Source organism: Eublepharis macularius, chromosome 8 (genome assembly GCF_028583425.1).
Source record: "Eublepharis macularius isolate TG4126 chromosome 8, MPM_Emac_v1.0, whole genome shotgun sequence".
Classification (NCBI taxonomy): domain Eukaryota; kingdom Metazoa; phylum Chordata; class Lepidosauria; order Squamata; family Eublepharidae; genus Eublepharis; species Eublepharis macularius.
Window position 1 is genome coordinate 77,049,499 of NC_072797.1, and position 117,787 is coordinate 77,167,285.

The 117,787-nt window shown below is 41.2% G+C and overlaps 1 protein-coding gene and 1 long non-coding RNA gene across 3 annotated transcripts; one reads left to right on the top strand and one right to left on the bottom strand.

The window, feature by feature from the left end:
- Positions 1-9,215: 9,215 nt before the first annotated feature.
- Positions 9,216-53,045, bottom strand: CEP120 (centrosomal protein 120). The gene is made up of 20 exons (XM_054987519.1): positions 52,770-53,045; positions 50,038-50,194; positions 49,386-49,500; positions 48,053-48,194; positions 45,293-45,435; positions 44,649-44,846; positions 42,600-42,824; positions 42,234-42,435; positions 40,726-40,903; positions 34,303-34,452; positions 32,934-33,116; positions 30,954-31,050; positions 30,722-30,874; positions 28,996-29,085; positions 28,212-28,304; positions 27,477-27,638; positions 25,984-26,106; positions 23,009-23,107; positions 11,826-11,971; positions 9,216-11,197 (listed from the first exon to the last, which is right to left on the bottom strand). Exons 1-20 carry the CDS (start codon positions 52,816-52,818, stop codon positions 10,942-10,944), a joined length of 2,961 nt encoding a protein of 986 aa, XP_054843494.1. The 5' UTR covers positions 52,819-53,045; the 3' UTR covers positions 9,216-10,941.
- A 135-nt stretch (positions 53,046-53,180) lies between these two features.
- Positions 53,181-115,176, top strand: LOC129335211 (uncharacterized). 2 transcript variants are annotated; one of them, XR_008597574.1, is made up of 5 exons: positions 53,181-53,334; positions 56,605-56,899; positions 80,449-80,565; positions 105,317-105,392; positions 114,893-115,176. It is a non-coding gene; the product is annotated as an uncharacterized LOC129335211 (long non-coding RNA). The 2 variants fall into 2 exon arrangements; XR_008597573.1 differs by lacking the exons at positions 53,181-53,334; positions 56,605-56,899; positions 80,449-80,565 and adding an exon at positions 102,333-102,551.
- Positions 115,177-117,787: the final 2,611 nt, after the last annotated feature.

Below are 117,787 nucleotides of genomic sequence, written 5' to 3' on the forward strand. Positions count from 1 at the left end.
CTCAGCAGCGACACATTTCATGTCCTTCTTGTGCGGGACAGGAACCCAGGATCCTTGGCTTGCCTCTCAGTCAATAGTGCAGCAGTACTTGGCTCACCTATGAGGGTTGGGTTTTGCCCCTAGGTCCATGTGGAGAGATCTCGCTGCCATTTCCTTTTTCAGTAAGGTCCAGGGCTTCCCAGACCTGTGTGCTTGTTTTCCCGCCCGCACTCCTGATTGGTGAAGGCCCATCACTTTGTCCATTCTGCATTGAATCTTGCGGGCAGTCGCCAGGCTTTGCTGGCCCCCTTTGAGGCGCATCTTTTTCGCACAGCATTCACACTTCCGCTTTTGGGGGCCTTCCACATCAGCTAGCTGGTGGCAGGCTCTCTCTGGGACTCCTGTGGGAGGGCCCTGGGTTTCACAGTGATGTGGCCCTGTCCTCACACAGCGTGATTATCACCATATGCCGTTCCAAAATGGAACAGTGGGGGCACAGTGCCTCTTTCCATTTGCGACCCTCCTCTAATTGGGCTGTTTGCCCCGTCTCAGCAGTGCGGGGTTACCTGGCCATTCTCCCTCACCTCCAGGGCCTGTTCCTGGTCCACAGCAATGGATCTCCTGTCACTAGATATCAGTTTGCTGCCCTTTTGCAGGTGTGCCTAGAGGCAGCTGGTCTCCCCCCCTTGGAATATGCCACTCATTCCTTTTGAATTGGGGCAGCCACTGTGGCGTCAGACCTGGGCATGCTTCTCAGGCTATCCAGTGCCTGGGCCGCTGGAGGTCCAGGGTCTTCCGGACCTATATCTGCCCAACCCGTGGGCAGGTATACTAATCTGGTTGTGTCTATCCTTCATTTTCCTCCCGGTCAAAGGAAGACTGTCTGGATTTGTGGCCACAGTATCATACACTGGGCAGGGATGTATGCAGCAATCTCTGGTTGGGGCAGGCACCCGGGATTGGAAGACTGCATCAGGATCCACTGGTTCGCTGTACATGGCATGCTTTGGGACACGCTTGTGCCAATGCTGGTTCACCAGGTCCAGCAACAGGGCCCACCCAACACTGATCATCCAGCTTGGGGCGAATGATCTGGGCAAGTGGGAGTGCCCCGACCTGAAGCGCTCTATGTGCGGTGACTTGGACTATCTCCAAGGGCTATGCCCTGGGACCTTCTTGTGGTCGGACTTGTTGCAAAGACACATCTGGTGCAAGGCCCACTGTCCAGCGAAGATCAATGGTGTCCAGCAAAGGCTGGCTCGCATCATGGTGCAATACATCACTGCTGTGGGAGGAGCACTGATCATGCACCCGGGCATTTCCTTTCGCTTGGAAGCATTGTTTCACCTAGATTGGATTCACTTATCTAGCTGGGGACAGGACATATGGACCTGAGGGACAGCCCTTCAGGACCTTTCAGGACCTGCGGGACAGCCTCTTAGCTTGGTTACAGCTGTAGGAGCATTGGCGGGGAGGCATTGCATGGCTCTTGTGGTGGTTTGTCATTGGATCGGATCTCTTTTGGAGGAAGCCAGGGCCTGCATGCCCAGGCTCCCCTTTAAAGGGATTCCCATAAGGAATCTTGGGAGTGAGTGATAGAAGTGCATGCCCAGCTTGGGGGGCTGCCAGGGCACACTCACTCCCAGGTGGCAGGGGAATCACTCAGGAGTGTACACCAAGGTGATCTCCCTCTTAATCTCACTTCTTGGTGTCCCCCTCAGCTGGGGTCTGAGGGGTCATTGACTGGCAGGCAGGTCAGTTGATGCTTAAGATCTGATCCATATGATGCGCCAATGCTTTCTTCACGCTGTATTTCAATAAAGTTGTGGCCGTATTTTCACTCCAGCTAAATGTGTGGGTCTGGTTTGTTTGCCTTGCTTCTGCCCTCTCCCCTGCACTCAGCATAGGCTGCAAATGTCCTTGACTGTATTAATCTCATACAGTGTAATCTGCCTTGAGTTTCAATGAGAAAGGCGGACTATAAATGACATAAAATAAATAAATAAATAATGAAGGGGGTGTAGTTTTCCTGATATTAATTTCTATCATTAGGCAAAGTTGTTAACTTGTATTAATTACTGGGACTTCTCTTTCCAGGTGGATTATCCATTTTGAGCTCTTTTGGAATCTTCTTCTTTGGGCCCCCTTTTTAAATGGAGTACATTAAGGTCTACTTATGCTAAAATAGATCCTGTTCCTCCTACAATTACTACAGTTAGAGAACTGTGCTGCATAATGTCATAACAATATCAATTTGACCCATATTCTCATAGTAAATTAACATTATGGGCCAATACAGATTTAAAAAGGAAATCCTTTTTATGGAAGACTTGGACAGATAGGATTTTTACTTTGGATGAACTGATAGGCTATGATAAGGAGTTTGTCATTTTCTCAGCAGCACCAAGCGTAGCCAATTTATATATGGCTTACTTGGTGGAACAGTTCATATATGACCCCAAGAAAAACCCTTTCCCTCAGAAAATCTTTAAATATTATTGCTTTAGAGAAGACCTTGTTGTAATTCGGGAAGTTAAAGACTGTGAACATGTTTGGAGAGTGGTTAAACTTTTTGGATTGTAATATTCAATACATGTGGCATGCCTATTCTAACTTTGTCAACTCCTTGGACATCGAAGTATATAGGAATGTTTATAGTAAGATTAGTGTGAGACCCTTTAAGAAAATAATGGATCTGGAATACCTGGAATACACATTTTATCACCCTAAATTTCTAAGGGACAATGTCCCTTACGCCAATTACTCAGATTAAAATGCAATTAATCAGAGAATAGGGATTACATCAGGGAATGAAGGTCCTTATGCAGAGCCTTTCTCAATTGGGGATATCCTTCTAACATCACTAATAGAGCTATAACTAGAGCAGATGCTGTCCCGACAGGATCTCTTTAAAACCAAATATAGGGATCAAGTGAATAGGGTCCATTTGTCTTTGTTTATACCCCTTTAGCAATATAAATTTAAAAAATTGTGGCCAGACATTAGCATTTGATAGCTGATATCCCAGGCTGCAAGGACTTACCAACTGTTGGGTTCAGAACTAGAAGTATTAGGTATCTAGTTGTACATTCAGACCAATGTTCTCCCGCTAACAGTTCTTCCTCTTTGGGCCATTTTAATTGTGGACCTTGTTCTGTTTGTCCCCTAGCACTAGTGTGTAAGGAGTTCAAATTGCAAGAAGACCAGTTCCACATTAGCTGAAGGGCTTTTTCCACTTGCCCATCAGTGGGAGTAGTGTATTTGATCATTTATAATTGTGATAAGCTGTATGTGGGGTACACTATTTGACCACTTTGTGTACAGCTCCTAGAGCACATGTCTAGGATCCATAACTGCATTACGGAAGCTCCTCTAGTAGACAGCTTTTCTGTACACCATCAATGTGAGAACAAATTGAAGTTTACCATCTTGCACGTTGCTAGCAAGGGTTCTCCCCAGCAGGTCACCAGGGAATTGTCACAGAAAGAGGCATTTTGGATTTACTTCCTGGATTGTATGCAACCATCTGGACTCAACAATGAATTCAATTTGTCCTGCTTCCTGTAACATTATAATTGAGAGCTCTGTGCCTTTCTGTCCTTATAGAGCTTTAATTGGGGCGGGTGCCTCTGCGCACAGCTGATCTTCACAGTGTGCTTACTACAGACACACAAGAATAGTTATATGTTTGCATGGGTGAGTTAATGGAGAGCCGTATATATTTGTAGTCAGTAATGTAGTCAGTAATGACAGTTTAATTCAATGTTGTATTGGTGTTTATTGTGGAATAATGTATATTTATAGATGCATGGTGGACTTTATGAACAGCTCCTGAGGAAGTTATTTTATGAAACAAGCTGCAAAGTAGCCAGCCCCTTGTTGGGTTGTCGGGGTCCTTCCCCTAACACTTTGACTCCACCTGTTAAGAGAAAAAAAATGAAAAAGAAAATAATTAAGATCATTTTTTTCCTGCAAATCACGGTGGTTCTCCTCCGTGCACCTGGCAGCAGAAGTAAGGAATACAAGAGAAGAGTACAAATTCCAGCTTGGTGTTTTGGGATACTTTTTATTACCACCAGGACTTTTTGGCTGCATTGTAACTTTTGTATGCTATTTATTCAGGCTTTGTACTGTAAGAGAGGATCTATTTTTGATATGAAATTGTATTATTATTTATTATATATTAGCACTTGCACTTTTTCACTATGAATATTTTTGTATGGACGTGTGTGTACCTTGTTCTTTCCGCTAGCGGATTTCCACTCCTAGATTCAACTTTTACTGACTGGCAACATTTACCACTACAACATTTGTTCATATCCAAAATAGCCCTACACCACTAAGTTTTTAAAGAATCTTCTCCAATTTCAGAAACTCTTATTGAATCTATACAAAAAACAAAACCTACAATATTTATTTATAAATATTTGATGTCAGTTAATACAACATGCAGAGTCTCAGAAATTAATGGAGTAAGAAATTAGATCGCTCAATTTTGCCATACAATGGGTTAAAATTATAAATGATCTATCAATTTCTTCTGTGGACCTTAAACTGTGATTCATTCAGCAAAAAATTGTTTTGAGTATATTGGACACCATAGCACTTTTTAAAGTAAAGGACTAAGTACAGAATTTAATTGCTGGCACTGTAGCTTATAGGACACATCTCTTTAAGCATTTGCTTTGGACATATCCAGTTATACAATATTTTTGTAAGTTATTATCCATTAATCTTGTATTAGAATTGGTGGACCTGGAGGATGCAGTTTTCCCTCTGGTCCATCAACTGGGTCTACATTTAGAAGCTGGCTGGCTTCCCTTCACACTTAGCTCTTAGCTGGCTTCCCACCCATCCCTCTGTTTCTGCACTGTTGGTGGTTGCGGGTTCTGTCTAGTTGTTAATCTGGATGGAGCCATATCCCTTTGCTCCTTGAAAGACTTGGCATCAGAGGGGGATCTTTAAAAAGTCAGAAACTGACCATGAGCAGCTAATGTGCCAAACCTGGAAAATGTTTAAACAGAAATATATCTCATTGACATCCATGGAAATTATTATTATTATTATTATTAAGTACACCAAAGCCATTTTGGTGTAGTGGTTAAGAGCACGGGACTCTAATCTGGAGAGTGGGTTTGATTCCCCACTCCTCCACTTGTAGCCAGCTGGGTGACCTTGGGTCAGTCACAGCTTCCCGGAGCTCTCTCAGCCCTACCCACCTCACAGGTGATTGTTGTGGGCATAATAATAATATACTTTGTAAACTGCTTTGAGTGGATGTTAAGTTATAACATATATATACACACATAAATGGAACATTGTTGTTATTATTATTATTATATGTTCCTACTGGATTGTTTCCATGTCATTTATCATATCATGTCCAATTTATTATGTTTTATTTCAGTATTTGCATTTATACATTATGTATTGTTTACTGAATGCCCCAGTGGTTGATTGTATTAACAGTGTGTAATCTGCTTTCTCAGTGAGAAAGGTAAATAAATGATCATACCACTTACTGAGAACGTTTTTTTGCAAGCTCTTTACAATCAGAAATGTTTAAACTTAACATTGAAACACTGTATGGAAATTTAGCGCAGAAGAAAAGGCTGCAATCAGCACCATCCCGTCCATTTGGTGAGAATTTCACCACTGCCATGCTTCCTGCATGCCCACTGGTACCACGGATATAAAGGCTTTCTTTCCTTACTACAAGGCCAGGCATTACAAACGAACAACTTCTCTGCATGTTTTCAGAGCAAATAGAAAAAGGTAGTCTGTGGCTAGCCAATCTGTTCCACTGCAGTTGCCAAATCTACTCTAAGCAAAGAAGTGTTTTTAACAAATCTTGTGGCCTTTAATCAAATTCCAGCAGTATCATCTGTCTCTTGTTATTTGGCTAAACCTGAAAATACTGCCAGCCAAATTGCATCCCTAAACTTAAGCAGTTAAGAGAGACAGTTTCTTCACTGTGAAAATGAAAGAATTAACATTTTCCCCAAAGAAATGTGGGCTCTTTGCTGTATCAATTAGAAATACTACTCATTCCATTTAAATTAGAACTGAGATATGTTAGTGTCTTACAACACTAAAGAATAAACTAAAATTGGAAAAACAGGTCCAAACTCTTTTATTATCGTGATTTAAGAAGTTACTGTTTTGTGATTTAATACTGGTTTGATACACCTTTAACACAAGTTTGAGACATTTTCTCCATTTGAGAGTGACTTAATACTGCAAATGAACAATGGTGTTCCATATAATGTATCCCAGACAAACATCTGCATCACCACATTGTTGGGACAAGGGTTAAAACACTGCATATTATTAGAAATACAGTCACATTACCCTGGATATTTCAAATGAAAAAAGAAAATATTGATATATAAATTAGCAGGCACTACTTTTGCAAAAGTGTTATTTATAGGTGCTTTTTTAAGTCCTTTATCATGATGAATGGCAGGTCTTTCTGAAAAAAGACTAACAGCAAATATTTCTATATGAGTTGGAATTCAATTACTATGTCTTAAAACCTCTGTAGAGTTACTATACATATATACATCATAAAGACAGTAAATTATTTTTCTATAAATTATTCTTTCAAACCAGATTCCTTTTTCGTTCTGGATACCAAACTCCTGTCTACCTCTTCGCCATGGAGAGTTCCTATATGGAGAGCCAACATCTGTAAAAACATTTCTAATGAAAACACTAATACAGCCCCCTGGAGAAGCAAATGAAATTAGATCTAAGTATATGGCTGCCGCCATTCACCAATACTTTAACAATAGCAGAATTGGGACTTCCTGTTCAGAGACAGGTAATGATCATTCAGGAATAGTAGTAGCAAAAGAAAAGTAAAACAACTACTCATATAAATGGGTCTGCAGTAATACTAACCTCATTTGATCATGGACTTACACCCTTGATCACCGTACAAGAACTGTGTTCTTTGTTAGCACACCAAGATTTATGTCAGAACTAGGACCGCTGGAACACCTGCTGGTTCAGCTCGCATCCTGTTAGCTGGCTGCAAAAAGAAACCCGATTCTTTGATGATCCATTCGACAGTTCATCGATCTCTTTGTGGTTGTTCAGCAAATTGTTTCGCTATATTCTTTACTAACCATGCAGTACAGCACAACCGTCTTTTCTCACATATGCATTCTCACACAATCCAGGAGCGTTCTACTATTTCCCATCATCCTTGCTGTGTAACTGCTCTGCTCAGCAGGCAATTGTTTAAATAGACAATTAGATCACTTACAAATCATATAATTTAGTCATCAATGAATGTGGTGTTTCAATTACATCCTACCATCTGGTGTTCGCCCAAGTCTTTAGTGAATCAGCAGTGTCTTTGGACATGTGCAGTTTTGGGAGAACCTGATGCAAACCAGCAGGTGTTTGTGGCTGCTTAGCACAAACCAAACAGACCAAGTGTTCAGCTCATATCTGAATACCACCTTTGATCATGTTAAATTTGACAGCTCAATGTGTTCATGGCAAAACTGGCAGAATCCCTAATCATAACAATCAAATCAAGTTTTTTACCCAGTGTTTCCTGAGGGAGAATGAGTGAAGAAAGAGCAACAAGAGTTACATACAAACAGAAAATCTCTTCATGCCCCACAATTTAAATTAACAGTGGGAAATAATAAACAAGAAATGTGTAACATTAACATAACTACCAAATTCACTTCCGCTGCCCTGCCTGTTCCCCATGGAATCCCACAAATTCCATACATACCATAGAAATGATCTTTGTGTTTTTTCCTACATCAATGTATGTCCCAATCCTAAAAAACCTAAGGGGTCAGTTTGGGCTTAATCAGTATAAAGTAATTCCTAGGAATACGACCACATTTTAAAAACATATTATGAAAGTAAGAATTAAACCTTAGCCAGAGCAACATTCTAATCCAGTTAAAGCTATACCCAGTATACTACACATATACAGGCAATCTTTGAATACTATCCAACATGTATATAACTCACATTTAAATATTTATTTCCTTTTCCTGGAACTAAGCAGATATTTTCAAACTCTGAAACTTTCTTTGGCTTAAAATATAAATAAAGAACAAAATGATGAGAGCTACAAGTCACTAGTATATTCCTATAATATATCAAAACTATCCACTATATCAGCTTGCCAAAAGTTGCAAATTTTTAGAACATTCATCCTGATCCATTGTGTGATCACGTGCACAGAAGGCTAATACATGGATAACCACCTCTGTATCCACTTGCTTGTATCGGAGATCTTTTCTGGATGAAATCTGTGCACATCACCTAACAGATGGCCAATAGGATCAGCTTTGACAATATTTATGAAGTGTTATGGAAAGAGGGGCAAATTTATATCAATCTATCTCACCTCACCCCTGCAGTGACTGGCATTGTCAAAGCTGATTGTATGGGCCATCTGTTTGGATATGCATGTGTGGAACTGTGCTTAAACCCTCAGTGTTGAATCAGTTTGATAAATACAAAGCAAGAACTAGAATACACATAGAATACTGCTATAGCCATAGTTCAGTCAGTACTATTGTATTATTTGTTAAAGCAACAAATACACCCTAAGAGTAAAATATTCTAAGACTAATCAAAAGTTTTGTATAATCAGTTTTACCTATTAAAAATTTTTGAAGGAAACCATACAAATGTATACTCAAAATGAAGTACATTTGAATTATCATTTACCAAAGGTAAAATAACTATTTTGGATTTTTAAAGGCACCTTTATTTAATGTTAAAGCTCCCTCTAGTGTTTGAAAAACCACTGCAAACTTGTACATGTTCAGATAACTTGACTCCTTAGAATTAAACTGATCATTTCTTAAAGATAGAATGTTCCAGATTTATTAAACATTTTCCTCTGTTTACGTATTAGAAGTACACTAGTTGTGCAATCCTGTGAGATTACTCCATCAAAGCTGAGGGATTTAGGTTAAAGTAACACTGCCTAGGATTGCACAGTAAGTAGCCATAATTGATATTTACAATTATTTCTGTAAAACAATCAGAACAGTCATTATTTTAAAGACTGTTTTATGTTATGTTATGCTATAATATGCCATGCTTTCAGGATATTCGATAATGTTATTGAATAAAAATGTTTCCTACACACACATCCTAAGGCTTGATATTAAAATAATGCTTCGCAATAGAATTAATGCCGCTAATTAACAAATATTATACTTAATGTGTCCACCATCATTTTTGGCCTTTTAAAATGATCAAGATCTGCATTTGGTTATTTATATTGCAGCCCTGCTGAACAAGAAATTGGAACATTAAGCCCAATATTTAGAGGTAATCCACAACTGAAACAAAATCTATGGTCTATAATGTAGAATAAAACAGTGAATAAACATGGAAGATTAATAATAGAGCTAATGGCTGTGTTTTTTATTTCAGTTTTATATCAAAAACCACTGAAACACTGAAGCCTGCTTCTCCCCACTCACTGATAACTAGCTCTTATAAAGATCAACTGTAGAAGAGAAACTGTTTTTGTTGAAAAGAGGCATATTTGAAAGACACTTTCACACAGTAATACTGATGGACCAAATATAGGAATGCATGTCAAGCTTAAAATAGCTGCTTCACATTTTCTGCCTACTGAGCTGGATCACTTTTTGGCACCATTAACATCACAGGATAGCAATCTTGCTAACATAGGCAAAGTTGTAGCCCTAACACAGCACATTCTAATTATAGTAAAACTAAGGAAGATGGATGTTCTGAGACTGAAAGAGTTTTATTCGTCTACAGGTAGAAAGAATACTAGCCCCCATATCCCAACAGAATGTTTCCAGAAGCTCACTGACAATATTATAGACACAATACAAGATCATAGGACCTAATTCACTAGTGGGTCCTTGTATATTTGTGCTACACAATACACTTGTGTAAATACTGCACAGGTAGCACATACAGTGGTGCCTGATAATGGACGAGAATAAGCATTCTCATCCATGCTTTGCAGTGCAAGTTGGATTCATGCATTGTATACAATTATTTGCATGCAAGACTATTGTAACCATATTCAGAACACTGTGCAAATGGTACCCAATGCAATATTTGAAGCAATGCACATATCCTAATTGCCAGATATGCTCAATCTCAGTTAGCAGAGTTCTCTATCACTATACATCCTCCTCTCAACAGAGCACAGGAGTCTACATGTGGAAGTTGTCTTCCATGGGTACCACTCTCATGCTGAATTGGGGTAGGCATGATTATCAGTTGTAAAGAATACTCTTTGTTGTGCTATTTACTGTGCTCTACCATGATTCATTTCAGTATTGCACCTCCCTCCCACTAAAATTACTGAACGGAACAGAGAGCTAATGTCTGGTGCTTGTCACTAACCAGGATTATACTTTCGGTGAGAAGAGATGAACTGCAAAAGAGCGTCAATGTAACAAATATGGTTTATATATCTGTAAATTATGGGCACTTGTTCTAAACGTTCAAAAATATGATAAAAATCTTTTCAAAGATGACAAGGCGCAACATCTTTAGGCTCAATTTCTTTAAAATGTCCCAAGATACTGGAGCCCTTTGTTCCTAGTGCAATTTTATTGAAATGTTTCGATAAATATCTAGACAAACAGATAAATATATAGGTATAAAACAAGTAATCAAACAGAAACATAAAATTGAGTTTAAAACACAAACTATCAAATAAAAAACCTGAAGCAACATGGAGAGGCAGATATACTCAGCTACCTACAAAAATAAATTATATATAAACATTATAAAATGTTTTAAAACATTTTCATTGATGCTCTTCTCTTACAACTCCAAAACAGTAGAATTGTGCTACACATATGCAGAAAGTTTTGCGAGAAGACGTATGTGCAAGTTCTTCAGAATCATGGCCTCAGAAGACATGATGAATGCCTAATTAAAATTTAGATTCTTCCTTATGCAGAAAAAGAAAAAAAATCAGTTCTTTATATTCTGCTCCTTGCTGCTGCTCCTTTTAACAAGCACCTCACTGATTTGGCGATCAAGTTCACTCACGATGTGGTCTTCGTGGTTATACACTCCTGTCCTCAATAACGTATCCCTCTCTTCTATTAAGCGGGCAAGATATTCATCTAGACTCTCATTTACTTGCTGAGTGTGAGCATTTTGCAACTGTGAACCAAACACCTCCTGGGAATCAGGAAAATGCTTTTTGTCTTCTTGCTGTTTTAATCTAAGAAGAAGAAAAATGAACACAGACAGTTGATTAATCCATAGCTAACTTATTTTGAAAGCAAATTCCTACTGAAATTATTTGAATGAAAAAAGTTTAACTGTACTATCGTAGACACAGACACTATCATCCAACATTAAGAGCTTTAGTACTTACTTCATTGCATAACTTTGTTAGTGGAAGTCAAGAATGCCTTTGATCAAATGCCTACATATATGAATGATTTTTAACAAGAATTAAACCGTCTAAAAAAACACATAGACAAGATAAGGTCAAAAGGTACTGAAACTACCAAGCCATTTAAAATATAAATTATTGTGTTCACTAGAGATCTGAGAACAGGTACCATTAATGTGTCTTTTTATGCAGCAAACAGGTTTGCTTAGAACAAGAGGGAGAAAGAAGGCTTGCTACAATATAGCTACAGTCAAGATAAAAAACTGGGTCTGGTGGCCTTTGGCATAGATTTCCTATAATACAAGATTGTTACATTTTATAAATGGGCAAATATTACCTAAGGGACCGAAAGCTGTGTTCTTTTACTGGACTGACAGCCAATTAAGTTTGACTTAGCTGAACCCTCACCTATTCAGCAGTAGAAGTAAAAATCCAAGAAATGGTACAATACCTGTTCAGTTCATTTCTGATATCCTCCAGCTCTTGTCGTTGAACCTTCCCCAGTTCTTTTTCTTCTGCTGCCAGGTACCGAAGCCTCATATGCTCCAGCTCTTGCTGCTGCTTTTTAAGGCGGGCCATAGCATTCTCTTGCTCACGCTAAGGAAAGACCAGTAATTTTCATTTGCTTTACATTTTACTGCATGTAGTTTCTGACTAAATCTTCACCACTATATACGTGATGGACAAATACCATGGCAGGATAAATACCATGGCATTCTCATGAAGGTAATTTACAAGCAACACAAAGAGAGCTCAGACTGAGCACATACATGGCAAGTGAAACCTGAGACATGACCAAAGAATATTTTCAGGTTTGAAATAGCACAGAAATATCTGCACTTGTGCCAGTTAAGGATAAAAATAGACAAGCCAGTAAGTTATTCAGACTGACTGAAGCTCTGAAACCCATTCAAAGAAGTTCAAGTACTAGAAGTCTCTATTATAAAAATAAAAAATTAAAATTAAATAAAGGGATAGTAGCTCAAATGGCTCTTGAAAAGGCTACAAAAACAACTGGGAGACCACCAACAAACCAAACCAAAAACAAAATGAAATTTTTTTAAAAGTGATTTGAAATCATAATATGCTGGAATATATTTATAGTAGGGGTGTGCGCTTCAGGTATCCGATTCGGGTAAAATACCCAAATTGGGCCTGATTCAGAAAGCTTCGGTATTTTCGAATCGAGGCCAGCATGCTTCAGGAAGCTTTGGGGTCCTGGGGGTTAGGTTTAAAGGGCCCTTTCATAAGCAGCAGGGGCCTTTAAAATTACCCATTCCCCACCCTTACCCCCCACCCCCACTTACCTGGCACCATGCTGGAGGAGGTAGCCCTCCTGCCTTCCCGCTGGCCTCCGGCAGCGGCAGCAGCCCTCTCTGCCAGCCAGCTGCTGCGCCGGCCACGGCTGCATGGCGACAGCAACAGGGAAGGCCCTCTCTGCTGGCCAGCTGCACTGGCTGTGGCTGTGAACATTTTCTCCGCTGGCCAGGTGGCCAACGTGGCATTGCCTCCAGTCTTCCTCCTGATCAGGTAAGTGGGGTGGGGTGGGGGTTAAAGGGTGGGAGTTTTAAGGTGGGGGTGGGCCTCCCCCTCCCTCATCACTTCAGTATGCTCTAAATCTTTACGGAGCATACTGAAGCAACTTAGAAACCCGAATCTGAAGCAGCATGCTGCTTCGGATTTCGGGTTTTTCCAAAGCTTTTTCCTGCTTTGGGTAAACCCAAAGCGTGAAACCCAATTCTTTTTTGGGTGTACACCCCTAATTTAAAGGAGTCAGAATATAATGAAAGCTAATTGCATAGTGTGTTTTTAAAAACTATATCCTAGATCTCTGAGAAACCTGACAATCAATCCTTAAAAAATACCAGTACATTAAAATATAGCAATGAAAACCAGACACCTACTGAGACAATTTCTACCACTCTGCAGACTGCATTACATCAACAACTGAACACCCTCTGAAGGAACAGCTTACACTGCATTTGAAAATGTAACAGAGAAGGAACTTTCCAGATTTTGTCTGGAAGCTCCTTCCAGAGGATCACTGCTATAAAAGAAAAATCTACAGTCTGGCTGTGGAAGTTCATACTCTGTGAAGTGAGAGGGCAGTGGGCATAGCAAGAAAAAGCTGTTTTGAGGACCTAAACAGGACATGGGTCTGCACAAGGAAAGAGTCTTTCAAATATGAGGATCATGGACTTCAAAGCAACTTGATTTTGGCCTAGAAACTAAAAGGATGGCAATGAAGTTGTTTCCATATAGACAAAGTGTGTTTTGAGCAGCATGTACCAGTGAACAGACAGGCTGCAGTATTTTGCATTAATTGCAGTTCTGAGTAACTTTCAAAGGCATCCCATCTAAGGATTAAAGAAGACTGGATCTACATGTCTAAGTCTGTTGAGTCTAGAAGGGAGGAAAATTTCCTAATCACAGAAAGGAAAATACTCCTAAGCAACAACACTGACCTGCTTTTCAGATCCAGGAGCACCCCAAAATTTTTCATTTGACCTGTCAAAAATAACTTCATTCTATCCAGTAGAGTAAAATTTATCTCCTTTCACACATAAGCTTTCCTCACAAACATCATATCCATCATGACCATACACAGATGTTACACAGTGTTCCTAAAATCTCTTTCAAACTGAACCTGCTGAATGATTTTCAAGGAATCTTTGGTTCTTCCAACAAGGCAAAAACCTGTTGGCTAACTATAAGATGACAGCATTGCAGTTGTATCTTTCCACTTCTAACTTGGTAGAAAAGCAAGTATTAACTCAATTGACTACCAAGCTGTCCACGTAATGGAATGAGGTCTTTAAAAAATTTACCAAAATGCAAACCATTCTGAATTTCGCTGCCCAGGGATATCTAAAGGCAAGGCTTTTTTTCTGGGAAAAGAGGTGGTGAAACTCAATGGCACAGCGTGGATTGCCAGCACCTGGGGCAACTTCCAGCATAAGATGGCGCCCTCGGCACCACATGTGTGCATGCGAAGCGCATGCATGTTCCCGGGACTGCGCGATGACATCACTTCTGGGAAGTCATGTCATCGTGCTGGGCATGGCTGCCCCTGGGAGCACTACCGCAATTTGGGCCCGCTTGCCTCCCTGCCCCTTACCTGGCAGCCCTCCAGCACAGCTGCCCACACTACTGCCATCAGCTTGGCGCACTCCTTGGCCAGCAGCTGCTGCAGGAGGGCCAGATTGGCACCTAGCAAACCAGCTACTCTGTTGGCGCAGCAGGTGGCCTCCCATGGACACAGTGTAGGCTCTCCTCATAGGGTTGTCAGCCTCCAGGTGGTGGCTGGAGATCCCCTGGAATTACAACTGATCTCCAGGCCATAGAGATCAGTTCCCCTGTAGAAAATGGCTGCTTTGGAGAGTGGACTCCATGGCATTATATTCTGCTGTGGTCCCTCCCTTTCCCAAATCCTGTCCTCTCCATGCTCCACCCCTCAAATCTCCAGCAATTTCCCAACCATGGAGCTGGCAACTTTAACTCTTTGGCATTATACCTTGCTGAAGTCTCTCTCCTCCCCAAACCCCACCCTTTCCAGGCGCACCACCCACATCTCCAGGAATTTCCACCTGGCAACCTTAACTCTATGGCATGATACCTTGCTGGAGTCCCTCCCCTCCCCAAACCCCACCCTTTCCAGGCTTCCCCCCCATATCACCAGGAATTTCCAGATAGCAACATTAACTCTAAAGCTGTTTCCTTTAAAAAAAAAAAAACAATTGCTTTGGAATGGTTTTACTTCCACCCATGCTAGATTATTGGGGCGAGGGGGAGGTGGTGTTTCCTTCCCTTTGGAACCGCCCAAGAGCGGAAAAAGCACAATGCTGTGCAGGGAGACTCCAGCCGAAGCCCCGCAGCAATGCCCTGTTTGACTCCAGGGCAAGACTGCACACAATGGAAAGCTCAGCGCAGCCATGAGGGACCCACAAAGAGTGACGCAGGTGAGCGGGAAGGAAGGGAGGCAAGCTGCGGCTGGAGAAATGCCTCCAGGTGATACCCGTGGGGCGCGCAGGGAACAAGGAAGGGACAGGCGGACTCGCCATCTGGCTGGGCGGGGATGGCATCCACAATGTCAGTTGTGCTCTAGCCTGAGCAAGCCCATGAGCTCGGGTTGCCTGGGCGCAGGGCTGGAGAAGAATAGCACCGGGAAGGGAAAGTGCCAGCGCCTAGTCTCCGCACCCAGGACAGGAAATCTCCTGCACTGACTGGCCATGCCTGCTGCTTCTATCTCTGGCTGGGGGAAAGTGCTTAAGGAAGTGGCAGTAGAGGCAGCCCCTCCCTGGCAAGCTGGGGGGTGGGGCCCGCTCTTGTTTTGCCACCGCTGAGGCTCAGCTTGCTGTGAAAGAGCCAGGCACCTTGGGTTACCCGCAGGGAGGAAATGGATCAGGGGGCTGGGGCACCAGACACGTGATTACTTTTGAGAGGTCCTGGAATGCTGTTCCACCGCGTTCTGGCAGAAAAAAAAGCCCTGTCTAAAGGTAATTAAAAGTTACTTTTTAAAAGCCATTAAATTATTTCTGTCATCAATCAGAGATGGTTCAGAATTCTGATTGGTAATTATGTTCTCATTGAATGAAAATGAGTATTTTATAAAAGGCCATTCTTCATACATATAAAAGATAGCTAATCACTTGGTCATGTTGCATTTCAGGGTAAGGCCAATGTGACCATGGGGGCAGGAGACTCATACTGCCTTCATTGATGTTTCCTGGGAGTAGTTCCTCTTGGGGACAGGCAGCTGGATAAAAGTAATCCCTAAGCTGCAACTTCCTCTTTTTTTCTGTAAGTTACAACTTGCTAGTGCCAATAACATCTGGGAAAAAATCATGAAGATAATTTATTAATAGCTTTAAAAAACCCCTGTATATCTCTCTCCAGACATTAGAGTACTTACCACAAGATCAGTTATAGTAGAGGCTTACGTATATTAAACACCATAAGATCCAAACATTATTTGATGGTTCATCTCATCTGAAAGGCTTGTATGAATAATAATTACAAATAATTAAACCTCTCAATTTACTCTAGTTTTCCTCACCCCCAACTACCAAAATCCAATCTGAATAAAACATCTTTTACTGCTTCCAGGCAAGTTCCCAGTAAAAGTGAACTCCACAGCTTAGGAACTTTGTATGCCCTCATATTCCTAAATCTTTGAGACAGATGAATGTATTCTAGTTTGTTGAATTGTAATTTAAATAAACTACAAAAGGTATGACTTTGTAAAATTCATATATGACCAGACTCTTCGAGTTATGAAATAAGCCTCTTCAGCATCACTCAGCTAACATGCCAATACTGAAGCAACAACACTCCAAAGATAATTCAATTCCATATTGCATTCATCCTTTTAGTATTTATAAACATGGCGTGACTTAGATCCAAAGCACAGCACAGAGGCCTAGCAGATAGTGCTATGACTGATACAGCCCACTGAGAAAAGATGGAACTCCCCATTCTCCCAAAAATAAAGTAGAGAGGACAGCCTGGGAAAGATAATAAAAGCTGGGGTGTATAAGGGTTAACACTTGACACAGCAAATCCAACCTGCGACCTTTCCCCTTCCTAAACCACAACAAAGGTACAGTTTATCTGCTAGTGTCACACTCTGTACCTATTATTTAGGCCCTTCTCAGATTTCTTCAAAATCATGCGAGCTAGAAACTTGCTTGTTTTATCTAAGACTCAAATAGCTACTCAGACAGCATTGCCTGCTATGCTATAGAGCCTTATAAGGCCCAAAATAACTTACATAATCATACCAAAAGGGAATGTAAAACCCATCTAGCGTTACCTAAGGCATTTTAACATTCTTATTAGAACAACAAAATTATACAGCCAAATAACTGACTTTTAATGATAGAAGTTCTTTTCATGTTTGATAGAATTAAAGTATGAGAACTAGACTACGTCTGAAGTACAAGATTTATGATGATTAGATCAGAGGTTTATAAAAGGAATGGGCTGTTTGTAAAAGTCTGATTTCTGGTGGAAAGGATTCTTTATCCATGTTTGGTGCTGACCTAGAGGCTATTTTATCAGAGCTTTTAAAAATATGCCCATTTTATACCATCTTGTCGAAGCCATTGGGAGGGAAGGCAACAAGGTACAGCCTGATCTCCTCCAATCTCGGAAGCAAAGCACATTGGATAATTGGATGGTGGACCACCAAGGAAGACTCTGCAGAGGAAGGCAATGGCAAACCACCTCTGCTTCTCACTTGTCTTGAAAGCCCCTTGCTGGCGTTGCCCCATAAGTTGGTTTTGACTTGGTAGCACATATGTACATGTAGAACCATTGATAATTTTGTTTTGTAAAATTACTGAAACTCATACCATTTGAAGGCAACTCTTGACAACTGTTCCTGTCTGCTTCACATAACCTATTCAAAAATGTCCTGCCCTGGTATCTTGGATCTTCCCAATTGCCCATGATAGTTTTTCACTCAGGGCTGGCCTGACAACTGAAGCAACCCAAGAAGTAGCTTGGCAGCAAAGTTCTGAAAGATACCAGTGATGCAATTAGCAATCCAAGGACAGTGTTTCAGTGTGCACACACACATATGCACAGTGTATTTTTGAGAATCCTGAATTTGAAGCAAACAAATAAACAAGAACGATGTAAACTGGCTGAAATGTAATCCTTCAAAACTCTGTACACCTGAAATCCACATCAGATTCTCTAATCTGGTTAGAAAATCCCAAATTAATCTGGCCATTATTTCCTACAGGGAAAATTATCTGGGAGGGCTGGGGGTGGGGTGGGGGGAGTCATTTTTCAAGCTAAATCCACAGAACTTGCACAGAACCTACTCCTACTCCCAAGTTTCAGGAAAACTGGACCCAGGGTCAAATTCTATGGGACTCTGAACAAGCTGCCCTGAGCCACTCTCCATTGTTTCCTATAGGGAAAACATTTGCAAAGCTTTCCAGGCAAAGGGAAACCTTAAGCAAAGGCAACCCCTGGCTAAAGGCCTGTCCCAGTGCAAGTCCCACTACCATGCAAGCTCAATCAACAAAGCCCAACATCACAAAACTACAGCAAAGGAACCTATGTCAAACCTGCACACATGTGTACTGATGGGCCTTTTCTCCTGTGCTCAAATGCACAACACCAGCAAGAGATCTCTAATGCCAAAACTTTACGTTAAATGTTACACTGGATTTACCATAACCGTGACTGGTCACTACTTCTTCCCCAAGAGCAGAGTGTCACTTGAACAACTTTAAAATTTTCCATTACTTCTCTGTATTTGCCTTCCCTCTATATATCTATTATGTGAAACAAGTGTCTACTATCAATGGGCACTTCAGCAATGTGGCACACTAAGTAGACATCATGACTTTAAGTGTAGGTGACAAAATAGGAGGGCATACACGCCGCCTCCCTCCCCCACACTTTTCAATCCCTCATCGCAAAGTTTACACTCTTTTAGAGATCACCATAGAGGGAGATCTTTTATGCTATCCCAATCAAGAAATAAACATGATACTAACTCTTATTTGGACTCCTGTGTCATCTGACAACAAACAAAAATATAAGCAACTAGTAAATCACTAAGAAAAATTAAATATTTAAGTTCAATGCACAAAAAGATTCTTGCATATGCCAGGTGCTAAAGCTAAGAGGCTCTTCAATCAAGTGAGAACGATCTTTATTTTGTCATAGCAGCTTATAAATCCAGAGGGAAGATGTAAACATACATAGCCTAGACTAAACAATGGCTAAATAGCAGCCACTATTCACTCTCCCACTTGCGCATACCAAGCAAGGCTGTGGGAAAAACTGTACAACTGAAGCTAAGGAACTCAACTCCAGTTTTCTGAAAATAACCTAGAGCTGACAAGTCAGGAGGAGGGTCTGGATGGTTTCAAGACACAGTTTTTAACCAAGATTTGGACTCTTAACTGTTTTTTTAAGCAAAGATTTACATCCTCTCCTTGGCTAAATTACTCATAAATTAATCAAATTAATTACTTTGAGAGGCTAAGCAGAAGGCTGGACAAGATACAGCCCGTGTCAGCTAATAAAGTCTGTGTTTGTTTAAAATGCACTGTCTTTGCTGTGAACAAATCCACAAGGAGTACAAAAATGGTAAGACTTGAACTTTCCAATAACCACTTATCTCAAATGTACATACTTTTGCGTTTCTCCAAAAACATTCAAACTCCAGACAGATCCCTTGGTAATCACCAAAGCTGGATTGCGACATTCTTTTTGTTACAACTGCATCAGAAATATACTACAGTTCTCCAATGTAACAACAACTGCTCACTGTTCAAGTCTTCCCAAGAACTCCAACCAAAATAAAGAGGTATACTGGAATCAATATTCACCTCAGTGTTGACTTCTGTAATTCTCTACCTAAAACTCTGACTTTACATTCCACAGTGGTCAGCTTCACATTTTATGTGCAGAACATAATTCCTATACTACAGTGTAACAATGTTGTTAAGAATAGCTTAAGTGTTGCCAAAAAGCAGACTGACACATTAAAAACACTTAAGCATAATTTCAAATGCATTCAGATAGTTACACATATTTCATTCAGTCTTATTTTAAAAACTGGGAGAATGTGCTTGAGATTGCTGATGAGAGAACTATTGCATTTTTGGATGGCAATAATCAAATATGAAGAATAAGAAACACTTAAATAAAATATAAATATATAATGTAATTTCCAAGCCATTATACAGTTGGAAAATTAGGAGAATGAAAAAATACTGTACTAATGGTTATATAAATAAGCTTTGAAAAGTGCAGTATATAGGCTAAATTTTCCTACAGATGTGGTTGGTTGGCATAGCCTACACCATCTTAGGGCTTCCCTAAGAAGCAGTTCTTCAGCAAAGCCTGGAAAACTGAATTTGCCTAGCTTCACCTTAACCATATTCCATTGACTTGTTTGTCAACCCCTCACCTTTCACAACTCGCCTTTTCTGTTAGACTAATGCAGAATGTAAGGCCTGAGGTAGGGAGGCAATATAAATACGTACATCACTTCTAGGATGAGGGCAGTGCAGGACAACATGCAAAAGTCCCAGAACTTAGACCAGAGGGAAGCGAGTGCTAACATTAAGTTCTCCCCCTGTCCTCTGGCTATCTACACTCTGCCTTGCTCCAATCTACTGCTGTTAAAAAAACTTATCTGATCACATGCCATTAAACTTAGGGAATTAAGTGATCCCATTTCATAAAACATGCCAAGAAACCAAAATGCCTCTGTGACTGCACCCCTTCTATGGGTTTACAGTGGGCCCATCTGTTTGCTCCCTGAGAATTTGGTCAGCTCTCTCTTATCACATATTTGGCATCAAAATTTTTAAAATCAGCAGCAGTGACTTACCTGAAACAATGGTGCTGCTTTATAAACATGTTTCCAATGTTATTTTAAAATTATGTACACTTGTAGCTGCATATTTTTATTTTTATAGTAATTTAATCTTTGAAGTTAAAAAGGCTCTTACCTGCTCTGAACATGGGGAATATGGAGGGTTAATAATTAAACAGGCTAGAATAAAAGGGCATTATGCTAAATACATGGATGCTTGTCATGGTTCTAGAATTCACAGCTTGACTAGACTGTTCACTTTTGATTAATGGAAATCTGTTTAAACACTTCTTTGGCAATGGCCACAAAGTATTTGATCGCCTTTTCCAAAGACTTGCCAGCTGGGTTTTATCATTAACATTTATTAACAATCCATGATATGGCTTTCTGCATCTGATTCTCACAACATAAATGTTTTGTATAGTTCTCCAGAGAGCTCTGATGTGACATGTTTTTGGCACAAATTCCAAGCCCACAGCTATTCACCAGAATCAATGTAAAATTAACGTGGTATTAATCCAACTTAAACAAAAAACAACACAAATCATCAGAACTTAAGCAGACTTAACATTCCTAAAGGCTCCTAAATTCGTAATTTTATATTCAAAACACAATTAAGAACAGTTCTGTAAGTTTAACCATAACATACATGCATTTAAAGTATTTCCAGAAAGCCTCAAGCAAGTTCTGACAATCTTAATTTAAAGGGGAAAACACTGCGAAGCATCACAATTTTTCATGCCAATTAAGTTATTTTGGTTAAGAATACTGATAAAGAGAGCCGTTGATTTGGTTTTTACCCCAAACAGCAAACCAAATAAAACAGTTCTACTATAGATGATCATGGAAGTATATTGGAGCTAGTGACAAAGAGCTGAAACAAAACTAACTTCATTTCATGATCCAAGAACCTACTCCATATGCAATATCAGGGTACATCTTCACAAGCCCATATTGTTTTTAGGGAAATCAGTAATGATCAGGACACGGTCACCAGCAGTCTTTGGAACTGTTGCTTTACTATGCTACAGATCTGGATTCAAATCTTGCATCAACCAGCCACCCTCCCCTCCTTGTCAGCATCTCTCTGTGGGATTACATTTCTGTTGAAAGGATGGATATGACAGTCTATAATACACTTCAGTACATAGTTTTATCTACATAACCCAACTTTGTCAAATAATGTTCCCAATGTATAGTTTTACTAGTGTGTAGAATCACAGAATCCTGTTCAATCTCTGTAATTCGTAAGAGATGCCACTATGAAAGCCTAGTCCTCTCTTTCTTCCCAGTGGAGAGAGCATCTTTATAAAATACCTAGCATGAACATTGCTTCACTAAAATTTCCAGTAACATTACTTTAAAAAGCCAGATTATGGAAAGCTAGCTACATATATAGGATAGCAACTGCTCTCAACATTTCCACATTGTCAAGACTACTTGGGATTCTTTCAAAATTTAAAGTAACATCTGATATCATTCATGGAAGCCATGGCTATATTTGAATAATGAGTACTGTGACAATTTAAAATCCATTAACAAAAACTTACCTCTAAAGTCACTTCTGATACCTTGCCCTACACTGCCCATCTGTACAACCTTAAATTGAAAATCATTAACAGAGCATAACTTACACTGCATTCCTAAAAACCCTCTCATGAGAGTAATCCCCACTGAAAGAACTGAGTAGGCCTGATTACTGTAAGACTCAAACTACACAGTGTAGCAGCTTTGGGTTTGATTCATGGCCGCCAATGTCAATTTACAGACGAATTAGACCATTTAAAAAGATGCTGCAAGGCTCTGACCCTGATCATGCCCATGGTGCAGGGGGACCATGTCACCTTGTTCCCCCTGCATCTTTTAGGTACAAAAACAGCTGGGAGTGAGGGGGGGGGATGTTTCAGCACTCGAAAATGAGCAGGGGAAACAAGATCACCTGCTTCTGTGCCACAGGCCTGATAAGAATTATGTCCTTGTGGAATTTTTTAAATGGCCAAATGCTTCTGGAAAATGGCATTGGCTACAGGTTGATCCTGTGGCTGCCGTAATGTATAGTTAGACACCAAGGGTATATGAACACAGAATAAAACGGCAAAGAGGAGGGCCAGTTGATTCACTGTTCCTAAAACTAAGAGTCAGAAGTAATCAAGGTTGCCACCTTGCATGTAGTATTATTGAAAAGGCCTGTTACAAGAATGCTTGTTGGATTTGAACAGCCCCACACTCCTTACTTCTCTCTAAGAGCTACCACTCTGATAATGTATTTAATCGCAATAAAATACCTGTTTCAGTCTTGCTAGTTCTTTCAAAGCTCGAGCCCATTGTTGCTTGTAGTGCAGTTTTGACTTTGTGGCTGACTCCAATTTCCTTTCAAGATCCCCCTATTAAAGAATCAAATAATCTCAACAAACACTGTGGCAGTGGTTAACAATATTTGCTCAATTATGTATACAGAGATCAGATTAGGAAAATTGTTTAGTATAACACATAACATCTTAAGCTGTTATGCAATTTGATGTAAATATTGTGGCGCACAGATATATCCTTGTTTAAGCAATAGCCCTATTTTTATTGTCTAACAAAGCAAATCTAGATTACTCTGTACTCCAAGACAGTTTGCATAAACAGCTTTTAAACATCTTCAAAAAGAGTAAAAGATAACATTCTATTTTCTGTAATAACTATTTAGCTGTTCATATTCCAATTTAATTGATGATATTAGGTCTTGGCATGTTTTATCCTTGAATTTGTAACTAATGACTCTCTTTTAATTTGAAGAGATTGTATCTTAAGTCTTCAGGTTCAAAGGTCACCGAGTCATCACTTTGTAAAAAAAAAAAAAAAAAAAAAAAGATGCATCCTTAACACCACTGATTGACCCTCTCAGTGGGACTTGAAAATTCCACCATTAGCACAGCTGCTGTATCTGCTATAAAAAATAAATTACACTGCTGTGGATTTCAGAGACCTGTTGGATCTGGCATTGGGACATATGTAAGTCACAACTGAAGTGATTCCTATCCTATTAGTCTGACGCGGAGTTGGGCATTTGAAGGCGGCAATGATCAGGAGAGCAACTCAAGAAGAGGTAGCACCTTCTAGAGAAAGTGAAAGATCCACTGGCCATTGAGATCAACACATCTTCCTGAAGGAACCTGCATTATGAGAGGTTAGACGGGTGGGGATTCATTGGCCTTTTCAACTGCCATCATAGTAGAACTGCTTGCAAGCATTCTGAAGAAGAAGATATTTTCATTCTGGAAGGCCTTTGAAAGACTTAACAGAAGTGACAGCTGTTGTTGTTTCCCTGATGTGATGTGATTTATATAATAGTTTAATGTTTATCATCAGTGTTTTACGGATTTTGTATTGGTAGGGGCCTTGGTACCTTAAATGAGGAAGAAAGTTGGCATATACATTAACTAACCAATGACATGTGTGTTGCTACATCTATCCTGAAGCTGAGGACATAAGATACCCTGCTATTGCTATCATACAACACCACAATGCAATAAAAATGACATAGGTAGCCTCCTCAGAAGGGCATTTATTTATTTATTATTTTATTTTATCGTATTTATATTCCGCCCTCCCCGCAAGCAGGCTCAGGGCGGATAACAGCATTAAAACATTTAAAAGCATTGTACAAAAATATAAAAAAATAGCAGCACTCTTTTTCTTGATGGCGGCAATACTGTTAATTACAAATAGTGTAACAGAGCAGTTGAACATAGCAGCAACTTAAGAACAGTGGTGGGCAGCTCTCATAGGGAGGGGAGTAGATGTTGTATCCTCCAGCCAGCGGAGGCCCAGCCTCAGCCATAAGCCTGGCGGAACAACTCTGTCTTACAGGCCCGGTGGAAAGATAGTAGATCCTGCCGGGCCCTGATCTCGGTAGACAGAGCATTCCACCAGGTAGGAGCCAGGACTGAGAAAGCTCTGGCTCTAGTTGAGGCCAGGCGGGCCTCCTTGGAGCCAGGGACTGATAACAATTTCTTTTCTCCTGATCAGAGGGTCCTCTGGGGAATATACAGGGAGAGACGGTCCCTCAGGGGGTTCAGGGAATATTTTACAATATTTGTCCATCCAAACTGAGTGGCATCCCAACCCTAACAGAGCTAATTTGTAGGAATTGGCTCAAGGGAAAGAAAATGAGATTTCAGCCCACGTGATTGTCTGGGAATTTGATATTCTCTGAACTAAGTATTCTTTTACAACTGATCTTTCATAACTATTCCCAAGCCCACCCAAAAGGAGTAGAATCAATTGCCATGAAACCCCCAAGAGAAATCAAGCTTTTTCACATGGTGGTTACCCATCCACATCTAAATGTGAATTATTTGGAATAATGAAAACAAATAGGTATCTTATGTAATTACCCATTAAAAATAAGCATCCTTTTAAAAACCAACCCCAAGCTACCAACAACAACAAATTCTAAATAAAGACAAAATATGTGGATACAAAAAATACATTTTGAGTCCATGTACACCTAAGAGTGTATTAAGGGACACTTTGCTAACTGTAATCACTGTCCATTACTTATATTCTCTATGCACAAGGCCCATACAGATGCAGCGTTCATGCAAACTGGGGGCCTGGGGTCTCTGCAATGCACCCATTGGATATATTGTGTGAATTTGGGAAACACGTGGATTTTCATATGCATGTACTGTCTCCATACACGAGCCAGAACATGCATGGAAAAATAACACATTTTCCAATTCACACAACACAGAGGGGATTGTATTCTCTTGATATGCATGGTTGAAAGGTTCCTAGTTTGTGTAAAAATAATGCCTACTCAGGCCTATCTTGATAACAACAAGAAGAAAATGGCTAATCATTTATTTATGATCCCAAACTTGTAATGCCAATAAAGGTTGCTGCTGCTGCAGCAAGACACACAAGTCACTGATCCCAAACTGATTTTAAGTGTATCCCACATAAGCAGTCTGTAATAGTTTGGAAAAGTATTGATACAGATGAACTGCAAAAGCACACTGAAACAGATTTTAGAGGGTGTTGCACAGCTGAAACCTCTCACCCCTGGCAACATCTTCAAAGCCACAGTTTCTTCCAAGAATTTTTTTTTGTTTACATTTATGGCAGTATTTTGTGGCTAGGGTTAAGTATGAAGTTTATTTTTGGTCTTTTGAAAATGAGGCTATATATTTTTACGATGTTATAAAGTGTTCTTATATATTCTAAGTCTTAAGAATGGATGTGAAAGATTTGTAGAAGTCCACAAGCATACCTTCTCTAAAGTCAGAATATTTATCTCTGATTGCAACCGGATTTCTGGTTTGCTGCTCTGCTGCTCCTTGTATTGTTGAAACTCTTTTTCCAGACTCTTATACTTGTTTTCTGCTTCATATATCTGTTTTTTTTTTTAAAAAAAAATAGAGCACTTGAATGAGCTGACATTTGGATGACAATATACCAAATGACTGGGGAGGGACATTTTGCAATCCAGTGGAAGACACAGTGAAACCTTTATTACAATTGTTGCAAGAAGATGACAGCTTAAGAAGTTTTGTTCTTTAATATTAAAAAAAATGGAAACATATATAAGAAACTTCCAAATCACTTACTTCACCTGTCCAACAATTCCTTGTGGGCCTCTAGCTTGTGTTCTCCAAAAACACTTTATGCTGAATGCGTATCATGAAGACCCTTTCAGAGTTTCTGCATCCTTGGATGCAGAAACCATATGCATGAAGAATACTGGCTTGTAAATTAAAAGTACTTTTACATTCCCACTACAAATGGTCTGATGAAAAATAAGGATCGTTCTTGCCCACAGAACACAGAGAACATCTGAAGTCAGTTCAAGGGAAAACAAAATCAAGAGAAGGTGGGAAAATTGGCCAACTCAATACTTAAAGAGTTTATAGTGTCCTATAGGCAGCAATTTAGACTGGGAAGTGAAAGTTCCAAATCATCTACATATATACATACGATTCCCCATAGGCCTCAAGCATGTAGCATTCTAAAATCCATCACAGAGATGACAGGATGGGATGGGCTGCAGCTTAAATCAACCAATTCTATGCTGCATATAGACATCCACTGCTCTTATCTTCTTGAAGTTAATACCAAAAACAGAACTAGCTTTAAGTATATGTATTCAATTTGCACATAATTAGGTGATGTTACCATTCTATTATACAGCAGAATTCTTTACAAGAAGATTATGAGGAATACTGTATGAGGGTGCCATAACCCCCAAAGGCAAAGTAAAGTTCCTGTTTAAATTATTTGTATTTATACAATGTACAAGACTTAATGCCTTAATAATATCTGCTTTGAAGAATGAGCCCATATTTCTCACTACAAAGGTTTCCAACTAACCTACAAGCATAAATGTTAATGAACTTGTAAGCAGCATTATGAAAATATATTGTACATTAAGTAAGGTCAACACTAAAAAAAAAAAATAGAAATGTCTTCAGGTTTCTTTCTCAGGCAGCTTTTAGAATGGTTCATTTTAATTTTGTTCCGACAACACATTTGTTTTCGAAGCCATTGACACTCATATACTGACACGAAGAGATCTGTCTTTCGGTGCTACACCTCTGAAGATGCCAGTCACAGCTGCTGGCGAAACGTCAGGAACTACAATGCCAAGACCACGGCCATATAGCCTGGAAAATCTACAACTAACACATTTGTTCTTTAAAAGCTGCATATCCATTAGCAGCATTAAGCCAATCTTTATCCAGCTCAGCAAAAGAACATTTCACTCACTTGTTGCTGCAGGTGGATCCTGTTCTCTTCCAGCTGTTTGATCCTTGACTTCTCCAACTCAACCTGATGAGCACTCTCTTCTTTGACTCGCCGTATGGTATCCTGAAGCTCCTGCAGATTTCGTTCATGCTCTGCTTGGAGTTCTTTCTTTAATCTTTGGAGCTTAAAACATTTTTTAAAACAAACACTTTCAAATCTGCCCAGATTAATATATGCGCTATCCTGTTTAGAATGACCCTCTGATTATTACTCTCAGAGCCACATTTACATGTCAGCATATATCTTCTGGACTATAATGTTTCTTAAGTTAATGGTAGCCACTAGTAAAATATATTCTGCTAACGGAGTGATAAGAAAGAAACTCTAGCTCCTAGCTATGCAGCAGTTATTTGTCTACTAATTTTGGTGCCAGAGACCTGAAATGGCTAGACATTAGCAGCTTTTAGTATGAAGATATTCTGCAGCAAGTACAGTGGTATTCTTACCCTCATCTTTTAACTTCCACACATAAAACAAGGACTTCTCACCCATGCCAATCTGCCAACAGACTTTTTTTTTTAAAAAAAAGGAGTCAGAACTATGCACAAAAAGTCTATACATAAAGGCAAGCAAAACTTATACTCCATATGTTGGATTAAGAGGAACTGACATGGTTTTTCTGGCTTAAAAATGGGTTTTCCTATAGACATTTTAAATAAATATCAATAAAGACAACTCTGTTTGGCACATATTTACCTCAGTTTCAGCACTGATAAGTTGCTTTTCACGCTTCTCTAAATCAGTCAAAGTTTTCTGAAGCTGTTCTTCCAAAACTGTATACTCTGCAACCTAAAATATGAGTTTGATTTATTTTCTTAGACTCTCTTGAAAATAAACTATCAAAATGTTTGCCATTTTAAATTAATTTTCCTTGTAATGGAAGCCAGATTTCAAATGAGACTGAATTTCTGAAAGCAGTAAGAAACTCAAGGAGCCACTGTTACGCATCAACTTTTGCATACAGCAAAATCAAGTACTTGATGTACTTAGTTAGGTCCTGCTCAACAGGTCCAAGTGTAATGGCAGTAGCCTTTCTACAGCAACTGGGAAGAAAAATAACGGGATATATCCAACCATGCAGTTCCAAAGAAAAGCACGTATCTTTGGAAAAGAAGGTGGCAGTTTCCACTGAATCCCCTGCCTCACTACAGACTCCCTTCTCTGCTTCCTGTGCTATTACAGAAGGTCTGCTGATCCTTAGAAACATTTCAAGGGACTCATTGGGCTGCAATGGGAAAGTCCTGCTCTTTGAGGTCTGAGAATGGACTGAAATGGGCCAATATAACTTAATCCACAGACCTAATTTCAGTTTCTCTCTAATGTTAGCTACCTAGACTATTCTCATATAGTGTAGGTTACACGGTATGTCTAGGTCTGCTTCTGGTAAGGTAAATCTAAATGTCTTATCTCACCATTGCCAAAATCCTATGTTAGGTGACTATACCACAACTGTGAAAATGCAAGGGGAAAGAAATCTTACTTTTTTCTTTACCAGCGCTTCTCTTTCTCGATCCCTTTTTCTCCACTCTTCTGCAAGAGCTCGCATGTGAGCCAGCTCTTTCTTCTTCAACTATACAAAAACAAAACAGACTCACAATTAAAAACACTTCCCTTTTGAAAACCAAGAGGAACAGAATGCTGACTGAATCACTATACACCCTGCTGAGAAAGTCTTTCCTCAAGAAACTACCAAATAGCATTTTCATATACACTAAATAGATTCCAGATTAAAACACTGGCCTTTATACCTAAAGAACTCTCATTATGATTACTGAAAAGCACTTCCTGGAACAACTGAAGATTATTTGTCTGTGAATGCTAAAAAGTTAAGAAGCAAATAATTTTACATTAAAAAAAAAAGCTCAAGTCCATTCAAAGCCATCAATTAGCACTAAAATGTAGAACGTCATGCCACAAGAACAAATTTCTTAAAACATTCAGGAAGATACTGCCAGTTTGTGTAACAATGCACAAGCTAGTATTTACTGCTTCCATAGCCTATAACTAACCATACTGTGACAACTTAAGTGTAGTTGTTCTCTTAAGTCGGGTGGAATGAACTTTCACCAACTACAGACCCTGTTTTACTATTTCCAAGGCTTCACTGAACCCTAAGAACAAAATTCCAGGGAGCTCAATGAATTGCAGTGGGATGGAAGAAGTTGGCTGAAATGCCTCCCTCTTTTAAGAAAACTTAAGTGCTCCTAAGTCTTTGGAATTTGTAAGTAAGTTGAAAGTAGAAAACTGTAAAAAGAGGTTGAAAAAACACAGAAGTTTCCACTTGAACTAAATTATGAAAAATAAGAGAAAAAAATTACCAGACAAAAAAAAAGTTCACTGTAACAGGAATCTTCTATTTCCAGGTTATCTTTACATCTTCTGACAGGATACCTCTTGGGTCACATTCAAAGGCTACTCCTATAACTTGATCTGAAAAAACTACTTACAACTTGCATACAAAACATGGATGTTAGGCCTCTTTCCCTGGGATGCCCTGTAAAATCCAAAGTATCATGGTATACAGCTGTACCTCATGACTGGCCTATGTTACAAGGATTAGAGGATGGGCAGCAGACCACAAAAGTACTTATCGCAGTAACTGACTTCTGAACCTAAGAACTTGCAATAGGTAATATCCCTCTTGGATATTTAGAATATTTTCAAAATATTCTTATATATTCCAATAGATCTATTTCATCTGCTGTCAACATACTTCAAAACATATAGTGGTCTATTCCTACAAAGAAGAATGTGGGCATAATGATAAAGTTATGATATAATGATCATCATGAGCAGATCAAGTAATATTGTCATGTAAAGCTGTTGTACAGAATGTAACGTGTCAGAGACTAGCCATGACCAGATAATTTGTTTATGAGATATACCTAAAAGAGATCTTATTTTGACAATCGTGGAATCATTTACAATGGCACAGCCTTGCATGCTTAACATCTGATAGCAACATTTTGAAAGGTAACGTGATAGGATGGGCTTATCAAATATACAAATTTACAGTTAAAGAACTGATACCTTATTTTAAAAAATCTTAACCCTACTCCTTTATTCAGCTAAAAGATAGGGGTGGAAAGGTAACATACAAATGTCTTAAATAAACAAACAGCACAACTGTAAAAAGTGATCATATACCCCTGGGAACATACTGAGTTAGACTGGCAATTTAACACTGACAAAAAGTATACAGTAACCTGGTTCTCAAAAAGATCTTCCTGCATTTCCTTCCACATTTCCAGTTCAAGTGCTGCTTTATATTCTAGAGTTTCCCGTGGTTCTGGCTGGACTTCTGGAGCATTACCTGGCTGAGAAGGAGGTACCAGTGGCGGCTCATCAGCACCTAAACACTGAGGATGAAATAGTTTTAGAGAAGACTTCCTTGAAAGCTGTATTTCTTTGAACCATGAAAGGACATATTTCACTTACCCTGGATGAATCTGACACCAGAACCTCATGCATCTTCACAAGTCCATAGTCTTCTACAGTCACAGTATATGAAAGATCTGCTATTTTATTGCTTGGCCTACAAGAGACACCCAAAACATTTCATTGCCCTTTCCACCCAAAACAGACATCTTTACTTTACAACAAATAAACTGTGACAAAATTTTCTTGTAAAAATGTAGCAAGTATTTAATACTCTGGAGATATGTTTGCTATTTACTGTGAAGCCACATATTCCCAAAATGTCAACATCAAGCAGTACTTTTTTGCTCTCAGGAGTAGTTTCCTCCAGTACAAAATACACATTAGTGGGGAAAATGATTATTGGGTTATAAAATATATTCCTACCTCATATTCTTACGCTCTGAAAGCAGAAAAGCAAAGCTGAATGGTTTGGGTTGTGGTGCTGTTCAGAAAGCAGCAGATCCTATTAAGATTACTAAACCCTGCTCGCCTTTTGATTGCTTTGTATCTCAAAGGTGTCACATTTTTCCAACGAAATTTCTGAGAGCTTGACCACTTTAGCCCACCAAAGATCTCAGAATGCCAAACATGTAATAATAAAATATAAAGAACTTGGCAACAGATAATGGGCACGATTTACTGCCTCTTTTTGAGTTTGGAGTGGGCATTTCTCCTTAGGCTTCTATGCTTCTTTCCCAATACATCTGGTGACAGTCACTGCTATTTGCAGTGACTGTCTGCCAGCTAGGCCTCTGTCCTGCCCAATTTTCATCTCCCTGTTCTTTCCAATAACTTGTGCTATGGACCTGGCCGTTCTGTGCAGAGAACTGTGTGGACAAGTTTTGATTCAGTCCTTATGTTTATGGATATCCGCAGAGCATGCAGGTTTTAACCACTGTATCCTTTAACTGTGTACATCTGCAACTTGGCAAGTGCAGACAGAGGCTGCAGACAGAGAGAGCCATTACTGTTTACAGGATAAATGTTTTAGTGTCTACTGAAGCTATGGTCTGATTTGAATGTAACACAGGACAGAACTTATTTGCATGGCCCATAAGATGTAATAAGTTGAGTATTACCACACCAGAAATCTGCAGCCTGAACAGCTGTTGCACTGCTATTTTAATGTTGTCTGCATAGCCACTTTGCACTAAAAGTGACACAATTTAAACGAGACATTAGGTGTGCATCACAGGATTTTTTTTCTCTTTTAAGTGTCACATTTAAATGACCCAATGCACTGTTAGCATCAGAAAACAACAAGGAATAAAAAGGTTAGAAACATGCTGGAGTACAAGAAGTCTAATTTCTTGAGCTTCCTTTTCTCCCATGTCTAAATTAAATAACTCACGATGCAAACATCAGAAACATCAAATAACAGTTTTTTAGTTATAAGTAGTACAAATATCTGACCTCTGAAACAACCAATTTTAGCACATAGTAAGTACTACAGTCACTTTTCTTTATTAGCAAGTTAGGTTGGACATGAAATGCCAAAGCCAATCAGGTTTGGACCACTGCCATCTAGTGGTTATTAGGTTGTCATACAATCCTCATCCCTGTTTGTTGAACATATCGGAATAATAGATTTGGGGTTAGACATTTTGAAAGCTCAATTATAGCCAAACAACCCTAGAAATCTATACAAAGTTTAACCAAGGTAACTGACAAGATTTGGAAGACTGAGCACGCAAACCATTTTTAAAACTACTGTGTACACACACAAAAATATAAAATTAATGTGAATGAACACCAAATACATATTTTCATCTGAGTGCCTTTTAAATGTCACTCTGCAGTAATGCGAGAGGATATAGGTGTCTTGCACTGCTCTTCCAGTATGTTCTTCCTGCCGAAAGTGAGGCCAGCATTTACATATTCAAGCACTACACTTTCTGGCAGACATGTATTGCTAAAAAACATGCAAAATCCTCCATATGATCTATTAATACACATAGTATTGAAACTGAAAACTCCATTTTTCAAAACAGGCCATACCCTTGTGCTGCAGTAACAGGGATTGTTTCACTGAAGATCTGCCGCCAGCACTGCTCTCCATTAGTACCCAGAAAACGGGTTTTTTCCATCGTCAAAACATTGGAAAGCTGGAGCCTGGCAACTCCCAGAAGCAAGTCTTTGGCCATTTTATCTTTGTGCCATAGCTCGACCAGCAGTGGTAACCTAAACACCATAAAGAAAAAAAATACATGGAAAGCTACACTTAGTTCTTACAGAAAGACATTCTTCCAGCTTTCCTGAACATACATTAAAAACGTGTATGCTATTCTAACATACAAAGAAAACAGGCAAAATGAAGTAAAAAAGAAGTTTATAAGCGCAAAGATAATTTTTTATTTTTAGGGTAAATAAGCCAGTGAGTATTAAAAATGTAATCAGTTTTTTAAAATTATTTATTGAGAAACAAATAGCTATAACTACAGAAGAAGAAATAACAAGTTGAACAATAACATTAACATCATGAAGTAACAACAACAAAGATAAAATACAGTTTGAACAGTTTTAACTATATATGCTAACAGATGGAGTGATTAACTGTCAAGAACTGTCTGATACAATTCATTTGGAGGAGACAAAGCTTTGCTAGCAATAAATTCAAAGGGCCACCATTTTTCAAAGAAAGATGATTTGAAACAGAGATTTTCATTTTTACGTATGACTGATAATTTTTCTAATATGAACTGATCCCAGACTTTAACGTACCATTGATCTATATTTGGGATATTTTTCTGGTTTGACTGTGATGCTATCAGTGTTTAGCCACCACCAGTAAGCTTTTAAGTTTTAAGTTCTAGATTCTGTTCCATAAATTGTTTTAATAATTTTCATAGTAAACTTAGTCCTCATAAAAGATACGTTTGAATTATGTAGTGATCTCAAGGCCTTCCTGTTTCTCTGAATCTCTTCTTGATTCAGAGTTAATGTTAAAATTAAAGAACATTCTCCAGTGTGTTTCCTTTCTCAATATGATACTTCTGAGAACAACGGAAATTTCTGAGAATAGATTACTCCTCCAGAACAATGAGGACCTGACACATGTTGTGATTACCAGAGAGTCTGTATGCAGCTATGCAGAGGGAAGGATAATTCCCAGAAAATGTAATGCACAAAAAAGCCACCTGGATTATTGTAAATGATTTACTGATTAAAGTAAATCTCATTAACAGAATGAAACAAACAAAATAACTGACATGAAATCCACTATCTGAACAACATGGTCTTTCCACAACAGATACTTAGCTTGTAGCTTCAAAACTTTTCAGTACTGGCAATATTGTTTTAGTCATGGGTACATAAAAAAATAAATACATTTCTACTATTGAAACAACAGACTTAGTAAAGATGCTACCTGAAGAAAGTATCCTGAAGCTGATGGGGTAAAGTTGCAAAATCAAATGCACAGTAGGACTGAGGAAGAAAAACTTCCATGTTTTTTCTCACTTCTACTGGAGGGTTTGTCATAATAGGTGCAGCACTGCCAAAAAATGGATATGAGTACCTATTGGAGAGGGAGAAAATCCAAGTTGAATTCTAGTAATTCGTGACTTTAGAATCCTTTAATTAAAAGACTTCCAAGATAACCATATTAATGATATACTGAGGTGCAAAATGTGTGGTGAATTTACTATTCAAGTGCAGATGGGTGCTGGTAGATATGTGGGCAGGATTTACCAACAAGGCAACCAGTATCAAGCAACAAGGCCCACAAAATGAGGGGGGTCCAGTTAAAATGATTCACCCACAAAGGCTCATGGACCCTTCTAGATTCCAAGATGCCTTAGAGGATCTTAGCATTGCAGACACATGCTCCATGGAAGTTGCTGTAGGAACATGGAATGCAAAGCTCCTTGAAGCTATAGACACCATTGCTCCTTGTTGACCCCTCCGGCCCCTGGGATGGAAGCCAGCCCCATGGTTTACCATGGAGCTCGCTGACCTAGAGGGTTGGAAGATGTCTAGAAAGATGCTGGTGAAAAACCCACACGGAAGCAGATACAGCACGCTACAGAGCCCACTGGAGGACCAATGAAGTGAAAATTAAGACGGCCAAGAAATGATATTTCTCGACGGTCATTGCATCGGCTAGTTCACAACCATCTCCAAGGCACATCCTTTGATGCCCACCTTTGTCTATAGATGCCTCAACAGGATGGCATGGTCTACTGTGTCAAAGGCTGCAGATAGATCCAAGAGGAGCAATAAGGAGGCATGGCCTTTGTCTATATTCAGACGGAGATCATCTACTAACGCTACTAGTGCTGTCTCTGTCCTGTGCCTTGGTCTGAATCCAGATTGGAAAGGGTCCAGAGCACTAGAGTTATTCAAGAAAGACTGAAGTTGGTGAGCTACTGCTCTCCCAATCACTTTGCCCAGAAAGAGCAGATTAGAGACTGGGCTGTAATCTGCCACATCATTTTTGTCAAGAGATGGTTTTTTTAATTACTGGACTGATAACTGCCCATTTGAGCAGTCGAGGGAAGGCGCCCTGAGTTAGCGATTGATTTACATTAGACCTCAGTGGTTCACTTATGCTGTCCTTACTTGATTTTAACAGCCAAGATAGGCAAGGGTCAAGGACACAAGTAGTGGCTTTCATAGATGTCAGAATCATGTGAAGATCTGTCATTGTAATTGGTTCAAGGTAGTCCAAATGTAAACCAGATGGTGCATTAAGCATGTCTTCTGTCTCGTCTGCATTGCAGCTAGCATCTAGATCAGAGCATATTTGTGCTGTTTTATCAGAGAAAAACTTAGCAAAGGACTTGCAGCTAATTGACTGTTCCTGGAACTACAAAGGTTCACATTTAAGGATTAGAAAGTGTCTATGGAGGTCCTATGGAGGTCCTAGCAGAGTAGGACCTCTGCTAATTTGGTAGATTTTGCTTTCAAAATGCCTCCCAGCCCCCTGGATAGCCCCCATAGTTTTCCCCATAGAGAATGGAGAATGGGGGCACCTTCTTTGGGGCAGGGCATAAAACGGTCACCCGGGGGGGGGGGTCTAATCTTTATGAAACTTGGGTGAGGTCATTAGAGGACAGTCAAAGCCCTGCAACTTTGGTGAAATTCTGTCAAAAAATGATCCCCCCCACCCCCGGTCCGGCCACCGAAAAATTTCCAAATTGAGTTTTCAATAGGAAACAATGGCTGAATTTTACTGAATTTGTTCTGTATTACTGAACTGGAGAATGAATTTGATATTCCCTGAATTCTGATTTTTTTCCCCAGTTTGGTATTACTGAACAAAATCAACCCATTTTTCCCTGTGCATACCCCTAATGCATATCAACTTATTTTGGCAAAATTTTTGTTTTCAATTATTATTCTTGATAGAGGAATGAATCAAGGCTATGTCTTAGCACCTCTACTTTTTAATTTGTATCTGAATGACCTTGCAACTACTCCCTCTTCAGCAAAATTCTACCTCCTTGTATTTATCCTCAAAGACACTAACTCTACCACTATACGCGGATGACGTGCTCCTTATGTTCCACACTCAGGTTGGACTGAGAAGACACCAAACTCGTTTCTTAAAATACTGTAAACATGAAGAACTTAAAATCACTTATTTAAAATCAACAGTTACGGTTTTCTCTAAAGTGAAGAAAACTACTTCCTCAGTGTGTAGAATTGACGGTGTTCAATTTGAACAAGTCTCCAAATTCCCATACTTGGGCATGGTTTTCAATCCCCATCTTAACTGGCAATCCCATCTTAAATTTGCAATAAATAAAATCAAGCCTTCAGTGTTAACAATTGAACATTTTTTCTTCTCCAAAGGAGGCAAATATAGCCCAGGGGATCTGCACGTATTCAATATGAAAATCATTCCGCAGCTCTTTTATGGAGCTTCAATATCAATTCTTTGAGTAAATGAAAACTTAGATCACTTTCTGAAATGCATTACAGGAACCCCAAAATGTATAAGCTGGGACAGCTCTAAGATTAGAATTGGGCCAGGGCTCTATTGAAGCCAAAGCATGGCTGCATTCATTCAAACATTGGCTAAACGTTTTTTCTCCACAAAGAAGGCCGGTTCGCTTTATGAGCTAAGCCAAGATCAATTCTACTCTCCTTGGATGCAAGAAATAGACAAACGATCTAGCCTTGTCCTAGCAAAGGACAATATATTGAGGCTTGGGAAAAATGAATCTATACTAAACACATAAAAGATCTAGATTACTCCACCTCAGTTATATAAGCTCAGAGAGTATGTTCCACCTAGTTCTTTAGTATCCTTCCACCTCCCAACTATTTCAGCCTATACTAAATATCTAACAGTTCCTCTCTATTATAGAACATTCATGCTTGCACACCTGAATGCTGCCCCCTCAGCAGTCCTATATGGAAGATACTGTAATTTGCCTTATTTGGACAGAATCTGCCAATATGATTTGAAAAAGGTTGACACCCTGTCCCATATGATATTGGAATGTCCTCATAAAATTTATCACAAATTATGGATTGCTCTTATTTTAACTAAATTATCTCCTACTGTATTAAAAGATAGTATCATTCCCTATCTCTGGTGGATAGAGACCCAAGGACTATGCTGGCTGTGTATGTCTCCAATATATTTTTCTTAAAGAAATAAAGACCCCCCCCCCTATCCGCTGCTCAAGATCACTGGATCAGAGTTTGGAAAGAAAAAGAAAAAAATATTACTAGCATTCTTATACTTATAAGAAATACTGAACAGAAAAATCACCCTGGACCTGAGTATGAGAAATCAAACATGTCACACTCCTAAAGAAACACTGTTCTGCAACTTTAAAAAATAGCTTATTTAAATAATAGCAATAAATACTCAAAGCTACCCTACAGATGGTCTATGAGCAAGTAGGAACAACTGTTTTAAGAAATAGCTGAACTATATTTAGAGAAACACAGGGCCTTGAATCCAATCTTTCAATGAATGAAGTGAGTTTGTAAAGAGATCCTTCCACTTCCCACTGTCTCCTGATAAACCACTGAAGGATCCAAGCAGAATCTGTAGCCCCCTGTCTTCACCTCTAGGGACACCCCATTTTTGATCCCCATCTTGTATAGGTATGAACCCAGCAATAAAAGATGGAGTCTGCAATAAAGCCCATATCAAATGGCAGGAAGTCATGCCGGGGTGTAATGGAATGTAGAGCAGCTCATCCATCATACAAAAGCCTACCCCAAGAGAGATTAAACCAGAGGGCCATCTTTTCAAGGAACCTCCTTCTTAAGCAACGGAGCCCTAATGAATGACCCAGAGCCCCAAACAATAAGCAACAGACTGATTCCAGCCAGCTCACTCCTGCCCTTCCCTAATTCTATCACTCACTCACCCGTGATTCTATCTCCCCTAGCCTCTTCAAGGGAACATACTTTTATTTTAAGTCTTTCTTGCTGCTTATCACTCATTTTGTTTAATGCAAACTAGGGAAAACTTTCCCTTTACAACATTAACATAACCTCATCACTCAAACACACCATCTCTGGGAATATTGGATTTTCATCACTCTAACTTGACCATCCCCATGAAACTGAATACCCCTTTCTCATTCAGATGGCAACAATTCTTCCCCTACTCATTTTTGGCAGAAAATATATAAAAAGTTCTCCCTCAGCCCCCAATTTTTGTAGCTGGTTTGGAGTTCAACCCATTCCCCAACTCCATGGTTGGTCTTTTCACTTTCCTGGATCCATTTTGCTATGCTTTCTTCCCTGTCTGGTCAATTTCCAGCTGCTTCACCACAGGACCCCCCCCCCCCCCCGCCACTGAGATCAGGCTTGTATTTCTTTTATTCTTCCCCTTTTGGCCTCCCCTAGTAGACAGCTGTTAGGGAAAGGTTTTTGGTTTGCTGTTTTGAAAGTCTTTTTTCCTCTCATTTTCTGTAACAGTAATTTAATTTGACTGTGTTGATTCAATAAAGACCATTTCATTTTAAGCCTATTCTCCCTTGTTCTTTTGGGTGCTGTGCTGAATCTGAATCTTGGTATATATAGGTTAAAGATGCCCAAATATTGTCTTACCTCATCATACATGTGTTAGTTCTGTGCCAGTGGGAGACACCTTTGCTTATTATGCTTATTATGGGGCCTCCACTCCCCTTACAATTGCCCCCCGCAAGTGGTGGGGGACAATTTCTGTTAATTCTCTTTTTTGCTATATCCCCTGTCACCTCAGGTAACACTATTCCTGGTGGACCCTTGACCTTCCAGAGTGGTTTATCAAGCAGTGGTGCTGCTGGGATGGCACCAGGAAGGAGGCAAATCTCTCACACATTTTTGCTGGCCACCTGAAAAAATGGTTACAGGAGTAAATTCGAGCTTCATACTGAAATGTTGAAAGTTGTCCTGAGAGGGAGAGAGGGAGTATGTGTGTGTCTAGAAATTTTTGGCTATTTATAAACAACTCATTTTTTGAAAATAAATGAGGTGGTCAAGATGATATTTTATTTTAAAAATCTATATGGTATCTTTCTATCCAAAATGTCAATGAGTGAAAGCTAGAATAATATCCAAATTTTATTCCAATATCTCAATGTTCATTTAAATTACTAAGTTATGAGCTGATGGAGTGCCATTCAAGCCAAATGCTGCATTTTGCTCAGCAAAGAAAATGATATATGAAGTTAATCACTTCTCTTCATCCTTCAGTTTTGGCCACTTTTTACTTTCTAACCATCTTGAGAAAAAGATGACAGTACGCAACTCTGATGCTTTCAAACAAGAGTCAAACTGGATGAGATGCTGAAAGATCATGAGCAGATCTTCAGCATACTTTTTATTGCTTGAGTAGCAGCTGTCTATGTGGGACATGGAGGTGAAGGTTTGTGATACAGTGGAAATTAATTCTTCTCTTCCGCAAATTTCCGTGCTGTCATATTGAAGGCAACTTATAGGCAATCTCTATGCTTCGCCCATATCTTATATATGGGTAAATATTAAGGTATTTATTATATCTTAATATGCAATTCACATGAAAACCAGCATTCAATGATGGACTAATTTTAAATCTAGAGAGAAGCAAAAGAGGTGAGATGCTGCTGGAACTGTAGTTGTTTGCCTTGATTGCCAGGCTGGTAAGACAGCATATGAAGGAATAACTAAGACATCCTTTTCTTCCTGTTCACACTACAGCACTGATCTGAATCGAGCACCCACTGCTGCTGCTGTTTAGCATCAAAAATTCATGCTCAAGATCCAATCATAGATTTTTCCAGCACATGACTTAGGTTAACCACAAGCCATGTAGCTAAATGTTAAAGCTGTAGAAGTTTTGATTTATCCAAGATTAAGTTTACATTCCAGCAAGATATGGATACAGTTAACTGTAGTCAGAAAGCAAGTTAAAAAGTTTGTTACTCTGCTTTTTCATGCCACTACTATGTTAGCTTAGATTAAAAGACATGGGAGGGAAAGAATCTCTGCAAGCAACTGCTTTGTGTATAAGTGCCAGACAAATCTCCAGTAGGAAACTGGTAGGAAACTTCCAGTGATCTTAATCCCCAAATATACAGGAATCTACCAAAACAAAAACATCTCAGGGAATATCTGAACTGAAAAGAAAATGTATTTCATTTTACTCTCAACACATCTAGGGTTACCACCAACAAACTATAGGAGTCAGTCCATGGGATACAGAGAGTATCTTTGGTTAAAATCACAGTTTTACTCGTATGAAAAAGATCAACCAACCACAGATTCAGGTGATTTTCTGTATTTTGCCTACTGAAAAATAACAAAACTCACCCACCCTCTTTCAGTCAATAGAACTATCAGCTAAAGCATTTTATACCTTAATATACAATTAACAGGAAAGCCAGCATCCAGATTATGGATTGATCTTAAATCAAGAGAGAAGCAGAAATGATGAGATGCTGCTGGAACTGCAATTTTTTGCCCCGTAGTAGGCTCAGAGGTACTAGATCCAGTGACATGCTGAGGCTGAGATGCAGGTACTTGGGTATTCAAAGCTGCAAGGATAAACAAATAGTAGATTTAGAATAGATTTTTTTAAAAAAGAGTAAACAATAGGTTTATTTTTTTTTAAAAAAGAGCTTTAAGTTCTGTTCTTTCAAAGGAATTTTAGATCTTCATCATCATGTTATGCAGTTTTAACATTGGTGAACAAGCATCTATGCTGTTGATATTATCTGAGATAGTTTGTTTCCCTTTTCTAAAACAAGATTCTAAACAAATTACACTCCACTAAAGGCTGCTACCAAATACTTGTGATACATGACAGAAACTTGACCGACATGAGAAGTGAGCATACACTAAACTGGCCTTTCAAGTACCCACTACACATTGGCTGTATTGTTCAGAGGTCATACACTGATGTCTAACTGGAACTTTCAGAATATTTTAAGTTGCCTTTAATTACTCTACAGGATCAATTATTTATTTTTACAGGATACTATTGTCTATGCAAAGAATAGTTTAATATTGGAAATCCCTGTTGTAAACTGAGTTAGAAAATGGAGAGGGGGGCACATATGGAATCATAGGAAAAGGAGATTTGGAAATCTATCCCCACAAGGAGTATGAACTTCAAAAATTATAGTTTTAATTCTGTACCAGAAAGGGGGCAACAGCATGGTTATCAATTCTCATTAAAAACTGGGAGGAGTGTTATCATGTTTGCAAGTTGGAATATTGGAACAATGTCAAAAACCCCTGAAAATGGTAATCCTGCCCTTTCCAAAATTACTCAATGAAACTAAACACTATCCCCTCCCAGTTAGGGAAGAGGGAGCTGGTCTGTAATACTGCAGCCCCTTTAAACTTTAAAAATTACTGTCTTAGACAAGAACTTAGATGGGAGATCAGGTCTACCAGTGGATTGTATAGTTTAAAGGGCTGCCCCCACTACATGATTCCAATTCTAATATTTAGTGGTAGTGAAATATCAGGCTCGGGAATATCCAGGAGTGCCTTTTGCACATCTGGATATCGCCAATCCAATACCAGAAATATCAGTGATTGTTTAAGGTTGACAATATTCTACTGCACTTTTCATATATCTCCAGTTATCAAAATGACTCCTTGAATAACTCTTGAGTAAGCTCTTAGGTTAATTTATCCCATTCACCTACCCACCTTTTCTCCTCTTTTAACTGACTGGACCATATTCATCCCTCATCCTGAGTCCCCCGCCCCCTCCTCTTGATAAAGTCATATTTGTTTGTATACCTAGGGAAACTCCTGAGTAGATGACCCCTACTTATCTGTAGGTGCTCTGCTTTCTTGATGATAACAAGGGTCAACTACTTTAGTGACAAACATTATTGATGCAATTCTAACCTTTTTTCTGTTGTTCTGGATTCCTGTCATATTGAATACTTTCCACTTCACTTTCTGTTGCATCCTCTTTTATGGCAGGAGAATGACCAGTCTGAGGTAGTGCATTATGAAAACTTTGCTCAAGACTCCTTTCCTGATCACATATTGGAGACAAAGCTTTCTTCATATTTTCAGGTTCAGCCTGGGTAATTACTTGAATAGGCTAAACAAAATAATACAGTGCAGTAATTAAAAGGTAAACTTCATTCCGTGAACAAAGTAAGGTTATCCATAAGATACTAATAAAACTGGAACTTTGCATTTATATTTCCTATTAAATTTCAACATTAAAATGTAAGTAAAGCCATAAGAACAAATGAACTGTACCTGAGAAACATTATCTTTTTGAAGAGATACTGACACCCCAACAGTGGGTGCCATATCCAAAGGCACTGGAGGCAGTTTTTGCCGGGCTCTATTAGGGGGTATAAGAATGAATGCTCCTTCAATAGCTACTGCTTGCTGATGGATGTCTACATTTCCTTTCTTCACCAATCCTGTAAGAAGTATTTCAGTGCTGCCAAGAGATTGGTCCCCACAGCACAGATGGATCTGTTTCTCAAGAAAACACCATGAACAACTGAACTATGAATGAAATTAATTGTGTAGACACTAAATGCTTAAATATTTACACACAAGCAAAGTCATTAAGGAGAAATATTAAGTTCTTTAAGAAAATACGTGCATGGGACCAATCTCAAATGAACAACAGAGCAACAGACACAAATCTTTGCCAAACTGCCTCATTCTCTAAACCTCTGGATTGATTGCATCCAAACTTGGCAACACACTTCAAGTGGTCATGTTACTAAGTGTGGCAAGTCTGGATTCACCATCTGTAAGGGAGACAGAAGAGGCCTAGAAAGTTAATGTGACTCCCCAACAAACTTGGAGTACTATTTCCTCCCCCTCACCCAGAAACCCCTGTATACTCACTTCTCCCTGCTTCTTTCCTTTCCACCCACCCAACCTTTTATCTGCCCATCCATCTTCAGCTATATTATTATTTACTTCATTTATACCCTGCCTTTCTTCACAATGGGGATCCAAAGCATCTTACATCATTTTCTATCATCACAACAATCCTATGAGGTAGATGGGGCTAAGAATGTATGACTGACACAAGATCACCCAGCAAGCTTCCATGTCAAAATGGGGATTTGAACATGAGTCTCCCAGATCCTAGTTGAGCACTCTAACAACTAGATCACATTGACTTTTATGGAGTGGCTGCTGTTTAACATTAGCAAGCAACCAGTCCTGAGACAATTATGCAAGTCACGTGGTATCAAGTTGCCCAATGGTAGCAACCAGGTCTGGCCACTATGAGTTTTCCCCCAAAGGCAAAACAGCCCTGGAAACAGCCCTTCCCCCAACCCCTGCCTTCTACTGACTGAAACCTAGAAACTTCCACAATGGCCACTGTAGAGGGCGTTCACTTCTTAAAGGTAAAGACTCTGCTTTTATTTGCAAATTTGTCTGCAAACCTGGGGCTTTTTTCAGGCTTGTAGAAAAATCTGTCCTGTCCATGGCTCCAATCTCTGGATTTAAGTATCCACAGATCTGGCCATACTGAGAATTAGATGTATTAATAATTAACTTCTGGAATCCACTGCATCAGGATTCAGCAATGGCTACATTTCACTGGCCTTTAAAAGCATACAGCAAATTCATAGAGAGCAGATCTAACAAAGGCTGTCAGCCATTGTAGCTGCATGGTGCCTGCCTTTACAAAGGCAACTTGGATAGGAGATGCTGGAGGCAAAAACCAGGGAATGGTTATCATCTTTATTTCCTGCCTGTGAGTTTTCAAAATATAATAACAACATTCGATTTATATACCGCCCTTCAAGATGACTTAACACCCACTCCGAGCAGTTTACAAAGTATGTTATTAATTATCCCCACAACAAAACACCCTGTGAGGAGGGTGGGGCTGGAAGAGCTAGAAGCTGTGAGTGTCCCAAGGTCACCCAGCTGGCTTCAAGTAGAGGAGTGAGAAATCAAACCTGGTTCTCCAGATTAGAGTCCCGTGCTCTTAACCACTACACCAAACTGGCTCTCACATGAATAGCTGCTGCTAAAATCAGAATGCTGCACTAGATGGATTCCAGGCTGATCCAGAACGATTTTCTTATGTTTCTTATGAGAACCTGTATTTGTAAATAGTGACCAGCAACAATCAGGGTCTTAAAATATGTGTATATTTGTAGCTGGCTGAGTTAATTTAACTGAATTTTGCCACTACTATACTACTAATTCTAATTGCTTCCTCACACTGTTTGCTAAACACAAAAGATACAATTTGCTTTGAAGTCTCCTTTTTTCCATTAAAATACAGAACTTTTCTAGAGCCAGAAAAAAAATATTGCTCACCTGCAACTTTGCGTGAGTCAAAAAATAAGCTCTTAGAACTTCAATGCTACTGCGAATTCTAACAGATGCTCTCTCTGGCTCAAAGTTTGGATTGATCAAGTCACTAAATGGTTCATTGGTCACATCATTGCCCAACAGTGAGTAATAGAAGAAGAACTCTGGCTGCTGTTCTGGAAGTTTCATTGTGGTAGGTATTAGCTATTATAAACAAAAAAGGGGAGGGGGAAATGCTGAAAACACTTCCGGTCTTCAGTTAAGAGTATTCATGAAAAATGCTTCATATTCCAACAAATATTTCCAATTATTCAAGGTCTTAAATATTTCTATGCAGTATTAACAATATAAAGCTACCAATAAAATGTGACTTCCAGATATATGATGCACAAGAATTGTCACTTATGTATCCAATCTGTTTCCATCATGAAAGTAACAGTATTATTTTCAGGCTTGTATAGATTTTAAAAAGGATCCCCTATGAAACAAATATATTTTAAAGAATATATACAACAGAATCAAAAAGCAGGCAGGAGAACAGAATAATTAAGCATAACCATACTTCTCCACACGTCAGTGTCCTGTAACCTACTAGCACTACTAAAACTTAGTCAAACCAAAAAATGGCACTAAAAAGGTGAATTCATTACCTGTTCCAATTGTGTAGCAAATGCAATAGTAACAGACAAAACAAAGTAGTCTCTGCAATATTCTGCTGGTCCAATTTGATGATATCCTTCCTCCTTGTTCAGCACTGCTACAAGATTTTTGGGGTCCAACCCAGATAAAGGTACTGAAAAACACAAATTCTTTTATTACATTGCAGAGAAAACTATTACATAGATATTATTATTTAGAGTCTGCCTTTCTTACTGAGATCCAAGGTGGATTACACAGTGCAAGTAAAAATATAATATAATCAACAACTAGGACATTCACTGAGCAAAGTACAATAATGAACAACAGTTACGACAATCAGTGAAAGATACAATAGAGTACAGTAGCAGCAAATTTGAAAAACAAGCATAAAGCCTAGCACATAATGAAATCTTTCTGAAACAAAGCATAATTCATTTACACAGCATGTTCAACAACATGGAAAACTGCCTAGTAGATGCACATATACATCGGCAGACATACTCAACAGAGTAGCGTAGAGCCTCCCTATCCCTACCAATGCATCTCTCTGAGCTACTTCTTACAACACAGCCCTATGATCTGGGTAGAGAGACTTCTTTAATAATTCAGTTTTGCATAGTTTGTGAAAAGCCAGGAGAGTGGGAGCTTTCAGGCAGGCCATTTCACAAGGTGGAGGCTGCCACAGAGCACATGCGCCCAACTGCAGGACAGTAGCTGCAGAAAGCCCTGTCCAGATGAGTGAAGCTGCCGGGGTGGAACACAGGGGAGAGGCAGTTGCACAGATGAGGGGCCAAGGCCATGAATGGCTTTGTACGTGACAGTCATGACCTTGAATTGAGCCCGGTAACTGATGGGAAGCAAATGGAGTGACTGCAGAATGGGAGTGATATGTATGCTCCATCTAGCTCCTGAAAGTAAACAAGCTGCAGTGTCCTATACCAGCTAGAGTCTTCAAGTCAACTTTGAGAGAAGACTTATGTAAAGTGCACAGCAGTTGTCTAATCTTGATGTTACTGTGCCGTGAATCCAGGGGGCCAGATTGGCCATGTCAAGGTAGGGGGCCATCTTTCAGGCTAGTCTGAGTTGTGAGGAGGCCTTTTTTGCATCTGCATTTACTTGTTTCTCTTGCATCAGTGCTGGATCTAGTATAACTTTTAGGCTCTTAATGAAATCAGCCAGGGTTATCTGAACCCCATTAAAGGTTGGAAGCACAATGTCATTTGAGATCTCTGCTTTTCCAACCAGCATAACTTCTGCCTTGTCTGAGTACAACTGCAATTTGTTTGCTTTTAGCCAATTGACAACAGCTGTCAAGCAGCAACTCAGTACCTCTACTGCATCACCAGGGGATTTGAATAACGAGATATAGAGCTGCGTGTCATGTGCATCTTGATGGCATCCAATTTCATAGTTATGAAAGAGTTCTCCTAAAGGTTTTGCATTGAGGTTGAATAACATGGGAGATAAGGTTGCATTTTGTGGAACCTCACAAGATAATTCCCCCACTGAGGAGAGCTGGTCTCCAATAGCAACCTGTTGAGTTCGTCCCATGAGGAATGATTTAAATCAGTCCAAGGCACATCCCAATACCAACATCTGTTTCCAAATGCCTCAGCAGGATAACATGGTCTACTGTGTTGAAAGCTGCAGATAGATTCAGGAGGAAAAACAATGAAGCATGGCTTTTATCTACATTCAAGCGGAGGTCATCAACTAGAGCCGTCTCTATTGCATAGCGTGGCCTAAAACCAGACTGAAAAGGGTCCAAAGCACCAGAATTGTCCACAAAAGCCTGGAGTTGGTCAGCTATTGCTCTCTCAGCCACTTTGCTCAAAAAGGGTAGCTTAAGTGAGTGAGCAATAACTGGCTAGTTCATTTTTGTCTAAGGATGGCTTTTTGCATTTGAAAGTATTTTGAGGTGAAGTTTACAGAGGATATTATTATTAATAAATGCAATTTGTACTAGACTTTTATACAAGTGAATGAAACTAATTATATGTCAATAGAGTTACAAGTGTACCATAAGAATTTTTTTATAAAGTAACTAGAAAAAGCTCTCATGATGATGTCTAAAATTAAATTGTTCAATCTTGTCCAAGTCTTTCACATCAGAATATTCCATAAGCAAATGCAACAAAATATCAGAATATCTATGTTTGTATTCATAGCCTGTGGGTTGTGTATTTATGTTTTATCATAGTTTATTTTATTACTTATATGACCATAAGACATTAATACAGCTGGCAAAACAATAAAGCTATAAACAAGAGAGATATAAGCAAGAAAACTCACCATTTGCAACACTCCACTTAGGTTGTACATTACTAATCTTGACAAAAGAATTAAAAGAAGCTTTGGGATAGAGAGTCATATACAAAATAAAAAGGGGAAAAGTGAAAACAAGAAAAATAGTTTACAAAATAGGGTAAGTGCATATACGATTTATTTTTCATGGGCTGACTTCTTAAAGCCAGTGTTAACATTTGGAATGGGAGAGAAGAATGTTACATTCTTACGTTGAATACTCTATTAACCCTGACTTTTTAGAATATGACAGGATAAAAATCATATAAAAGAATACTGAGCGGACTATAAACAAAGGGGTGGTATTAATAAAATGGAGGAAAGAAAAAAACAGATGATAAATAATTAGTATGCTGAGTTTGCTATTAACTATCAAGGATATCTTAATGACTTGAAACAACTCACACACTTCCAGCCAGCTCCCAGTATATAATCATGCTTGGTGCATATTTCATTATATTACACACCTGTTATATCTCTTGGAGGTGCTTCCTTTGCTTTAAAACCATCCACTGATGCTTTGGTATCAGTTTCTAATGTTACACTTAGCTGTAATTCAGATTTAAATTTTGAATACTTATTGCTGAGTAACAGATACCATTTTGGTGGCTGCAGATAGGTTTTTTTAAGAAAAGAAAAAATAAATACATAAGAATCAGATATGATGAAGATAAACTGCAAATCCGATTTATAATTAACACACAGTAATCATTTAAAACAATCATGTAATTGCACCACAATATTATATTAATTGTATATGGGCAGATTTTGCATTATTGTATAAGGGCAATTTCCCCCCATTTACCTAAATCAAGATTTCTTTTTTAAAATGAGAAAACGAGAGTAATTCCAAACCCATGGAAAGCATGACTGTACCCAGTTATTTCCATACGAAAAACAGAGTGGAGAAGGGTTCCATGAGCACTGCTACAAGTATACAGCCTACAGTTGCTCTTTTGCAGCTGGGGATTGGGCTATAATTCTACAGTCAGTTGTGTTTCCATCTGTTCATGGAAAACTTTCTGCAAGAAGATAGCTCTCCTGCTGCCACTAGGGGCATCTATCAATACCATATCTGTGGTTTATATCTTCAGAATGGAGGAAGGTACTCATGACAGAGTTTTCTTCCATATACATATGGAAATATATATATATATATATATAAAAAAATTCTCCCAGTTTTATCTTGGCAGAAATTATTACCCCCCCTCCCACTTTATCCTCATAGCAACCATATGAGGTAGGTAGGCTGAGAAAGTATGACAGATCCATGGCCTCCCAGCTCAAGATTTGGGTCCAACAGCATCTTAAAGAGCAACTAGATCTCCAAAGTATGAGCTTTCACGAGTCAAAGCTTTCTTCCCCAGCTCTGACTCTCTAAAGCTCATACCTTGGAAATCTAGTTGCTCTTTAAGATGCTGTTGGACCCATTTCTTGCTCTTCAACTGCAGATGACACAGCTACCCACCAAAAACTATGGTCTCCCTTCAAACTCTATGGCACAGTATGCTCTCCATACTTAACAAATGAAGGCAGGGAGAAGGGTTCTGGTCCATTAGCCTTCTCTCCAATATGGCTAGTTTGCTATGTATGCTAGCATTTTTGTATGTATCAACATTCATTTATTTGACCAGCCCAACATGTAGTGATATGTCCAGTCTGAAATCATACAGTTTAGACAAAGATTTTCCACCTCAGAAGTATAAAACTTTGCCGTTTGGTATGTAATGTAATGTGCAGCAATATTTGATAGGGAACAAAGATTTCTTACAACCCGAATAACCATAGTCTAAATAATACCTGCTTTTTCTCTTGAGCAGCTCTTAAATCTAGTACTATGTAACCTACAGTCTCTTTGGTAGAAGTCAAAGAATCTAAAGCAAAGCATTGTATCTTGATAGGTGTACGTTGTAATCTGAATGAAAATAAAAATTCAATGTAATAAGAATAGAAATTTATAAATACGTATACCAGTTTGTGGTTCTCAAATACTACACAGTGTTTTTGTTGAAAATTTACATGCTTAGCTTAATTTGCTAAATTATACTATCTTAACTGGATCAGGCAAGGCAGTGTTTTAACATTTCAGTAGATGCAAAACAGTAACAATGAATTTTTAAATCAATTTTACAATCTAATTTCATACCTATGAAAGAGATAATGATGAACACAAAGCTTCTAATCTATGTAATGGGCTCCAGATAAATAATGCGTTACTATAGCCAAGGAAGATGGACCCAATCTCTGAAGTGACAAGACACAGCACAACAAAAATTGCAGCGACAGCCCTAATTTACTCCCAGAAACCTATGTAAAATGAAAATTCACCGCTTTGTCTTTTCCAGTACAGCCCATTAGAAACAAAATCCTATATCACTTGAATATACAATGCTGACAGTTGAAGAGATAATTTAAGATATCAACTGATTCAGAAAACTCTTAAGAAAATAACCTGTGTTGGTGAAGTGCTTTCCTGTCAAGTTCCCAAGCCAATTCTGTGGCAAATTCAGGTTGATCAGTATGTTCAACAGGGTCTGTAGCTAGATGTTCTCCATCAAATTTGGCTTCTACCACAAGTTTATGCTTCGGACGTTTGGGAAAATAACGCCCTGGAAAAAGAAAAACCTGTATTTATCTGGAAGTTCTTGCCTAAACCGTTGACAGTGGTTTAACACAGTTCGATCCTAAACATGTTTACTCTGACATAAATCCTGCTGACTTTAATTCATTAGGACATCCATCCAAATAAATGTTTTACGACTGGCCTGCAAAGCTGAAAAAAAAGCATTCGTGAAAGCATCCAAACGTTAGAAGCTAAATAGTAATTGTTCTAATTCCATATATATCACAAGAATAAACATTAGGCTGATCCTGAAATGACATGAAAATCATCAAGACAGCCTTGAATATTGTCAGTCCCAATTCAGATGTTAAAATCAGCACCTTATATTGTGTGCAAAAGGATTGAGAATTTAAAAGCAGAGAATGGGACAGTGACATAATTTATGGACAAAAAAAGAGCCTAAAACGAGTTATTTTATAATCCATTGAATTTTATGTATTTATTCTGCTTTATGTACAGGGCTCAGGGTAGCCTAGTGGATCTCTCTAATCCTTAAAGTAGAAGTACGACTAAAGGTTTCATGTATTTCCCAGAAAGAAACAGAATATCAGGGCATGATGACATTCTTCAGAATGATCCTGGACTCCTAAGCACATTACAGACGCTGACCCCAAATGCTACAAAACTGTTGTGAGGCACGTCTCTCAAAGACTTGTCTCAGGTCTGCCTTAGAAAACACTACTATCATGTGTGTGTGTGTGTGTGTGTGTGTGTGTGTGTGTGTGTGTAACAGATTTTTAAGAAATCCTTATACAAGTTAGTCCATAGCAAAAATGGATTATAGCAAAACTGGCTATAACCTATGAACAACAACAACTGATTCATATTCCGCCTTTCAGGACAACTTAACGTCCACTCAGAGTGGTTTACAAGTATATTATTATTATCCCCACAACAATCACCCTGTGAGGTGGGTGGAGCTGAGAGAGCTCCAAAGAGCTGTGACTGACCCAAGGTCACGCAGATCGCTTCTAGCAGAGGAGTGGGCAATCAAACCCCCAGGTTAGAGCCCTGCCGCTCTTAACTACTATACCAAGCTGAACTCAATGGGGCTTACTCCTAAAGAAATCTACATTGAACTGAGTAATTTATTTTGATGTGTGGAGAGTTGCCAACAATCGGGAGAAAACAACTGAAGGCTCAGTAAACATACAATACCTACTCCCTCCACCCCAGGAAGACCCATATAAATTCTCCTGTTACTGTTTAGGAGGTGGTCTGCTTTTATCTTTTCATCTATTGCAAATTTTTAACTAATTTTAATACAGCACAATCCTGCTGCCTGCAACAAACAAGCAGCATATGGAATACAACGGATATACTGGGTAAGAGTCTACTACAAATAAATGCAATAATTACCTGATCAAAATGTCTAATGTCAGAACATCACAGTGTCTATTCAACTTACTAAGCACCCTTACTGTGCTGTCTTATACAAGAGCTGCTGCTACATACCATCCTTTGGGTGTCCTTACTAACACGTTCCCAAATGACTATAGGGCTGCTAACCATAACTTGAACTGAAATGGTGCAACAACGTTCTCTCCTGCTACATCATACCATGGTAGAAAGAGAAAGACTTATACAGTTTACCATTAAGCTTATTAAACAGAAACATTATTAAGTGGTGATAAGCAGTGTGCTAAATTTCTGAAAGGAAACTGGTCAGAGCTCAAGACTGCAAAGCCATTGCAGCCTCTCACCTAAAAACCCTCCCACATTAATGTAGTACGACCTTGGAGAAGGGGAGGGCTGCCACTAGAAAGGGGAATTCTTTGGACATGCTCAGGGATACTCTCATCATTACTATTACTTAGCACATATTTTAAGGCTGAGATAAACAGGAGGCTCTCCTCAGTATTTAAGCAACAGGAGATTCTCCATGCTGACACAAGGAGTAAGGAACCTTATGCAAAATACGTCACCAGGCAATGGGAGACAGCAGGATTTGAGTCCTGTCGCACCTTAAAGACCAAGTAGATTTTCAGGATGTGAGCTTTTGAGAGTGAGAGCTCCCTTCTTCAGACTAGGGTTGCCAGCTCTAGCTTGGGAAATTCCTGGAGATCTGGGGGGGGGGGGGTGAAACCTGGAGAAAGTGGGGTTTGGGGAGGGAAAGGACCTTAGCATGGCATAATTCCAGAGTCCACCCCCAAAAGTAGCCATTTTCTCCAGGTGAACTGATCTCTGTGGCCTGGAAACCAGTTGTAATTCTTGGAGATCTCCAGCCACTATCTGGAGGCTGGCAACTCTACTGCAGACAGTGGGAGAGAAGCGGAAAGCTTTCCTGTGCTTTCAAGCAGCTCCTTCAGTGAAACATCTCCGCCTATCGATCTGGCACTTTGTACTGCCCAGGACCCACCCAGGAACAGCCACCCCGAGACGAGAGTCACAGCTGGCCCCTTCGAGAGCAAGCAGATTTTCAGAGTATGAGCTCCCTTCTTGAGACTCGAGACAGGTGGCACGGGCGCCAGCCGCCGCCGCCGCCGCCGCCTCCCCTGTCCCTCCTCTCCCACCCAGCCCGTCTTCCGACGTGAGTCGAGGGCAGCGCCCCTGGGCTTTACCTTCCAGGATCGAGACCACAATCAGAAGCTGGTCGCACCTGGAGCCCATTGCCCAGGGGCCTCGGAGGTCTCTGGTCTAGAGGAGCGGCGCGAAGGGCCCTTCCGCCTCGGATCCCAACATCCAACCCGGCAAACGGCTCTCTGGTCCCGCCGGTCTGGTATTCTTTGGCGCCTCAGATTTGCTTTCCGCAAAAGCTCCGCCGCTTAGCAACCGGGAAACGTTACAGAGACAGGATAGGCCAGAGAAAGAGAGGCGCTTTCAGAATACCGAGTTACTTCCGGATCCATTCAAAAAAAAAAATCGACATCTTTCGCACTCTATGGAGACTCAGAAGCCTGAGCGGCAGGAAAACGGCGCCTGGCAGCGCCACCTGTCGCCGTGGCTGCAGATTTCTCACTTGGGAGCGGGGCGCTGGAGGCTGTCCTCGTGGGACTGGGTGATGAAGGTCGCGAGGGCTGTAGAGGAAGGGTTGAATTACAATATGCGCAGCTGTTGATGTTTTCTTTTTCCACGCCAGGTAACGCCATGGCCTTAGCAATCTGAGAACAACTAAGTACATACAAAGTAAGTTAAAATATCGAATGAAAATAAAATGTGTTTAAGCAGAATTAAGTAGCAATTAGTTTTTAAAAGTTATTTTCTGCCCTTTTCTCCATTAAAAGCTTCTTTCTTTCTCAGTTACACGTTACTAGTAATTCCATGTTTCCACAGCGGAAATTCTATCTTTGCTGTCTCTCTGTCTATAACGACGCCACAGGGATGTATGTGTGCTTGGTCTTCTGTTATTTTCTCTCTGCTTACTGCCCCTAAGCAACCTCATCAAATTCCCTGTTTGCTCAAAAGAAAGGCGAGCATGAATGTAAGACCCTTCCCCCCACCCCATTAAATGTTACACCCTAAAGATTTTTATTATTGGGCATAAGTGTAACTTGTATGCAAATTTTAGCCTTTTTTTCATGGCATTTCAGAGGGGAGGAAATCCCTGGTCTTGCATTTAATTAAATACTATACTGTAGCTTTTCAGGCTATACTGATGACCTGTCTTACAATTTATGGACTTTCTTCCTTCATTCAGTTCTGCATCTCTCATTGCTTGTTTAGTATTCCTGCATACCTGTTTCACTGTCATCTCACACTGACTCAGTGGATCTAAGGCAAACCTTCGCATCTTTCCTCTTGTGCTATGTCTTGTGCAATATTTTTCATATGGCATCAACTATGAAACCTTCAAGACAGATGTGGCTTTAGTTTGACTACCCCGTAGCCTATAGGTCTCCTGTCTCCATAATGGTTTTGTGTTTTCACCCTTGCTTATGTGTGAAACTGCTTCCCAGAACACTAAATGGGATGCCATTTCCTCTCTCCTGTAAGTCTCTTTCTATATGCATATGGGTTTTAGTTTGCCTTTTTAACAGATTATTATTAATGTAAAATCATGATACCAAATACATAGACTGAGCCAGTCAGAGGCTTTGATGTCTTTAGACTTCTATGAATGGCTGTAACTTAGGAGTGGCCATAGGCTAACAACAGTCTTGGTTTGGATGAGAGAAAGAAGTCATCAATGCTACCCTGCCCACTGCCACTACTTTAATTACCTTCAGTTCCTCTGTTTCACATACCAAAATGGTTGCCTCCATTATTATGATGGCGCTCATGTGTCTTTAAACTAAGGTTGCCTAGGGGGACCTGGCACTCACCTTTTCTGATGCTTTCATGCGATTTGGGCCCAAATCAGCCCACTGTGAAGTGTGGGAGCTCTTCTGACCCCTGCATGATGACATCACTTCCAGAAGTGATGTTGTCATGCTGCCCCAGGAGCAGGCATGAGAGGCCTATTCCCCTATCTCTCCCCCCTTCTGGTCAGGTGAGTGGTGGGGGGGCAGAGGTGAGAGCAGGTGATCACCCGCCCCCACCAGGGGATCTGGGAGCCCTACTTTAAACCCTGCACGAAAGATAAAAAGTATGGTAGATGAAGCTTATTGCTACACTAAAGAAAAGCTTCACCTGTTGAGTTTTTGTCAGTTTGAAGGTGCACAGAGAAGAGGTTTCTCTACATAACACTGGGTTTCCAGCTCCAAGTTGGGAAATTCCTGGAGATCTAGGGGGTGAAACCTGAAGAAACTTGGAGAAAGTAGGGTTTGAGGAAGGAAAGGAACTTGGCATGGCATAATTCCATAGCATCTACCCCCAAAGTAGCCATTTGCTCCAGGTGAACTGATCTCTGTGGCCTGGAGACCAGCTGTAATTCCGGGAGATCTCCAGCCACTACCTGGAGGCTGGAAAAACCACGGGCGGCCCTGGAACAATTGTTGCAAAGAAACCACACAATGCCAGGACACCACTATAACGAATGTACATATATTCCTGTCCACATGTAAAAGTGCAAAGTGCAAAGTGCGATGTGTTCAAATATATACAATACAGAAATACACAGTATAATCATATACAGCACATATGTTATTCCAACAAGTCTTTACAGTCCGTATAGTTCCTTGCTTTCATTTAAAGTGCAACATGCAAAAAAATTTTTATATGGAAGCCCATGGAGAGAGTCGTGGAAGATGTAATAACATTCCCAGTCCCAAAATTCAAGATTTATCCAACAACGCCGACGGGGATGTGCAGGCAATTGTCATTAACCCGTTTCGTGAGAGAACTCACTTCATCTTGGGCATACAAAAATTCAGACTGGATACAAGAAAATTGCAAGAACCAAACTCATTCTCTGAGGGCTTGAGAAGAAGGTGGTGTTAACGGACTCATGAGTCCGTTAACACCACCACCTTCTCAAGCCCTCAGAGAATGAGTTTGGTTCTTGCAATTTTCTTGTATCCAGTCTGAATTTTTGTATGCCCAAGATGAAGTGAGTTCTCTCACGAAACGGGTTAATGACAATTGCCTGCACATCCCCGTCGGCGTTGTTGGATAAATCTTGAATTTTGGGACTGGGAATGTTATTACATCTTCCACGACTCTCTCCATGGGCTTCCATATAAAAATTTTTTTGCATGTTGCACTTTAAATGAAAGCAAGGAACTATACGGACTGTAAAGACTTGTTGGAATAACATATGTGCTGTATATGATTATACTGTGTATTTCTGTATTGTATATATTTGAACACATCGCACTTTGCACTTTGCACTTTTACATGTGGACAGGACTACCTGGAGGCTGGCATCCCTAACATAACAGCATATAGTTGGTTGTCTCATTACACTAAGGGGAGGAGAGGAAGGCAAGCCTGGATAAGCACTGCTCTAGAAAATTGTTTCCTCCATCTTAACAACCTTATTCTTTTGTTACATCACTGTTGGCAGCACTTGCAGGCAGCTGCTGAACAGAATGAGAAAATAAGTTCTGAAAATGTTCTAACTTGTATATGTGTGACACAGATTGCCTGTCAAAACATTTTTCCCATTCTCCCTCACTGCGTTTTATAGTGCCTCCACTCAGCCATAGGAAGCAGTTTAAAATAGTATCTTGTGTGAACCAGTGTGGTGTAGTGGTTGGACAGGAACTGGGGAGACAAGTTCAAATCTCAACTCTTATTGGGCCAGTCACTATCTCACAGGGCTGTTGTGAGTATAAAATGGAGGAGAAGAGATTAATATATGCTGTCCTGAGCTGCTTGGAGGAAGGATGAGATAAATAAATACATCTGCTTATCAGGGAGGGTAGTCAGTGCCTCATCTATGCATCGTTCCCCTCCCCCTGTTATTTGCTTTCTGGAAGTCACAGTTTGGCCATTCCAGCTGAATGGCTCATTTGCTATTGTGTTGTGGTTCTACTCCTGCACTTCTTATTTCTCCTACATTTTTCCTCATTTCAGCTTCTCCCATAATGATTTGTGCTGAAGCTTCAACAAAAGAGGATGATTTAATTTTCAGTCCATTAAATATCACCCTCTAAAGCTCTGTCTTTCTCATGCAATGCATGACCGCAGTTCTGAAGTCCTCTACCTGTGAAGAGCTCTGCTGAACTCAATAGAATTATTTGTTACTTAGTGAAACCAGGAATCAAATACATCCCCCATAATGTATCATTCTCTGTTTGTCATCCGTGGGAAAAACAGAAGCAGCTCTGAACACTTAAGTGATTTTGGGCCAATTGCCTGCTGATTTAAGGTAATGAATATTTTAAATATATAAATAATGTATAATAATGCTAGTGGTATTTAGCCAAGTGTATTTGTTTGATGCCATATTCTTTCGCACAGTGTAGCAGCTTGATTTTACAGGGAAGTGGCATCACAATATTTTATTTGAATCTGCCTGCTTTAAGGTTTAAATGCTGATAAACAGCCTGTATATTTCCTTTCAGGTCAAGCTTAACTTATGCTTAGTGAAACAAATGCTTCCTTGTAAACAAAGGTTGCAGTCACGCATCATTGGATGTTAAACTATTGCTGTGCTTTAGCAATAATTCGTCTCTTTGATTCTTGCCCAACCTGGAAAATCCTATTGTGAATGCAACAGTAGCACAATATTCAATACTTTGTGGATGCAGCCACATATTGTTGGATGGAGAGGAGCTTTTGTTATCTTTGACGGGCATGTTCTTAATGGCAGCATCTTCTGTTTGGAACAAGTGAGCAGAGTGAGGTAAAAGTCAGGTTGCCCGTTCCTCAGTGTCTGAACTTTGAGGCTCATTGGTGGTGGTGGATAGAGTGCCCTTAAGTCATAGCTGACTAATGGCAACCCCTGGCAGGGATTTAATGGCAAGAGACTAACAGCAGTGGTTTGCCTCATGAGTACATGGGGACTAAATACTAAATACTAAGGCAACAGTGAATATTTGTCACACTGAATTGTACTTCCTTATATGCTATGAACAGTACTATTTGAATGTGTGAGTGATGGACTGCTTGTCTCTTACACACAAATAAAAGAAGAACATGGGAATCAATTGTGTTAAATTTAAAATGAACAACAGTTGGCTGTTAGTGCCAAATCATTGCCACCAGTCTCCTGATTATGAATGTGCCACAGTAATCATGAGCAGGCAAGCATAGATTTCAGCCAGTGAGTGGGCAAGTGGATGACCTTGACACTTCCACTTGCTGACCTGAGGCCCTGAGAACAAGCCCCAAATCCCGAGTCTTACAGCTGAAGCATGAAAAATGTCAACTCTATGTCAAAAGGCTGCCAATGGTGTGTGGTAGATTCGACACAGATGCCTCTGTCTCAATCTCTGGTGTCCTAAAGGCCTGAATTAGAATAAATTGGGCCCCCCAGTACATCAGCATTATGTAGTCAAAATCAGTTGCTTATATTGCCTACTGGGTTAATTTTGACTAGGCTTGCTAACCTCCAGGCAGTAATTCTTGGAGACCTCTTAGAATTACAATGGATCTCCTGGCCACAAAGATTTCCTGGAAAAAAATAGCAGTTTGGGTGGGTGGATTATGTGGCAATATACCCCCTGAGGTCCTTCTCCTCCCATAACCTCTCCCTCTTTAGGAACTACTCCCCATATCTTCAGGAATATCCCACCCTGGAGCTGGCAACCCTAGCTTTGACAAAAAAGGCACACTTCTTATTAAGTTTCTACAGGTTCTTTTCCTATGAAAAATATTAAATGTGCTTTGATAATACCTGTGCATTTAAGCTTTAGGTTTACCAGACATTAACACTGAACTTTAACATTGAGCTGGTGTGTAGCATAGTGGTTAAGTAATTGAGCTACAATGTAGCACTTTGCTTGTTCAGATCTCATGACTACCATGAATTTACCAGGGGCCTTGAGTAAGCCACTCCTGTCAGCCCCAGTTTCCCAGTTGTATTGTAAGGATAACAACACTGACTTTGTTCACTGCTCTGAGTGGGCACTAACCTGTCCAGAAAAGTGATATACAAATGAACTCTTGTTGTTGTTGTTGTTGTTATACACCCAGTGTAGTGTAATGGTTAAGTTGTTGGACTAGGATCCGGGAGAGCCAGGTATGAATTCTACTCTGCTATGGAAGGTTGGGTGACCTTGGGCCAGTCACATACATTCAGCATAATCTACCTCACAGGGTTGTTGTGACTGAAAACAGTGGAGGAGATGAGAATAATATAAGCCACTTTGGGTCCTCATTGGGGAGAATGGTGTGGTATAACTGAAGTAAAAGTAAATGCATAAATCATAAATAGTAACATACTTTAGAGGTACTATTTCTTCATCTCTTCTCTTTTCAGTTCTGCATTTTTCTGTTCAGTGATGGACTCACTTCAGCTCTGCTGGAGTTTGACTATTTCTGTTAAATTTTTGAGTTGCTACTTGCTGTCTTAAGCCCATTCTGTCTACTTCCTGTATTTGTCTCCATTTTTGTCATATTTTCAAGCTTTTCACCTGCTTGTTTTCATGTTTCTTTCAGGTGCACTATTATAAAACCAAAACAGAAACATGTTCCATATCTCTTCAAATCTCTTCCCCCTCATTCTTAAAAATTCATGAGTAACTGTTTCTTCTTTTTATATTAATTTCCTTTTTCTTTTCTAACCCCTTCAGGTTTGGTCTTTGTACTAATTTGATCTCTTTTTGTCTGGCTTCTCTCCTAATTATACAAGTCATAGGTTTTTACCTGAATTGTTCTCATTTATATTTCTAATGATATTATTTTAAATAAAATATGTAGCCATTAGTTTGTATTGCCTAATGAAGAACCATCAAGAAACACCACTTCAGGAAGAAAAATGGATTCTAGGATTCCTACTCATGGATCAACAGGCTGTCACTTTTGGTTTTCTCTGGAAGTGACATCACGTGCGCAACACTGGTGCCCTACATGTCCCCACCTCCGATTTCCTGCAGGTGCCAGCTGTCAGCTGGCAACCATAATATGGGTGTCTCCACCTGCCCTTATGGTTAAACAACAGCTGAAGGCTGTCATTTCATAGGCTTTCTCTTTCTGATTATATCCTCCTCCATTTTTTTGCTTGTTCAATCGCTATTTTATGTTTATTTTAGATTGTGAACTTGCAGGCAGAGTCCATTTAAAATGCTTAAAGTGCTTAATTGTTTTGAAGTGGTATAAATTTAGATGGGCTGCTTAGAGACCATCAAGATTTTCAGTGTGTAAGGTTTCAAGAGTCAGATCTCCCTTCTTGAAACATTACGATTTGAGATCCTTGAGCCTTTATATCCACGGATCTCCATTCTTACTCGTGTCTGAAGAAGGGAGCTCTGACTCTTGAAAGCTTACCTTCTGAAAATCTTGCTGGTCTCTGAGGTGCCACTGGATTCAATCCTGCTGTTCTACTGCAGACCAACACAGCTATCCGCCTAAAAATATAGATGGGCTATGTATCAAAATAAACTTCAGAGACCACATACCTGTAGATTGTACCAAAATAAGGAAGAAAAGTGGTGCTAGTAAAGTGCTAGTTTACGTTTAAGTGCCACCAAAGTTTTGTTTCTCCAATGATATGAAGAAATCGTGTGTATTAGTGGGTATTTTCTGAAATGACAATCTCAGTAAATGAGGTTTAAAAGTAGATAGCAATACAATTGTAATGATTTTATTTTGTTGTTGTTGTGGGAAAGCAGGACACAAATATATTAAATAAACTGGTAATAAATTAATATTACATATATGACCTTCACTGATGGTTGCTGACTCCAAAGATCTGAAAACCAAGAACTTACCTGAGACAAGAAGTAGGTTATAACACACAAGAAACTGATATTAGGCTCAGTCCTTTCCTTGGAGAGCCCATGCTGTGCCATAAAGTGTGGAATATGGTTGCTAATCTCTGGAGGGTATCTCTTCACCCTCCCCTGACTTTATCACCCCAAATCTCCAGGAATTTCAGCCTGGAGCTGGCAACCCTAGTGTGTAAACTTCTCTCATACACTGAGCTTCTAAGCCTTCTGTGGGAGTCCACTGAAATATATGAGTAAACGAGACATCTAAGCACTGAAAAATTTAAAAAGCTTATGAGACCACGATGGGTTAGTCTTTTTAAAAACTACATAAAGAAGAAAACAAATGCCTAAATAGGGTTTTAAGTGGCTTGTTGCCAGATGTTAATTGCCGTAGGTTACAGTCTTGGAACCACTTACTCTAGATTAGTATTGACTTCAGTATTCAGTAGCTCAGGATTGTGGCTTGAGGGAAACACAAAAGTGTTTGAGGCCAAGAAAACAAGGAGTGAAATATGTGATAGTTTAGCTCATCAAGGTCACCCATTAAGCAAGTGTAGGTCGAATAAAGTCTTGTCAAAACATTTACTTTCTTGTATATTTTAAATGAAAGGCAATTCGTCATTTAAAAAATAAATTAACAAGCTGTGACTTGGAGAAAGCCCTTGCATGAACAGAAAGCACTTTTGTAGGTGGTGGATCTCTGGTTTGTGTTGATTCCTGCTCTCCCCCCTTTGCTCCATACCCATCCCTACCCTCACAAGTGGCTTTCAGGGGATGCAAGATGGAAGAAAGAAGCTGGGGGGTGGGGTGGCAGATCTAAAAAGGAAGTGAGAAGCTCATTGCATTAGCAGAACTTTGCTCATGTTGCTCTGAAACAATGTCAGAATGGAATGTGAAAAATTCAGTTACCTTGACCACTATAGAGGTAATCTGAAACCCACCCCATTGCTTGAGCTCAAGGTCAGATACCCGTATTATACAAATATAATTGTAACAAATGTGTGAATCAAAACAAATATTTAGTATGAGACTTCAAATCAATTTTAGAACCACATCCTTTGCTAAATATTGCCAAGTATTTGTGTGTGTGTGTGTGTGTGTGTGTGAGAGAGAGAGAGAGAGAGAGAGAGAACAATGAATCAACTGGCATCCAATTTTAGCTCTCGTTTTCCTTCAAATTACCATTATATCTACAACACAGCACTAGAATCTTTCTACTTAATTGACTTAATTCTTTTTTTAGTGCATACTCTGTACAAATTAATAACACTAAGTTGCCAAGTTAAAAGAATCGCAGTTGCAGCAGTTCTTTTATGCATCTATCATGTAGAAATCAAATTTAAGTGCAGCAAACAATATCACTTATCTGCTGTTTTAAGCCTTGTTTCTTTTAAACTCATCACAGAGCCATAATGCTGGGGGATTTTTTAAAATTATCATATATACTAATTGTCAGTTTTATGATAAAATAGGAGATCTAAGAGTAAATGCTAAATGTGGCAGCAAGCCTTATATCAGTCTCCTCAGAAGTAAGTATCATTTAACTCAGGCTAACTTATGGGAATGTGTTCTCAGGACTGCAGACTGAAAGACTAAAATCCGACCTGCACCTACTATGTATTTCTTTGCAGTAGACATTAAGCCAAAAATATATAAAGAATCACTGATGTTATTAAAGACTTTAATTCCCTGGGTGTATTTTTCTTGTTTTTATCTATTTACTTCATTTCCAATGGGGACCCAAAGCAACTTACATTGTTCTCTTCTCCATGTTAATCCTGTGAGTAGGGTTGCCAGTCCCCCCAGGAAGAGGAAAAGGCGCAGGAATGGGCCTCCCGAGGCATGCTTCCGGCACGGCAATATCACTTCCAGAAGGGATGTAATTGTGCAGGCTGCAGGAGTACTCTTGCGCTTCACACTGAGTCCCCAAAATTGCACAATGACATCGCTCCTAGAAAAGTGAGTGTCAGGTCCCCCCTCCTAGTGGCAGTATAAGGGGACCTGGCAACACTACCTGTGAGGGGGTTTAAGCTGAGAGTGTGTGACTGTCCCAGAGTCATCCAGTGAACTTCTATGGCATAGTGGGGATTCGATCCTGGGACTGACATGCCAGCCACTACAGGCTAATAGTAATAATTAGAAATACATTAGTAATTGTTTGGGTCTATTTCCCACAATATCTTTCACAATAATTGTGTACATATTTTTAATACATCAGCAGTCCTTGAAAATATTATCATCTTGTTCTGCACTCACTCTTTAGAGCAGGGGTGGCTAAACTTGCTTAATGTAAGAATCACATAGAATAAATGTCAGATATTTGAGAGCCGAAAGACATGATGCACTGAAGTAACTTCAGATGAGGAGGTGGGTTTGGGGGAGTGTCCTGAAAGTGATGTCCCAGAAAGGGGTGGGGTTGGGTGCAGTATGCTGGAAGTGGCGTCATTGGAAGGGGTGGAGCTTGGGGAGCGCCATCACCTGACCTTTGATTTGGAAGTGATATCACAAAAGTGACATCACATCCTTGCTAGGCTTCACTCCCAAAGTCCCCAGATATTTTCTGAGTCAGACCTGGGAACCCCAACATTTTAATTGAAAATAAGAAAGACATGGAAAGAAGGAAGGAAGGAAGGAAACAAGGGAAAGGGAGGAAAGGCATGGAAAGAAATAAGGAAAGGGAGGGAAAGACATGGAAAGAAGGGAGGAAAGGGAGGGAGGGAAATAAACTAGACTAAAATTAAAATGTATGGCCATGGTGATACTCAGAGACCTCCGGGAGCCACACTATGTCTAAAAAAGCCACACGTGGTTCCTGAGCCGCAATTTGGCCACCCCTGCTTTAGAGAGATGATTATGGAGCTAGGATCACATGATCTGCTAGCAACTACATGAACAGCTGAAGCCCCCTTATATTGAACCAGACTTCTTTTCCACAACCATTACACAATGTTCATATATGGAACTGTTCTTGAGTAGTCAGAAGCCTATTGGGATCTGGACTGCAGGAGGAGGTGAACTGTGCGGTAGCTCACTGTGACTTTTTTGCTCAACACTTTGCAGATAAAATCTCTTGTATCCATATCAACTTGGATTCTACATTAGCAGTGGCAGGGTCAGATGGTGCCTAGATGTTAATTTGGCCAGCTGTTTGTGATACTTTTCGGTTTATTCAATCTCTGAGCAGGAAGGTTTGAGGTTTGCACCACATGGTGCAAAGCAAACCTTTTGCGATTTGATCTTCACAAGCCTACTCAATGCCAGTTTATGATTCCTTCTACTATATAGAGTGCATTGCAGTAATCCAATCTAGATGTTACTAGGGCATGCACCACAGTGGCCAGATCTTTGCAACCCAAGAAAGACCACAGCTGGCTAACCAATCAAAGGGGGTAAAAAGCACTCCTTGCCACAGATGCCACCTACTTATCCAGCAGTAGGCCTTGGTCCAAGAGCATCCCCCCAATTCAGTCCCCAAACTGCTTCCCAGACTTTTTTGTGTTCTTGGTGAAAGGCTGCATCAGCTGCAGAACCAATTTTCTCTTGAGTTTCCTGCAGTTTTTCTCCCTACATACATATGCCAGTTCATGCAGAACTCATTGCAGTATGGGGCCAGAACTGAGGAAAAAGCCAGTAGAGAAAAGATCTTCAAGTCAGAAGCCTGCATAGCGGTAATGTTTGAGGGAATATTCACTAATCGCACAGTACTGTGACCGTAGTAGTATCTTGTTTTAATACAACTGAAGAGAATTTCCACTATGGTGCATGCCCTGGTAACATCTAGCAGCTCTCCTTTAATAACTGCTTTTCCTTTCCAATTTCCACTCCATGGACCTTTGAGGCAGTCAGAGGCTGAAGAAGACCCCTCCCTTCTCAAACCCATGTGTGCACACCCACGTGGATTGTTGCTAGCCTTTCCTTGCATTATGCATAAAACACACAGAAAGGGATGGTGATGGTACCATGCCGTCTGCTACTCGAGACCCTGGTGCAAAGCAAACTTTTTGCGATTTGATCCTCACAAGCCCATTCAATGCCAATGCTATTGCCCAGGAAGCGCAGAAGGAAAAATGCACTCATGCATGCCACACACATCCCCTTCCCATCAACTGAATTAGTGCTAAGGGCTCGGTCTCTCCCCTTTGGATACAATTGGTTGCATGATGAGTGCAGATAGACTTGTCGTTAAGGAAAACAAGATGCTGCCAGATAGGCCAACGCTATTTGGGTAAGAACCGAAACAAAACACACAACTTTCTGTCCAGGAATAGTGCTTTACTGCCTCACCTTCCAAATGTATTCCACCATTCTGGAAGTCACTGTAACAAACTGAACCAGCAATTTCTGTGTGTTTTTGGCTTGTTTTTCCATTATACACATCTCTATTTAAAACTTGTGATTTCTATGTATATCTTTGGCTTGGAAATTTTGTTATGCACTCCCTTAGACCTTTATTCATATTCTGCCATTCTGCCTTCAGCAGGTTACCACCCTTCTAATCTTGAAAGGTGTGAGAACCTGCAGCTGGACTTCAGAAGATGAACATAGAGGTCAGATTCTTTCTCAAGGAAGTAGATAGTCCTTCAGATATGCTGGTTCCAAGCAAAATAGGGCTTTAAAAGTCAACAGCAGCACCTTGAATTGTGCCTGGATACAGATCAGGAACCAGTGTAGAAGGGCGAGAACTGGAGCCCACTACAGCCCAGTTCTGGATGCCACATTCCATAACACTCATGACTTTATAGGGTTGCCAACCTCCATGTTGGGCTGGGAGGGTCTCCTGGAATTACCACTGATCTCCAGATTGCAGAGATCAATTCTCCTTAGAGTTTCCAGGTTCCCTTACCCTCTTAGCAGGAGAGAGGGACCCAGCATATACCTTCTCAGTGCTCGGGAATTTCCGGGAAGTGAAGTCATCACACGAGGCTGGAGAGCACGAGTGTGTCGCTGCGGGCCTGAATCGGCATCCTACAAAGCGTGGGAGTACTCTCGGCAGCACGGTGACATCAGTGATGTCGTCACGCTGGCCCCAGGAACACTCCTGGGAGGACTGTTCCCTGCCTTCCCCCTCGCCAGCCAGGTAAGCAGTGGCAGTGGGGTGAAAGGTGGGAGCGGAGGATCCCCAGCCCCCGCTGGGAGAATGGGATCCCTAGTTCTCCAGGAGAAAACCGATGCTTTGGAGCGTGACTGTGTGGCACACCAAGGTCTCTCTACTCCCCAACCCCACCCTTTTCAGGTTCCACTCCCAAATCTCCAAGAATTTTCCAACGCTGAGTTGGCAACCCTACTCTTTCATGATTTAATGCATCTTCCCAAACTACAATTAGCTCTATATGTACTTTGTACAGTTAGAAGTTATAGATGTATGTTATTAAGTGTAACAGCTATAAGGATATGATTTTTTTGTTATTAAAAATTTTAATTAAAAGATTAAGATCCCATTAAGGGGAAAAGAAAATTATTAGATTACTTTTAAACAAAGTTTTTAGCTAAAACACTAACAGTGAAATCCTAAGCAGAGTTATTCTAGTCAAAGCCCATCTGCTTAGGATTTCACTGTAAGTGGTTATTGGCTATGAAATACGACGTTTTTACAGTGTACATGGAACCAATGGATAAAACTTATGATCTTCTCTTGAAAGCATTCTGCACTTCAAAAAAGCTGTGGTTTGACTTTGCCAGAAAAAAATAAGATATGATTAAGCAGGAAAGTTCTGTGGCACCTAAAGCGAACAAATAAATTGTGCCACAAGCATTCTTAGAGCAGAACAGAACAGAACAGGTGTATGATAAAGGTTAGGATAGTGAGATTTGAATGAGAACTAGTGGCTCATGCTTTGCAAACTAATGCCATCAATCAGTGGCACATTTTAAACATTTCATGTGCTAAGAGAACCAAGGGAAATATCTGCTCTTTGGCTTCCTTGCTGTGGGACACTTGGCATTGCATATGAACAAGCCCTTGATTTGCTGTGCTCAGAGCATGACTACCATCACCCTCTTGATAAAATAATTACAGCTTTGCTAATGCATGCATGTTTAGTACTGCATCCTTGATCTTTCCCCTGACCAATCTTACACAATTACTATCTAAGGAAATCACCTTTGTAAGATATTTGTGTACAAAATGTCAGAGGATTACATTTCAGCACTTTAGCTAATGGTGTTATCTTCCCATTTAGGATCCGATCCAATTCTGTCTGAAGTCAATAATTTGCTGAAGCAGAATTTTTCAGTCTTTATGAAATTACACACCTCTCTAAGCTTATTAGCAGTTCTACACCCACCCACGGAAAGATGATTGGGTAAAGTTCCATAGATCCTACATCTACTGAACAGTTTCTTGCTCTGCTAGCATGGCTCCCACCCCCAGATATATTACTACCTTTTCCCAGCCGCCTCCCAATACTCTTTCTTTCTAGATCTTGTACAGCTTCTCAACCCTGTCCCAGGGTAATGGAGCTTGCAGTAGTCATGCAAAGAACCTAACAGGGCTGTAGCCTGTGCATTTGTTAGACCTGAGGCTTGAGCTTTTATAGATCTATTACCAACAAACATGCATGATTGTGCCTGCCTGCTAGGTTCACATGCTCCTTCTGCTTTTTGAGAAACAATGCTGAATTCTATGCGATTTTACCTTCATTGGTCTGTGTGGATTCTGGGTGATACCCTTATAAGAATATTGTTCTTCTACATACTTCTTAAGAGGCAAGATTATCTAATCGAAATGACTACTTCTCATTACTGAAATGATAACCCATGAACAATTTAACACTGTTTAATTAGAGAAGGCCTGAAAGTTGCAATACTACAATCTTACTATAAAAATAGTATAATTTTAAGAAATACTACAATTTTAAGAAAATGCTTGTGTATTCAGGCCAGATTTTTCAGTAGGTGAAAACCAGTGTTGTGCCAATGAAGCCAGTGCAGCTAACATGAATACTTACTGAGATTCTTAAGACTTGAACAGATGGTGCTTGTCTCTGAACAGTATTGCTGCATTATGCTCTGTTGGCTCTGCACATGGATAGCAACTGTTCATGTACGACTGTGTTCACACTTCAGCTAAACTTGTGTCTGCACTATTGTTCCTTATCACATTTCATTTAATTTTCTCTTTCTGGTTGATACTAAGCTTCATATATTATATGTATGTGTTCCAATTGCCAGCCCCTCCCCCATCCCTGTTCACTTGGTTGGTGGGGGGAGGGGGAATAAAATGGGAAATGTTGGTCCTTTTCCAGCTTTTTGTGGGCTTTTGCTGCTGATGTCAGCAATGTAATGATTTCCTTCGTGCCTCAAAATGATGTCATCTCCTCAGAGATGAAGCCCTGGTTTGCAAAAACCTTGAAAGTTTTGCCCTCAAGCCGGAGTAGTTCTGGCATGGCACGGATGTGATTACATCAGTTGTGGAAGTGACATCATTTGGCCACTGGCAAGCATGTGTGCTAACGCAGGTGCACTGGTAAATCTCCCCTGCACTGCCTGCTGTCTCCCCCCTCCCCCACTGTTTGCCAGGGTGAGTGTGCAGGTGCATGTGTGGACATATCTCTTGCAATCAGGAGTGTGGGGATGTACTCCCAACACTAAAATTAAGAAGTTTCATCCATATGCACACATCACATATGTGTGTTCTGTGACACCCCTCACCCCGTCCAAAGCAAAGGGAACCTTGAGATGGGGTTTGGAGGCAGTTGCTCAAAAGTTCCTAAGCACTTTACAAAGCAGGTACTCCTTTGCCCTGGGATGAAATTGTAAATCATATAAACACATGAAGCTGCAATTGGTCCATCTAGCCCACTACTGCCTACCCTGATTGCCAGTGGCTATCAGTGGCTGACTAGCTGTCCAAAGTATCCAGTACAGATCTTTCCAATACCAGAGAGTCTGTTCCTGAGACATTAAAGGTTCAGATTTAAGAGTAAGCAGATGTTGAACAATTGGGATAGTCATGAACGAGATGATGCAATCATAGCAGGGAACTAACATTTCTTTGCCGCTGTCACTGATACTTCTTAGATCTTCCAATGGGATCTATAGAATGATCTGTCAGATTCAGTACACATTTTCTGCCAGTGTCTCTCAAGATGTCTCCCAGTTCTCATCAGGTCACCCAGCTCTGTGTTAAACTAGGGGGTTGGATTCTGCTCCAATGGCAGGGGAGGTCAATGAGGGGCAACTCTGTCAATATCTTCAAGAGGACTTAGCCGTGTTAGTCTGTAGTAGCAAAATGGCAAAGAGTCCAGTAGCACCTTTAAGACTAACCAACTTTACTGTAGCATAAGCTTTTGAGAACCACAGTTCTCTTCGTCAGATGCATCTGACAAAGAGAACTGTGGTTCTCAAAAGCTTATGTTACAGTAAAGTTGGTTAGTCTTAAAGGTGCTACTGGTCTCTTTGCCAGTATCTTCAAGGAGCTTGATGTTCCAAGCTCCCACTGCTGCTTGAAAATGTGTTTGGAATTCTAAAAACATGCAGAGCATTCCAAAATCTATTAAGATACATGAGCTTTACCAGGCCCCTTTTCCAGTGGGGTGTCAGGCAACATTCACCCTTGCCTTAAGCAGATAGTGGCCAGTTAAGGTAAGTTCTCTAATGCTGTGAAGCCAAGCCTCCCTTCAAATGCTAAGTCCAAGGTGTGGTCTCTTTTATCTGTTGGGCCCAGAACAATTTGAAAGAGGCAAAAGGCAGTCAAACAAGCTATAAAATCCTGTGCTGGTCGTGGTGAGGTATCCTTGGCATGAATGTCAAAGTCCCTCAGAATGATCCGTCTGGGTGCCTCCATTACCATGCCTGAGAGCACCTCTGCCAACTTGAACAGGGTGCCTACTGGGGAACTAGTGGCCAGTAAACAAGCAGTAGGCCTAATCTAATGTAAGTCCCTAAAGTAAGGAGCATGCAGTCAGTGTGAGTAATACATTGAACTGGAGTCTGCAGAAGTTGAAGGACTCATGAAAGATAATAGTTGCCTCTTCTCCCAAGCCACCTGTTTAGGATTGGTGGAGGACCACATAACCAGATGGAGTTTGTTGAGACAGACATGTCGTGTCATTCTCTTCTAACCATGTCTTTGTTATTCAAGCCAGATCAATTTTCTTTTTCTGTATCTTCCCATAGAGGCATGCAGTTTTGTGCTTCACTGATATGGTATCCTTGCCAAATAATGCCCATCTCACCTCCATACATATCAGCTCCCATCTGCACTGAAATAATCTGTCCATCAAACATCCTAACACCAGTGAAGATTTTCCCCAGCATGACTAATAAACCCCACATGTTCACATTCAACATATTGTTATCTACAAAGAAGCCAAACAGCAACCCATGTCTACAGTATTGATGTGTTGAAGGCAGTGCTGAGCAGCAGGTGTTGTTCAATGTCAATGCTGCTCCTGGTTTTCAGCTACATAACTGGTGCCACTCTCCTTTTCCCACAGAGGTGAACCTTCTTCCAATCATTGTGTGAAATGGCTGGACCTTGACTGTGCACCCAAGGTCAAGAGTCCTTGTGCTCTCACCCTTCGACTTTCACTTGGAGAATCACACCTCTGGTAGAGGCCTCCTTTGAAAAGTGCAGCAACTTCATACGTATTACAAACATGGGGAGACATCCAGTGAGAGGCACAAAGGCTTGGAGAGCTTCATGCTGATAAGCGTCACATGAAATGATAAAAGGCCGTAAAATCAAGCAAGCAAAGCACACAGAAAACGTGCAAACAGATACATTCAGAATTGTACTGGGGGGGGGGGTTACTATCAGCATTTCATAACTAGCTTTGTATTATGCTGGGTTTCTGTGTGTTTTCTTTCATTTCTTTGTAAGCAGTTGGAAGTCCACTTAGCCAGCCTGACTGCTTCATAAATACTAGTGGCATTGTATAGATAAAATGTATGATTATTTTAGATAACAAATACATGGACTTAGCAAACTTAAGCTTTGCTGATTTAACATTGGTGGGGTTTGGAGAAGTTCTACAAGAGCTTTCTATTCACTAATGCCTAGCCTATTTGTGCACTAGATCTTTTGTATAATGCCATTTCCTTTTTAAAAATCTGCTTCCTTTCTTAAGTTTTTCATGACTATACAATTTGAATCACTGGTTTTAAAACTTAATGTAGACTTACAAAACATTGAATTGCATAGTGTGCAGAGAAATGCATAGCAACTCTGTGGCAGTAATACTAATAAATTATAGAATAGCATTGCATTTCAGCCACAGATTTATTTATTTAGATATTTATACCCTGACCTTCTCCCCAAAGGAAACCGAAAGCAGTTTAAACATTGTTCCCCCCCCCTCAATTTTATCTTCACAACAAGAACCCTGTGAGGTAGGTTAGGCAGAGAGAGAGAGAGGTCACCTAGTATGCTTCCATGGCAGAGTAGGGATTTGAACCAGGTTCTGGGCTGACACTGTAGCCACTGCACCACATTGATGCAGTGTACATTAAATACACTTGAGTACATTAAGCCATGAGGGGAGATGCTTATTTTTAATTCCTAAATTCCATCTAATATTTTAATCTGGTTTACTAGGTAATTCTAAACAGGACTACTCAGAGTCCTGCTGAAGTCTTCTCCGTGAAGTGTTCTTAGAATTGCACTATACTTTTTTATTATATTTTCTAAGTTAGATGACCTTGTAGAAATCATCTGTCAGGTGCACTTAAAGTGAAAAGGGGAAAAATTATGATGACTTGGTGCCGATTTTATTGTACCTATATATGCCAAACACATTTGACATGGATATTAGATTTGCAGAGAACAGAGCACTCTTAGCTCCACTGCTGTCAACCCTTATTTATAATAACCAGTCTGTTAGCTTTAAGCTGAATACAGACTCTTCAGAGCTCATTATTCAGTGGACTAGACAGCTTTCAGTTGTAGTAACTGGGCATGTTCTGACTGCTAACTACTGTTGTCCATTGCAAACGTAAAGAGGCTTTCCCCAAAGACTGCAAGCAATTCACATGTGAATTGCTAACTACTGGTCCAGCATTCATAGGCCATTATATTAGTGGATGTTATGTTTTAAGAAATATTGACATTTCCATGCATATGCTTCAAGTAGACTATTAGAATATCCACTTCAGAGCTTACTTGCATGACAAATGATTGTGTGAGAGTTAAGAATAAGAGCCTGCAAATTTAGCTGTTTCCACTGGAAACAATAAGCATTTGCCACAGGGTGGAAAAAAATACTTCCCCTCTCCCCTCTATCAGCTCTTGGAAGATCTGCAGAATCTGTAATTTAAAAAGGCTCTATCCATCTATGGCATGTGTAACTACTGGATGTCTTATGCTGTCTGATTGAATAATCTGCCTTGATTCTCAGTAAGAAAATCAGGCTATAAATGGGAAAACAATGGCATAAGGTGACTTCATAAAATACTTTGTTTTTGTGATTCCTGCCAAATTTTAAAAAAAAATTAAAAAGGAAATTTGCAAATGACTTCAGTGAGCGATTCTATATTCCTCGAGGACCCTGGTTATAAACAATGATCTAGCTCCAGCTATAGTGATTTGAAGGCAAGCATTGGTGCTTGAAAATCCTGCTTTTTCCCCAAAACTCAACATGTACATGTATTCACTTGGAGATCAGAATTGCTGCAGCAAGATGCATTTCTTTTCCTCAGTGTGATTCCAGCAATGATATTGGTATGACTTTATTCTATAGAGCCTTCTACTGCTTACAAAGATTTGAATGTTGCCTTTTGTTAACTCCAAGCACGATGTTTGAGAATTGAATTCTACAAAAATTAAGCTGCAATACACTTTTGACGCAACACTCTCTGACTACCGATTCATATATCCATAGCATCTAGAAGTCATGGCTTCTTATGCCAGCTATTATACGGGGGTGGGGGTTGATGGAAATTCTGAACATTTTTCTTCATTAACAAAAAGAAGTCAAAGATACTATGCAAAAACATGACTAAGCAGAAACAACAATTGTTAACGGAAACAACGGATTGTGAAGTAACAAGTAAGGTGAAATATTTGGGAATTGAACTGACTGCAAAGAATATAGATTTGTTCAAGAATAATTATGAAAAATTGTGGATTCAGATTGAGAGAGACTTGATTAAATGGAATAGGCTCAACCTGTCATGGTTGGGTAGGATTGCAGCGGTTAAGATGAATGTGTTACCAAGAGTGATGTTTTTGCTACAGACAATACCAATCATCAGAGACTCTAAACAATTTGAAAAATGGCAGAGGAAAATATCAGATTTTGTATGGGCAGGCAAGAAGCCTCGAGTGAAAATGAAAGTTTTACAAGATGCAAAAGAAAGAGGCGGAATGCAACTGCCCAATCTGAGACTTTATCACGATGCAATCTGCCTAGTTTGGCTGAAAGAGTGGATGACATTAAAGAACAAGAAACTATTAGCCCTAGAGGGATATAAAAAAATATTTGGATGGCATGCATACCTATGGCATGACAAAGTAAAGGTCAACTCTATGTTCCTGCACCATTTTGTACGGAGAAGTCTATATACAACCTGGAAGAAGTACAGAATTTATCTACAAGAAGGAACTCCTTGGTGGGTGGTTCCATATGAGGTGATAGACCCGAGAGCTGTTGACAACGAACGACAATGTTTGACATACAAAGAAATAACTAAAATAGAAGCATCTAAACTTAGAATAAAGACGCAAGAGGAACTATCACCGAACTACGATTGGTTCCAGTATAGACAGATCAGAGATTTGTATAACTCGGACTTTGTAAAGGGAGGTATACGAATAGAGAATTCGGAACTAGAGCAGACCCTTTTTAAAGAGGACAAGAAAAGAATATCCAAGGTATACCAAGTACTGTTGAAATGGTATACTGAGGATGAGACAGTTAAAACACAAATGGTGAAATGGGCTATAAATTTTAATAAAGAGATAACAATGGAGGCATGGGAATACTTGTGGAAGACTACAATGAAGACAACGACATGTACAAATATTAAAGAGAATATTTACAAAATGATCTATCGTTGGTACATGACACCAAAGAAGATTGCGCTAGGGAACTTGAACACTTCTAATAAATGCTGGAAATGTAGGAAGCATGAGGGCTCCCTCTATCACATGTGGTGGTCGTGTGATGTAGCCAGGGAGTACTGGGGGGAAATAATAAGAGAAATGAGTGAAATTTTACAATTTCAAATAAATAAGAACCCAGAACTCCTGCTACTAAACTTGGGAATGGAGGGAATTCCAGCCCATCATAGGACGTTGATATTTTATATGACAGCAGCAGCTAGACTTTTGTATGCGCAAAAATGGAAAGTACAAGAAGTGCCAACTATTGAAGATTGGATTTACAAATTGCTGTACATGGCAGAAATGGACAAGATGACAAGAAAACTGAGAAATCTGGACTCAGGGCAGTTTAACACAGATTGGGAGAAGCTGAAACAATATCTGGAGAAGAAATGGGAGGTGGGAGGAAAACTGTGGCAGTTTGAGAACTACTGAAGTATAATAAAATGTAGAGGGGGGTGACTTTACCGGGGGGGGGGGGGAAGAGATAAATGTGAATTTATAAGCAGTTAGATTAACAGATTGATATATATATAGATATATATAGGTTAATAGATAGAATATTGATAGAAAATAATTAACGATAAGGTTTAAATATAAGTATTGAGTAACTAACAATATTTTCTTTCTTTGATAAGATTTGTATAATGCACCAAACTGAATGTACAGAAGAGTCAAATTGATTGACTATGTGATGAGTTATATAGAATTACCATAAAAAGATACAATGAGTAATATATAGAGAATAAGTCAAATTGTTTGATTTAAATGTAAGATTTTTATGGTTTATGATATATAGGTTTATGATATATAGAAATATTTAAAACTGGAAATGGGATAAATTGTTTATCCAAGATGGAAACAAAGACTTACAGTTTGGGTATATAACAAGAAAAGTAGTTAAGGATGTACTGCTTAGTATAATGGAGAATGTATATTTGTTTTAGATAGAGGAATTTAATAGAAGTAAGGGAAAAGGGACAAAGGGTGGGAAAGCTGTTGGAAGTCAACAAAAGGGGGGGAAAGGGAGGGGGTTAGAAGTGAAAAATTTGGGGAAAATTGAATGTAATGTTAAAAATAACGGATTCTAATCCAATAAAATTTTTTCAAAAAAAAAAAGGAAATTCTGAACATTCAGTATCTCTGAAATAAATGCGGCAGTCAACTGGTACAAATGTATTTGAAATGGAAAGTTAAAATTGGAAAGGAAAATAATAAAATGTGTTTATTTAATACTTTATTTATATTACACTATCACTATACCTGCCCTTTACAGAGTAACTTACTAAAAGTAAAAAGCACTGAACTGAGGAGCTTATAGTTTAAATTAACAAGATACATCAAATTCCCCAGTCAAATGACTATAAAAAGCAGGTTAAAAGAGTCACATCCCTCTCCAATTTTACAGGGATACCTTATGTCCTCTTTCAAACTACAGAGAATCAAAGTTTCTGATGGCCCAGATTCTGTTCTGGTACCATTCTTTCTTTTTTTTAAATTAGAACATTTACAGCACAATCCGGGGCGGGGGGGGGGGGGGTGTTACTGAAAGTGACCTGCCACTACACCAGTGTATCTCTGAGATACACTGGCATATCCCCAGGATACACTGCCATAGCACTTTGCTGCCCCTGTGTTGCAGGCAGCTAGCATCATGGCTACATTATTGACCCCTGCTGGAGCCCTACTGTTGCAGCCCACAGCTCTGATGGATGAAGAGATCGGCTTAGGGTCATGGTAGGAACCACCCCAGCCTGGGAATGTCCCTTTGAAATTGCCCATGCAACAGAACAGGCAAAATGCCCCCGCCCTAATAAGAGCAGACCTGCTCACAAGCCCCAGCATAGTTCAGGATGGTGACCAACCACAGCCAATCACACACCTCCCCAGTGGTAGCCTGTGACAAAAATCCCTAAACTTTAATATAGCTCAAGATTTTCGCCTAGAGTGTCTGGAATCTTGGACCTCTGAGGTTTACATTAGAATAACCCATTCATTCCAATTCCACGTTAGACCACCATGGGACCGTGTTTGGCATGGTAATTCAGAGAAATTAACAACTACTCAGTGGGAGGGACTATCCTTTTGGTAATTTTCTGATTGGTAACATTAGCCTCTGACATCAGAGATGAGGATTTACTCTAAATTGGAAAAATCATTCTCTCTTAGAAAAAAGGCTGGTTTAGGTCAGATTCCATTGTCTATAAATATCTGAGGCTTGGGGTTTTTATTTCATTCCCACTGGAACTGTGTGAATCTGGTAACCTCAGGATGGTGGGTGGAGATGAACAACATCCTTTGACATCTTGTCACTGCAAGGAACTCTGCATGCACTTTGGGGGATCTGCTACAGTCTAGGCAAAGTGTAACTAGTTAAGTTAGATTGAGTTTATTGCACCTTACCCAATCCTCCTCTCACATGGTCATACCCCCTACCCAACATCCAACCAGTACCCAACCACAGCTCCCCCCTCCCCACTATATGAACTTGCAGCAGGATGCCCTATAGCTCAAATGACAGGTGACCAGAGTAGGACTCTGTCTCTGACTTGCATACTTAAGACTGAACAGCCACTTAGCGATTGGACCCAAGGGTGGGGGGAGCAAATCTTCTTGGCTTGTGTGACTAACGTCTAATTTCAGAATTGCTACAGGTATCCCATCTCTGGAGACACACCTCCATGACCCAACCACACACTGAAATGTCAGCAGGCATGGGGATCCACCAGGTTCAGCCCAGAAGTCTGCACCCACTTTCCCCTCTCATGTAGCCTGGGTACTGCCTTCAGAATGCAAGCATAGCAGTTTGGGTCTATGGGGGCAATCCAAGCCAGCACCCAGCAGTATGCCCCATGTCATGTGATGGAGCATATTCCCAGAAAGTGTAGATTCCTGATACTGGGCTGTGCTTTGGTCAGGATCCTGCAAAGAGGTACTGCTCTCAAGGCCCTGTTCTGGATCCAGACTGAGACTGCATGCTGCCAGTCTGGCTCTTCATCTACTTTGCGCTGCCTTGGCTTGAGCCTTCCGCCGATGCCATTCTTGTGGTGTGGAAGGGGTCCTGAGGGATTATGGGCCCGGGTTTGTGTCCTGCCCAATGGAAGCCTAGTGACTATCTCAGGGGCCGGTGGCAAGGTCTCTCTCAGGCTCTGGCGGGCTGGCCTCTGGCACAGCTGGAGCATGGTCAGCAGGCGCCTCTGCACAGTTAGGTCCTTCTTGGTCCTCTGGCTTTGGCTGCTCAGGCTCTTCCTTTTGAGTATAAGTCACTGGGCCTGTCAGGGGAGGTCATGACAGAATGTGTGTGATGTAGCAGGGAAGTCCATTTGATTGGCAGATGCCTAATTGTGCCCTGTAGAGCTGCTGGCCAAGCAACCATGTCACCTCTTGTGGTGTGGATGCATGGAGACTCAGGATGGATGGTGCGCAAGTGTGTGGCATGATGGGATCATGCAGGAGTGTCTTAGCCAAAATGATGGATGTTTGGGTAGGCCATCAGCTGAGCCATCCTATTCCCCCTTTTGCAGTTTGTGGGGGCAAATCGTCAGCTGCAAAACTGTTGCCTGCCTGTAGCCCCTCCCCATATTGGAATTGAACCAATTCTGGCCATCCTACCCGAAAATCCTTCCACTGAGCCATGTCTCTGTTTCCATTGTTGTCTGCCTGGTTCTATATGGCTGGCAGTGACATCAGGGCTGCTGTAGAGTCCCTAATGCCTGATGGCACGCCTCAATTGTGTCTGCATTCTTTGCCTAGTGGTTAGGTTGTTAGTCATGAGGGTGGTGGGGCTGAGGGCTTGATACTGGCTTCTATCTCCCCCTCCCCTTTTCTTTTTTTTGGGGGGGAGGGTACCTGCTTGAAGCATGTATGATTTATGTAGACAGCACTTTTGCTGCTGATCAGAGTTTTGCCAGGGAGAGATGTGGGCGTCTTGTCTGTTGCGTTGGTGCCCTTCCCTTGTGACCTATGGTGGGACACTGAGTTGTGGGTTGTCCTGTCACTGGGTCTTTCCTCCCTGTCCTCTGGTGCACCATAGTGGGGGGAGTAGTGTTGAAAGGCAGTGGCTGGATTGGCAGACAATCATAGGCTGTGCCTGTGTGTGCCACTCACAGAATGTCTTTGGGTATTGCTGCCTGAGTGGTGAGTGTTGCCAGGGTGGTGAGTGAGTGAGTGTTGCCAGGGATGCTATGAATTCTGGTGTGCTCACTATGTGGTCTGTGCCTTGTGAAGGGGCTATTTTCTCCTTGTGGAATGACCATTGGAGTCCAACCAACACCACCACTATTATGTCGGTGGCTGGCTGCCAAAGTAAATCTCAAGATTAAAAAAAAATACTGTCATGGATATGGCTGGAACTATAGGGAAACAATTGATGGATAAAGTTATTCAAGACATCTATGCACACAGAAACAAGGCAAACCTGGCCCCATAACTAGACAGGCCACAAAGGGAGTCTAGAAGCCTAGAATAACACCTTAGAAAGGGGCATAAAACAATAGAGTTACATAGCTATATGGCTATGTGTAGATTAGAAGAGCCACATAACTCATATCAATATATACAATGTACCAAGGCCCAGGAGCAGGGAATATCTGAGAATGTCAGGAATGTATAACTTCACTGAAGCTGGCAATATTATTCGAGGATAGTTACACTGGTGGTGGGGGGCAAAAATATTTAGATGGATGAGAAACTTGTAAGTACTAATTCTGCATGTGTGTGTGTGTGTGTGTGTGTTACGTGCTGTCAATTCGCCTCCAACCTATGGCGACCCTATGAATGAAAGACTTCCAATACATCCTATCATTAACAGACTTGCTCAGATCTTGCAAACTGGAGGAGGTCACTTCTTTTATTGAGTCAAGCCATCTCATTTTAGGTCTTACTCTTTTCCTACTGCCTTCTACCTTTCCTAGCATTATTGACTTTTCTAGATGCATAGACTTTGTTAACACAAAAAGTAGCAAGAATGAACTAGCTATTGTTATATGTTTCAAGAAACTTTCAAATATGGATAATTTGTTTGGTGAATGAAATCATAATAAGTTAGACAAGAATTTGAGTCTCTGAAACAGCTATTGCAAAGAAAAGATTCTGAAACCCTATAAATATGACAAGCTAAACTGATAGCAAGCTTCTTCTTTCAAGGAGCTCCTTGTCTGTGACCTTCATATCTTTGGGTAAGATACTTTTTGGACTCATAATTACTCTCCTTTAATGATCTATGTAGTTATAATGGATATCATTTTCTGTTGATTGAACTGATATCAAGAATACTGAATAATATTTTGTAATAATAAAGGCTTAAAATGGAAGCAGAGACTCCAAAGTTGTATTATTTACTTACAATACCCAGTAACGAACCTAAGTCGTTATCTGTGGTGTACCTCTTGCCAGGAGTTAAATGATTTGATACAAGAAAACTAACGAGATGCTCAGGGCTTCTTAATTGCATGCCTATATCTAAATCAGGCACGTCCAGAGTAATTCAGAACAGTACTCAAGGCAAATGTATTTAATCCTAGCTTATGTACTACATCTAGTCATTATTTTTGTCATGTCCTGTGCGGAACCAATCTGATCCCCACACCTCACTAGTACTAGTGATCAAAGTAAGAATACAGATATCAGCATACAGAGTCCATATCCCAAAAGATGGAATAGTGAAATTCCAGCTGGATCCAAAAAACTCCATATGCCTCATTCATGTCAGCAGATTGTACAGCAGCATCTGGACTGTTTGTTTGTTTGTTAGCAATGCTGAATAGGGGGGAAAGGAGTCTTTGGAAACCAACAGGAAAAATATGAAACTTTGGACACTGTTGGGATATTTCTTAAAAAGCAGATGGGTAAAGAATCCAAGGGCATTGTTTTACCGAAAACGTTTGTCATCAGTAGGTAAGCTGTCCTAGGGGAAAAAACCCTTAAAAAGAAACAGAATGAAAAGGATAAGGAGAAATGAGAAAGACGAATTAAACATTTTTAAAAAAAATAAATCCTAAACTACAGTTTAGGTTTAAAGGTGGCTTTGGAATCTAAAACAAAAAAAAATAAAGATTACTTATCTGTCATAGAAGGCAACCATGCCTCAGTGAGCTAGAAAAGAAACAGAGGGAGGATTAGGAAAGAAGTGATTTATGTCTCATGGCAGGTGGATGTAGTGAAAAAAATTCAGACATTGAAGGATGGTTCCTCTTCAGCGTTGTCACATCTCATTTCACTTTTTAAATACTTCATGTTGCCCCCGTATTATTTTGCCTATATACCTATATTAGCCATATGCTTACTTTGTCATGGACATGTAGCCTCAAATTCTTTATATTGTTATATTTTCCCCACTTCAAGTACTGAGAAGTTCCTAGGGCTAGCACATATCTGGGTAGCTTCTTCTCAGAGAAGAGAGCACTGCTGTATTTACATACACACTGGTCGAGCACAAGTGGAAACAACAGGCACTTCTACAGGGCAGCAGGTCTATTGTCATAGAAAGAGCTCCCAGGTTCTTCATCCCACACTTGTCTGCTCAATCTTTTCCCGGTCTAAAAATACAATGCTTCTTTTTTTGCACATATCTGCCCTTCCACTAGGAAGAGAATGGGATCATGTCTTCCAGCCCTGATGGGCACTATAACAAAAGAATTTCCCAGAAGTTATCTGCATTACTATACCTTTTGTCATGTAGGAACCATAGTGATCAGAGGCCAAGTACATAGGATAGAATCATTCATACATGACAAGCTGGTTAGATTTTTTTTTTCTTACCAATTGTTGGAGTTGCACAGCTGTTTGCGTACTTACTGTGGTATCTTTGATGCTCGTTGAAAAAAAGGAGAAGGGGCTTGAGACGGGATTGTGAAGTAGTTTTTGGAATTACAAAGCAGAAGGTTTCAGCTGGTGAGTGTCGGTCAAGCATTCTTGAATATCTTAGTGCCCCATGACCAGAAAGCGAGTACAGCCAATACTATTTTCACTGTGCATGCACCAATATGACATTTAATTTGGCAGGAAACTACAACTTCTTGTGGATGTTCATTTTGATGCTCTGGGCGAGGAAGACATTCCTGAGACAAATATAAAACAACAGAGAGATGGAAAGCTGTATCAAATGTTGTGGAGAAAAATGTAAGAAATTATATTCTGTTTTATCTGAAATTCAAATTGACTTACAATAAAATGATAAAAATGCAATGCATAAATCTAAGAGTTAGTTTAACAGCATGGTTAAAAATCCATATGCCTACTAAAAACAATCCAAACAATTAGTCCAAGAAAACATTCAGCTGAGGAGAGTTCTGCAGGCTCTTAAGCTAGTACTGGAGGTAACTACTGCTGCTCTTCCTTCAGTTCCCCATACCGTAGATTTCGGTTGCTACTAAGAAGGCACACATTCTCATCATGGATGTCCATGCTTGGCGGAGAGAGAGCCTGTCTGCAGACTTGTCTAAGAAGACTGTTGGTGTGTGGGAACATGCAGAGGAAAGCAGTAATTTGGGTATATGAATCCCAGTTATAGAAAGACTGTAGGTAACAGCACTAGAAGCAACATGGAAGCGAGGTTGTCTGAGAATGGATTTAATATGTGTTTGCTGCCTCATGCCAAATTACCAACCAAAAGGCATACATCTACGGTTTGTACCAATTGAAGTTTCTGAGTGGTCTTCAAGGGCAGTCTGACAGAGAACATATTACAGTAAACCAACCTGGAAGTCCCAGAGGCATGGATCAGTATGACTGTTTTAGGCTGATCCTGCACTGGGCAGGGGGTTGGACTAGATGGTCTGTATGGCCCCTTCCAACTCTCTGATTCTATGATTCTATGACTGAGATAGCTGAGTCTAGGACGTAAGCTTACAAATTACATGGAAATAGAAGAGAGTAACAGCTTCTATATAAGTTAAACAAAATACTGGATCAGGTCCAATTAAAACCATACTTAGGAATTACTTTTTACCGGGGGGAGAGTGGGTTAGGATGGATCTATTGATGTATTGCTATTAGAGATGGGAATGAACCAAAAAAAAAAACCCATGAGATTCGTGGTTCATGGATTTTAACGAACCAAAAACCACGAACTGGAATGGAACTGGGGCCAGTTACGACCCAGTTAGTGGTTCGTGGGATTTAAATACCCCTTTCCAGCCGCTTAGCAGCAGCAGGTAAAGGAGCGTTTAACAGTTTAAAGGGCCCTTTCCTGCCTTGCAAGCAGCAGGTCCTTTTAAACTATCAGCTGGCAGGCAGTGGGGGGGATTCCCCCCCCCATCTGCCATCTGATAGTTTAAAGGGACCTGCTGGTGGCAGTGCCCTTTAAACTGCCAAACCCCAGCCCCCCCAGCCCCCCCCTTAAAGAGGCCTGCGATGGCGTCCTCCTCCTGTGAGGGGTGGCAAGGCCATTTTTGGCCTCCTCCACCCCTGCGCAGGCCCGCAAAGGGATGAAGGAGACCGAGAATGGCCTTGCTGCCCCTCAAATGGCTGCGGCGCACCGCAGCCATTTGAGGGGCAGCAAGGCCATTTTTGACCTCCTCTGCGGGCCCGTGCATGGGCAGAGGAGGCTGAAAACGACCTCCTCTGTCCCACTGCGGGCCCACAGAGGGACGGAGGAGGCCAAGAATCGCCTTGCCGCCCCTCAAATGGCCGCGGCACACTGCAGCCATTTGAGGGGCGGCAAGGCCGTTCTTGGCCGCCTCCATTCCTCTGTGGGCCTGTGCAGGGGCGGAGGAGGTCAAAAACAGCCTTGCCAGGAGGAGGGGGAGGACGCCGCAGGCCTCAAGGTAAGTGTGGGGTTGTGGCTGGGGGGCTGGGGCTGGGGGGGTAGGGGGCTGGGGTTTGAGCAGTTTAAAAGGACCTGCCTTTGCAAGTCCCTTAAAGGGGCAGTTTAAATGTCCATTTGGCCATTTAAGCTGCCCCTGTAATACGACCCAACGAACCAGTATAAAGTTCATGGAAGTTCCGTGAAAAGAACTTCCACAAACCCTGGTTCGCGAACCATGAACCACCCTGTTTCGTGGGATTTTTTGGGTCGTAATTAGGTTCATGCCCATCTCTAATTGCTATTATGAGGGTTGACATTTTAAAAAAAACTTTTATGTAAATCCAGTTTCACCAAATCAACAACATATTCCAGAAGCAAATTAGACAATCTAGAGCTTCTCAGAGAAAGTCTGATTGCATACTGCAAGAAAGAGGTACTTTAATTGGTTCTGAGAATAAATGTGGAATCCTCATCTCTTGCCAAAGATTCCCAGCAGAAGACACTCTGTCAATGAGCAGAAATGCATTATATGACTTCTTCATTTTGTAGATCTGATGTGGTCTTTTCCTGGATTTTCGAAGGTTTTTCAGTTGTGTATGAATAAAATATCTGACAACAAATGACAATTCATGACAGCAGTTACAGAAAAAATTTACTTGGCAATTATCTGTTAAATTCCTTCTGTGATGAATTCTTGTGCAGCTTATTAATGGTCTGTCATACAATTTTAAAAAGTCACTTCATGAAACTAAGATCACTTGAATAATTTTTATACTGCTTGGAATAATTAAAATCCACTTGAAGTCCAAAGTATCTATATCTTGTGTCAGTATAGATTATTCAGTCTATGAACTCTCTAACCATTGTCTGTGATGCTGTGATGCCACAGAAACCTGAAACAAGAGCTGTTATACCAGAGCTTTTACTTAACTGGAATGAACCCTCCCCCTACTTTGTGCTGAGCCATTGTGCTGTCACAGAATGTTCACAAACACTGTATCTGATCAGGCCATAAACTGTCACTACAAGGGGCAAGAGAAGCTATATGCCTCATTTCTATTACATGTATCCAGGCGCATTACTGAATGTGGAAATGCCCTTGGATATTTTTTCCGATTCTGTACCATTACAAAAACTATAAAAGGCTTTTCTGCCGACTTTCAGAAACAATTCCTGCTATAGTTAGTGTCCTTGTACACAAAAAGAATAGAATTCAGGTTTATTGAACTTGGTACTTGTATCTTGCATTAATGTCAATATTTAGTCATAACTATAACTCATGAATATCAGAAAATGCTCTGTATCTGCTATTGCATATTTGAGTTTGATCATGGTCTTAACATTATTGATGTCGGAGATAATTTTCTTTTTTTATATATATAATAGATTTTTATTGGATGGGTCAATATATAATCAATTTCAAATACAAATACATTCCATTTCAATTCCCCTATGTATATTTTCCCACTCCCTCCCCTCCCCCCTTTTCAATAATGACTTCCAACAGCACTCCAACCCCCCGTTATTAATGATACCTTATTTCTATGCTAAAGTTGTTCTTTTCTTATTATTAGTAAAGATCTTAATTATATCTTATTTTACTTAATTTCTTTAGAACCCCTCGAAAGACCATAATTGTCCCTTAACATCCCATTTCTTTTCCATATATTTTTTCAACTTTTTCCAATCTTCCAAGAATACTTCTGGATCTTGCTCCTTCAAATTTCTTGTTAGTTTATCCATTTCAGCCATGTACAACAATTTCCTTGTCCATTCTTCAATTTCAGGTATTTCTTCTCTCTTCCAATACTGAGCATATATTATTCTAGCTGCTGATATCATATAATATAGCAATATCTTATCATTTCTATTAACATCTTTCAAATGCAATGATAATAACAACATTTCTGGATTTTTTGCAATATTATAACAAAGTATCAAAGACATCTCAGTACATATTTTGGTCCAAAAGTCTCTAGCCTTACGATAAGTCCACCACATATGAAATAAAGAACCTTCATGCTCCTTACATTTCCAACACTTATTAGATAGCTGTTTGTTGGCTATGGCTAATTTTTTCGGTGTTAAATACCATCTATATAACATTTTATAGCCATTCTCTCTAATACTGGTACATGTTGATATTTTTAAAGTATTTTTCCATAATTGTTCCCATGCTTCCATCGTTATTTCATTATTACAATTTATAGCCCACTTTACCATTTGCACCTTGACTGTCTTACCTTCTGTAAACCACTTCAATAACAATTTGTACATTTTAGAAATTATTTTACTATTATCTCCCAACAGTAATTCTTCTAGCTCTGAATTCTTGGTTCTAAAGCCTGTTTTCCTTTGTTCTGAATCAAATAAGTCTTTGATTTGTCTATATTGCAACCAACCATATTTGAATGGCAACTCCTCATTTGGTTTAAGGTTCAACTCATCTGTTATTTCTGTTAAATCTTTGAGAGTAAACCATTCTTTTCTTTTATATTCTAAGTTTGGGTTGATCACCTCAGCTGGTACAATCCAAAGTGGTTTCTTCTGGTCTATAAATTTTTTGTACTTTAGCCAAGTCAACAATAAATTTCTTCTCAAATAGTGGTGCTGAAACATTGCGTCCATTTTATACTTATCGTACCACATATATGCATGCCATCCAAATAGTTTATTATAGCCTTCCAAAGTTAGTAGTTTGTGATTGGTTAAAGACACCCATTCTCTTAGCCAGACTAAAGATATCGCTTCATGGTAAAGTCGAAGATCAGGTAACTGCATTCCACCTCTTTCCTTAGCATCACAAAGAACTTTCATCTTTACTCTTGGTTTCTTTCCTGCCCACACAAATTCCGATATCTTCTTCTGCCATTTTTCAAATTGTTTTCTGTCTTTTACAGTTGGTATTGTTTGCATTAGGAACATCATTCTAGGCAACACATTCATTTTGACTGTGGCAATCCGACCTAACCACGACAAGTTTAGTTTATTCCATTTTATCATATCTCTTTCAATTTGTGTCCAGAGCTTTTCATAGTTATTCTTAAATAAATCAATATTTTTAGCTGTCAGCTCTATTCCCAAGTATTTAGTCTTGTGTACCACTTTACAGTTTATTATTTCACTTAGTTCCTGTTGTTTCTTCTTGGTCATGTTCTTAGTTATTACTTTTGACTTCTTTTTATTTATATAGAAGCCTGCCAAATCTCCAAATTCCTTAATTTTTTCCAGTAGTCTTGGCAGAGTTTGTAGTAAATCTTCTACTATAAACATCACATCGTATGCAAACGCTCTTAACTTATAAGAAGATCCCTTTATTTTTATTCCTCTTATGTCATCATCTTCTCTGATCTGCCTTAGTAATATTTCTAAGACCATCACAAATAACAACGGTGATAGTGGACATCCTTGTCTTGTACATTTTTTTATTTCAAACTTCTCTGTCAGGTCGTCATTGACACAGATTGTCGCTCTTTGTTCTTTATATATTGTTTTTACTGCTTCTATAAATTCTTTACCTAGGCCCATCTTTTCCATTGATGCGAACATAAAGTCCCAGTTCAAGTTGTCAAAGGCCTTCTCTGCATCTGCAAAGAAAAAGCCAACTTCTTTGTCTGGTCGCTTATCAAAATATTCCATGGCATTTATAACCACTCTCAAGTTGTTCTTTAGTTGTCTGTTTGGTAGGAATCCAGCCTGGTCTTCTCCTATAAAGTCCATTAGCCATATTTTAAGCCTTTCTGCTAATATTCTTGCCATTATTTTATAGTCATTGTTTATAAGTAGAGATGGGCACGGTACGCATAACAGACCTAATTTCGTCACAAACTTACCCAGTTCGTCCTTCGTGAACACGCGGCCCATGGGCACGTGTTTTTCTCATGAAACCGCCGAACATTGGGGCTTTCTGTCCGTGTGTCCGTTGGCCCGTCATGCCAGGATTCCCGCTCAAACAATTTCCTTGGCAGCGGTGTGGAGCCACCTTCCCCGTTTGGAACACACCAATCTTAGCTCAGGAAACCTTGATTGGCAGCTCTGTCAGCCAATCAAGAGATTGTCAGAGATCACAGCCTTTCTGCATAAAAGACAAAGCGCGCGAACACCCGCTCTATTTTGCTGGCGCGGGGACGCGAGTTAGCTTAGCAACTGCTTGCTGTGGGGAAGGGGTTTTTTTTTTGTGAGAGCGCGGCTTGTGCCTTGGGGCTTTGGGGCTTCTGGTGCAAGAGAGCTTTCTCTTTTCTCCATTCCTGTTTAATTTTTTTCTCCTCGTTTCTATTCTAGAGCACTTTTTAAAAAATCCTTTTACTGCACTACTGGGTTACTCTGATTTCTTTCTGCGTTTTGAGTCCTTGGGTTCTTCTCGGACTTAATCCCCCCTCCCCCCCAATCTCTTCCTTTTTTCTGGGTTGCCGGTGGGTTCTGTTGTGCTGTGACGCCACCCCACTCACAGACCCACAGTGGGTGCAAGGCAGCTTTGGGTGTTGTCTGCTTGAGTTCTTGCCTTCATTCCCCCACTTTTTTGGGGGCTGCTGATGAGATACAAGGGGAGGAAGACTGCTATTAGGCTCTGTGAAACACCTACTCTCTGATGACCGGCAGCACGTTTTGGGGGGCTCTCTCTGCTTCACTCCTTTCAAAGCCTTTTTAGTGGGTGACTTGGGGGGACATTTCCAGCCCGGCTTTTGAGGTGCAGGGGGAAGACTGCTACTGGCCTCTGTGAAACACCTACTCTCTGGTGACCAGCAGCACGCTTTGGGGGGGGGGCTCTCTGCTTCACTCCTTTCAAAGCCTTTCACTCCCTAAATAGTGGGTGACTTGGGGGGATATTTCCAGCCTGGCTTTTGAGGTGCAGGGGGAAGACTGCTACTGGCCTCTGTGAAACACCCACCCTAGGAACACTGGCACCAAGTTCTGGGGGGGGGGCTCTCTCTGCTTCACTTCTTTCTAAGCCTCTCTAGAGTGTCTTTTGTGGTGCATTCTTCCCTCAACTATGGTTCAGCTGGGTGCCACTTGGCTCTGCCCTACCCTGCTCCAAGCTTTTGGGGCTCTGTGCTTCATTTAAAATTCTCACTTCTTTGTAGAGATTTTTTCTCATAGCACCATGAGGGTTGGAAAGAGGAACAAGAGTGGTCATGGTGGGAAGAATTGCAAAGGTTGTCCTGGGTGCCCATCGGTGCCCAGTACAAGTGGCACCAGGGATAGGGAGACCTCAGAGGCAGTACCTCGTTCTACAGATTTGCTTTTGGGTATCAAGGAGCAGGCAGAAGAGCTCTTAGTATTGCCCACTGAGGATCAGCTGCCAACACTCTCCGTGGATCAATCTCAGGGGTCACTGGAGGGTCCGGCAGAAACATCCAGCTCCTTCCCATCCCAATCTCCTGTGGCTTCCCCTGCCTGACCTCCACCCGCCCGGCCCAGCTGCACACTTAAACCATTAAGGCTTTGTCCTCCTCCTGAGCCACAGATTCCTGGTGTCCGTTTTAACCCCACGCTTCGGCGGCACTTCCGGACCATCCCAAACAACCCATGTTCGGTGTGTTGCTAGGTCTGCAATGCCATGGTGCGTAGGGGTGTGGACCCCAAACACCTGTCATCCAGTGTCCTCCGCAGGCATCTGCAGAGACATCACCCAAGCCTGCTGGCTCAAGAAAAAACATCAAGCAGTGGGGTGAAGAGGGCTGCTGAGCAGGGAGAAGGGCAAGTGGAACGGGAGTCCACCCCTAGTCAGAAGGCTCACACCCCTGAGAGAGCTGTGGGTGGGAGTGGAACTTCTAGGCAGGCTACCCTTCAGGAACTTGTTCCCTCTGGCTCGTCACTGCCAAGCAAAAGATTCAAGGGGAAAGCTCAGGAGGCAGGAACTCATGTACTGGCTGAGATGATAGCCCTGGATGGACTCCCTTTGTCTGTGTTGGAGGGTGGGGGTTTTGTAGGGCAATGCATCATTTTGTACCCTGGTTCACGACGCCCTCGCAGCAGACTGTTGACCGGCGAGTCTTGCCTGCCATCTACAACTGCGTGGCAGAGATGGTCAGGAACCAGCTGGCAAGAGCAAGAGGGTGGACTGTGCACTTCACAGCAGATCTGTGGAGCAGCCGTCATCACGGCTACCTCGCCATCACTGCCCACTGGTGGCAACCGGAGGACCTCCGGAACACTGCAGTCAAATTGGGGGCCCGAGAGGAGGCGCCACCCCTGCCGGCGGGCTACAGAGTGGTTCTGCTCCAGGCACGGGGGATGGATGCGGATCAGAATGGGAAGAACATTGCCGCGGTGCTGAAGGGTTCACTGAGGGACTGGTTGTCCCCAGGCGATGCTGTCCGTGGCTACATGGTCACGGACACTGGTAGAAACATGCTGGTGGCCCTGAATGAGGCATCCCTGGAGGGCATTGTCTGTCTGGCCCATAAGCTGCACCTGGTCATGGGGGATGCTCTCGGGTTCTGTAGCACGGTCAAGCCCAGCTGGGACCAGGGACCGTTGGAGATGCACAACCTCTTGGATGGCTTTCGTCGTCTCGGCACCCACTTTTCTCACAGCATTAAGTCTGCCCGACAGCTGCACAAGAAGCAGGGGGAGATCCAGAGCACGAGCTCTTCCAGGACATGGCAAACCGTTGGAACTCCACCTACATGATGATAGCTCGTCTGGTGGAGCAAAGACATGTGTTGCAAGACATCATGTCCTCAACGCCCATCATGCATGCAGGAAATGTGCTCAGCATCAGCTCTGTGGACTGGCTAGTCCTCTCTCAAATGGTGCGTATCCTCAAGCCATTTCGGGACACCTCTCTTCCTCTCTTCCTACCAGTCGCCATCACTCTCTTCCTACCAGTCGCCATCTCCTCTCTTCCTACCAGTCCAGCCTGGGGCAAGCCATCCCCCTGATTTGTGGGCTGGACCGGACACTGGCCAAAGAACTGGAGCGGGAGGAAACCCTTCCAAGTGTCAGGGACTTGGTGAAGAGGTTTCAGGCAGGAGTGGCCACCCGCTTGCATCCTCTCTGCAAACAGTGGCCGTACAGAATGGCCTGCATGTGCGATCCACGCGTGAAGGGCGCCATTGCCATGCACCAGTGTGAGCTAGAACGATGGAAGAAGGAACTTCGCAAAGAGGTTCGCAGGTTTCAGGCTAAAGGACACAGCCAGAGGGAAGAGGGCACGGAAGAGGGGCTGGTGGCTGAGGAGCCGGAAGAGGAGGAGGAGGGGGGGAAGTGGCAGAGGATGAGCCTGGCGCTTCAGCCCATGAGAGCCCACCATACTCCAACTACTGGTCCTCAGTGCTGAACTGGGAGGTTGCTGGCATGAGGAAGGACAGGATGGCACCTGCAGAGGACTCAGCAGAGGTGATGGTGTGGGAGTACCTTGCTGAGATGCCAGAGTCCCCTGAATCCAATCATCCCCTGGAGTACTGGGCACATAAATCTGCCATCTGGCCAGACCTCTCGTCTGTGGCCATGAATTTCCTCTCCTGCCCTCCCGCCAGTGTCCAGAGTGAGCAGGTGTTCTCCCACCTGGGAGACATCCTCCATCTCCGCCACTCACGCCTGGATCCCGCCCTAGTGGATCAATTGGCGTTTATCAAGATCAACCTCACCCTGCTGGGGTATCCTTCCCTGGACCTTGGGAACCCAGAATCTTGGCTCCGAGAAACCCCAATCTCTCTCTGCACCGATGGCAGGTTGCTTCACCTTAAGTCAGGCTCCAGAGCACCCCCAGTCCATGTTAGGAAGCCCTCCTGAACTCATCCATTCTTCCACAGCTGCCTTCCCTCTCTGCTCCAGACTTTCTCACCTCTAAGCCTCTCCCTTCATAATCTCTTATGTTCTGCTGCAACCTAACAGCAAATCCAAGATCCATCATTTCAATACCCACTCTCTCAGTAGATCCTCTGTCCTGAAGGAGAGGCTATGAGTCTGGTTTTCTGGACCATCAGTCTGGCCCAGCATCTCCTCTCTCTGTCCTTTCTTGTTGTGGCCTTCTTCAATGTCATTATTTTGTGCAAGTTCAATTTTGCTTTCACATCAATGATTCAGGATACAAACAAATTAAAAGGAAATCACATAATTTCTTTTTCAGAAAATATTTTTATTAATTTTTCACATAACAATTTCATTAACACATTCTGTACTGTCCTCCTGTTCTTTGACTCAACTTAAACTGGGACAAATTTGTAAAAGAACACTGTGCTGAACTTGCTTGTGGCATGGGGCTCCGCACAGGCCCATTTCAGGCAATTAAGTTGAAAGTATGGGGTTCCTCTCCCATTTTACTCGTATCAAATCCTTACTTGCTTGTGGTGCAGTGCTCTGATCAGGTCATGTTCAGATCTGTGGTGGTCCCCACATCACAGGGGCAGGGCCTCCCCAAGTGTGGAGGCCAGTTTCAGCAGAATGCAGGGCATGTGCAAGGAGGGGTGAGGCCAGGCCACCATCAAAAGACACCTCTCCGATGTGGCGGCCGCCCTCTCCCCACTCACCCCCAACCGGGGCCAGTGAGGGGGGCCCCCGAAGGAAGGGTGTGGCCACCGTTGATACCCACCTCTCCCATGTGGTGGCTGCCCTCTCACCAGCCACTCGAACCCCAACCAGCATATCCTTCCTTTGCCAACGCCGCCAAGTTCGGTGAAGTGGGTTTGGTCAGCGACCGTCCTGCTCCCGCGAGCACAAGGGCTCCTCTGAGTGTCAATCCCCAAAGTCCGGTGACAAGTAGGACAGTGGCCCAGGTCAGCTTGCTTGATAGCAAGTAAGCTGACACACCACGTCACTGTGGTGGGACTCGTTGTCCACTTCCCAAAGAGGCCCCTTCTGAACAGGGTAGCATGAGTTTCCTTCCCTCAAGGTGTGGAAGACATCCTTTCCCTCCCCCGCATGCCTTCCATTCCAGCAAGGGGCCTTTGAATTGCTGCATGATCTCCTGTTGTGGAGTTGGCTTTCACTCAAGTCCATCCGTTCATTGGCCATCATGGAGAGTTGGTCTCCCCACCCCCGGGGAGGGCGTCTCTTGTTGATGCAGCCCCATGTAGGTGGGTTTTGTGGGCAGCCACCTCTCCTGGACAGGAGCACAAGTCTCTCTCCTTCCCCCAAGGGCGGGTAAGGATCAGTCAGAATAGGGGAGGGGAAGTTGTTGTTTGTCTCTTTGGAAAAGTGATAATCGAGGAGCGTTACATGAGAACCTTTGGTGGGGAAAGTCGACTGAAGTGAAAATCTGTGGGAAAACCAAGGCCTTTTCTGAATCGAACCGGTTCTCGAACCGGGCCTGGTCCATTAAAAGTTCGTGGACCGTGGTCCATGGAAGCCCCCGAACCCCGAATCGGTGGTCCGTAGGCAAATGTTGGTCCATGCCCATCTCTATTTATAAGCGAAATTGGTCTGTAATTTTTCACATCTGTCAAATCTTGTAATTCTTTCGGGATCAAAGCAATACTTGCTTCATTCCATGTATGTGGAAGTCCTTTTCCTTCAAGTGTGTCATTCATTATACTTTTTAATATCGGTACAAGGTCTTCCTTCATTACTTTGTAAAATTTAGCAGTGATCCCATCCGGTCCTGGTGCTTTTCCAATCTTTGCTGCTTCTATTGCTTGTACGATTTCTTCCTCTGTTACTGTAGCATTCAGTCTCTGCTTCATTTCTTCTGTTATCTTTGGTAGATCTGTTTTTTGATGTCGGAGATAATTTTCTATGCCTTATTCTTTTTCCTTAGAAGATTTACTGTGCAACCCTAAGCAGAGTTACACCCTTCTAAGTGCATTGACTTCAATAGACTCAGAAGAGTGTAACTTTGTTCAGGATTGTACTGCAAATTTTGTCTTTGAAATTTCAGGAAACTAAATGGAGGTTTCTCCTTCCCATGTGGTCCCACTCAATACTTGGACTGCACACTCTTGCAATTTGCGTTTTTAGATAAATAGAAATCTGTACTCTTCATCATGTCTATTTTGAACCTATCTATCCACAAGTTCTTGTCACAGAAAAAATGGATTGCAAGTAGTCTAATGACAGTGCATCTGTATGTTGTCCCTGTCAGGAAGAACAGCATCTCTGGATAGGGACACAGTTTACATTGGGAAAGTGGCCTGGAGAAAAGAGTTAATACACTTCACTGGAGAATCTCCAGTATTGCATTCCCATTCCAATTCATCTGTGGCTATTGTTAAAAGAAATCAGAAGATACTGGAAATCTCATCATGGGTTTCCAATACCTTGGCTACTGCATCCTTGTAAACGGATTAATATCATATAGGATTTTTAAAAACATACTTGATTTGGTCTTTAATTACAGGGCTGCAGCTTGTACATTACAGCATTTAAGTATCTGAAGTATGATTGTCTAAATAAACTGCTGGCAAAGGCTAATATTAACTTATACATTAGAGATGGATCCAGATGAAAGGTTGTTTGGAGCTATTGTGGTATAGTGGGTTAGACTTAGAAGGTTAGACTTAGTTGGGGAAATCCAAGCTCAAGTTCCCGCAGAGACAAGATGTACAGGATTAGTTACTCTTTTTGAGCCCAACCTACCTCACAGAGTTGTCAAGGTAGAATGGAAAGGAGAAGACTGCACATTTCTCTGAGCTCCTTGAAGAAAGAGCAGAGTAAAAAAAAATAACATTCATTGTCATACTATGGAAATGAAAACCACAAAAAAGTTTGTCTTGCTGATGACAAGAGAAAACCTGTATACGCTGCTTTGAGTAACTTACAGTTCGGTGTATGATTTCAAAGTAAGATGTATGACTAACCTGTTAAAACCTCAGGTGCATGAGGTGAATGAATACTAGTCAGCAAAATTTTTACATGCTACTTACAGTACAATCATAAGAACACTTTACTGGGAGTAAACCCTATTGGATAGGGGTAGGATTCTGAGTAGACCTCCTAACAATTGCTCTCTAAATTAGGTTATGTCTCTAATTCAGACAATCATCTATTAAAGCTTATATACAGTTGCCTTAATTATATATATCTGAGTTTTGCATAGAAATATCACAAGCTAGGCATTTTACCTTCCGGATTGGATCCAATCTGCTTTTTCATTCAGTCTTACCCAATTCTCTTTCTTACTACAGCCCTCATCCCACATGCCCTTTATCCGTGCAGGTCCCATGATCCCCAGTGTAGGGTTTTTTTGGTGGTCAAAGAGGACTTTTCCTCCCTTTTTCACCAGCTAGAAAGTGGCTCAGTCTAACCCACTGTTTACATTTATTTCTTCTCTCATAAAAAAAATATTGCTGAGTATTTATACATCTGACAAAATGATGTCAAGCCTGCAAAAGCATATACTTTAATAAATATCAAGATTTGAGTCTAGCAGCATTTTAAAGACCATCAGGATTTTCAGAGCTTTGACTCTCAAGATGTTTGACTATGGAAAGCTTATACTTTGAAAACTGTTGGTCTTTAAGGTACTGTTGGGCTCTAATCTTGCTGTTCTACTACAGACCAACATGGCTACCCACTTGAAACTTTAATAAATATGTAATTTTTCAAGATGCCACAAGACTCTTCTAATAGCTGGATTTACATTAAGGTTGATTTAATAAACAGAGTCTTCATGTCAAGGAAAGTTTTATTTTGTAAATCTGTCATTGTCATGATTTCATTGTAACTCTTTAGCAGTGCAATCCTAAACAGAATTACTCCAGTCTAAGCCCTTTGATTTCAGTGGACTTAGACTGGAGTAACTCTTCTTAGGATTTCACTGTAAACTACAAAAAAATACAACAGGAATAATTCCTTTACCTTGCCAGCTCTCATTTCCAGAAATTCAATTCAGTTACGTATCTGTTCTGGGTATCTTTCAGTCATCATAATCTTTCCTCCTTAGGAAGCACATGTTTTTCATTGTTGCTATTATTATCCTCAGGCTTGTAAAACATTTATAGTCTTGTAAATCTAGACTGTGCTTTATGGAATATAGATAAGGTATCTTCTGTACTTCAAAGGCTTTACCTTGTAAACCAAAAAGGCTGATTTGCCCAACATGTTCCATTATGGTTGGAGTAAAACCATCCATATTCTGCAAACATAGAATGTCACTTAATGAAAGATATGACAATTTTTATAATAGTGACGATGCAATTGTCTATTAATAATGTTTCCTTTTTAAAATTCACTGTATCACAGCAAAAAGTACTTGGAGGCTCCAAGGAAACTAGAGAGTAGTGTTAACAAGAAAGAGTGATGCATTCAGTTCAAATGTACAGTCAGACTTTTCCCTGACTCAACCTGAGTATGAATACATGCATATGAACTGCTTGCATTATTCACTTTTACCTTCATCACTCCCTACTTTAATAACTGCCCCATGTGGTGGAATCTGCCTTTTGGTCATTGTTCTTTGAAAACTTCACATTGATGTTATTCCAGAATCAGTTAATATAATGAACTTTATATACTACTAGCTGCAGAAGGTACATTCCCTCCAATAAACACAGATTCATTTGCAAGCACAGATTTACTAGTCATTGGCTAGAAATGATTGATTTAAAACACAAAGGGTCTTTTCTAATTAGCACCATCAGAATTCAGTAAAGATATGTCTTGCCCTAGTCTATTTTTTCTCTTCCTTCTCCTGTGAGAGCAAATGAAGATAGAGACAAACTTGCAAATCATACACATAAATTACATAATAATCGTGTAGCAAATTACTAACATTTGTTTTGGAATAGTTCTGTGATTGTTCTTCTGTCACTAGCTGAATAATCTAATTCCATGAATGTCTCCAACCTACATTGCTGTCTGTTTCTAACTGCTCTAAGGTAGCAGATCTTAAACTATGGTCCAGGGTCTTTAAGAGTAGCTCTGGGAGTCCATAGTATAGGCAGCAAGAATGGAGCTCCTCACCCTTAGGTTGCCTCCTGCCTTGCCAAAAGAGGCAGTGGCCATGTTTGGGTAGAGCAGCCAAGGTGTCTGTGGTGAGCCTCAGATCTCTTGTGAGAGCCACAGATCTCATGAGAAGACAAAGGGCCCCATATGACATTCACAGAATCCTACCACAGCTAGCTGATCTGAATCCAGTGGCACCTTAAAGACCAATTAGATTTTCAGGTGTAAACTTTCAAGAGTCAAGGAGATCCTTGAGCCTTTATATCCCAACCCAAAGGTGGGTGGAGTGTTATAAGGGAGAGCATCAGGATGTAAAGGTACAATACGGCTTGGTTAGATGGGAGGGATGTAGCAAAGGAGTATGTCAGGATGTAAAGGTCCAATGGTACAATGCAGCTTGATTAGAACAGAAATTAGCATATGTAATGAGTTAAGAATTCTATGACTCTATTCAACCCTGGGTGAAAGGTGGGGAGATCCATTGTGGGGAGATCCATTGTTCTGAATGAACTCCATAGCAGCAATCTCACATTGCAATCTCCCCTTGAAATGTCTTTGTTTGGGGACAGCCACTTTTAGGTCAGTAATGGAATGTCCTGGATGATTAAAATGTTCTCCTACTGGTTTTTGAGTGTTGTGATTTCTAATGTCAGATTTATGCATAGGGACTAACCTGTTTGTCCAATATAGAAAGTAGCAGGCCACTGCTGGTAACAGCTGTTGGAAATAGCAATGTCTGGTGTACAAGAAGGAAGAAGAGAAGAATACCCTTTCCATACAGGGGGCAGCAAGGATCAGTTAGTTAGGATAGTAAGGGCAGCAACTCTCTTGTCTCTTAAAGGTCGTTTCCTTGTCTTGTTTCCTATTGAGCTAAACAGGGCAATATCTTCCTTCTTCTCTCTCCTAAACACACACTCTCTCAACTTTGTAGTTAGATAGACAGCATCTGTCTCTATCTTTTTTCTTTACTATCAGATATGTAGTTCCTAAATAAACTATTTTAACCTTTAATAAGTACTGTGTAACTACCTCTGTGTTATTTAGCACTCCTGCTAACAGGGTTAATAGGCCCAGAGTGTGCTTACTGATTTAAAGGCAGAAAAGCTGCCTGAAGCATTCTTGATTGCCCAGCAAAGGCTCAGAGGCATGGCGGAGAACAAAGGAACTAAGATGGCCGACCCCTGGGGAGCACAGCAGGGTCCCTGGATAGAAAGACTGAATGATGACAATTACCAGCTATGGTCTGAAAGAATTAAAGCCCGTCTCATGGAGCTTGACTTGTGGGATGCCACTCAGTCAAGCAGACCAGCTGAAGGAGCCAAGGCACAAACTGTGTGGGACAAGAATAACAAAAAAGCAAGATCTGTCCTTGTTAACGCCTTGAGCGACAGGCAGCTATTAAGAGTAATTAACATGCAGACAGCCAAAGATGTATGGGACGAGTGAAGCAGACTGCATAATAAAGGCTCGCTTAAAACCAAGATGTATTTAATGAAACAGTTATACAGTTTAAATATAAAAGAGAATCAAGATCTTAGAGATCATTTACATAATATGATTTCATTAAGCCAGCTATTAAGGGCTATGGGAAAACAAGTTGAAGATGAAGATATGATTGTATTGATTTTAATTAGTTTTCCAGAAAGTTATGATAATATAATACATGGAATTGAGTCAAGGAGCCATTTGAGCTTAGCTGAGGTACTTGCCCTCTTGGAAGATGAACAAATTGGCAGGCAAAATAAACGAGCTGAAAGTAATGAAACTGCCTTAAAAACTGACACAATAAATGATTTTTTATTGTCACCTCTGTGGCAGCAAGAGGCACATTAAGAGAAATTGCAAGCTGCTTGAATCACAAAGAGATCGCCATAAGCCTCATGGCACAGACAAAAGGCAACCATTTAAAAGTGCTCACAAGAGCTCATTTAACACTAATGACCGAGCAAACAATTGCAAATCAGGCAAGAGGAGTCTAACTATTGCCCCGAGAAATGGAAATGAATTATCCTGGGTTGTTGATTCAGGCGCTAGCTGCTTTATAGCAGGGGAAAAAGACTTTTGTGATGTCATGCATGATCACAAAAAAGAACTTTGCGTTGCAAATGGAGACTCACTCATAGCAGAAGGAACTGGATGTGGAACAGTGTATTGTATGCTACCTAGTGGCCAAGTCAGGGAAGTGCAGATTACCAATTGTTTATATGTGCCTGGCTGAAATCCAATCTTCTGTCTCTGCCTGCAATGGGAAAGAAAGGAATAGAGACTGTATTTAAAGGAGAAATATGTTTTATTGGAGATGAAACTGAATTGATTGCCAAAGCCACATTAAATGAAGACTTGTATGTACTTGATTGCTTTAAGAAAGAAGCATATTTGGCTAAAGCTTGCAATCATAAAGTGTGCACCAGGCTCTTACACAGACACTTTGGGCACAGAGACATTGAGGCCATATATCAACTTGAAAGGTAGAACTTAACCAATGATATGCAAATGAGAAAATGCCCTGACGCAGAAAGATGTGTTCGCTATGTTGAGACCAAAGGGACCAGACCCTCTTTCATCAGGTAAAGTGAGAAGCAAACCAGAAGACCACTGGAGCTGAACCACAGTGATGTCTGCGGCCCAATGGAAACAGCGACACCCAGCAGAAACAAGTATGTACTGACTTTTACTGATTATTTTTCAACATTTACTGTGATTTATCTAATCAGAGAGAAGAGTCAAGTGCTGGAAAAATTTAAGCTATATCTAGCAATGGTGCAGAACAGATTCCAAAGAAAACCACTAGCTATCCAGACAGATAATAGAGGTGAATACATGGGAAAAGAGATGACAAGCTTCATACCAGCTGAAGGAATAGAGCATCATCGGACAGTCTCATACACACCAGAGAACAACAGAGTAGCAGACAGGAAGAATTGCTCTCTCACAGAAATGTGCAGAAGTATGCTCCATGAAGCAGAGCTATCTGAGAAATACTAGGGAGAAGCTATGAACACTGGTACCTACCTGCAAAACATATTGCCTACAAAAGGCGCAAGCAGCACGCCATTTGAACTGTGGTACAACTGCAAGCTAACGTGCATCATCTGAGAGTGTTTGGATCAAAAGATTACATTCCAAAGGAGAAAAGGTCCAAGATGGATCTCAGAACAGAACAAGGCATATTGGTTGGATATGCACAGGGATGTAAAGGATACCAAATCCTTAACCCTGAAACAGAGATGGTGACAATATACAACATGGTCTACATTGATGAAATGGAGAAAACAAACAAGAAAGAGAAAGTAGACACCAGAGAATCTACACCAAGAGAAACTGATGAAGCACAGCAATCAGAAATGGTGCAACTGTGTGAGATCACTGACACACAAAAGACACCTGCGGAACCTACAGAAGAAGGGGATGCAGAACCATGTGTCAGACGTTCAACCAGGCAAACAAAGCAATATCACCAAGAAAGTTTTCCTACCTGGTAACAACAGAAGCTGTACCCGAACCTTGTAGCTGGCCTGGGAAGACATAGAAGGAATGCCAGCAAGAGAAACAGAGAAATGGAGAAGATATTGAGTCTCTGATCCAGAACAAGACATAGACTCTTACAGAACTACCACTTGGAAAGAGGACGTTAGGATGCAAATAGATCTTCAAAACCAAGCTTGATGCACAGGGAGAAGTACAAAAGTATAAAGCAAGACTAGTTGCAAAAGGATACTCTCAAAAATATGGAGAAGACTATGATGAGACCTTTGCTCCAGTAGTGAAACACACTTCAGTAAGGACACTACTGAGCATAGCAGCCACAAGGAAGATGCATGTAGAGCATCTGGATGTGATGACTACTTTTCTACATGGGGATCTGAAAGAAGATGTGTATATGGACCAGTCTCCTGGATTTGAACAGTCTGAAGACAGACAACTTGTATGCAAACTGCAGAAGAGCATTTATGGGCTGAAACAGGCTGCAAGGGCCTGGAATTAGAAACTGAACCAAATACTCATCATGGAAGGATTCAAACAAGGTGAGGCAGAACGCTGCCTATACGCAAGAAAGAAAGACCACAAATGGACTTTTATTTGGTTTACGTCGATGATCTGATTATTTGTTGTGAAGACCAACAAGAATGTGATGAAATAATTCAACGTTTGAACCAAGAAGTAGAGGTAAAACATCTTAGGAATATCAGTTTTTACCTTGGGATACAGATAGAGTGAGAGGAAGATGGAAGCTATCTTCTCAATCAAAAGCAAAATATTATGGACTTCCTGGACTACATGAATATGAATGAAGACCAGCATATACTCATATGGAAACAGATTTCCTGAAACAAGATGGAAACAATGAACCTCTGAGAAACATCAGGGTGTACAGAGAAGCCATTGGAAAATTGCTTTACATAAGTACAGTGATCACACCCGACACAGCAGCAGCAGTGGGAATACTATGCAGGAAGAGTGCATCACCAAGTGTGAATGACTGGAAAGCAGTCAAAAGACTGGTAAGATACTGAAGAGGCACTGCACAACTGAAGCTCAAGTTACCAGCAAGCGACAATCCCAGACTAGTGGGATACATGGATGCTGACTGGGCAGAAGATACTACAGACAGGAAGTTCACCAGTGGACAAGTGTTCTATGGCAGAGGAGCAATCAGCTGGTCAAGCAGAAAACAAGAACTTGTAGCATCATCATCCACTGAAGCTGAATATATATCAGTGGCAGAAGCATGCCAAGAACTCAAGTGGATACTACAACTGCTTGAAGATTTTGGGATAGATGAATCCAAACCCATACAACTCTTTGAAGATAATCAAGGATGCATAAAGCTTGCAAAGACAGAAGGAATTGGATCAAGAACTGAGCACATTGACATTAAGAGTCACATAGTGAGAAACATACGAGAAGGGCTTGTTGAGTTACAGTATTGTCCTACAGAAATGATTGCAGATGTTCTCACCGAGCCACCTACCAAAGAGAAGTTTCAAAGTCTATGTGAGAAGATTAATCTTGTGGCCTTTGTACACTAGACATTGAGAAGGGGTGTTGGAAATAGCAATGTCTGGTGTACAAGAAGGAAGAAGAGAAGAAGACCCTTTCCATACAGGGGGCAGCAAGGATCAGTTAGTTAGGATAGTGAGGGCAGCAACTCTTGTCTCCTAAAGGACATTTCCTTGTCTTGCTCCTATTGGGCTAAACAGGGCAATCTCCTCCTCTCTCCTAAGCATACACTCTCTCTACTGTGTAGTTAGATAGACAGCATCTGTTCTCTGTCTCTTCTCTTTACTATCAGATATATAGTTCCGAAATAAACTCTTTTAACCTTTAATCAGTGCTGCGTATCTACTGCTGTTAGCACTCCTGCTAACAACAACATTTGATTTATATACTGCCCTTTAGGACAACTGAATGCCACACTCTGATTGGTTTACAAAATGTGTTATTATCCTCACAACAATTAACCTGTGAGGTGGGTGGGGCTGAGAGAAGTTTGAAAGAGCTGTGACTGTTCCAAGGTCATCCAGCTGGCTTCAAGCGGAGGAGTGGGGAATCAAACCCAGTTCTCCAGATTAGAGTCCTTCCTCCTTTAACCACTATACCGAACTGGTTTTCTCGACACATTACAGCATATATAACATTGGAAGATGAACAAATGAATGATCTTGAGATGGTATAACTGGTATTGTTAGGTCCAGTGATCATGCTGTCGGACTAAATATGGGGACAGAGTTAGCATCTTGGTTAATTGCAGGCTCTCGTCCCAGAGTCTGTTGCAGTGTTGGTAAGTACATTATTCTGAGTGAGAAGTTGTTTAAGGTTAGGGGGCTGTCTGTAGGCAAGAAAAGGTTTGCCTCCCAATGCTTGTGAGAGAAAAGTATCGTTGTCCACATAGAACTGCTGTGATAATGTGCTAGGTTTTAAAACATAGCTGTTTGTTTGTTTGTTTTTTACATGTGAAGCATCCAGAAGTGGAATGCAGGCTTAAATGGTACAGCCTGTTCTACCTCACACTCTGATCAAATAATTTTACTGCATATATAACTCAGGCCTCATTCTACAATTATTAACCAGGCTACAATCGCCCACAAGAGGACAGGATGGAATGGCCAACTCTTCCCTGCCAGTTTTTAACCTGTGTTTTGGTCCTCCACAGCATCAAAAACATTATAAGAATTTTTTTAAAAGATGAGAAAGAATCTATTAGCAAGACTTGTGTAGTAAGATTCGTTAGTGGGAAAGTGTGGTGCATGTTGTATCCAGCATTAATTACATCAGGCATCATGGCCTTACTCATCATCAGTTTCAAAATTTTCTTAGAGATAGATGCAGAATATGGAGACATATTGTACCATGCAGAAGTCAGGTGGCTTTGCAGAGGCAAAGTCCTCATTTTTTCAGTCTTCATCATGAAGTTGATGTCTTTCTCATGGAGAAAGAAAAAGGATAAGAAGTTCTTTCTGACTCTCGATGGGTTTTGGTTTTGGTTTCTTAACTGATATCACAGAGCATCTGAACACACTGACTCTAAGGCTGCAGGGAAAAGGAAAGCTTGTGCGTGATATGTATTCCGAACTGAAAGCTTTTGAAACAAAACTAAACATTTTTGTGAAACAAGTTAGTGAAAGTAACTTTTCAAACTTCTCATGCTGCGATGAACTAAAATTTGAGGATGGAAATTTACAATTCCATGTTGAATGACATGTCAAAGCGCTGAACCTATTGCAGGTAGAATTCCAAAACAGATTCACTGATTGCCATAAGAATGTTTCAAAATCCATTTGAAGTAGCACCAGAAGATGCAAGTAACTTTTTCCCAGATGGAACTAATTGATTTGCAAGCCAGTGATCATTTCAGAGACATTTACAAAGAAAATAGCCTGTTCAGTTTCTATTGTGGTCTACCTGATACATTTATCAACCTAAAGAAATTTGCTGCAGGCATATTCACAATCTTTAGCATCACATATATCTCTGAACAAACTTTTTCCAAGATGAAAATTGTGAAATCCAAGTGTAGGTCAAGACTTACAGATGAACATTTACATGACATTTTAAGGGTGTCTGTCACAAACCTTACTTGGACATTAGTGCCTTGGCTAATAGAAAACAGCCACAGAAATCACACTGACTAGGTAAGCTTGCTAGATAAAAGGATTTGACAGTAAAATATTGTTCCAAAATAGATTGCATTCAAGTTAACATTTCTTCATTGACCTCTGAATGTTGATCTAAATCAACAGTAAGTTAATCATTATATTACATTGTTTTAAGCTGCGGCCCTCTTTAGGCATTTGGGCATTGTAACCAGGCACAAGGCTGGATTGGCAGATGACTTTATAATAGATTTCTATGCAGAATTGTTCTGCACCCTGCTCTGCACATTTAAGAGGAGGTGACTGGCATCTTCCATGCAGTTTATTATTGCAAAGCAACATGGGATCGTACTTCTTCGAGCAACCTTAATTCAGGGAGTGTGGGTGGAATTAAGGGGTTAAGTAGTTCGTCCTGTATGGAAGACTAGTGGACTTCAAGGGTAAGCTACTGCACTTCTTCCATATAGTTGTTATCAGATCAGATCTCTGAGCTTTCCTTCCCAGATGCTTGGACATGGTTAATCCATTATCCTACCACAGGCATGATTAGCTCCTGTTTGCCTCTATAACAGCAGTGTTGTCTCCTTCCACTGCTGTCTACCTTCCTCCCTGCAATTCTAGGCAGATCGCACAATTACAAACAATGTAATCACAGCAGTATACTTATAATCAATAACACATTAAAATGAGATTACAAAATTAAAATAGCACACTAAATAGTATGCTATATATAATAAAACTCTATAATAGAACAAACAATGAAGAAAAACTGCAATAACAGAATGAGAGAAATAGTACAACAATATGATGTATGCAGCCAACAAAGCAATGAAAACTACCTAAAATTTTGCAGATATTAACTATGACACTATAGGTTTTTTAAAAAGTGTCTCCTGGATAATTAAAGAAAAATTTCATACCATTTATTTACATAGGAAAGGGTTTAAGCACAATCATAACTCATTGAGACCAAAATGTTAACTCTGGCTTGATTGTGCTCAAACACACAAACAATCCAAAACTCTGTTTTGGATTGAAACGTAAAAGACTTACATACCAAGATAAGCTTAGCTGAAGTGACACTACTGGGGAACTGACTTTAATTGATGTTTACTGTATTTTAACTGAATGTGTGCTTTCTGTTATTAGTTTTTAATTGATTTTTTATTGTATTTTATTGTATTGTTAGCTTCTAGAAAACTCAGTAATTTTTAACTTACTGGAGAAAAGACTAATTTTATCATGGATGTGCATACTATACTTATTATAATTTTATATAATATCGACAAGGCGCAAATATACTAATTTCTACATTTTACTTAGTTATGCATGTTAAAAATAGTTTAGCCATAGAATACTGCAAAATATTTTTCCATTCCCTATTAAAAGCTAATAAAGGGGAAATTATTTAAAAACTTTCAGAATCTAACACTGCATACACACACAAAAGGATGTAGTTATGGATGATCATAAAATGATAAATGGAGTTGCAATCAGGAAGTTTCCTCCACAGGAGATTGTCTTCAGAATCAACAGTACTGACAATAGCAGATGTAAAATCACATCAGCTTGCAAACATTTAATTTCTAGGAAGGAAATATACTAGCTAGAGCTTTGAGGATGCTCTGACTTGTAATGATTTATGCAGCATATGGCCTTCTGTGGTAATGAAGTACTAGACTTATTCTTTTCAAATACAAAAGTAGACTCTTCAAAGCTGTTCAGACTTTTATCAGGCAAAACATTGCAATGACATATAGAAAAATAGGAGTGATATAGGTGGACAGATGGACAATTTATACTGAGGTTGCATTGTCTGTCTGCAACAGAATTAATGCCATACATTTTTTATTAAAATCAAGTAGTTTGGAGAATGAAATCAAATTGTTGCTTGCATAACATAACTATAGCAGCATCAATAAAAATTCTCACCTAAGTTTTTTTTAAAAAAATTAACTTTCAACTAATTGAACTGATCAGTTTGATTGACACCAATTGCAGCAGGATAAATTAGAGTTTTGATGGCAAGGATTATAGATATACAACAGCCAATAGCCTTGAAAGAGCTGTTTTGCAATGAATGGCAAAACACAGATTAACTCAGAAACAAGGTTTAATCATTTCATTCTAGAATTTAACTGTGGCAAACACAGAGAGAATTAGTTTCAAAGCAAAATGTGGTTATCTTGAATATGACGGAGGGAAAACTCAAAACCATTAAGCAAGTTGTCTGAATCCAGCAAGAGAGATCCATGTGCACTAGTACGTTCAGATGCACATCTGGATCACACACATCTCCATGAATGGCTGGTTAGGATGCACAAGAGAGGAAACCAGTTGTCACATATGTCTGGGACTTCTTTTTGGTTGGAACTAATATCTTCAATTACCCTTCAAAAAGTATATTAAAATGTTGGAAATAAAAAGTGACATATTTATAAAAAGTTGTGTTGCTACCATCTTATTTAAGTTATTCATGTACCTCAGGTAAAGCAATCAGATTAGTTTTAGCTACATTAGTAATTTACCCCAACTAGAAAATCTAGAACACATTTCACTGATTTACCAGCAAGTAAAATGATGAAATAACATTTGCTTGGTTACTTCTAAACAGCTAAAAGAAATAGTTCATGTACAATCGTCATCTGCAGGGTGAGCCTAAAGAGAAAACTTCCTGCATTGGCTTCATTCAATTCTTTTTCTTCTCCTTCCCTTCAGCCCAAAAATCTATTTAGATGGCCACATCATTTAGAACATGTGCATGGACATCTGTTTTAAGTTACTTTGGTTTATAGTGCTTTTCTCAAGTGACATTATGTTGGTGGGTAATGATAGAATGCAGAACCATCCAGACAAGGAACTCCTACTCCCTGTGGCGGATATGTAGGAGTCACTCTCACAAGTTTGAGGGTGGAAACCTCTCATTTTCTTCCTGAATATCCCTGAGAAACCTACATTCAAGCCTCCAGGAAGCTTGCTTTTTATACTCCTGGAGGATCAGTGCCATAGAATGTTCCATACATTCACACTGCCATCCTAAGGCAGAGTTACATCATTCTAAGTTCACTGAAGTCAGTGGGCTTTGAAAGGTGTAACTCTGCTTTGGATGGTGCTGCGTCTTCTGCTTTCCATTAAAATATGTAAAGAACTCCGATCTTGATTAAAACTTATGATTTTTAAAAAATCTCTCTTATTTATCCGTAAGGCTCATCACGTGAAGAAGTTGAGAGGATGACAGTTCAGCGCTTTGAACAGACTGTATGCTTGCAACAAAATACCAGGTCAGATGTTAAATGAACATGGTCAAGAAATAATTAAGTGATGCCTTAAGCAGCAGAACAAGGGGAAAGGTGACAGCTGTGTACATAAGCCTCCTAGGATTAATATTATTTTGCAGTGATCTAGGTCAACTCTGGTTCTGCTAATTAGAGGTAGCTTTGGGATGTGCAGCTTATATATCTTTACTTTTGTGTCTCTTCCTTGATAATAATGCAAAGCTAAACAAAAGTTTGGAATTCATGCACATCTTGATGGGAGGGATTAGACAGCTAAACCCTTTCTGAAAAAAACTAGGCTGCATAACCTTCTTTTGTTACACTTAATCTGACATGAAGGGCCACCTTCTGCTTGTGGCTGTTTTTTTTAAATTTTGCACTAAAGTTCATAACATCATACCATATACTGTAATAATACAAAGAAACATCAGTACAGAATTGAGTATTACTACTAATTCTATTCACATAATGCCCTTCTTTAAAATGCTCAAGAACTTTACGTGAATTAATCTGATAGACCCGACAACTCCTCTGTGAATTAGGTATATTATTGGCAGGGGAGGGTGGGTGAAGCTGAGGTCAAGAGATAATGGCTTACCTGCTTTTTTGGTTAAACTGAGATTTGAACTAGCATCTTCTAATGGACCACTGCCACTAGACACTGCTCAGGTAAGGCCCCTCATATACACAGGATGTACCCAATAGTCACAGCTGCATGAAGCTCCAACCATTTGCACCCACCCATCAGTAGCCAGGCAAACAGCCATCATTCAGCTTTTTCTTGCAAACTCTCCATCAGACCTATAGATGGTGGAACTCTTTATTATTTCTACTTGGCATAACACAGAGATTAGTAGAATAAAAAGAGTGAACACAGAATTTTTATGGCAAATTAGAGAACCAAGACACAAGGAAAAATGCACAGGAATGGGATCTCCACAGCATGATCAAGCCTCAGAATAAATCTATCACATTTTTATCCTGTCTGTCCAAGAAGCTCAGGGCAGAACATATAGTTTTCTTCCTTCATTTTATCCTTGCAACAACCCTTTGAGGTAGGTTAGAGGAGGAGAGAGCAACTGGCCCATCACCCAGAGAGCTTCCATGGCAGAGTGAGGATTCAAACCCGGCTTTTCCAGGTCCTAGTCTGACAATCTAACTACTATACCATGCTGGCTGTAAAATTTAATGGGTGAATGGAGATACGAACTCAGGTCTCCAAATTCTTATTCCACTGAACAACCATGTCTCTCTAGTGAAATAAAGCTTCACTGTTCACTGAAAATGGTCAATGCTGCTGCATGGCAGGAACATGCTTTCCTTCCTCTGTCAGTCAAGTAAGCTGTTCTTGATGGCCTATGTCACACATTGTATAGAAATATCTCTCACAGCACTGCTTCCTATAGTGCCAGTGTAATTGCTCTTTGTATAGGTTCTATGGGGCTTAGGAAGTCAACTTTCACACAACTGTAAGTTAAGAAAATTTTTTAAAAAACATTTAACAATAAATACAACAGAACTATTTTTCCCTCTTAACTAAGCTCATAAGTGCAACCATACAGAAATTTTCAGCCAACAATGTCTTTGAAAAGATAAACAGTTCAACTTGTTGGATCCCACCAAGTCCTTTTTCACAATCTTTCCAATTTGAAGCTACTGGAACCTAGGCTGCTGTCTTCTTCTTGGGGAATTACAGCCCTTATTCAAGATGATAAGAGCATATTAATTATTGTTAAGCTCCCCAGCAACTAGCTTTTTCCTCAGCTGCCTGGCTCTAGCTCCTGACTCAGCCTTCCTGGGCTAATCCAATTACCTCATAGGGGTTACGCCAGTCCATTACAGTTCTGTACAATCAGCCTGGCTGTACCTCTGAGCTGTAAGTAGTATGGTGCTGAGGTGGTCAGGACAGTGACTCAGCTGCATGGCTGGCCAAGAGAGGAGAGAGGATACTACTCCCTATTGTACTCTTCTTTGGGGGCGGGGTGTGTGTCAGGGCTGAACAACAAAAAAGCAGCAAGTTTGGGCTGGTCATACTATTTGTTATGTGTTGTGTGTGTAGGTGACTGCTGGTGCTCAGCAGCTCATCCATTAGGATAGAGTAACACAATGGAAGTTGCACAGTGCTACCATGAGTGGGACAGCCTTCTTTCACCCAACTGCATGGCTGAGGAACAAGGCCTCATTCGGAGATTTCGGGCCATGGAGAATGATGCTATGGCTTTCTTGGAAGGAAGCTGTCATAGGTATGCAGGAACTGTGGATCCCTACTATGGATCAGCTGTGATTTGGGTGGCAGCTTTTTAAAGGGGCTGCTCGTCACAGCTGCTACTCAAATGGGTGCTGACTTTCTGCTAGTTCTGCAAGGTGGTCACAAACCTCAACACAGGAAGTGGCCCAGGGAGGCTTTGAATATAACAAGGGTCGGATCAGACCAGTGGTCCATCTTCTCAAGCATACTGTTTCATACAGCAGCCAACCAGCTGCCCTGGAAGGTCAACAACAAGGCAGAGGCCAAAGTTGCCTTCTTATGCTGCCTCTATATATGTACACTCCCTTAAATCACCATGGCTAACAGCCATTGATGGACCTCTTCCCCATGAATCTATCTGCCTTTTCAAACCATCTATATTCACAGACGTCACTACATCCATTGGCAGTGAATCCCACAACTACTCATTGAGAAAAGCAGCATTTCCTATTGCCCATCAAAATTCATTGTGTTTTAGGATTATGGAAGAGGGAGCTTCCTCTATCCACTTTTTCATTGTCCGTCTTCTGTGCAGTCCCACATGGGACTGCGCACGCGCAGGCCTGCCGACCGGCTATTTTTTTCTATAGCTAACGTCCACTAGGGGGCGCCCAACCGGATAGTGCGCCTGCGCGGACCTTCCCGCCAATATTGTATCCGGTGGGCGCCCCCCACCCTCCAGTTTCTTCTTTGCCGCTGACCGGTAAAGACGTATAGCTCATCCGCTGATCTAAAGAAGAAAGTGAAAGTGTTGAAGATCTCACTCACAGTATCGGTGAGAGTTTGTCTTTCTCAGGCACGATGTCTGAGAAAGCTTTATTCAAAAAATGCACGACGTGCGCTACTAAAATGACCAGGACGGATGGCCATTCCGTCTGCTTGGAATGCCTGGGGGAGACGCATATTGTGGCTAAACGTGTCCATTGCCAAAAGTTTACGCCTAAAGCCAGGGCCGAAAGAAAAGCCAGGCTAGAGGCAATGTTGTGGAAAAGGGCTATGCGGGCTACTAATGGTGCTGAGATGCCTACCAAGCCACGTTCGGTGAGTGGAAAGTCTTCCCGGAGCGCCTCGTCAACGGCGAAATCACCCTCTCTGGGACGCCCTAGATCTACCCCCCCCTCGGATCCGAGCGGGATGTCGGGTCAGACTCACCAACCTTCTAAGTCTCCCAGGACCCCGACTCCGAGCCCCAGAAGTGCTTCGGATCCGACGGTGTCGAGATCGGAGCCGAGGAGGATGGAACCGAAGCCATCAGAGTCGTGGACTTTGGAACCAGTGCGACCTGACCGACCTCCGAGCGAGACTGCACTTTCGGAATCGAGGGGTTCGGATCCAGCGAAGCTTCCAGATTCAGTGGTTCCGGGACACTCCGATTCGACTCAGAGGAAGTGTCCCAGGGTTGAAGACCAGACTGGACCAGTACCCAAGAAAACTAAGAAGAAGAGCAAGCATAAGCATACGACATCAGTACAGACAGAGACCGAGTGGGAGACTTTGGTGATTCCCTCTCGGATCCGATCGCCGTTGTACCATTCATCGGATGGCGAGTGGTATCCCCGAGGAGATTGTTGGTCTGGTTCCCCGTCCCGAGAGGAACGCCGTCGACCTTCGGTGCAGAGCTCTCCCCAACTATGTCACCGCCGCAGGGAGACTATCAGCTCCGATTTTCTTAGACCTCATCGGTCCGGTTCCAACTTATCGGTCCGAGATGACTGGGAGCTTCCGCTTAGTGACTACTCCCGTTTTGACTCACCTCGTCGTGATCAGGGCTACTATCACTCTGAATTCGGCCGTGACCAGAGCCCTAGTCCTCCATCGGATCCATCTCCTGACGAGGTTATTATCGGATCCGGCAGAATCTCCCCCACGGAGGATTTTCGCCTTTATGCGGAGCAGATGCTTAGAATGGCTCGATTGCTGGAGTTGGAGGTTTCTGCAGTTAACCCTAGGCCAAAAGATAAGATTTTGCGCCATATATATTCAGGCAACCCGGCTTCAATCGCTTTTCCTATAGTGGAAGGTTTAGAGGAGGTCATCACCTCAATTTGTGAGAAGCCTGCTTGTGTTCACCCTACTTCTAGGCGTCTGGAGGCCTTATACAAGACACGAGATGATGTCTGCACGTATCTCTTCAACCATCCTTCTCCTTCCTCACTGATTGCGGAGGAGATGCAGTCAAATCAGAGGCAGAGTGTGCATGCTGTACCTGCTCACAAGGAGAGCAGGAAGTTGCACTCTCTAGGGAAGAAGATCTACTCTTCCGCGGCACTGTCGGTAAAAATTGCGAATTATTCCTCCATTATGGGTGCCTAGCAGATCTTCTTGTGGAACCGTATCGCAGTGTTCCTTGACAAGCTTCCAGACGACCAAAAAGTTTTGGCCAAGGTTATTATGGATGAGGCATTGCGCCTTTCTAAACAACAAATTAGTGCTGGTCGAAACACCCTTGAGACCTCATCGAGAGCTTTGGCTTCTGCCGTCGTTCTTAGGAGGCATGCATGGCTGCGTACTACTGCGTTACCTCCACATACTAGGAGCAGGGTCGAGGATATGCCCTTTGAAGGGAAGACTCTTTTTGCGAGCAAGACAGACGAATACCTGTCCCAAAAGCGAAAGGATCGTTTAACAGCCCGGTCCTATGGCATCGCTCACACTAAACCTTCTCAGTTCAACCATCCTCCATATCGTTCCTCGTACTACTACCGGAACCGGAACCAGAGGTACCAGCCGTATCCTCCTTATGGCTCCTTCAGACAACCCCACCAGCAGTCGGGGTCTTTCCAGCGACGCAGATCCAATTATCGTCTGCGACAGAGTCGTCGGAGTCCAGCTGAGAAAGAACCGGCTCCACCACCTAAGCAATTCTGACTAGCCGGGGATCAGGCTGTGGTCTTTGGAGACCGTTTGGCTGAGTTTTATGTGTCCTGGGTAGAGATCCAGTCTTACAATTGGGTTCTTGATGTTATAAAGTTGGGTTATAAAATTGAATTTGAAGTTTATCCGGAGTTGTCTCTCCCTGATTTCTTGTTTGACTCTGATTCACAGAAGCTCCAGGCAGCTGTTCAGGCCCTAGGTCAGAAAGGGGCTATTACGGAGGTCCCTCTGGGGGAATCTCTCCTTGGTTTCTACTCCAGGATGTTCGTAGTTGACAAAAAGGATGGGGGAGTTCGCCCCGTTTTGGACCTTAGGGGACTCAATAAATCAGTGAAACCTAGGAAGTTTAGAATGTTGACCTTGCAGATGGTCCTACAGCTGATGCCGGATAACATGTGGTTCGCTGTATTGGACCTCAAGGATGCCTACTTCCATGTTTCCATTCACCCGGAGCATAGGAAGTTCCTGAGGTTTTTGTGTAATGGTAAAGTGTTTCAGTACCAGGTCCTGCCCTTTGGGCTTTCCTCTGCACCTAGAGTCTTCACTAAATGCATGGCTCCTGTGGTGGCATTCCTGAGACGTCAGGGATGTTCTATTTTTCTGTACTTGGACGATTGGCTCCTGGCTGCCCCATCATCAGACCTCTTGGTTGAGCAGGTTAACCTTGTGGTGCGCACTTGTGCGCACCTGGGCCTTTTGGTTAACTTTCAGAAATCAGTTTTAGTTCCCTCCCAGAGGGTGTCCTTCATAGGCATGGTTTTGGACGGAACGCTGAATAAAGGGGTCCTTCCCACGGAACGTGTCTTCCGTATCAGGCGCCTAGTGGAGTGTTTTTCTAGGTGCCGCTTTCAGTCGGCTAGGGCTATTCAAATGCTGTTAGGCCTCATGGCATCTGCCACAGCTGTAACTCCTATGGCTAGGTTACATATGAGACCACTTCAATTGTGGTTTCTTTCAGTCCATGACGTTCTTTTGGCCCCTCAGTCCAGGAAGTATTCTATCCCTCGTAGGGTCATTCACTCCCTGAAGTGGTGGCTTTCTGAAGATAACCTTCTTAAAGGGGTTAGTTTTGGAACGCTGCAGTGTCAGGTCACTGTTTCTACGGATGCCAGCACTGTCGGTTGGGGCGCTCAGTGCAGACATCTCCGGGCACATGGGACTTGGTCTGATCAGGGGAAGTGTTTCCATATTAATATGTTGGAGCTGTTGGCTGTCCGTTTTGCCCTTATCGCTTTTTCAGATATGCTCCAAAACAAGACGGTACAAATTCTCACAGACAATTGCACAACCATGTTCTATTTGAACAAACAAGGGAGCACCACTTCCCAACTCCTCTGCGAAGAGACTATGCGAATTTGGGAATGGGCATTACCCAGGGGCATTTGGTTACAGGCGGTTCATATTCCGGGGACCACGAACGTGGTCGCGGACAAGCTCAGTCGTCTCAAGTCCGACAACCACGAGTGGACAGTAGCAGACTCCGCGTTGAACGGCCTGTTCGAGACTTGGGGGTTCCCCGAAGTGGACCTGTTTGCATCGGAGATCAACAGAAAAGTCTCACCATATTGCTCCCGGGGAGGTCTGGGTCTGGGCTCCTTAGGGGACGCTTTCCAGATCGCTTGGACGGGAGCTCTCTTTTATGCCTTCCCTCCCTTTCCACTGATTGCCAGGACGGTCAGCAAGATCCTCCGGGAGGGTTCCCGTGTGATTCTTCTCACACCCTTTTGGCCTCGTCAGCCATGGTTTCAACTAGTGATGCAGCTATCTCAGGGTGTATATTATCATTTCGATCTAGTTCCCAATCTCCTTTCCTACAGGGGAGTGCTGTATCATGATTTACCCAAACTGAAGCTGACAGCTTGGTTTATTCAGGGTTCCCCGGATTGTCTGACAGGGTTACAGAAGTTTTAGTTAATGCCAGGCGAGATAGCACCCGTAAATCTTATACAGCTAAATGGAAACGTTTTGAATGTTGGGCTGCTGAAACTGGGATAGATGTTTGGAACTGCCAGTTGGGTGCCATTTTCGACTTTCTTTTGACACTCAAAGATGGAGGTCTGTCTAATTCGTCAGTAAAAGTTTATTTAGCTGCCATCTCTGCCTTTCATGCCAGGATTGATGGTCGGACTGTTTTCTCCCATAGCTTGTCCAAGTCCTTCCTTAAGGGGTTACAGAATATGTTCCCTCCAGTGAGGGAGATCGTACCTCAATGGTCACTTAACTTAGTATTGGTTGCTCTTATGAAAGCGCCTTTTGAGCCTTTGGCATCATGTGCTTTGAAGTTTTTGTCTTTCAAGGTTTCCTTTTTGGTGGCCATTACTTCGGCCCATAGGGTCAGTGAACTAGCAGCTCTTAGACAAGATCCCCCTTTTCTGAAAGTACATCCTAATAAGGTGGTTCTTCGGCCGGATCTTAAGTTTCGGCCTAAGGTTGCTTCCCAGTTTCACACTTCTCAGGACATCATTCTACCTGTGTTCTTTCCTTCCCCTTCAGATAGTTCGGAAAAGGCCTTGCATTCACTGGATGTGCGTAGAGCAGTCCTTTTCTACCTTCAGAGAACTAAGCCTTTTAGGAAGGTTAATAGTTTTTTTGTGTGTTATTCGGGGTCTTGCAAAGGAAAAGCAGCCACTCCTCAGTCTATTTCCCGGTGGGTTACGATGGCTGTGAAGGCTTGTTATGCACATTCTAAGGTTGACTGTCCTTTGGATGTTCGAGCACATTCCACTAGGGCTCAGGCATCATCGGCAGCTTTTTTGAAGGGTGTTCCTATCCAGGATATTTGCAGAGCGGCTACGTGGTCCTCTTCGTAGACCTTCGCCAAGCACTACACCTTGGATACGATGGAGCGCAAGGAGGCAGCTGTTGGTCGAGCGGTCCTACAGTCGCTTTTTGCATAGGAAGCATGCCCTCCTCCAAGGTAAGCTGCTTGCTAGTCTCCCATGTGGGACTGCACAGAAGACGGACAATGAAAACAGAGTTTCGCTTACCGTAACTGCTGTTCATTGACGTCTTCTGTGCAGGCACACATACCTTCCCTCCTGCCCCGCTATGCTTCCTCCAGTTGTAAAAATAATAATAATATAAAAATAACATTATTGGAGGTCGGTGGCACAGGAGAAACTGGAGGGTGGGGGGCGCCCACCGGATACAATATTGGCGGGAAGGTCCGCGCAGGCGCACTATCCGGTTGGGCGCCCCCTAGTGGACGTTAGCTATAGAAAAAAATAGCCGGTCGGCAGGCCTGTGCGTGCGCAGTCCCATGTGTGCCTGCACAGAAGACGTCAATGAACAGCAGTTACGGTAAGCGAAACTCTGTTTTCTGCCCCATGTATACTTTTATAAACCTCAGTTATGTCCCCCTTTAGCCTTATTTTTTCCTAGAAACGCTCAAGATTCTTCAGCCTTTCCTCATAGGAAAGGTGGTTCAACCCCTTAGTCAATGGATGCTCCAGCATGGGAAACTCACAGAAGCAGCGAACACAGACCCATTAGAACAATGTTACAAATGCCTCCTCTACCATTATTCCATCCACACATCATTCTGTTTCCAGGAACACATTCCCACCATTATAGGAGGTACTCCTTTATCTAGCAACACAAGCATTTAAAAAAGGAAGGGGGAAGGAACAATTAATCTTATCCTATCCACTACAATTGCAAGAGGACAAGAATCAGATGCTAGCTTTCCAGCATTATGCTTATGCCCAAAGGCTTGTTTTTAATGGTTTGGGTTTTTTTAAATAATGTAATTTTTTAATTGTAAGTCACTTTTTAGCAGGATTCTGATGAGGTGGTATAGCCATGATCTAAATAAATAAATAAAATAACTCATGAGGAATTTCTTAATATATTTATTAAGTGCTTTTCTGTTGGAATTGTTCAGTCACAATAAATGCAAACAGAAACCAGTTAAAACATTCAAAGCCATAAATAAACACATAAGATTATGTGTTGGCAAAAAGCCAAAGCAACTTCTAAGCATCCAATCCTTGCAGCACCCTGCTCTCTATGACAGGCAGACCCTGACTGGGAAGAAGTTCCATCAGGAGGGTACCACAGGCTAAAAATCTAGACTCCAAACTTCCTAACTCGTACCCAAAGGATGGCAAGGAACATATAGGAGGCAGTGTTGTGTTCTGTTATGTCTTGTGAGCCAGGTGATTTATGTCTACCATCCATATGCACTGAGTCAGAAAAATATTAATATATAAAACATGAATGTTAATATATTAATATACTGAATCTAAAGTGTAAACATTAGTATGCAGACAGAATTAAGATTTCTGAAAACTTTTGGACAATGTGGGGTAGGACTGCAAACCCTGCTGGGGTGTCATGTGTGCTGTTTGCCATCACTGTGTGTTCCTGTTTTGTATCTGTGCAGGTGGTGATTAAACAGGGAGACCTTGGAGCATGACCACTAGTCGCTGCCACTTAGCCCAGTCACCAGTTCCAGCCTGGCTCACAGAGCATCCTGCCTCAGGCAAGATATCTGACCTGGGAGTCTGCCTCACACAGATGGATGCTGTGCTAAGGACTGCTCAACCTGTCTCCCCATGGGCCCTGGGAGCAGCTCGCAAAGGCACAGGATGACAGAGTTGGCAACTCACTTCATCGGGACCCCTTCTTGATTTGCTGCTCAATAAAGTCTGGGGTGTTTTGCTACTGTTTCTGTTTGTTTGTGACCAGATGAGACAAGTTCCACATGGCTTCTCCTTAGGGCTGCCCCTTCACATGCCTGAGAATGTGGGCTCTGACTCAGGGATGGCCGTGCTGTGATAGCTATGGTTGATCTTTCTGGTCCTGCTGGACCTTTTTTCAGCTGCAAAACATAGCAGAGGGGATGGGAACCCACATATTGGTCCCCCACCCCCCCTCTCCCTCCACACTGCTGTAAACTATGGGTAGCATGCTTGGGGAACAAACTGATGGATGGTGCAGGTTGTGTGCGGCTTCACTGAAAGGTGGGTCTTTAGGTCCCACACTCTCCCACAGCACTGACAGCCATACAGCTTGTCTGTAGATGGGAGGGGAACCCATGGCAGATTCAAATAAGCTTCTGCCATGGGTAGAGGGTTGTGTGTGGAGTGATTCCTAGCCAAACTGATGGGTCTCCAGGGTGGATTGTTGACTGAGCTGCTCTGTTCCTTCTTTGGTGATTTGTAGTAGTAAAATGTCAACTCCAAAACCTCTGCCTGCCTCTGATCCCTCCCTTTATGGGGATCAGACCAGGAGCCGTTGTGATGCTATCCCTTGCCTTTCCACTGAGCCATGCCAGCCTGAGCAATATTCTCTGTCTGGCCCATTGTGGCTGGTGGTGACTTCAGGGCGGCATTGGGGTGTTGCCTCCTTTGAACCTAACCTCTTAGCCCAGTGGATAGGATACTGGTCTTGGTGTGGGGGTGGCATGGGATTGTGGCTGTCTTTTTATACCTTTATTTTTTTTTTTAATAAAGATTTTTATTATTAACAACAAGTCATAACAATATCAACTGCAGGAGAACATACCAGATCACAATACACAAAACAATTTCCATAGTACAACCAGGACAGAAGAAACTATTTCCAGTACATATATTCTTTCTAACATACATTACACTGTCTGCGAAAGCACAGGAAAGGGTATTAGTTGAACTACATCTCATGAGCAAGCTAACACGACTACTCTAGTATCACAATGGCCCCCCGACCTCACACTTCTGGTTGTATGATTTCCTGAAAAGGCAGCTGCGATGTTAACAACTCATTTTTGGCTAGATGATCCAAGAAAGGGAACCACTTGGCAGCAAAGTCAGAAGATTTCATTGGGTTTGTAATAAGTTGTACTCTGTCAGTTATTTTTTCCATTATAAGATGGTCCCACACCATCCTGTACCACATGTGCAGGCCCGGGGGGACAGGTGACTTCCATTTGATTGCAATCGCATTCTTGGCAGCGTTCAGGAGTGTGCGTATTAAGTCCCTCCTGTGGTGTGGTATAGTGGAATCAGTCCAGATATCCAGAAAGATTAGTACAGGGCTAGGTGGGATAACATGGGAGGTGATAATTGTGATTTCATTGAGAACCGTGCGCCAAAATCCTTGAATTGACTGGCATCCCCACCATACATGTATAAAGGTCCCCTGTTCACCGCAACCTTTCCAGCAAAGAGGGGACCGTTTGGGATATATTCTCGCCAACTGATGAGGGGTAAGATACCATCTGTGAAGAATTTTGTAATTTTGCAATTTGGTATTGATGACCGGGGTGCTTAATAATTTCGAGGACCAAACTCGCTCCCAATCAGATTGGGAGATGTCAGCCCCACAATCTAGTTGCCATTTATCTTTCAGTGTCACATTCTGTTTAGTATGGGAGTTTATCAGCAAGTTGTAGATTTTGGACAGAAGTCCTTTGCGGGTGAGTGAGTCGGGTTCAAGAATCATCTCAAACTCCGTCCTAGACTTGGAAAAGACTTGCCTTATCTCCAGGCTTTGCACAAAGTAGGTTAACTGAAAATAGAGGTACCACGGAACTTCCCTACCTAATTTGCGGGCTAGCTCTACCCTGTTTAAGATGCCAGAATTAGATGCTATATCTATCAACCTTTTGTTCCGAAGGCTCTCCCAGGATGCTGAGACAGTGCTAGTATCTCGAGGCGGTATCCCGTCATGCGAGGTCACTAGTGAGAATCTAGAGATTTTAGGGATCAGTTCAGACTTATGCTTGTCCCATAGCTTCAAAAGTGCCTTGAGGAAGATGTTCCCGCTCGATGAGGCGGGGCGGTGGGCGGTATGGGTCCAGAACAGCTCGCTAATCGTGAGGGTTTGATGTTGCGGATGCATAACATCCATCCAGTCAAAGTGTGTGTTGTGATGCAGGATTTGAGCTATATCCGTCAGCCTAGCTGCCGTGTAGTACATACCAATGTCAGGGAAGTTGAATTCCCCAGTACAGCGTTTGGTCCTCAAGATCTTGAAAGCTATTCTGGGACGCTTATGATCCCAAAGAAACCTATTAAGGGATGCTTGCCATTGTCCCAGTACGTGATGGGGGATATCTATTGGGATCATTCGGAAAAGGAATATTAGTTTTGGAAGGATGAAGGATTTAATCAAATTGTATCTCTCAAACCAAGATAACGTTTGTTTGTTCCATTTGAATATTGCGCTCTTAATGTCTTTCATTATCAGTTGGTGATTCATTCGGAGCAGGTGATCTGGGTTCTGGGGGATATTGATGCCTAAGTAATGTAGGTGAGATGGAGCCCAATGGTACGGGAAGAGCCGTCTGATCTTG

What these genes read in the sequence shown, in the direction of transcription:
- CEP120 (XM_054987519.1), bottom strand. Translation starts at nt 52,818, where the DNA reads ATGGGCTCCAGGTGCGACCAGCTTCTGATTGTGGTCTCGATCCTGGAA. An exon ending in AAAGCACTTCACCAACACAG is followed by an intron (nt 49,501 to 50,037) that starts GTTATTTTCTTA and finishes ATTTTCATTCAG; the next exon opens with ATTACAACGTACACCTATCA. An exon ending in TTATCAGTGCTGAAACTGAG is followed by an intron (nt 27,639 to 28,211) that starts GTAAATATGTGC and finishes AAATGTTTTAAG; the next exon opens with CTCCAAAGATTAAAGAAAGA.